Source organism: Oncorhynchus kisutch, linkage group LG14, assembly GCF_002021735.2.
Source record: "Oncorhynchus kisutch isolate 150728-3 linkage group LG14, Okis_V2, whole genome shotgun sequence".
NCBI classification, from domain to species: domain Eukaryota; kingdom Metazoa; phylum Chordata; class Actinopteri; order Salmoniformes; family Salmonidae; genus Oncorhynchus; species Oncorhynchus kisutch.
This window is the reverse complement of record NC_034187.2, coordinates 11631935-11759186: the sequence shown is the minus strand read 5'-3', so window position 1 is coordinate 11759186 and position 127252 is coordinate 11631935. Positions and strand designations below refer to the sequence as shown.

At 42.4% G+C, this 127252-nt stretch overlaps 8 protein-coding genes and 1 non-coding gene across 21 annotated transcripts in view; 7 read left to right on the top strand and 2 right to left on the bottom strand.

Moving 5' to 3' along the window:
• LOC109904288 (DNA (cytosine-5)-methyltransferase 3A-like) overlaps positions 1-2564 on the top strand; it is a 62557-nt gene extending 59993 nt beyond the window's left edge. For 3 of the 7 annotated variants that reach the window (XM_031787835.1, XM_031787836.1, XM_031787841.1), the window contains one exon: positions 1-1839. This exon is cut by the window's left edge and continues 1481 nt beyond it. The gene's annotated coding sequence lies outside the window, so the exon portion shown is untranslated. The other 4 variants (XM_031787838.1, XM_031787837.1, XM_031787839.1 and 1 more) reach the window with 2 other exon arrangements.
• Positions 2565-8675: 6111 nt separating this feature from the next.
• On the top strand, positions 8676-26550 carry LOC109904292 (dihydropyrimidinase-related protein 5). 3 transcript variants are annotated; one of them, XM_020501541.2, is made up of 14 exons: positions 8676-8838; positions 11120-11174; positions 11356-11568; positions 18509-18667; positions 18936-19115; positions 19513-19581; positions 20174-20218; positions 21509-21584; positions 21815-21971; positions 22517-22658; positions 23363-23505; positions 23992-24199; positions 24403-24568; positions 24733-26550. In XM_020501541.2, the coding sequence occupies exons 2-14, from the start codon at positions 11127-11129 to the stop codon at positions 24816-24818; spliced, it is 1692 nt and encodes a 563-aa protein (XP_020357130.1). In that variant the 5' UTR covers positions 8676-8838; positions 11120-11126; the 3' UTR covers positions 24819-26550. The 3 variants fall into 3 exon arrangements, with proteins under 3 accessions (XP_020357130.1, XP_031643694.1, XP_031643692.1); XM_031787834.1 differs by having other exon boundaries at positions 8677-8745; XM_031787832.1 differs by lacking the exon at positions 8676-8838 and adding an exon at positions 10911-11018.
• A 417-nt stretch (positions 26551-26967) lies between these two features.
• On the top strand, positions 26968-32308 carry LOC109904299 (microtubule-associated protein RP/EB family member 3). The gene is made up of 7 exons (XM_020501550.2): positions 26968-27097; positions 28630-28753; positions 29099-29244; positions 29443-29599; positions 30983-31125; positions 31549-31701; positions 32115-32308. The coding sequence occupies exons 2-7, from the start codon at positions 28633-28635 to the stop codon at positions 32181-32183; spliced, it is 789 nt and encodes a 262-aa protein (XP_020357139.1). The 5' UTR covers positions 26968-27097; positions 28630-28632; the 3' UTR covers positions 32184-32308.
• Positions 32309-36232: 3924 nt separating this feature from the next.
• Positions 36233-36305, top strand: trnaa-agc (transfer RNA alanine (anticodon AGC)). The gene has a single exon. It is a non-coding gene; the product is annotated as a tRNA-Ala (tRNA).
• Positions 36306-37256: 951 nt separating this feature from the next.
• On the bottom strand, positions 37257-83085 carry LOC109904301 (otoferlin-like). 2 transcript variants are annotated; one of them, XM_031787831.1, is made up of 44 exons: positions 82496-83085; positions 80044-80189; positions 77152-77204; positions 73098-73171; positions 72633-72807; positions 70844-70898; positions 70609-70740; positions 70358-70420; positions 68728-68812; positions 68453-68612; positions 67278-67464; positions 65940-66126; positions 64917-65140; positions 63104-63212; positions 59819-60008; positions 58828-58948; positions 58591-58691; positions 57845-57935; positions 57524-57640; positions 57134-57286; positions 56711-56900; positions 56181-56305; positions 55868-56002; positions 54426-54587; positions 54073-54192; positions 53643-53804; positions 53220-53382; positions 53024-53094; positions 52892-52918; positions 52644-52772; positions 52390-52465; positions 48513-48622; positions 44705-44842; positions 43950-44087; positions 43604-43731; positions 43193-43363; positions 42461-42621; positions 42072-42214; positions 41746-41834; positions 39476-39574; positions 39135-39376; positions 38704-38882; positions 38365-38465; positions 37257-37941 (listed from the first exon to the last, which is right to left on the bottom strand). In XM_031787831.1, exons 4-44 carry the CDS (start codon positions 73144-73146, stop codon positions 37761-37763), a joined length of 5439 nt encoding a protein of 1812 aa, XP_031643691.1. In that variant the 5' UTR covers positions 73147-73171; positions 77152-77204; positions 80044-80189; positions 82496-83085; the 3' UTR covers positions 37257-37760. The 2 variants fall into 2 exon arrangements, with proteins under 2 accessions (XP_031643691.1, XP_020357144.1); XM_020501555.2 differs by having other exon boundaries at positions 72633-72765.
• A 732-nt stretch (positions 83086-83817) lies between these two features.
• LOC109904300 (ensconsin) lies at positions 83818-102901 on the top strand. 3 transcript variants are annotated; one of them, XM_031787830.1, is made up of 17 exons: positions 83818-84468; positions 86496-86612; positions 87038-87112; positions 87567-87725; positions 87951-88114; positions 90980-91082; positions 91353-91472; positions 92637-93118; positions 97322-97455; positions 97656-98152; positions 98368-98521; positions 99032-99188; positions 99329-99433; positions 99779-99832; positions 100171-100373; positions 101724-101776; positions 102064-102901. In XM_031787830.1, exons 1-17 carry the CDS (start codon positions 84333-84335, stop codon positions 102072-102074), a joined length of 2724 nt encoding a protein of 907 aa, XP_031643690.1. In that variant the 5' UTR covers positions 83818-84332; the 3' UTR covers positions 102075-102901. The 3 variants fall into 3 exon arrangements, with proteins under 3 accessions (XP_031643690.1, XP_031643689.1, XP_020357140.2); XM_031787829.1 differs by having other exon boundaries at positions 101724-102901; XM_020501551.2 differs by lacking the exon at positions 91353-91472 and having other exon boundaries at positions 92661-93118; positions 101724-102901.
• Positions 102902-107558: 4657 nt separating this feature from the next.
• LOC109904294 (vacuolar protein 8) lies at positions 107559-114926 on the bottom strand. Its single transcript, XM_020501544.2, has 13 exons — positions 114451-114926; positions 113605-113724; positions 113419-113538; positions 112753-112875; positions 112301-112383; positions 111958-112083; positions 111422-111467; positions 111175-111308; positions 110841-110969; positions 110358-110472; positions 110144-110278; positions 108050-108175; positions 107559-107823 (listed from the first exon to the last, which is right to left on the bottom strand). Exons 1-13 carry the CDS (start codon positions 114668-114670, stop codon positions 107702-107704), a joined length of 1599 nt encoding a protein of 532 aa, XP_020357133.2. The 5' UTR covers positions 114671-114926; the 3' UTR covers positions 107559-107701.
• A 448-nt stretch (positions 114927-115374) lies between these two features.
• Positions 115375-118277, top strand: LOC116353312 (foot protein 1 variant 1-like). Its single transcript, XM_031787598.1, has 3 exons — positions 115375-115420; positions 115837-116009; positions 116157-118277. Exon 3 carries the CDS (start codon positions 116973-116975, stop codon positions 118275-118277), a length of 1305 nt encoding a protein of 434 aa, XP_031643458.1. The 5' UTR covers positions 115375-115420; positions 115837-116009; positions 116157-116972.
• Positions 118278-118704: 427 nt separating this feature from the next.
• Positions 118705-125301, top strand: LOC109904305 (uncharacterized). 2 transcript variants are annotated; one of them, XM_031787827.1, is made up of 11 exons: positions 118705-118850; positions 120080-120145; positions 120273-120405; positions 120694-120823; positions 122565-122682; positions 123221-123279; positions 123474-123542; positions 123674-123815; positions 123887-124011; positions 124242-124321; positions 124724-125147. In XM_031787827.1, the coding sequence occupies exons 4-11, from the start codon at positions 120713-120715 to the stop codon at positions 124911-124913; spliced, it is 894 nt and encodes a 297-aa protein (XP_031643687.1). In that variant the 5' UTR covers positions 118705-118850; positions 120080-120145; positions 120273-120405; positions 120694-120712; the 3' UTR covers positions 124914-125147. The 2 variants fall into 2 exon arrangements, with proteins under 2 accessions (XP_031643687.1, XP_031643686.1); XM_031787826.1 differs by having other exon boundaries at positions 118705-120145; positions 124724-125301.
• The last annotated feature ends 1951 nt before the right edge of the window (positions 125302-127252 follow it).

Sequence of the window (127252 nt, the reverse complement as noted above, 5' to 3'; positions counted from 1 at the left end):
TTCCTTTTTTTTCTCTTCAGTATTTTAAAATGTTTCTTCTTGGTTTTTCTTGTGAAATGTTGTTTTTATGATGTGAACTGTTCTACAGCTGTGTAATACAGTATGTTTTCTATACAGTAGGGCTGTGCCAATAGAAGTGGAAGAATGGACTCATAGAATTATGTTAAATCCATGTATTCACGGAAACGATTGATTATTGATCCTACTCAATGTACAGTAGATTCATAGAAAATGATTGATGTGCTCCATTTTCATATTGTCTTCTGTTGAAAGCCGTAATTCAGTATGCCATTCTCTGGATAAAAAAAGACATTGTAGAAATTAAAACAGAGTTAAGGAACTATGTTATACCGTATGTTTGTAACGTTACCTTTCCAAATGTATACCAGACCGCAGATGCAATGTCCTCTGCACCTTCCTCTTGTAGACCTCAAGTAATTAGAAAAAGCGAGAGTGATAGAGACAGATTTTCAAACTGATTACTTGGCCTGCTCCAGGCATAAGCGTTTTTTTTTATTTTTAGGAACTCAGTCGGGGTCTGAACTTACTATTGAAAGTAAGAATAGTACAATACACCAGGTGCAATTTAGACATTTGGTTGGGCATCATTCTGCAGTTTTTCTTTTGTTATGTCAGTCACTGACAGTCACTCAATTGGCCATGTCAGCTAACCATTTTTAGATTGGTAGTTAGTCTAGCCTGCTATCTAAACTTCAGTAGTTATGGCCAAATACTGACCGGGCAAGCAGGGCACGTGCCTAGGGCCCTGACTTCAAGGGGGCCCCATTTATTTGGTTAGTTATTCTCACTCTAAATCTTGGCAAAATGGATAGAAGTGCAGGAAATTAGCTATAGAACTGAAAAATAAATTCTCTGCCCCATGGCAAAATGAGTAGAATTGCATGAAATGTGTGATGAAATTGCAAAAATAATTCTCTGTCCAATGGCAGAATGTGTAGAATTGCAGAAAACTTTATTTAAAACTGCAACATTTTCTCTACGCCCCATGGCAAGACGTGTAGAATTGCTGGGAATTCATTTTTAAATGTGTGGACGATTTAGAAATGAGTTTTTCAGAACTGAAGAGTGAACGGTGACCAGAAAAATACAGTAGCAGAGATGATGACTTTTCAATGTTCTATCTAAATATTCAAAATGACTTCATTTCATAAATGTAGTTTCAAACATGATTAAGTTCTTAAGTGACCTTATCGTATCCTTTCCACCTTTTTAGTTGAACTTCGGACATTGGGTTTGCAGGAATCCTCATGCGTTGTGTTGACATTGATGTTAATTCCCTCTTCCTGTAGTAAATGACCATGCCCCTTGTACAGTTTGTACATAGAGTTTTCCTGTCACTGTTTTGTATTTGTTTTTATCTTTTTGAATTACCTATGAGATGTACAAATATAATTCTTTGCTAATATATATCATGGAATTAGAAGAAAAAAAAGATTAGGTGAAAAAGTAAAAAGAAAATCAAGTAAAAATAGTTTTTTTTAAATATCATAATAAGCTATGAAGCATTAGAGGGTAGACTCCAAGTGTTGCCTTTTAGTACTGCTCATTTGTTTGTTTTTTGATGTTTTGAGTGAGTCCTGAGTGAATCCAGTTTAAATGTGTCAAGTGATCTTTAGCCTAATAATGACAGCTTTAAGATGCAACGGTCTCTACTTCACTGCACAGCCCTACATAATGTTGGTTGTTTTTGCCTTTTGTTTCTTTTTATAAGAACTATAAAGAGGGATTGTAGGTGTTTCTGACGGTGCTAAACATTTTATCTAATCAAGAAAAAATATATTTGTTTTGGAAGAGAAATAAAACTTGTCTTGACAATGACTGTTTTTAACTTCCTTGTAGTATGATGGAAAAGCACCATTATTTCACTCTCATAGGATGCATATATTAACAAATACATTTGAACTTTTGACTTGAAAAAAATATAAATAATAATGAGTTTCTTATATTGTTTTAGACTAGAAATTGCTGTAGTTGGTTGGTGCTTATCTGTTGGAAAAACCATTTACTCCATAATGGGAAATAACAAAAAAAGAAAAGCATTTCAGTAATAACGTTTACTGTAGCATAATGTATGTGTAAAACCTGGCATTCGCTTTGCTTCTTAATCCTACATTCCGTGCCATAATATTCTGTCCTCCATGTCTTGTTTTCGATGGTCATTTTTGTTATTATTGGCAAATATTATTCTATGTCCCAAATGGCACCCTATTCCCTATATAGTGCACTACACTACATTGGACACTAGTCAAAAGTAGTGCGCTATACAGGGAATAGGGTGCCATTTAGGATTCTTTCCCATGACATTTCACTGTTCCAATGCATCAGACAGGTCAGTCTGTGCGACTTTCTTTTTGTGTCATATTCATTGTTTTATGGCCTATGTTCTTTGTCTTTAAGATGATCAGTGCATACAGCAAATGTAGCAGTCATTCTCCACCCTTTACCCATTACTTATGTTTTAGTGCCCAGAAATAAGAAAACGGCTCCTTATGTATTTGTGCTGGAGAACACTTGAATAAATGTATTGTTTTTGTGCAAAAATATGATAGCTGTTGTTATTCTTCACCTATACCCGGAATAAATTGAACCATACAAAATCTGATCATTATACTTGATCAGTTTTCTTGGCAATTTTTTTTTACAACTTTATTTAACTAGGCAAGTCAATTAAGAAGAAATTATTATTTTCAACAACAGCCTAGGAACAGTGGGTTAACTGCCTGTTCAGGGGCAGAACGACAGAGTTGTACATTGTCAGCTCCGGGATTTGATCTTGCAACCTTCCAGTTGCTAGTCCAATGCTCTAACCACTAGGCTACCCTGCCGCCCCAAACATAACAACATACATTACCTATGGAACAATTGTTGCACATCTATACTAAAGTAAAAACTAAAGCCTACTTTTAAACCGTTTTAAAATCTCAGGGAAACATTTTTATTTTAAAAAAGGTAATAGTTTGTTGGCTCTGCTATTGCTTACATCACCCTGGACTTTCTCACACATTTAAGGCCTAATGATTACTAATAATAATAATCTGTGTTTGTAGTGTTTATTATAGCCTAATGTCTTGTCTTGTGTTCATAATGATTACATAAACCTTAAATCTGAATAGTATACTTTATGATAAAAAAAATAATGTGTATTGTTACTTATAGGCTGTCTAATGATTTTATGGCCTCCTTGTTTTACTATCCATGATCCTTCTTTTCACAATAAGTTCCTGTGTGGCTCAGTTGGTAGAGCATGGTGCTTGCAATGCCAGGTTTTTGGGTTCAGTTCCCACAGGGGATGAAAATGAATGCACTCACTACTGTAAGTCACTCTGGATAAGAGTATCTGCTAAAATGTAATCACAGTTCACATCCAATATTGACAAGATTTTCGAGTGATTGCTCTAACAATGGAAATACATGTCCTCAAAGATGGCAGGCTGGATGAGGTGAGATCAGATGGGACCATTGTCTCTTACTCAATCATCAAGTTTGCAGATGACACAACAGTGGTAGGTTTGATTACCAACAATGACGAGACAGCCTACAGGGAGGAGGTGAGGGCCCTGGCGGAGTTGTGCCAGGAAAATAACCTCAACTTCAACAAAACGAAGGAGCTGATTGTGGACCTCAGGAGACAGCAGAGGAAGCAATGGGTCCAATGGGACCGTAGTGGAGAAGGTGAAAAGCTTCAAGTTCCTCGGTGTACACATCACTGGCAATCTGAAATAGTCCACCCACACAGACATGGTGGTGAAGAAGGTGCAAAAGTGCCTCTTCAACCTCAAAAGGCTGAAGAAATTCGGCTTGGCCACTAAGACCCTCACAGACTTTTACAGATGCACCATTGAGAGCATCCTGTCTGGCTGTATCACCGCCTGGTAAGGAAACTACCATCCACAACCACAGGACTCTACAGAGGGTGGTGTGGTCTGCCCAATGCATCATCGGGGGCACACTGACTGCCCTCCAGGACATCTACAGCATCCGGTGTTACAGGAAGGCCAATAAGATCATCAAGGACCTCAGCCATCCAAGCCACAGCCTGTTCACTCCACTACCATCCAGAAGGCGAGGTCAGTACAGGTGCATCAAAGCTGGGACCGAGAGACTGAAAAACTGTTTATTTCTGAAGGCCATCAAACGGTTAAATAGTCACCGCCCAGTACCCTGCTCTGAACTTTAGTCCCCACTAGCCGGCTTCCGCCCAGTACCCTGCTCTGAACTTTAGTCCCCACTAGCCGGCTTCCGCCCAGTACCCTGCTCTGAACTTTAGTCACCACTAGCCGGCTTCCTCCCAGTACCCTGCTCTGAACTTTAGTCACCACTAGCCAGCTTCCGCCCAGTACCCTGCTCTGAACTTTAGTCACCACTAGCCGGCTACCACCCGGTTACTCTATCATGCACTTTAGAGGCTGCTGCCCTATGTACAAAGTCATGGAACATTAATCGCTTTAATAATGTTTACCTACTGTTTCATCCACTTCATACAGTGCCTTGCGAAAGTATTCGGCCCCCTTGAACTTTGCGACCTTTTGCCACATTTCAGGCTTCAAACATAAAGATATAAAACTGTATTTTTTTGTGAAGAATCAACAACAAGTGGGACACAATCATGAAGTGGAACAACATTTATTGGATATTTCAAACTTTTTTAACAAATCAAAAACTGAAAAATTGGGCGTGCAAAATTATTCAGCCCCTTTACTTTCAGTGCAGCAAACTCTCTCCAGAAGTTCAGTGAGGATCTCTGAATGATCCAATGTTGACCTAAATGACTAATGATGATAAATACAATCCACCTGTGTGTAATCAAGTCTCCGTATAAATGCACCTGCACTGTGATAGTCTCAGAGGTCCGTTAAAAGCGCAGAGAGCATCATGAAGAACAAGGAACACACCAGGCAGGTCCGAGATACTGTTGGGAAGAAGTTTAAAGCCGGATTTGGATACAAAAAGTTTTCCCAAGCTTTAAACATCCCAAGGAGCACTGTGCAAGCGATAATATTGAAATGGAAGGAGTATCAGACCACTGCAAATCTACCAAGACCTGGCCGTCCCTCTAAACTTTCAGCTCATACAAGGAGAAGACTGATCAGAGATGCAGCCAAGAGGCCCATGATCACTCTGGATGAACTGCAGAGATCTACAGCTGAGGTGGGAGACTCTGTCCATAGGACAACAGTCAGTCGTATATTGCACAAATCTGGCCTTTATGGAAGAGTGGCAAGAAGAAAGCCATTTCTTAAAGATATCCATAAAAAGTGTTGTTTAAAGTTTGCCACAAGCCACCTGGGAGACACACCAAACATGTGGAAGAAGGTGCTCTGGTCAGATGAAACCAAAATTGAACATTTTGGCAACAATGCAAAATGTTATGTTTGGCGTAAAAGCAACACAGCTCATCACCCTGAACACACCATCCCCACTGTCAAACATGGTGGTGGCAGCATCATGGTTTTGGCCTGCTTTTCTTCATCAGGGACAGGGAAGATGGTTAAAATTGATGGGAAGATGGATGGAGCCAAATACAGGACCATTCTGGAAGAAAACCTGATGGAGTCTGCAAAAGACCTGAGACTGGCACGGAGATTTGTCTTCCAACAAGACAATGATCCAAAACATAAAGCAAAATCTACAATGGAATGGTTCAAAAATAAACATATCCAGGTGTTAGAATGGCCATGTCAAAGTCCAGACCTGAATCTAATCGAGAATCTGTGGAAAGAACTGAAAACTGCTGTTCACAAATGCTCTCCATCCAACCTCACTGAGCTCGAGCTGTTTTGCAAGGAGGAATGGGAAAAAATGTCAGTCTCTCGATGTGCAAAACTGATAGAGACATACCCCAAGCGACTTACAGCTGTAATCGCAGCAAAAGGTACTACAAAGTATTAACTTAAGGGGGCTGAATAATTTTGCACGCCCAATTTTTCAGTTTTTGATTTGTTAAAAAAGTTTGAAATATCCAATAAATGTTGTTCCACTTTATGATTGTGTCCCACTTGTTGTTGATTCTTCACAAAAAAATACAGTTTTATATCTTTATGTTTGAAGCCTGAAATGTGGCAAAAGGTCGCAAAGTTCAAGGGGGCCGAATACTTTCGCAAGGCACTGTATGTATATACTGTATTCTAATCAAGGCCTATCCTATTTAACTATTGCTGTACATGTACTATTCTTCAGATAAATTACATATTATATCCATATACTGTCTATATGTCTATACACCCAATCACACACACACACACACACACACACACACACACACACACATATATATATATATACAGTTGAAGTCAGAAGTTTACATAAACCTTGGCCAAATACATTTAAACTCAGTTTTTCACAATTCCTGACATTTAATCCTAGTAAAAATTCCCTGTCTTAGGTCAGTTAGGATCACCACTTTATTTTATTAAGAATGTGAAATGTTAGAATAATAGTAGAGAGAATTATTTCTTTCAGTTTTTATTTCTTTCATCACATTCCCAGTGGGTCAGAAGTTTACATACAGTACATTCAATTAGTATTTGGTAGCATTGCCTTTAAATGGTTTAACTTGGGTCAAACGTTTCAGGTAGCCTTCCACAAGCTTCCCACAATAGGGTGGATACATTTTGTCCCATTCCTCCTGACAGAGCTGGTGTAACTGAGTCAGGTTTGTAGGCGTCCTTGCTTGCATACGCTTTTTCAGTTCTGCCTACAAATGTTCTATACGTTTGAAGTCAGGGCTTTGTGATGGCCACTCCAATACCTTGACTTTGTTGTTCTTAAGCCATTTTGCCACAACTTTGGTAGTATGCTTGGGGTCATTGTCCATTTGGAAGACCCATTTGCGACCAAGATTTAACTTCCTGAATGATGTCTTGAGATGTTGCTTCAATATATCCACATAATTTCCCATCCTCATGAAACCATCTATTTTGTGAAGTGGACCAGTCCCTCCTGCAGCAAAGCACCCTCACATCATGCTGCTGCCACCCCCATGCTTCACGGTTGGGATGGTGTTCTTCGGCTTGCAAGCCTCCCCCTTTTTCCTCCAAACATAACAATGGTCATTATGGCCAAACAGTTCTATTTTTGTTTCATCAGACCAGAGGATATTTCTCGATCTTTATCCCCACATGCAGTTGCAAACCGTAGTCTGGCTTTTCTTGGCGGGTTTTGGAGCAGTGGTTTCTTCCTTGCTCAGCAGCCTTTCAGGTTACATTGATATATGACTCGTTTTACTGTGGATATAGATACTTTTGTACCTGTTTCCTCCAGCATCTTCACAAGGTCCTTTGCTGTTGTTCTGGGATTAATTTGCACTTTTCGCACCAAAGTACGTTCATCTCTAGGAGACAGAACGCATCTCCTTCCTGAGCGGTATGGCGGCTGCGTGATCCCATGGTGTTTATACTTGCGTACTATTGTTTGTACAGATGAACGTGGTACCTTCAGTCATTTGGAAATTGCTCCCAAGGATGAACCAGACTTGTGGAGGTCTCCCATTTTTTTCTGAGCTCTTGGCTGATATCTTTTGATTTTCCCATGATGTCAAGCACTGAGTTTGAAGGTAGGCCTTGAAATACATTGAGGTACACCTCCAATTGACTCAAATGATGTCAATTAGCCTATCAGAAGCTTCTAAAGCCATGACCTCATTTTCTGGATTTTTCCAAGCTGTTTAAAGGCACAGTCAACTTAGTGTATGTAAACTTCTGACCCACTGGAATTGTGATACAGTGAATTCTAAGTGAAATAATCTGTCTGTAAACAATTGTTGGAAAAAAATACTTGTGTCATGCACAAAGTAGATGTCCTAACCGACTTGCCAAAACTGAGTTTTAATGACTCCAACCTAAGTGTATGTAAACGTCCGACTTCAACTGTATATATACAGTACCAAATCAAAAGTTTGAGAACATCTACTCATTCAAGGTTTTATTTTATTTGTACTATCTTCTACATTGTAGAATAATAGTGAAGACATCAAAACTATGAAGTAACACATATGGAATCATGTAGTAACCAAAGAAGTGTTAAACATATCAAAATATATTTTATATTTGAGATTCTTCAAAGTAGCCACCCTTTGCCTTGATGACAGCTTTGCACACTCTTGGCTTTCTCTCAGCCAGCTTCATGAAAAATGTTTTTCCAGTCTTGAAGGAGTTCCCACATATGCTGAGCAGTTGTTGGCTGCTTTTCCTTCACTCTGCGGTCCAACTTATACCAGACCATCTCAATTTGTACAACTCTGATATATGTTTTTTTTCTTCTAAGTTGCCGAAATGCCACATGCTTCACTTACGTTATTTGTACATTTATATTGTTAGTACATTTGTAACAACCTAACTGTTACGAAACTTCTATTCGGTCACTGTTAGGAAACTTATATTCGATCACATAAGACTTACATAGCAAATTAGCAATTACATTTTTTGTTGACCAAATTCGACACCCTCGTTGACCTCCATACAAAGATTCCTCACTTCGTGCTTTTTTTTCGTGGACAGATGTTGGGCGGAGTAAAACATCTCTCTTCGCCTCTTCCTCTCTGTTCCTACCCACTGCCTCCAATAACGATACAGCCCCCTCCAAGTGGATACGCCCTAAGTGCATACTGATTGGTTCCTCTGGTGGCCGAACTGCATTATCTACCGGTGATTGGAGGGTCTGCACGTTGCACGGGCTTGGATGCTGTGACCGGAGGTTGAGAAGCCTGGAGTCTGCTCACTGTCTACGGCAAGTGTTCGTCTCATTCAGCGGATTGGTGCTGTGGTAGGCTATCAGAAAGTAACCCGAAAGGCGTTTTGGAGCCGTAGGCCGGTAGGAGAGGTATGTGGAACGAGATTGTGATATGCAGCCTTAGCATACAGTTATGTACTAAGAATAAAGTGAAGAAGCTTTGACTTGGGGACTCTGTGCGGGTGTAGCCCATGGATCGGCCCTAGACAACGACGCTTGCTTTATGTGGATACTTTGTTTCTCATTCTGACTGGCTGAATGTCTAGTGTCTGCTACCCGGCGTCCTGACTGCTTCTTGTATATTTCTGATTCTGCCTTCCTAATTCCTTTCATGCCATCATTAGCTTTTGTTGGGGAGTCGAAATTATAACCTTATAGGCTACCGGTAGACAGCATATGGAACTCAGACAGGGAACGTAAGCGCTATAGCTAGCTATCCAATTGCACATGCTATGAATTTGGCCCATCGATTTCTAGGTTCCAAGTGCAACATTATCTTTTAGACTGTGGGGTGGAAGAGAGTATTTATTAATATCGGCTGTTCCGTTATTATGGGAGGGAGGGTTTTGGAAACTGTTTTCTGCATCGGTTTGGAACATTATGTATCCTGAAGGCCGATGTTTCTTTGTGCCAATGTAGGGTGTGCGATGTATTGTTGATCTATGATTTATTATATTCAAAGAGAATTCTGCCCTTATTTGTTATAGACTATAAGCTAGGGTCTAGCCAGGAACATGTGCAGTAACGTTGGAATTGCTATAATTTATGGTTGTATCAATCTGTAACGTTTCGAACTCCATGACCAATTGTCCACGTTGGCTACTGTCATATCTATGTTTGTGACAATTTTGTGAAATATCCTATAAACACTATTTGTAAAAGACTTAGGTCCGACAATACATTAGGCTAGCCTACTCTAGACAACCTGCTGGTACTATATTATCTCTGCAGTAGCCTAATTATTTGTGCTCCACCCTGAAATGTGTAAAAAAATAATATGTAGCCTGTATGTGTTTCTATTCTACCCGTGGAAGGCATATTGTTGTAACTTCATTCCTTCATTAATTATACATCATAAAACACTCAGTAAGATGTGGGTCAACCAGTAGAAGTGATGGGTAACAAATGGTTGATGCATGTTCCCTCCCTCCCATATTTCAATGTGAAGTTTTAGACATCAGCTGTCTGCCTTTAAAATTGGCCTAGATTTGCATCTGAGCATGACTGATCAAGATGTCATCTAGTCAACATTTTTATATAGATAATCTCAGCTCCCTATCTGGAGCTATGAGGAGAGGGAGCATGTGGTGAACCTTCCAGCTGCCGCACCCTCACACCCACACACGTAGGCATGGTGCACAGTCTGCATACGCCCTCACTGTGCACAGAGAACGCATACTCTCACACCACACCACTCTCACACTCTCACACCACCAGGGGGGGGGGGGGGTACACCCACAGGTACACCCACAGGTACACCCACAGGTACACCCACAGGTACACCCACAGGTACACCCACAGGTACACCTCCAATTGACTCAAATGATGTCAATTAGCTTATCAGAAGCTTCTAAAGCCATGACATAATTTTCTGGAATTTTCCAAGCTGTTTAAAGGCACAGTCAACTTAGTGTATGTAAACTTCTGACCCACCGGAATTGTGATACAGTTGAAATAATCTGTCTGTAATCAATTGTTGGAAAAATGACTTGTGTCATGCACAAAGTAGATGTCCTAACCGACTTGCCAAAACGATAGTTTGTTAACAAGAAATTTGTGGAGTGGTTGAAAAACGAGGTTTAATGACTCCAACCTAAGTGTATGTAAACTTCCAACTTCAACTGTATGTACAGGTTCGTGTGGTTTTAGAGTAAAAAATAATAGAATGTAATTCTGCGATGGACAGAAACCAGTGTGTGTTTTTTGTCCAGACAGATAAGGGGTGTTTGGTCATACTCAGTGACAGACACAGCCTCCGAGTCAAGCCTGCTAGTTGATGTCACAGCAGCCTGGCCAGGCCAAGCTGAGAACACTATTTATTGTGTTATAACTTGTTTTAGAACACAGCGATTCATTTGTGTTTTTCAATGGGTCCCTCCCTCTTCATCTGAATGTAATGCCAATGACTGTCAGTAGTACCACTGCTTGTATATACCAAGTTGTAGTTGAAGTGTTGTGGTATTGCTGGTCAGGAAACAAATACCATTCTCCATGAGAGTGAAAAGTGATTTCTCATCTGCGTGTCGCTCTTTCAGAGAAAATATGCAGAGGTTAAATCAACAACAAAAAATTCTAATACAATGTTAATTTTGCGACTAACTCCCTGCACCACAAGTGAGAAAAGTGCTAACCCTTCACTTCTCTCTTCCAGAGCCATCATGTCTTCCAGTTCAGCGACAACCAGGATCCTGATCAAGGGTGGCAAGGTGGGTGTGTTGTGTTGACTGCTGTTGTGGTTATTGATGGTGGTGGTGAAGATCCCAGTGGGATTGAAACATTGTCTGTTCATCTAAAATAAATCACTGGGGAGTGTTGCAGATATTACCTGTTTCATTTATTCATATTTTTCTGCCCATTACCTGATTTCATGCATATTTTTTCCACCAGGTGGTGAACGATGACTTGACGCAGGAGGCAGACGTCTACATTGAGAACGGTATCATCATGCAGGTCGGGGAGGGGCTGATGATCCCGGGAGGGGCCAAGGTGATTGACGCTTCTGGGAAACTGGTCCTCCCCGGGGGGATCGACACCAGTGTGCACCTCCAGCAGACTTTCATGAATGCTACCACCGTGGACGACTACTACAGCGGCACCAAGGTATCTGTTGGCTGTATGGTCTTCAGGAGTCCTCTCTGTGAGGTTGAGAGAAAAAACACTGCTGTAGGCATTGCCCTCAATAACCCAGCGTTGTAGGCGTTGCCCTCAATAACCCAGCGTTGTAGGCGTTGCCCTCAATAACCCAGCGTTGTAGGCGTTGCCCTCAATAACCCAGCGTTGTAGGCGTTGCCCTCAATAACCCAGCGTTGTAGGCGTTGCCCTCAATAACCCAGCGTTGTAGGCGTTGCCCTCAATAACCCAGCGTTGTAGGCGTTGCCCTCAATAACCCAGCGTTGTAGGCGTTGCCCTCAATAACCCAGCGTTGTAGGCGTTGCCCTCAATAACCCAGCGTTGTAGGCGTTGCCCTCAATAACCCAGGCAGGCTTGAGGCCAGGGCAGGCAGAATGGCAGGCAGAATGGCAGGCAGAATGGCAGGCAGAATGGCAGGCAGAATGGCAGGCAGAATGGCAGGCAGAATGGCAGGCAGAATGGCAGGCAGAATGGCAGGCAGAATGGCAGGCAGAATGGCAGGCAGGCTCGAGGCCAGGGCAGGCAGAATGGTCAGGCAGGCTCGAGGCCAGGGCAGGCAGAATGGCAGGCAGGCTCGAGGCCAGGGCAGGCAGAATGGCAGGCAGGCTCGAGGCCAGGGCAGGCAGAATGGTCAGGCAGGCGGGAATGGAGTCCAGAAAAACAGGCAAAGGTCAAATCCGGGAGGACTAGTAAAAGAGAATAGAAAAACACACTGGTTGACTTGAACATACAAGACGAACTGGCACAAAAAGACAGGAAACACAGGAATAAATACACTGGGGGAAATAAGTGACACCTGGAGGGGATGGAGACAATCACAGGAACAGGTGAAACAGATCAGGGCCTGACACAATAACCCAGTGTGGTAGGCATTACCCTCAATAACCCAGTGTGGTAGGCAATACCCTCAATAACCCGGTGTGGTAGGCATTACCCTCGATAACCCAGTGCTGTATGCATTACCCTCGATAACCCAGTGCTGTATGCATTACCCTCGATAACCCAGTGCTGTTGGCTGCACTGAGATATTGAGGGTAATGTCAGAGGGCCTCGCCTCTGAGTCTGGTTCCTCTCCAGGTTTCTTCCTTCTAGGGATACTTTGCTACAGTGCTGCTTCTTGCTCTTTGGGGATTAAGGCAGGGTTACTACAGTGCTGCTTCTTGCTCTTTGGGGATTAAGGCAGGGTTACTACAGTGCTGCTTCTTGCTCTTTGGGGATTAAGGCAGGGTTACTAGTTGTAAAAAACGCTGTATCAAACAAACGTTGATACATTGACAAAAAGGACACGTGTTTTAGGACTGGCATTATGCTCTCGCTCTGTCTCTCTCTGTATTTTGGTAGAAACCTGCAGCAAGGTTGGACTAGCAATGCCAAATACTCAATTACAACAATGACATTTCCAGTGGGAAGAACAGGTTGTAATGATGTCATTATTACAATGCCCTCTGGGAATTTGGCAATATACTATACAAATAGGTCATTGCAATGATGAACGGTCAAATGTAATGGTAGCAACTATTGTTAGAGCAGGCACTATATGGTTTTGTACACTAACGAGAGTCAATCCGGTGTTATGGGAAGACGGAGAGGTAGTTACCATGCATCAATTGATAATTGACCCAGCCTTGTGGGAAACTAACAACCATCTGTCAGACATATTCCACCTCACTGTAACCCACTGGACCACCATGGTAACTAAATAAACTCATTTTCCCAGTGTGCCTTGCAGCGTGAGGAAAATAACTTAAGATTTTGTGTGCAGACAGACTCCTGAATCCCAAGTTGACCCTTAGTCCCTCATTCCCTCATCCCTACACACTCCTGGAGATCTGGATAGAAGGACAAAATCCCACTCAACCTCTCAGAAAGCAAATTGAAGTAATTACCATGTTGCCAATAAATGACCAATTCTCTTTGATCTACAGAAATAGCTAGGGGTTGATTAGGGATTCAGGGAGTGGGTAAGAAATATTCAGAACACTACAATTAAACCGGGTGTGGACTCAGATGCTGCTTTTATTAAGACCGAGATGGGGGATGCATAATTCTGCTGACTCAAGTTAGATATGATACTTTATTCTCTGTTCTGAGTCCTCTTTATTTTATTACATAACTCACTTCCCCATCAATGATTTATATAGATGATGTAGCAGGAAGCTGTGGAATCTGTAGCAGGGTGTGCTGACTCCTGATGCAGTCAAACAGCAGCGGACTAAACAGGCCGGAAAGAATTGAATTCTATTCCATTATATTCTGTATTATTCTTTTCCATTTTATTCTGTTCTATTCAATTCTGTTTTCTATGCTATTCTATCAGTGCACTGGAGGGAGAGCTGGAGGGATAGAGGGGGATAAAGGGAGAGACAGTTAAAATAGTCACTCCGTTTCTCTATTTGATATGAAAAATACGTTTTTATTACAATGTATATTGTATACATTTGTTGCTATGGCAATATTGACTCTATGTTTTTCATGCCAATAAAACCACTTAAATTTGAGAGAGATGTAGACAGACGGATGAGGGAAAGCGATAGATACAGAGAGGAGGTGGTGGGGCTGGGGAAGCAAGCAGACTGAGACTGGGGCTATCCCAGTTCATTTCAGGGCATGGATGACTCGTCCATCATCATGCTCAACCACCCAGAGATTACACACAGCGTCTGAGAGCATAGCTGTGTTTTAGACCACAAGCTAGCCAAGGGTATGTTATCATTCTTCTAATCTGGGGTTGGCAGACCCTAAGCCCCCCCCCCCCAATCAATAGACCGTAGCTGCTGCTGTGCTGCCTGGCTAGAGTACCAAGACACATGCAGATTGGTTTTGGTTTCCATGGCTACCATGGGGCTGCTGCAGAGACTGCTGAAAAAAAAACTTTTCCCTCAGGTCATTTTGCTTGAAGACAATAGTTTTCAAACACACTACACTAGACACACTTACAACCCTTACCAGACACTCCTCCACTCTCTCTAGGGTCAGCTGACTCAAATATGCAATTTGGATGATGCACTTAACAGCACAGTAACAGACTCGGTTGGTGTTTTAAAGGATTTAATATAGTAGGTATTTTGTTTTACATCAGTATCAACCTGGTTTTCGAAGGATTTTAGAACACATTTTATTAGTCACATGCGCTAAATAATACAGGTGTAGACCTTACAGTGAAATGTTTACTTACGAGCCCCTAACCAACAATGCAGTTAAACAAAATGCGGATAAGAAATAAAAGTCGCAAGTAATTAAAGAGCAGCTGTAAAATAACAATAGCGAGACTATATACAGGGGGTACCGGTACAGAGTCAATGTGCGGGGGCACCGGTTAGTTGAGGTAATATGTACATGTAGGTAGAGTTATTAAAGTGACTATGCATAGATGGTAACAGAGAGTAGCAGCGGTGTAAAATGGGGGGGGGGGGGGGGGGGGGGCAGGGCAATGCAAATAGTCTGGGTAGACATTTGACTAGATGTTCAGGAGTCTTATGGCTTGGGTGTAGAAGCTGTTTAGAAGCCTCTTGGACCTGGTGCTCTGGTACCGCTTGCCGTGCGGCAGCAGAGAGAACAGTCTGACTCGGGTGGCTAGAGTCTTTGACAATTTTTAGGTCCTTCCTCTGACACCACCTGGTATAGAGGTCCTGGATGGCAGGGAGCTTGGCCCCAGTGATGTACTGGGCCGTTAGCACTACCCTCTGTAGTGCCTTGCGGTCGGAGGCCGAGCAGTTGCCATACCAGGCAGTGATGCAACCAGGATACTCTCGATGGTGCAGCTGTAGAACCTTTTGAGATCTTTTCAGTCTCCTGATGGGGAATTAGGGTTTGTCATGCCCTCTTCACAACTGTCTTGGTGTGCTTGGACCATGTTAGTTTGGTGATGTGGACACCAAGGAACTTGAAGCTTTCAACCTGTTCCACTGCAGCCCCGTCGATGAGAATGGGGGCATGCTCGGTCCTCTTTTTCCTGTAGTCCACAATCATCTCCTTTGTCTTGATCACGTTGAGGGAGAGGTTGTTGTCCTGGCACCACATGGCCAGATCTCTGACCTCCTCCCTAAAGGCTGTCTCGTCGTTGTCGATGATCAGGCCTACCACTGTTGTCATCGGCAAACTTAATGATGGTGTTGGAGTCATGCCTGTCCGTGAACAGGGAGCACAGGAGGGGACTGAGCACACACCCTTGAGGGGCCCCTGTGTTGAGGATCAGAGTGGCGGATGTGTTACCTACCCTTATCACCTGGGGGCATCCTGTCAGGAAGTCCAGGATCCAGTTGCAGAGGGAGGTGTTTAGTCCCAGGTTCCTTAGCTTATCGATGAGCTTTGAGGGCACTATGGTGTTGAACGCTGAGCTGTAGTCAGTGAATAGCATTCTCACATAGGTGTTCCTTTTGTCCAGGTGGGAAAGGGCAGTGCGGTGTGCAATAGAGATTGCATCATCTGTGGATCTGTTGGGGCGGTATGCAAATTGGAGTGAGTCTAGGGTTTCTGGGATACTGGTGTTGATGTGAGCCATGACCAGCCTTTCGAAGCACTTCATGGCTACAGACGTGAGTGCTATGGGTCAATAGTCGTTTAGGCAGGTTACCTTAGTGGTCTTAGGCACTGGGACTATGGTGGTCTGCTTGAAACATGTTGATATTACAGACTCCGACAGGGAGAGGTTGAAAATGTCAGTGAAGACACTTGCCAGTTGGTTAGCATATGCTCGCAGTACACGTCCTGGTAATCTGTCTGGCCCTGCGGCCTTGTGAATGTTGACCTGTTTAAAGGTCTTACTCACATCGGCTGCGGAGAGTGTAATCACAGTCTTCCAGAACAGCTGGTGCTCTCATGCATGTTTCAGTGTTATTTTCCTCGAAGCAAGCATAGAGGTAGTTTACCTTGTCTGGTAGGCTCGTGTCACTGGGCAGCTCTCGGCTGTGCTTCCTGTTGTAGTCTGTAATGGTTTGCAAGCCTTGCCACATCCAACAAGCCTCAGAGCCGGTGTAGTACGATTTAATCTTAGTCCTGTATTGACACTTTGCCTGTTTGATGGTTCGTCGGAGGGCATATTGGGATATCTTTTAAGCTTCCGGGTTAGAGTCCTGCTCCTTGAAAGTGGCAGCTCTAGCCTTTAGCTCAGTGCGGATGTTGCCTGTAATACATGGCTTCTGGTTGGGGTATGGTCAATGTTGGGATGACGTCATCGATGTACTTATTGATGAAGCCAATGACTGATGTGGTGTACTCCTCAATGCCATCGGAGGAACCCCGGAACATATTCCAGTCTGTGCTAGCAAAACAGTCCTGTAGCTTAGCATCTGCTTCATCTGACCACTTTTTTTATTGACCTCGTCACTGGTGCTTCCTGCTTAAAGTTTTGCTTGTAAGCAGGAATCAGGCGGATAGAATTATGGTGAGATTTACCAAATGGAGGGCGAGGGAGAGCTTTGTATGTTTCTCTGTGTGTGGAGTAAAGGTGGTGAAGAGTTTTTATAAAATATTTTCCCCTTCCCTCTGGTTGCACATTTAACATGCTGATAGAAATTTGGTAAAACTGATTTAAGTTTCCCTGCATTAAAGTCTCTGGCTACCTTTAGCGCCACCTCTGGGTGAGGGTTTTCTTGTTTGCTTATGGCGGAATACAGCTCATTCAATGCTGTCTTAGTTCCAGCCTCAGTCTGTGGTGGTATGTAAACGGCTATGTAAAATACAGATGAAAATTCTCTAGGTTGGAAGTGAGGTCTACAGTTCATCATGAGATATTCTACCTCAGGCGAGCAATAGTTCGAGACTTCCTTAGATATCGTGCACCAGCTGTTATTTACAAAAATACATAGACCGCCGCCCCTTGTCTTACTAGACACCGCTGCCGGTGCAGCGTATTACCAGCCAGCTGTATGTTGATAGTGTTGTCATTCAGCCACGTCTCCGTGAAGCAAAAGATGTTACAGTCTAATATCCTGTTGGTAGTTTAATCTTTCGCTTAGGTCATATATTTTATTGTCCAAAGATTGCACGTTTGATAGCAGAATGGAAGGAAGTGGGGGTTTATTCAATCGCCTACGAATTCTCAAAGGCAGCCCGTCCTCCGCCCCTTTTTCTTCACATCCTCTTCACGCAAATCATGGGGATCTGGGCCTGTTCCCGAGAAAGCAGTATATTGTTCGCGTCAGACTCGTTAAAGGGGGAAAAAAAGGATTCTGAACATGTAATGGAGCAGTAGTGAAACTTTCATAGGTCGGAATCTATGATTACAGAAACGTATCCTATAGAATCATATTTTAAATGTTTGACTATTAGGATGGCCATATAATGCATTGTTCATTCCTACATTTTGGATCTAGTATTTCTGCCTCAGCTGATTGATGGTCCTTGTTGTAATAAACAATGAGAGGACAGAACGCTGCTTGATATACATTAGTTAGCTCACTGACCGTCTTTAATTACTATAATAACTCTTCATTAGACCCCCCTGGTTTGGGTTACTGATAGATGTATGGGTTTTCCATGTGTGTGTTACAAATGGCACCCTAGTTCCTATATAGAGCACTGCTTTTGACCAGGGTCCATAGGTGGTCCGTAGTACATGGAATAGGGTGCCATTTGGGGTGCAGACTATAACATCCACCCAGCAAATAAACGTTAAGGCCATCGTTATGGGTAAGTGACACATTTTACTGTTGATTAATTTCAAAGCTGGGGCAACAGTGACGTGTTCATTCTGTCTTTCTCTAAATCTATAGAGAATAATCAATGCAATTACCTACTAACTAGATGTGACAAGGTTACGAGGGCATGTGTGTGTCCTCTAATACAACCTATGCTGCCTTGTGCCTTATAGGTGACAACATTTCCACTACCTAGGTCCCATCACCTTTTATAAAGACCTGCTCAAATACATTGAATGTGAGTATGTCATCTTTTTCTATTCCTTGTACAGGCAGCCCTGGCTGGAGGGACCACCATGGTTATAGGACATGTGTTACCAGAGAAGAACGAATCTCTGCTGGAAGCCTATGAGAAGACCCGCTCCCAGGCTGACAATAAAGCCTGTTGCGATTACGCCCTGCATATGGGGGTCACCTGGTGGGGGCCAAAGGTAACTGTCGTACTCCTTTGATAACTGGAGTCCGGTGGTATTTTACCCTTTTCCATTTTACTGAGCTAATATGAACCAAACAGAGCCAATCTTTACTACACTGGCCTGATTACACATCCACAAGTTGCTGGATCTGTGCTGGAAAATACATTATGAAAGGAAGATATCACAGTACATATTCAGGTAGGCACGATAACGTGAAAAGGTGTGACTCCTGACTGTTCATCTTGTACATGTGAACTCTAAACTCTAACCCCTGACCTAATAGGTACGAGCTGAGATGGAGAGCCTGGTGAGAGATAAAGGCATCAACTCGTTCCAGATGTTCATGGCCTATAAGGACCTGTTCATGCTGAGGGACTCTGAGCTCTTCCAGGCCCTACAGAACTGTAAGGACATCGGGGCTGTGGCCCGTGTACTCGCTGAGAACGGAGAGCTGGTGGCCGAGGTGGGTCAGAGTCTCTGGTTCAATATGTACTTCCGTGTCACTGACTTTTCTTCCATCGTATCTTTGAACAGAAAGAAATTATCTGTAATGATTCAGCTTCTAAAAACTTATCTCAATGAGGCAAATCATTTGCAGCAACCACAATACATACAAACATCAACATCAGAATATCAAAGGATATTTACAGGTAGGCTTGGTAAGTGCAATTTCATGGGTTGTGTTGTGAGAACTGGTGACAGAGCAGAGGTGAGACAGAACATAGAGCTAGAATTACTAGAACGGACATTAAACATTACGTGATGGATGGGACGGCGGACATATTTAGTGTACTCTCTATTTCTATGGGTGATGCAACACATACACCAGGATTCATGACCTCAGCATGTGGGTTTTCTAGGGCGCCAAGGAGGCATTGGACCTGGGCATCAGCGGCCCTGAGGGCATCGAGATCAGTAGACCAGAGGAGGTAAGACCAATCAAATGGATTTTATAAAGCCCTTTTTACATCAGAAGTTGTCACAAAGTGATTTCCAGATACCCAGCCTAAAACCCCAAAGAGCAAGCAATGCAGAGGTAGAAGACCGTCTCTTTACTCTTGTAGCCTGTACTCATATCCGACCACATACTCCCTTGTCTTTCTTTCAGTACTCCATAGACATGATGGAATACAATTCTATTATGGATATCAGCCCTTCATAATATTGTAATGACCCTAGCGTTATGGATAGCAGCCCTTCGTAATATTGCAATGACCCTAGCGTTATGGATAGCAGCCCTTCGTAATATTGCAATGACCCTAGCGTTATGGATAGCAGCCCTTCGTAATATTGCAATGACCCTAGCGTTATGGATAGCAGCCCTTCGTAATATTGCAATGACCCTAGCGTTATGGATAGCAGCCCTTCGTAATATTGCAATGACCCTAGCGTTATGGATAGCAGCCCTTCGTAATATTGCAATGACCCTAGCGTTATGGATAGCAGCCCTTCGTAATAGTGCAATGACCTTTTGAGCAGCGCCTTATGCTACTCACCACAATATTCTGTTTCTTCTCACAGCTGGAGGCAGAGGCCACCCATCGTGCGATTACCATCGCCAATAGGGTGAGTGTGTGTTCTGTGTCAAGTTGTTGCATTTTCTATATCATCAAGCACATCAGCACCGTGGTACACCACGTGAGTCAAAAGTATGTGGACACTTGCTCATCAGAACATCTCATTCCAAAATCATGGGTATTAATATGGAGTTAATACCCTTTGCTGCTATAACAGCCTCCACTCTTCTGGGAAGGCTTTCCAATAGATGTTGGAACATGGGGACTTGCGTGGGGACTTGCTTCCATTCAGCCACAAGAACATTAGTGAGGTCGGGCACTGATGGGGTTGAGGTCAGGGCTCTGTGCTGGCCAGTCAAGTTCTTCCACACTGATCTCGACAAACCATTTCTATATGGACCTCGCTTTGTGCACAGGGGCATTGTCATGCTGAAACAGGAAAGGGCCTTCCCAAACTGTTGCCACAAAGTTGGAAGCACAGAATCGACTAGAATGTCATTGTATGCTGTAGCGTTAAGATTTCCCTTCACTGGAACTAAGCGGTCTAGCCCGAACCATTAATAAACAGCTCCAGACCATTATTCCTCTTTTACCAAACTTTAGTTGGCACTATGCATTCGGGCAGGTAGCGTTCCCCTGGCATCTGCCAAACCAAGAGTCGTCCGTCGGACTGACAGATGGTGAAGCGTGATTCATCACTCCAGAGAACGCGTTTCCACTGCTCCAGAGTCCAATGGCTGCGAGCTTTACACCACTCCAGTCGACGTTTGGCATTGCGCATGGTGATCTTAGGTTTGTATGCGGCTGCTCGGCCATGGAAACTCATTTCATGAAGCTCTCGACAAACCGTTCTTGTACTGATGCTGCTTTTAGAGGCAGTTTGGAACTCTGTAGTCAGTATTACAACTGAGAACAGACACTTCAGCACCCGGCGGTCCCGTTCTCTGAGCTTGTGTGGCCTACCACTTTGCGGCGGAGCGGTTGTTGCTTCGAGATGTTTCCACTTTACAATAACAGCACTAACAGTTGACCGGGGCTGTTGGAAAGGTGTCGTCCTATGACGGTGCCACGTTGAAAGTCACTGAGCTCTTCTGTAAGGCCATTCTACTGCCACTGTTTGTCCATGGAGATTGCATGGCTGTGTGCTCAATTTGTATACACCTGTCAACAAACGAGTATGGCTGAAATAGCCAAATCCACTCATTTGAAGGGGTGTCCACATACTATTGTGTGTGTATAGTGTAACTGATTGGGAAATACCCTGCCATATTAAGGGGAATGGTTTTTCTGGTGAAAGCAAAGGAAACATGTTGTCTCTCTCTCTGTCATTCTCCCTCAGGCCCACTGCCCTATCTACCTTGTCAACGTGTCCAGCATGTCAGCAGGAAATGTGCTCGCCACAGCCAAGATGCAGGGTAAGGCATGTCCTGTTCTTCCTGTCCTGTCCTACCTGTCCTGTTCTCTCCTGTCAGATCAGAGATTTCCTGTGGTTTGTTACCCTCTGCTGGCTTGGTCTCATGTGGTCTTCACTACAAATGATTTGTGAACATCTGTCTTGTACAGTAACTGGCCAATACTACATTCTACACACTACACATGACTATCTATGGCTCTGTAGGAACCCATCTTACTGATCTGTCTGTAGGTAAAGTGGTCCATGGGGAGACCACCACGGCCCATGCAGTGCTGAACGGGCTGCAGTACTACCACCAGGACTGGGCCCATGCTGCAGCCTACGTCACAGTGCCTCCTCTACGCCTGGACCCCAATACACCAAACTACCTGATGAGTCTGCTGGGGAAGTAAGAGCACACACACACACACTCTTACCTGATGAGTCTGCTGGGGAAGTAAGGGCACACACACTCTTACCTGATGAGTCTTCTGTGGAAGTAAGAGGGGAACGTTTCCTTTGTAATCTGCTAAACGTGTTTAATGTTTGAGCCGACATCCGCAGCATTTTCATCTAATGTGATGTTGGGAATTGTCTTAAAAATGCTATCGCTGTGCACAGATCGTAAATCTACGTTGGCTTGAATCTAGGCACCAGTCTGTTGGCGTTCAGTAATATAATCCAGGCACCAGTCTGTTGGCGTTCAGTGATAATATAATCCAGGCACCAGTCTGTTGGCGTTCAGTGATAATATAATCCAGGCACCAGTCTGTTGGCGTTCAGTGATAATATCATGTTCCAACTCAATTTCCCTCCTGACTCGTCCTCTCCTCCTTCTCTCTGGTCTTTAACAGTGACACTCTGACCATTGTGTTATCAAAGTTAATGAACTGATGTGCGTGTGTGTGATTTCCCCTGACCTATCATCTCCTCCCTCTCTCTTGTCTACTGCAGTGACACTCTGAACGTAGTGGTGTCTGACCACCGTCCCTTTACCACCAAACAGAAGGCTATGGGCAAGGATGACTTCACAAAGATCCCCCACGGAGTCCCAGGCATCCAGGACCGCATGAGCGTCATCTGGGAGAGAGGAGTGGTAGGCAACGATATAAATAGTATTATAGTATCTGTCTAGGCAACGATATAAATAGTATTATAGTATCTCTGTCTAGGCAACGATATAAATAGTATCTCTGTCTAGGCAACGATATAAATAGTATTATAGTATCTCTGTCTAGGCAACGATATAAATAGTATTATAGTATCTCTGTCTAGGCAACGATATAAATAGTATTATAGTATCTCTGTCTAGGCAACGATATAAATAGTATTATAGTATCTGTCTAGGCAACGATATAAATAGTATTATAGTATCTCTGTCTAGGCAACGATATAAATAGTATTATAGTATCTCTGTCTAGGCAACGATATAAATAGTATTATAGTATCTCTGTCTAGGCAACGATATAAATAGTATTATAGTATCTCTGTCTAGGCAACGATGTATTATAGTATGTATAATACTATAAGTATCTGTCTAGGCAAAGATATGTGCTCTACGACCAGATGGCTAAAAACATGAAGGCAAAGTTCTACGGCTGGATAGAAAGAAAACAGAAAGATTAGATGTGCTATTGTTGCTGTAACTAACTTGTACCATGGTGCAGACAGAAATGTATCTGTTATTTGTTGTGCATGTTCCATGATAAATGCCTATGATTGATTCCAGTGGTAAACATATTGATAACAGAATTTCCCTCTCCCTCTGACATGGAACATTTTGATCCCCTGCTAATCTAGGTCGGAGGCAAAATGGATGAGAACCGTTTTGTTGCGGTAACCAGCTCCAACGCAGCGAAGATCTACAACTTGTACCCCAGGAAGGGTAGGATCATCCCAGGGGCTGACGCTGACGTGGTGGTCTGGGACCCAGAAGGGACCAGGTATGTAAAACTAGCCACTCACTCCCTCCCATCTCACTACTATCGCTACATCAACCCATTACCCCCTGGGGGGAGGTTGAACAACCCTGGGGGGAGGTTGAACAACCCTGGGGGGAGGTTGAACAACCCTGGGGGGAGGTTGAACAACCCTGGGGGGAGGTTGAACCCCCCTGGGGGAGGTTAAGGTTTTCCTTTAACAGACTTAATGGGACTTAAAGGTTAATTTACATGTGTCCCGACATGAATGTGATCCCTGTGAATGTCGGGGGGAAAAGCCTTTAAAAGGCACATTGTCGGCTGTCCCGTGCGTTGGGCTACAACGCACCTTGCATTAAATTCGGCCTTAGTGAGTGAATCAATGTTCTGCCCATGATCCATGCGAGAATCTATCCTACAATGCTGGTGTTACTAGCGTTTTTCCCGACTGAGCCACACAAGACCAATAACAGTAGTAGGTGTGAAGACGACATGTTTCTCTGTTTCCAGGACCATCTCTGTGGACAACCAGGTGCAGGGTGGAGACTACAACCTGTACGAGAGTCTCCGTTGCCATGGTGTCCCCCTGGTTACCATCAGCCGTGGCCGTCTGGTCTATGAGAACGGAGTGTTCACGTGTTCTGAGGGCTCTGGGAAGTTCTATCCTCTCAGGACCTTCCCAGACTACCTCTATAAAAAGATGGTGCAGCGGGAGAAGGTACCGTACAAAGCTATCAACAGGATGTGGATTTTAAAATGTTAATTTACAGCAGACAAAATGTGAACTTTAAATGGCATAAACTCTCCATACCTGCTTCAGATCGTCTTTATTGTCATCAAGTGTTAGTAAAACACCTGTCTATAACCAGAGACTAATTATCATGTGTGTCTGCCTGTCTGCCTCTCTCTGACTCTCCTCAGTGTCAGGCCCTGAAGGCGGTGGAGCGTGAGCCGTACGAAGGAGACGTAGCAGTGATGCATTCTGGGAAGAAGGACTGTGGACCGTGTGACGGGGACACTCCAACACGACCACACACCAAGCACGGAGGACAGCGAGACCTGCATGAGTCTAGCTTCAGCCTCTCTGGTAACACACACTGCATCGCTTTGCATTTGCATCCCTGCCTCTAAGGCGTAGAGAACTTTATTAATCACCAGCTATGATGCAGTGTCTATTCTGTCTCATGAACAATTAGCTCATTTTTGTTAACCTGACAGATTGTAATGTATCTTGTCTATCAATCTCTCCAGGTTCCCAGATCGATGATAAAACCCCAAAGAGATCTTCTGCGAGGATTCTGGCCCCCCCAGGTGGTCGATCCAGTGGAATCTGGTAACTGTGGAAGACTAGCGAGTTCTAGAACCAAACAGCTACCATAGTTCTCAATTACAATGAAGAATGGAACCAGGGCCAACCAAGACAACTGCTTGTTACGTTCTCCCAGAAAGCATAGAAAGAAAAACGTAATTCACATTTTATTTGAAAAACGAACACGCGTAGTATTTAGTGTATATATGATGACAGTCTGAATAACATTTTATGACATTTTAATATTGGGATATCTGCCTGTATGGTCGAAACCTGAACAATATTGGGCTTAACTTTAAAAAATAAAATTACATTTTTGTTTTTAAATTTAGACAAATTTCAACTAAATTTCCGCAGCACCTAACCTAAGTTGCTAGTTGACTGTATTGGATATTTGGATGCATGTTAGAGTACTGTAAGTCATTATACACTAATGGTTTTAGGGGGTTGGGGGGTTTATTTCTCTGTTTAACCTACAATGCTGCACTTGTATCATGTACTACTTAGCTGCCTTTTCCTTACATTATTTGATGTGTAACAAAACAACTTTTTCTACTAATACAGAATCTTCGTGAATAAATATGATTAGTTATTTATTATTGCACTTGACATGAAATAACGTGGATGTCTCTCAACGTGGATACCATCATTTTGTGTGAAACACCTATTTTCTGTTCGCTTTCATTCACGATTACATTTGTCTGTTGACTAAAACGCAAGCTGATACTTTTAAATGTGACTTCATTTTTTATGTTACAATGTTATTGAGAATATGTCATTCCCCTTTAGGGCACTGTAAAATTATAAATATGAGTCCTGAAAAACTGAGGATGACAGCCTAAGTATTTTGACCTAAGTAAGTGCAGAGGTTTTATAGCTTCTATATTCCTGTTTACATTTTAATATAGTAGCACTCTCTTCCTTTCTGGCCATCTCATCTCCCATCAATATGAATGAAGCTATGCTGTGTTTACTGTATGTTGTGGCATAGAACACTGATTTTACTCATATTTAGCAGTGTTCTATGTGTAATAAGTGGTGATATTACTGTACGTTCCTCTGTCTGCAACTAGCTAGCTAGCTCCACTCTGAAATGCCTTTTTTCTCACCAGCGAAGTCTCTCATTATCCACATATACAGTTAATGTATAGAGATAATATGCCCTTAACATGTGTATCATTGTGATTCCTCTTAGGATGTTCAAGTTAACTACTGAGCACATAACACTTAGCACAAAACACTGTGGAATTCTGGTCTTGACTTGCACTGAAACGTACTTGACAATTTTGTATATCTTTTCAGTTGACGTTTCCAAGGTTGGAACACTGTCAATTGGGCAAGAGACGTGCATGATCTATAATAAAACTGAATGTTGGGTATTATAAGGGCAATTTAAATATACAAAATGCATGTTCTCCAGAGTTTATTTGTCAATGTCAGTCAATCCATTATATCACTGGATGACATGTTATTCAAGAGTGTCTATGAAAACCACTGTCTTTCTGTTTTGAGTTGTCTTTACACACTTCCATTGTAAGCTACTGAGAACATGAGTTTTATTTGATGAGAATATGCTTTAAACGCTTTTGTTTTTCCATAGCCTATTTCATTTACCACTGTGATAGAGTGCAGACGAGGTCATTACTGGTGCTGCACAGCCTTTGGTGTTTTCACTAAGGTTTGTTTTAGTTTTATCCTATGTGTTCTTGCAGCTCTTTAGCACAAGTTTGAGTGCAAATAAAACCACACTGAAATGTCAAGCTTGAATTGTGTTTCTTTAAAAAAGAACACAATTATGTATATGGTCTATAGCCTATGCTTGCTGTATTTGGCAAAAGGGGTTCAATAAATTACAATGTACAATTGTGTTGCTATAGACTACATTACCAGTCCAAAATTGTCGATAATCTACTCATTCAAGAGTGTTTCTGAATAGGTGTTCTACAACTTTTGACCGCTAGTGTAGAATATAATAGGGCTTATATAAGGTGTCGATACCTCCATCCGTCAGCAACAAATCTGTTAAAATGCCTAAGCACATGTAGGCTAGTGAGTCTGCTCCCTTTAACAGACCAACATTCCATTGATTTATTTACGGTAGAAGCGCCTCCAACAGCATGGAGTCTGGCGCATGCGCAATAAATGCCAGATTGTTGCAGACTGGGCGTCGGTAGAGATGGGGGGGGGGGCGGCCCGTTACTAACCACTGCACCGCGCAGGAGCTCTGGCAACAACCACAACGGAGGATTGGAGCATAGCAATACTGCCAGCGAAATAACAACAGAGAAAGATAGCTGTCTGAATACAGTGAGTAGTAATGACTTTAGGCCTATAGCCAAAACACTGCATTTGCCGTTGCAAGTAAGACATTTTGTAGGTGCATTTAGCGTTTCAGAAGAAAATAAAGTGTCTCTTGTTCATCCATTGAGGATATTTCTCTTCACAGTGACAGTCCTCTGTCTCTGTGTGTGTGTCTATTCGGGGAGGCCTGCAGAGGGGGTCCGGGCGGCCGTTTGGATAGCCTAGCAACTAACATTGCAGGGTTTTGTTTCTTTGCACCAAATGCAAATTGGACAAATGTATTGTTCTCTGGGTATGCAATAAATAGCACATTTCCGCGTTTAAAACCCAGGTAAATACATTTTGTGAACAATGTATTAGTTTGAGGTCGCGTACCGTTCAAAGGCCTAGAATAGAATAGGTTTTAGAGACGAGAATAAAATCGACTCCTCCTCGAACGATAGTCTGTTGTGTTTATGGTTGTAATTTTTTTTTTTTACAATACAATAATGATTGTTGTATTATACACGCTGATGTAAATTACCTTCTACACACAGCCCTCTATAAAACCGTTTACGGCAGGTGGACTACTTTCTATTATAGGCTATTACCTAATTGTGCATCCGCGTGGGATTTGACAGATAGTGCTATTCAATGCAAACTCATGGGAGGGCTGGTGCCCGTATTGTATCACGTATTGTATATCGCTATGTAATCATTTATGTTGAGACTGAAAGCAAGGGCAGAAATAGGGAAAACTTTCTTCTTTGCTGGCACAGACTGATCATTCATACATTATGAGGCTTTACTTTGAATTTCATATAAATATGCACCATACTGGGGAAACGTTGGCTACTGCTTTTTCTTTTCGTTTCTACACAGGTGGTGATCAAATACATATTCCTCTACACATTGCCACATATCCTGGGTCAAACCAATATTTCTGGTTGGTTATCAGTGCCAGACATCTCTGTAGTGATCATACGTGAGATTGCTGTTTCTGCATTTCAGATTTTGCTAGAATCATAGCCTAGTAAATATTGTTTGTTGTTCCTAAAACAGCAGAAAGACAGATTTACAGATTTACCTCTGTGTAAATTGAGGGCCAGATGTGTCCTTCCTGTCTGTGCTGCTTCTTTCAAGCACTAGGACATTCTGTCTAATCTGAGAGGATTATTTTGACAACAGAAGATTGAAAATGAAAAATAAAAGACTCCTGCAACATCAAACTAGCCCAGAAAGTGTACTCTTATACTGTCAACGTTAGGCATAGGCTATATTTATATTCCTGTATTGTAGTGATAAAACGTTGCTGATAAATACCTGTAGGCAGGCTTTGTAGACCGTGGCAAAGCCACTTTTGGAACAAAGCCCGCTTTGATGATTTTCTGACGAACCCTCATCTTCATATTTATTCCTTGAATGGTGAACAATAGTAATTTCTTGTATTTTTAACCACGCAATTCAATGTATGTTTTGCAGCATTGCAAAACAGCTAGGAAGTTTGCTTAATGGCTGCCCAACATCTTTGCCATGTTTTTATTGTCCTCTGGGTGTAGAGGATGGCAGTGAATGTGCACGCTACGTCTGTGTCCTGTGACACCCTGAGCCGACATGACATGCTGGCCTGGCTCAACGACTCCCTGCACCTCACCTACACCAAGATAGAACAGCTCTGCTCGGGTATGTTTTTCTCCAGTCCTCCTGGCGTCATTGATCACTTTTTTTGGGTTCTTTTTGTTGTTGTTGGTTCCTTATATATTAACCGGCTCAGACAACATAGCCATTGTTCCCTCATCTCATCTCCCAAATTAATGTAATGAACGGGTCCTTTCCCCGTCCCAGTGTGAAAATCTGGTTCAAATGACGTCATTACACTGGTTATAATTTGGTTGTGATGACATAATTTCAACAGGTTTTGCCTGTCGGCATGGACCTCAACAAACCCTTTCAAATGATGAGTAAATGAGATGATGTTTACATTGTGTTGTTTAATAGCAGTATGCCCCCCCCCCCCCTACCTTTCAGGGGCAGCGTACTGTCAGTTCATGGACATGCTGTTTCCAGGCTGTGTCCTTCTAAAGAAGGTCAAGTTCCAGGCCAAGCTGGAACACGAGTTCATACACAACTTCAAGGTTCTCCAGGCTGCCTTCAAGAGGATGGGAGTTGACAAAGTCAGGCTATTATCTATTTATCATCATCTGTAAAGCATTGTAAATCATTTATATACTGAAAGAAGTAGTGTCCCGAAAGAATTGTGACTGCAGCCGTGTAAGGGCTTGCAGCTAGATTCTTCAATGGAAAGATTGTCATCTCATATGTAATTGTCATCTCTGAAAAACATGTTCTAACTTGTATTCTTATTCTTGCAGATAATTCCCGTGGAGAAGCTGGTAAAAGGAAAGTTCCAGGATAACTTTGAGTTCGTGCAGTGGTTCAAGAAATTCTTTGACGCCAACTATGATGGGAAGGAGTACGACCCGCTACAGGCCAGACAGGGACAAGATGTGAACCCCGCCCCCAATCCAGGTGATCACTTTTCCCACAGAACAAAGAGAACTCATGGCCCTGCAGGTAACCCAACAGAATGGTTCTACCTCTTCTGAATGGGATTGTCTCGCTGATTGAGCTTTGGATGGCTCAAAACACTCACAGCGCTCTGCAAGTGTGTGTGTATGTGTGTCTCTGTGTGTGTGTGCACTGCACGATCCACAGCATTTTAGAAACAGTCATGGAAAGGTAGCTCTGTGAGTGACTGTCAGGGATTCTTGTGATCTCCACAGTACCTTTAGCAGACTTGATGAACACAAAGACATTATTTTCCAATCTATAAATACATTTTGTTCTAGTGATCCTTCATGTAGTGAATTGATAATTGTGTCACCCCTTTGGGACCCTTCATACCTAGTAGTTATATTGTTGGGCCAGTAACCGAAAGGTTGCTGGATTGAATCCCTGAGCTGACAAGGTAAAAATCTGTCGTTCTGTCCCTGAACAAGGCAGTTAACCCACTGTTCTCCGGTAGGCTGTCATTTTAAATAAGAATTTGTTCTGAACTGACTTGCCTAGTTAAATAAAGGTAAAAAATGTGCCCTGCTATGTATAAAAGCAGGTTTTTTGTGCATTGTCTTTTGGCATTAAGGTTGAAAATCAATCAGCATCGTTTCTCAAAATCCATAGTGTTGGTTACACCACAGGCAAAACATGATGGTATGCTTTCAACATGGGTTCTCATTGGTTACACCACAGGCAAAACATGATGGTATGCTTTCAACATGGTTCTCATTGGTTATACCACAGGCAAAACATGATGGTATGCTTTCAACATGGGTTCTCATTGGTTACACCACAGGCAAAACATGATGGTATGCTTTCAACATGGTTCTCATTGAAATGCTGTAGTTGTATCCATAGCCTTTGAACGCATGGGATGACAAACAATTAGTATTTGTTCAAGATGTTTACTAGTGTTTTGACTACTTTTAGTTTACTTTTTGTTTAATAGTATTTTGTTTACATTTACTATGAATATGGCTGGGATTCAATCCAAGGCTCGTTATAGAGCAGTGCACTAGACATCTGACAATGCGCCTTTTTAAAGGCGATTTCCTCCCTCCTACGTTTTCCGAGATCACTTTCACTGTAAATGACCTTGGATTGAATCCTGGTCTAAATGTTAGAACAGTAAACCTGCACTGCAACATTAAGGGCCCAATTCAATCTGTATTGCAGAAGAGCCACAGTATAGCACGATGGAAACGTAAAGGTCATTTTCCGATTGAGCCGACATATGCAGCGTTTACCGTGAATCTCTGTGAACGCGGGAACATTGCCTTTAACTTTAGATCGTTGCTATACCACGGATCAGCGACACGGATGGAACATAGCCCTAACACTATCTGATTATTCCAGGCCCCCAGAGGCACTCGCCCACGGTGCCCAAGATCCTACCCACGCCCCAGAGGGTGCTGAACACCACTGTGCATGTGAGGAAGGCCCCGGCCCTGACGCGGAACGGGGGAACCGACGCGGAACTCTTGGAGCTAAATCAACAGGTAGAGTCCCAGGGAGGGTAAGGAGACCTTTACATAGGTCAAGTAAACTAATGGGCCATATGATTGTAGTACTGACAGTATTCAATACAAATGAACGTATATTCGTTTTGCCTCAGTTATCAGGTTTTATTTACTGCAAGTAGAGTCATGCTTAGCCCTGAGACTTGACCGTAGCCTACACCCACGTCTCAGGGCTAAGTCATGCTTTGGTCTTTGGAATGTGTAAGTTAACACTAGAGTTGGCATCCTAATTTCTTACTGTTGTCACGTAGACAATAAAGGATATATTTGGGGCATATTAGGAAACTAAATGTAAGTACAGTTTAAGTATGTTACTAACATAACACTACTCAGTGAGTACTACATTTACATTGTCATTCCCTGTGTGTTTGAAACAACCTTTGCTTCTCTTCCCCTGTGTAGTTGATGGAGCTGAAGTTAACGGTGGACGGACTAGAGAAGGAGAGAGATTTCTACTTCAGTAAGCTGAGAGACATTGAGCTGATCTGTCAGGAACACGAGAGTGACACCAACCCTCACCTCTCCAGGATCATGGACATTCTCTACGCCACAGAGGTACCTCTCACAACCACAGATATATTAATTTGATTTGTTCATATACTGTACATTGATCAACACTGAAACTAAGGGCTTTTATTAAATCTGTATCGCTAAAACTTTACAGATTGCATGATAGAAATGTCAAGGTCATTTCCTTTTGAGACAAATTAAGCAGCATTTCCGTGGGAAGTTTGCCTTTAAATTTCAATCATGCTGTAAATCTGTACTTCCGCAATACCGATTGAACAGAGCCCAAAGTATAGAATAGCCAACTTTTTAAAAACTAGAGATAGCAATTGCAATTAGCTATCCTTAATTGGCTCTACCCCTCTCATGTATAAAATATGAACTCATATTATTATAATGTATACAAGGGTTGTGGGTTATCATCAACATTCTCTGTAAATTTGATGATATCTGTATTTTAGGACGGCTTTGCTGCTCCAGATGATGACGAGATTGATGGACAGGCCCACTTGGACCAGGATGAATACTGAGTCTCTAATACCTTCTGTCTATTCACATCCCCCTCTCCCTCCTCTAATACCTTCTGTCTATTCACATCCCCCTCTCCCTCCTCTAATACCTTCTGTCTATTCACATCCCCCTCTCCCTCCTCTAATACCTTCTGTCTATTCACATCCCCCTCTCCCTCCTCTAATACCTTCTGTCTATTCACATCCCCCTCTCCCTCCTCTAATACCTTCTGTCTATTCACATCCCCCTCTCCCTCCTCTAATACCTTCTGTCTATTCACATCCCCCTCTCCCTCCTCTAATACCTTCTGTCTATTCACATCCCCCTCTCCCTCCTCTAATACCTTCTGTCTATTCACATCCCCCTCTCCCTCCTCTAATACCTTCTGTCTATTCACATCCCCCTCTCCCTCCTCTAATACCTTCTGTCTATTCACATCCCCCTCTCCCTCCTCTAATACCTTCTGTCTATTCACATCCCCCTCTCCCTCCTCTAATACCTTCTGTCTATTCACATCCCCCTCTCCCTCCTCTAATACCTTCTGTCTATTCACATCCCCCTCTCCCTCCTCTAATACCTTCTGTCTATTCACATCCCCCTCTCCCTCCTCTAAACCCTTCTGTCTATTCACATCCCCCTCTCCCTCCTCTAATACCTTCTGTCTATTCACATCCCCCTCTCCCTCCTCTAAACCCTTCTGTCTATCCACATCCACCTCCCTCCCTCTCTCGCTCTCTCTCTGTTTCTCTTTCTCTCTCTCTCTCTCTCTCTCTCTCTCTCTCTCTCTCTCTCTCTCTCTCTCTCTCTCTCTCTCTGCCTCTCCCTCCTCTAATACCTTCTGTCTATCCACATCCCTCTCTCCCTCCTCTAAACCCTTCTGTCTATTCACATCCCCCTCTCCCTCCTCTAAACCCTTCTGTCTATCCACATCCCCCCCCCCCCTCTCTCTCTCTCTCTCTCTCCCTCTCTCTCTCTCTCTGCCTCTCTTTGCCTCTCCCTCTCTTTTGCCCCTCTCTTGTTCTTGTTCTATCTCTTTTCATATGTATATATGTGTGTCTCCTCCTTCCCCCTCTGCAATGTATTGTACATACACCATTACATCTCATAAGCTACCCCTCGCTCCCTCCCCAATGACACAGTAGCAGCAACAATAACAGAACATATCCTAGTCGTTCCAGCATGGTACATAGTAACACAGAATAATGACCCAAACCAAGGGGATATTAATGGGGGTGTTAGGCCTGCACAATTCATTCAGAGTTGTAAATATGACAAAAAAGGAACGATTTTGAAATAAGGTAGATGTCTGAATGCATTTGTTTGTTTGTCTTTTGGTTTGACTCGCGCTTTTTCTAAAACTCATTTTGGTTCTATTCCGGAGTGTAGAAAGCACCTTGTGCATGTTATTGTATTACAGGGTACGACAAGAGTCCTAAAATAGACTAACAAAATCACCTATGACAACAAATTATATTTAATTTGTTTTTACTTTCTTATTTATTGATTTGGATTTTAACTACTATCGGTACAATAATTGGTGCAAAATGTATGTAAATGAAACAATACTATAACGTATGCTCATGGTAGTGAAAAGGCTTAAGCTTTTTGTTTCAGTTGATGGCATGTAGTAACGTCAAGGGAAAATTCATAAAAGAAAGTGGTCCAGAAATAATAATTTAGGTATAGGATATGACCCATGCTCTTTGACTGTACTCATTCTGGATTAGCTGTATTTGAACATGAGAATGTCATAAATTAACAGGGAATGGGCGATATATTCATAAACTAATTTATGTGTAGATGTTATGTTCAAATAGAAGTGTCTGGGTACATGCCATGGTATTTATTATGTATAATGAGTTTAACATTCATTTGGTATTAACAATACCTGAGTTACTATGTAGGCTGACTATGGCAGCAAATTGTTTTTTTAAAATTTAACTGTAAAAATGTGTTGTTTTTAAAAGAGCCTGAAAACAATGATTTACTTTGATTTGATCATATCACGTTTCTGCTGCTAATTTGGCTGTGTTTCTACTTTTTGCTATAATATATTGCTCAGCTGTAATGAGTCGTCTTACTAATTTCATGTTTGAGTTTAGAGAACGAGGAAGTCAGGAGGTTGCATCCCAAATCAAGTTCAAGTTTAAGTTTTAGTACAGTGAAATACTTGTGTGCTGTACCCAACAGTGCAGTAATCAAAATATATGAAAACACTAAGAAATAAGAGAGGAAGCTATATACAGGGTCAGTGCTAATACCAAATGTGCAATGTGCAGGGATACTTGAGTATTTGAGGTAGATATGTACATATACTGTAGGCAGGGAATAGGAGAAAGTGACTGGTAGCTGGATAAAGAAGAATAATATATCAAAAGTAGAGTCCTAAATAGGGAATAGTGTGCCGTTTGGGATGGACTGAGTTAGTTAGGGGTCTATGACCAGTTCAAAATGATGCTGGTCATCATGAGCATCATAAGGAATAGAACTCCTTTGCCCCTGTACTACTGCCTTGTCAATGCAAACCTACAGCCATCTGCAATAGAATCTGACCTGCATTCTCTCACGTGCTCTGGCTGTCTGCATAACTCTCATCTCTTTGAGTTTTATTGAGTCAATAAACAAATGATTGTGAAATAAACTGTTACAATACTGTTGTTGATTTCTGTTTGGCTAAAATATTGTGGGCACAGAAAACCATGGAAAGAGCCCACTGGCCCTTCTATGGGCCCTACTCTCAATGGTAGGCCTTATCTCTGTTAACCCAGAAGTAAAATATTTCCTAATATGGTAAACTCGTTGCCTAATTTGGTCAACTGGTCTACAGGTAGAATCAATTATGTATATAAACCCTGGATTGTTGATGCTCTGTGTCTTTGAAGCCACTGGTCAGCGATATTTGCACTCAGAAGGAGCAGTCCTCCATATGAATGAATGGAATTCTACAATATTTAAATTAAATGTTTCAAGGACAAAATTATGTGTATTTAAGTATTCTTTGGTTGTAGTGGGGACAGTAGCATCCACACTTTCAAGAAAGTATACTTTAAATACATTTTTATATATGCTTAGATCACATAATACAATGTAAAAGTATGCATTGAGGTGTTTATAATAGAATAAACGGCGCCAAAACATATTGACATTGATTAATGCATTTAGCTTCCACATTTTTTTTTTTTTTACAATGGTGGGGGAGTGCCAAGATGGAGGCGCGGTGGCTTCAAAACAGAGGAAGGGGAAGAAATGCCCAACAAATCTGTCTCCCTCCAGCAGATGGCGTATTTTCGTTGTTTCGCATACCAAGCAAAGAGTTTTTGTATGGAGGTTGAATTTGGTCAACAAATACATTCATTTGCTAAAAATCTACTTTTATTGGTCACAGATGGTTAGCAGATGTTTTTGCGTCTGTAGTGTAATGCTTGTAAGGTTTATTTGATCGAATATAAGTTTCGTAACGCTTAAATTGTTACGAGTGTACTGATATAAGTAAGACAAGTGGTATCCATCAACAATGAGAAAAAAGAGTTGTCTGGAAATGGTTATATGCATATTCATGTTATGAGGCTAGTAGCATAGCAATCTATCGCCATTGAATACAGGCGGTTGACATCAACAACCTCCATCGAATATTCAAAACAGGATTACAAAAGTGAGATTTATCCACCAATCCAAATAAAGGATATGCGGGAGCTAGACAGTCCGTCGTGCTGCTTTGTGGACAACGATTCCCATTGTTAGGGCGGAGAGAAATTTATTTTGTCAGTAAATCCATACTTTTTATATAAATCATTGCGCAGATTAGTAGGGACAAAAAAGGAGTGCGTTTCCATCCAAGGACTGTAAAGGGCATTATTGTTCCACACAAAGTGTTGCAGCGTTGAAAAAAATGAATAGCATTGGTCTTCTATTATTTTCGTAGATCAATCAAGCAAAATACATGTAAAAAGAAAATGTCGGGTAAGAATGTCGAATCTTCATTCTACCCAATGCCTACAATCTATTTTGTTTAAATTCGACACAACACTGACCTGCTGTTGTATTTACACAGCCCCTATAACTGTTATCCGGGGGATTAGCTCAAATGGTAGAGCGCTCGCTTAGCATGCGAGAGGTAGCGGGATCGATGCCCGCATCCTCCAAAGCTTTTCTTGAGAGAGCAAGTGAATGTAAAGCGCATTTATTATGAGTTTACTCTAACTTTAAATTAAAATACGTATTATATACTACTACATCAAGTATGAAAATCAACCTTTAGAACGAAAGGATTTTAACCTACAAAACGTTTTCTTCAATAGGTATTTTGTTGGTTGTGGGACAATCACAATAAACAGTCAAATCGGAAACAAAATCCTTAATTCAATACTGAACAGCACTGTGTGCTCGATACTCAAGGCACACCAAATACACTCCAATAAAATCACAGTAAGTTATACATATCTATGTGTAACAAATCTGGGTTCAAATACTATTTAAAATCGATCATATACTTGGAACTAATTTGCTCTAGACTGCCTAGAATACCAAATGGGTGGGTTTTCAGTTTTGCGACTATTCTAAGCCAGGCAACCCCATTCAAAACAAAGTATTTATACCCGGGTCCGATGTGAAAGGCTGAAACCTAACAGCACATCGATGTCATACACCTTCACAGTCAAGAACCCCTCAGACACTCAGTGAAGTTTCAATGGGCAGCGTTGTACAACGTTTGCTTATCTAGATACACCAAACAATGCACTCCACTGAAGGCTATATATATTATGGATCAACATTTCAACTGACTCCAAATGTCTCATATTTAGTCATGATCGTTATTAGATGATAATGAGACATAATTATTAAACCATACATGTTCATGGCAGGTCCAAAGCATTATTACCTACTGTACCACAATATATTTTTCAATTGTATTATTAACTTTACTGCAGTCTAACTAACCAACCCTTATTTGTTTCATCCAGCAGTCCAGACACAGCCTTCCTGTTGAAATGCTGATCCATAATACTGATGCCTCCTTTCTTGCTAAGATATTCTGAAAACAGATTGGATTGGATTCAGATGCATGGAGTGACAAAGAGAAACAGACTAAGTTATTGTTTTTATCAGTTTATTCACAAAAAAACAGATTATACGTCAAATACTACATACTTCACACTGCTAAACAAAGACAATATCAACAGCCACAGAAAGGTCAGTCAGTGCAAACCAAGACTAATACATGACTTCAAGCAAGAACAAAATAGGAACTCAAAAACAAAACATTTTACTTTGTAGATTGAACTTTTTTGCAACCCCATAATATTAAAATGTTTACTACTGTATGTCCTTGAACAGGTTTTTGAAAGGGATGTATATATATATATATATATATATATATGTAAAATCATATTTATTGTATTATTTATTTATACTTGGACATAGTTTTAGTACCCTTTTTTAACGATACATGGTGTGTGTACGATTGTCTTGTCAAATAGCAACAACATTACAGGGACTCCATGAGAAGAGGGGATGCTTGGTACTGAAAACAAGTCGTTGAATATATTATTGAGTTTGGAAGTTGTTGAGTAACTATCCCTTTTAAGATGTTCCACTTCTCAAGCCCCCATTAGCTTCTTGACCATGTATCCAGGCATGCTGTATATGAAGAGGCCCAGGATGAGCACCAGCAGCAGGGCTACAACTAACTTGACCGTGAGCCAGAAGTACTGGTTGCAGATGAGGTTTTTGATGGCCTTGAAAGGCATAAGGAACCACAGGAAGGCTGTGTCTGGACGGCTGGGAGAGAGAGAGACAGGGTTGGTTAGACTGCGCTAATGCCTTATAAGGCCATCAAACAGAGACACAGAGGATTACCAAATATGACTTTAAGATACGAGGGTGCGTTCTGACGAGGATGCGTTCTGACGAGGGTGCGTTCTGACGAGGGTGCGTTCTGACGAGGGATGCGTTCTGACGAGGGTGTGTTCTGACGAGGGTGCGTTCTGACGAGGGATGCGTTCTGACGTGGGTGCGTTCTGACGAGGGTGCGTTCCGACCGCATGGTAGAGCTTTGTTTAAGTGCAACCTGTTTTAGCGCAACCTGTTTTTACTCATGCTCCTGTCCCTTCCCCACTCCAATGCACCTTCCTCGTTGAAATACATTGAGTTGGCTCCAACATTTGACACTGTAATTGTTAGCTTAGTGAACGGTGCTCTTACTTGGGTTTCTCCAGGGGTTCAGGTTCATTGCGTCCTTCACCTACTGGGTTCTTCTCAGCCTCCTCTGCAGTCATCAGCTGCAGCTCTGCTTCCACTTTCCCCTGCAAAGACACAAACAACATCAATACCAAAACACTGGGCTTCATACAGTATACAAAGGAGGTCTAGTGATTCTTTATCTTTTGACTGATTTGTTACATTTCCAAACTGACCTCTGTTCAGTCTTTAACTCAGCTAGTTTCTTCACAATGTAACTCAATTGTCATGCGTTGTTTAATCAAAGACACCATTTTGTCAAGTGCATAGTTTACTGTGCTTAATCCAGTCCACACTACATACAGTGAGTTCAAACTCGTCATTCTCGTCTCTGGCTAGGAAGGGCCACCAGCCCTTGATCCTCCTCTGTTTGAAGATGGACACCATGGGAATATCTTGTTCGTTCAGCACCATGTTGATGGAGCACTGTTTGGCTGTCTTCGCTCCACGAGGGAAACGGTTCAGATCCAGCTCAATGGCGCCTGGGAATAGACAAAAAAAATCATGCATATTTATTCGATATGCATAAAGGTCTCTCAGCTGTTGTTGTTGTTGTTGTTATGTTGATGTTGTTGTTATGACTGCCACAACAGTACTTTCCATGTCCCAGAATACAAATTCAATATAAAAAAGTAGCCCTAGTCTGAAATGTTAAATTCACAGAAAGACCAACATTTACAGCTCAGAATATCATTATGCTGAATGTTTAGTAGAGGGAAATTAAATCACTCCACCTAAGAAGTCATCTGCAGAGAAGTGATCAGCATCCCAGACTTGTAGGTTGAGACGAGCAGGGATCTTATACTCAGTCTCGTCCCAGGCGAACATGGACTCCTTCTTAGAGATGACGATCTTCTCCTCGGCCTGTAAGTAGTCAAAGGGGTAGATGAAGCGCCAGTTGAAGAGACCCTCCCCTGTCAGGGAGTGGTAGTGGACGTCTGTGTCCTGCTTGTCCTCCTGTTGGCCTTTCAACCAGCTGTTGAATGGAATGAAGGAGAAGTAGAAGACATGGTTTTAATATTTACTACACCTCCAGAAGTTAGAAAAACAGACTTTCAAAGAAAACATTATTTACCCCCGCACGAAGATATCACTGGACTTCTCTCCAGTGAAGATGTCATCATCCTCTAGAATGACCTCGTCTGTGTTCCAGATGATCACCCTCAGTTCAAACCTGCCGACGACCAAACAGCTCAGTGTCACATCAGTGAGGCACAGAAACATTTTTGTTGCATTTTGTGTTTTTAAAATCTCCTGTTATGTGATATATCTTATCATATAAAATTGTGAATTTACTGATATATATACAGTATCAGTCAAAAGTATGGACACCTACTCATTCAAGGGTTTTTCTTTATTCTGACGATTTTCTACATTGTAGAATAATAGTGAAGACATCAAAACTATGAAATAACACATATGGAATCATGTAGTAACCAGGGTGCGTTCTGACGTTCTGTTGTGATTGTCCATTCCATATTGTCCATTTTACTTTGACCTGTTCGGTAACATGACAGCTCCTTGTTTATTTGATTGGGCACCATTTAGGTTAGGCTATTTGATCGGAGAAACCTGCATGATGTCAAAAGTGTCTGTCTCATTACATTGTCATTACATTATATCTCCAGCCTGTCGGCTACAGAAAAGGCCATATACTCGTTCTACCATATCCTATACCTATATGATTTATGTTAGACCATTTTTTTGACAGAACGTTGGTGGAGCGCTGCAGAGATGCACCTCTCCAACAGAACCCTGGAGAGGCACGCTGGGAATGGACAAGCAAAATATTTTGCGCCCCTGCCTTTGACAAAGTAGGCACTGCTTATCAAAAGGTGCCTTTGGCGCTCACCTAAAAAGCCCATATGCCACTGGTTTAGAGAAATGGTCATTGTTTTTGGGCAAAATTCTGTGCGGTTTTATGTGTTGTTGTTGGCCATGGTAGTGACGTGTGGGTTGACTCATAATCCATAGTCCCCGTGGTTATATCCGCGGGGCGGTGGGTTTAGGGTCATGAAATATTGTGTGGATGAAGGGTGGGTGGATGGCGGGTTGAATAAAGAGAAAACAATACATTAAAACCCCATGAATGTAGAATTCTTGAGCAATTTATATATATCTATAGGCTACATTGAGGTTTTTCTTGAATTATTTTAGGGTATCTAGTGTGTAAGCCTAAACTTTAGGGTCTATCTGTATGCGCACCAAATAGCCTACACGCCAATCGCCAAATGCTTTTGGGAACAGGCAGAAAAAGTTAACGTCGATCGATGGAGGCAAAAAGGACAATGTCGGAGTTTAATTCGATAAGAGAAAAGCTGCGAAATGGAGAGTTGAAAATAAGGAGAAGGGAAGGTCAGAACAGTAATGATTTGGTGAAGTGGTAAAAGAGGATGGTAGCAGTGTGGTCTATGTTATCTGTGATGATTGTGATGCACTATACAAAATCTGTATGAGGCGCTATCTTTATCATCATCATAAAAACTGATAGTATTTCAACCACATAAAATACGCATCCAAACTGAAATGAAATATTATCAGAAATATTTTGGGCCATTTTCACAACTTTCCTTACAACCAGTCAAACTGAAAATCTTTCCCTGGGTTTTTTTCTTCTCCCCGGTCCCTAGACGTTTTTGATCCACGAAAGAAGCAGAAAACTTTACAGATGTCAACTATATTGAAACATTCATTTTAGAGATTTATGACATTATTGTGGTGAGCAAGGGTTTATTTCATCTTCTAGGGAAACGCATTTATTTTATTTAACTAGTCAAGCCAGTTAAAAACAACTTCTTATTTACAATGACGGCCTAGGAACAGTGGGTTAACTGCCTTGTTCAGGGGCAGAAAACAGATTTTTATCTTGTCAGCTCGGGGATTTGATCTACCAACTTTTCGGTTACTGGCCCAACGCCGTAACCACTAGGCTACCTGTCGCCCCATATAATGACAGGAGAGAAGCTGCATGTATCTAGTTATAGACAAGGTGACGACCATAATGTTGGAAATTATAAGCAGAAACATGTCTAAAAATCAGGCAGAAAAAACAGTGTCCCCTGTCAAAAAAAGCCCACAGTGCATTTCTATGTTAGAGTGTTTGGGGTCGGATGAGGGCCTCAGATTTTCACTTTATCACATATAGTTGGGCGTTGTGGATGGGTTATTAGCAATTCCGGGTGGGTGCGGGTGAACAAACAGCTGACCCTCGCCCCACTAATATACAGTGTATTACTGATATCTAACCCTGCCGACAATGCACATTCCTCATAACTTTTATTTCACATTTCAAATTCTCTTACTAAATGTTTTTTTTAAAGCACATTACATTGTACTAGAACATACTTCTTTGGTTTTCTGGGTGCGATATCAATGGCCGGTCCAGGTGCAGGCATATCCTTGGGGAACATGTCCACCCACATCTCAATCCTCCCCTACACAAAGAGAAACACACAGATTAACATGGGGTGAGATACAATTCAACTACACAGCAATCAAACCTAATCAATCAGGCCTACAATCAGGCCTACACATGGAAAATGTGTCATCTTTACTTTATTGTACTTTATATTGGCTTTACTACCTTCGCCAGGTGGATCATTTGAAACACTGAAGCAGGCACTTGAGCATTTAACAAGCACAGGCTTAAAGGCAACCTTGTCCTACAGTACCTGTTCAATGCCAGGCTTATCAGGGTTGAGGAGTGGCCTGGTCTCCACATGTTCTGGGATGAGTTTACAGCCCACCCGAGGGATATCCTCCCAGTGCTTCAGCGCCGTCAGGGCCAGGTGCTCATCTGTCTGCTTCTTCAGACCTAAGGAACAGACCAACCCAGACAGGCAGTACAGCAGTAGTTGTCAACCTGGGGTACTAGACAAGTCGAGTACTACCTAGCCTACCCACAGGGAAAGCTCATAAGAACATAGACCTATATGATCAGTTGTACATGACGGGGTACTTCAGCCAGGCGGAGAAGAATATGATTGGGGGTACAGTAACCAACAGGAGAGAGTAGAAAAGCATTTCAGGTAATGTTGTTGTGTTGTACTCCATACAGTACCATTTTCATCTTCGATCTCGGTTGGGCCCATGAAGATCCTGTTGGCCACCTTGACCCGTCCTCCAGGGCCATAGTGGGGCCCGTCCAGCTTGCCCTCTTTACACAGCTTGGCCAGGATCTGGGTTGGCTTCAGGGGGTCCCGCCACACATTGTAGCCATGGCTACAGGGATGAAAAAAATAAAGATGGAGACAAACAAATTGTATGCAGTTCTAAGACATTGGGTATTTATTTATGTATGGTTTATTTACCTAGGTCAGTCCTGAATTGGATCATGTACAGGATCCTGTGTTGTACGTATATTTTTAGGCAAAAGAGAGGGTTCACCTAAATGGATGCGATGCCACATTTTGCTCTGTGCTTGCTGTAATAGTTGTCTGGCTACCCAGACTCCTTGCTCTGGCCAAACGCTACGCCATGACCTCATTAATATCTTCCCTGCAATGAGTCTGGATCTGAGTACCTCACCTTCACCGATTTGGAGCTGTCTGATTGTTCCAGGGCCAGAACACACGTGTGTGAAGTGGCGGTTTGAGAATTCATCATTGGCTTTGATACTCTGATTGGTTAGAGACGATCCAATCACTGATAACTTTGTTTTGTAAAACGCCCCTCGTGCCCCTCGTCACCACAAATGACTTCAATTGATGTCAGTGTCAGACTAAAGTATGTAGCGAACGACAGAGCAGCGGAATAATTTAGTGAGTCGTCAGGCTACTGGAATAGTACTTACACGGCATATTTGGATGGGAGGCCACATATGGCTCTGTGCTTGCTGTAGTACCGGTTCTCCAGATCCAGTTTAGTCTCCCCAATCAGGTCGTCAGTGCCCACTAAGTCCCAGTCATAGACGGACACTGTTAGTGTAGAGTCCATGGGAAATGTGGCTTCCATGTCAAAAGATCTGGTGGGTTCAAAATAAATGACATTTTTTAAGTCTTTGGTCATAACTTATGGTTATTATTTTCAACATGTTTACACTTTAAATGTACAAGCTATAACTATACAAGCTATAACTATACAAGCAGCACCAGTCTTCAGAGTAAATTACTGGGCTAGCTCGTTTGCTATTAAGAAGTCATTCATTCATCATGAATGTTAGTGGAAATGGACGAAATGTTGCATTAAGAGTTTCTCCACTTACTTGCCAAAGATGGGGTTGAGTTGCTTGGAGAGGTAGTTCTCTTTGTCTTTGATGTCTGACTTTCCTAGTTTGATAGCGATGTACGGATCAGCTTTTCCATTGATATCCGCTGGATGCAGATCCGTTGCCTTTAGAAAACGGTTTATTTGGTTTTATTTGACAATCAAGACATTACATGTTAATAATCACAGGATAGTCTATTGTCTGTAGCTTCCCAGATTCATTCGGAAATTTAGGATTGGAAGTAGTACTTAGTACAGTGTAGTGTAGTGAAGTGTAGACAGTGAAGTGTAGTGTCGTGTTGTGCAGTGTAGTGTAGTTTGGTGTTGTTGTGTTGTGTACATACTCTGATGATATAGACCCGGACTACAACGTTGATTGGGTCGTTGGTTGGAATGTTCTGGAACATGCCCATGTTGGAGTCGAAGCCCATCTCCCTCTGCATCTCATCTGACACTGGCACTTTGTACATGCACAGAGAACCCTGAAACACAAACAGATACACACAGAGTTAATACAATCACATCTAGTCCAACACCTTGTACATGCACAGAGAACCCTGAAACACAAACAGACATGCACAATTGTGTTAGATTCTGGAAAGGGGGGGATACATTCAACTGAAATAGAGACCCACAGTGGAGGTGTCATAATACCCATAAAACCTAGCGGTCAAACAGGGAAATGGTTCATTTCGTTTTTCCACCATTCATTTTTCCCATAAGGGATTTTAGAAACCCTTAAAATAAGGGCTGTGTTTCGTGTAGGCTTACCCTTTGCAGGCAACTCTGTTATTTCATGTCACATCACTATATTAGGATTGGGTGGGGTGTGGTATTCAACTAAATAATGGACTCCGTATGCTCAATACATTTTCTTCCTAACCTGGTTCCAGATATTTGTATGCTTTACAGACAACTCCTATAGACAACTCCTATAGACAACTCCTATAGACAACTCCTATAGTCATTGAACAACTATGGCAGAATCTAATGTACAGCACAAGAAGACCTGAGACCAGTCTACTTCCTTCTCTCTTCCATCGCCGACAAAGAAGAAGGCAAGAAGCAGGTAAGGCCCTCTGTGTAAAAGGGGTTTTACTTTGAATTTGCCAATAATCCTGTCCTCATCCGCCATGTTCTGGTCGTCGTCGTCTCCGGCCTTCCCTCTGAACAGGTTGAAGGTGTGAAGCCAGTCTTCAAAGTTATCAAACTCCTTCTCCAACTCCTTGGGATACACCTAATGAGGAAATACAAAAACAGACTACACAGTATTTGCCCAAACTTCTGTTTTGAACAGCCTGAATTTAAAATGGGTTAAATTGAGATTCTGTGTCACTGATCTACACACAAAACCCCATAATGTCACAGTGGAATTTTGTTTGTAGAACATTTTTGAAATGAATAAAACATTTAAAGCTGAAATGTCTTCAAACCCTTTTGTTATGGCAAGCCAAAATAAGTTCAGGAGTTCAAATGTGCTGAACAAGTCACATAATAAGTTGCATGGAGTCATTCTGTGTTCAATACTTTTTAATGACTACTCCATCTTTGTATCCAACACATACAATTATCTGTAGGGTCCCTCAATTGAGCAGTGTATTTCAGACACAGATTAAACCTCAAGACCAGGAATGATTTTCAATGCCTCGCAAAAAAAGGGAACCAATTGGCAGATGTGTAAGAATAAAACAATCAGATGCTGAATATCCCTTTGAGCATGGTGAAGTTATTAATTACACTTTGGATGGTGTACCAAAACACCATACAAAGATACAGGTGTCCTTCCTAACTCAGTTGCCGTAGAGGAAGGAAACCGCTCAGGGATTTCACCATGAGGCCAAAACAGTTACAGTTCAATGGTTGTGATATGAGAAAACTGAGGCTGTATCAACAATACTGTAGTCACTCCACAATACTAACCTACATTACAGAGTAAAAGAAGGAAGCTTGTACAGAATAAAAATATTCCAAAACATGAATCCTTTTTGCAACAAGGCACTTAAGTACTACTGCAAAAATGTGGCAACGAAATTAACGTTTTGTCCTAAATACAATGCGTTATACAGTATGTTTGGGGCAAATCCAACACAACAAAACAACTTCATATTTTCAAGCATGGTGGTGGGTGCATTAAGTTATGGGTATGCTTGTCATCGGTAAGGACTATGAAGGTTTTTTTGATGATAAAAAGAAACAGAGTATAGCTACAAGCACAGGCAAAATCCTAGAAGAAAACCTGGTTCAGTCTGCTTTCCAACAGACACTGGGAGACAAATTCACCTTTCAGCAGGACAATAACCTAAAACACAAGGCCAAATCTACACTGGAGTTTCTTACGAAGACAACAATGAATCTTCCTGAGTGGCCTAGTTACAGTTTCGACTTAAATCGTCTTGTAAATCTATGGCAAGACTTGAAAATGGCTGTCTAGCAACGTGTATATACAGTGTGTATGCATGTGTGTATGTATGTATATACACTGAGTATGCCAACCATTAGGTGCCCCCCCCCCCTTATACCCTCAGAACAGCCTTAATTCATCAGGGCATGGAATCTACAAGGTGTCAAAAGTGTTAAACAGGAATGCTGGCCCGTGTTGATTCCAATGCTTCCCACAGTTGTTTCAAGTTGGCTGGATGTCTTTTGGGGAGTTTTGATACACACAGGAAACTGTTGAGCGTGAAAAACTGCAGCAGTAGTTTGTGTCGGGGGGCTAGGGTCAGTTTGTTATATCTGGAGTACTTCTCCTGTCCTATCCGGTGTCCTGTGTGAATTTAAGTATGCTCTCTCTAATTCTCTCTTTCTCTCTTTCTTTCTTTCTCTCTCTCGGAGGACCTGAGCCCTAGGACCATGCCTCAGGACTACCTGACATGATGACTCCTTGCTGTCCCCAGTCTACCTGGCCGTGCTGCTACTCCTGTTTCAACTGTTCTGCCTGTGATTATTATTATTTGACCACAGTGGACTCCAATCAAGTTTTAGGAACATCTCATGGATGATCAACGGAAACAGGATACACCTGAGCTCAATGTCGAGTCCCATAGCAAAGGGTCTGAATACCTCGATCAATAAGGTATTTCTATTTTTTAATACATTTGCAGAGATTTCTAAAAACCTGTTTTAGCTTTGTCATTATGGGCTATTGTGTGTAGATTGATTGAGGAATAACATGTATTTAATCAGTTTTAGAATAAGGCTGTAACGTAACAAAAAGTGAAGGGGTCAGAATACTTTACCCACACACACACACACACACACACACACACACACACACACACACACACACACACACACACACACACACACACACACACACACACACACACACACGAGCTGGCCGTCCGGCTAAACTGAGCAATCGGGGGAGAAGGGCCTTGGTCAGGGAGGTGACCAAGAACTCGATGGTCACTCTGACAGAGCATCCAGAGTTCCTCTGTGGAGATGGGAAAACCTTCCAGAAGGATAACTTTCTATGCCGTACTCCACCAATTAGGCCTGTGTGTTAGAGTGACCAGATGGAAGCCACTCCTCAGTTAAAGACACATGACAGCCTGCTTGGAGTTTGCCACAAGGCACCTAAATTACTCTCAGGCCATGAGTAACAAGATTCTCTGGTCTGATGAACCCAAGTTTGAACTCTTTGGCCTGAATGCCAAGCGTCACGTCTGGAGGAAACCGGGCACCGTGGTGGTGTCAGCATCATGCTGTGGGGATGTTTTTCCGTGGCAGGGACTGAGAGACTAGGCAGGATCGAGGGAAAGATGAACGGCGCAAAGTACAGATAGATCCTTGATGAAAACCTGCTCCAGAGCACTCAGGACCTCAGACTGGGGCAAAGCACTAAGCACTAACAACCCTAAGCACACAGCCATGACAATGCAGGAGAAGTCTCTGAATGTCATTGAGTGGCCCACCTAGACCTTGAACCCAATCAAACATCTCTGGAGAGACCTGAAAATAGCTGTGCAGCAACGCTCCCCATCCAACCTGACAGAGCTTGAGAGGATCTGCAGAGAAGAATGGGAGAAACTCCCCAAATACAGGTGTGCAAAGCTTGTAGTGTCATAACCAAGAAGACTTGATGCTGTAATCGCTGCCAAAAGTGCTTCAACAAAGTACTGAGTAAAGGGTCTGAAAACTTATGTAAATGTAATATTTCATTTTTGTATTTTTAATAAATTTGCAAACACATCTAAAAATGTGTTTTTGCCAAGTCATTATGGGGTATTGTGTGTATTTTGATGAGGGGGAAAAAACAATTTAATCCATTTTAAAATAAGGCTGTAACATAACAAAATGTGGGAAAAATGAAGGGGTCTGAATACTTTCTGAATGCACTGTACTGTACGTATATATAATATCCTTGTTGTGTGAATGCTGTATATACAAGTACCATGTATGTCAAATGTATTAAGAAAAATTAAAAACAAAAAAAGCTACTTTTGTCCTCCGAAGAGGGAGGGGGGGGGGGGGGTTAGTTAAAAAATTATATATATAATTATATATACATATACATATAATCAACAATCAACTTGACAGAGCTTGAAGAATTTGAAAAAGAATAATGGGCAAATATTGTAATTCAGGTGTGCGAAGCTCTTAGACTTACTCCCCAAAAGACTCACAGCAGTAATCACTGCCAAAGGTGTTTCTATAAAGTATTGGCCCAAGGGTGTGAATACTCATGTAAATGAGATATTTCTGTATTTCATTTTCTATCAATTTGTTCATTTTTAACTGTCATTATGGGGTATTGTGTGTAGATGGGTGAGATTATATATATTTTTAATCCATTTTGAATTCAGGCTGTTACAAAACAAAATGTGGAGTAAGTCAAGTGGTATGAATAGTTTCTGAAGGCAATGTAATCAGTTTTGCTTGCTGGGTGGTATTGAGTAGCCACATACCTGCAGCTCATTGAGTTTGTGCTTCTTCTTCTCTGGCATGTCTCCAGGCCTCCTCTTGTCCTTTCCTTTTCCTTTCTTTCCTTTGACAGGAGAGTCATCAGGTTTGATCTCTGAGTATAGGTCAGGGAACAAGGGGTGAGGGGTGAGGGAGGAGTCAGTGAACAGCCCCACCAATATCCAGGAGATTTGCAATTCTGTTATTTCATGTCACAACAATACAACAGTTAACACCCAATGTTATTTTATTTAAAGAATTGCTTGATCTAATAAAGTATACATGGTCGCTTTCCCATTGTATTCTTCTTTTATAAATGTCAAGTCCCCATAGTATTATTTGTCTGTCTGTGACCTACCGTTATTGATAAACAACGTTTTCACCAAACAGCAAACATATTACAAGGTAAGCTTCGATTTGGTCTTTGTTGCAGTTATAACTACATGGGGGGTATCAAATGAATCGTTAGGTTGGTAGGAACAAATCTAGCCTATTGCCATGTTACCTGATGATGTATGACTTAATGGCAACATCGTATGTCCACAGAGTGACTATATCTTTGCACCTCACAAATATGACGTTGCCTGCAATCATTACACAGGGGATTGGCTACTATGGCACCTTGACAGTACTGTAGCCAATGAGATAAGCTTTCCAGGGATATGCACTTGACCTGGGTGGGACAAAGCAAGGCCTAGAACCATTTATGTGTAATGTGAACTACTACTACCTGGCTCAGAGACGGAACGCACCGAGCTACATTACATTGTAAACAGATTTCATCGCTTTAATTTCATCGCTTTAGCATAAAGGATGGCTTCTCAAGGGGGGGGGGGGTAAAAACGAAGAATATCGAACAGGAACATAAAAAGAGGATTTTCGACTCGTCCAACAAAGATTGCTTTCTAGGAGGATTGGATCCACTTTTAGATCTGTAAGGACATTCTTTTCATGGCTTTATAAAGCTCATTTACTAGATGTATTTCGTTTTTTATAAGTTGTCTACTTTTTGTGTATTTGGATTTAGTTTACATTGGCCTATGTAACAAGTAATTTCAATGTCATATCATTCCAAAGCAGTTATTGTTTGTTTCATATTTAGTTCTAAGTTTCATCCTTGTAACTTTGGAGAGGCCACTAAACTCTCATGGTCATTGTTTATTTGTGGTTCTTACATCAACCTTTGTCTCCAAAGTGTTACTGTTCGCATAGTGTGTATGTTTGCGCTTCACACCTTCTATGTGGTGATTGTGAGTCCCATAGGGCGGCGCACAATTGGCCCAGCGTCGTCCGGGTTTGGCCGGTGTTGCCTGACTTGCCTAGTTAAATAAAGGTTACAGATAGTTTAGGCTTGTTGTTTTGTAAATTTAGTAAACTGTAATTGTGTGTTTTACAACAATATACTCCTTCATTTTATTCACCACAGAGGGGAGGATACAGAGGATTTTAATGATGACGTTTGGGAGCCACCCCTCCCCAGCAAGCGCCCCCCGGTCAAGGTCTTCACCTCCCACTGCTATGTCAATCACCCCATCTGACGGTTCTACATCCACTTTTCATAGACCCCTTGAAAAAGAAAATAGGAGCTTGTGGCACCATTTGTCCTAACAGAACCGGTTTCCCCAAGACCAAGGTAAACAACATGACAAAGACAGCGGAGGAGGACCATACGTTGGATCAGGACTAACAAGCTGCTTTTTGTGAAATGGAAGGACACTAGGGAAGTAGCCATGCTCACCACGCAGCATAAGGCCTTCAATAACGACCAATGAAAAATGCCATTGGAGCGAGGAAGAGTGTCCCCATTCATGTTTCTGTGAAGGACTACAATGCCAGCATGGGGGGATGTCGACCTAGCTGATGCTCTGACCAGGTCCTCCACAAGACCAGGAAGTGGTATAAGACATTTCTTTACCACTATGGATATTGCTACAGTAAATGCTTTCATTCTCCACAAGCAGATGGCCAAAGCAAAAGGTCAAACCCCTCTCTCCTAGTTGGCCTCCCGAGAGCAACTGGTGTTGGAAATGATGTCTGCTCCTCCTGGGCATGCTGCTTGGTCCGTGGGTGGTGGGATCTTCTGTCACGATTGTCGTGGTAATCATACTCGGACCAAGGCGCAGCGTACGTAGAGTTCCACATGTTTATTAAATCCCTTCCCATCCAATATACCCACCCACGTCCAGGATATCTGCTCCTCCTGGGCACGCTGCTTTCTCCGTGGGTGGTGGGATCTTCTGTCACGATTGTCGTGGTAATCATACTCGGACCAAGGCGCAGCGAACGTAGAGTTCCACATGTTTATTAAATTAAACTCACAAAAACAATAAAGAGTAAACGATACTTGACGTTCTGTAGAGCTCACAGGCATCAACACAAAAACAAGATCCCACAAAAATCCAGTGGGAAAAGGCTGCCTAAATATGATCCCCAATCAGAGACGATATACAGCTGCCTCTGATTGGGAACCATACCAGGCCAACATAGAAATACAAAAACTAGAGTACCCACCTTAGTCACACCCGACCTAACCAAATTAGAGAATAAAAGGCTCTCTAAGTTCAGGGCGTGACACTTGCAGCTGTAATTGCTGCAAAAGGTGGCTCTACAAAGTATTGACCTTGGGGGGTGAATAGTTATTCACGCTCAAGTTTCCAGTTTTTTTTCTTATTTCTTGTTTGTTTCACAAGAAAAAATATTTTGCATCTTCAAAGTGGTGGCATTTTGTGTAAATCAAATGATACAAACACCCCAAAAATACATTTTAATTCCAGGTTGTAATGCAACAAAATAGGAAAAATGCCAAAGGGCATTACTTTCGCAAGCCACTGTATCTTTGATGAAACTGGAGCTGTGCAATAGATGAAGCGGGGGAATAGCGTTATAAATGTTACATATTGTTAACCGGGCCCCTTTGTAACTAGCAGACGTATGCAGTGTTGCAATATTGCAGACTGATTACTAGCTAGTTGACAATAAAAGTGTGCGACTGTCATGGCCTTCCGTGCAATAAGAGTTAAAGATATGGGAAGTAGCAAAAAACTGTTCATAACCCAAACATTATAATGTTTGTGTGTGGCTCAAAACACATTTTTGGGATTGGTTATTAGTGCATTCAATGTGTAGCTGGTGTAGTGTACTGGTTTCAATGCATATCATGAGCTTTGTTGATTAAGTTTGCCCTACCAGTATGTTCATGTTGAAATCGCCACTGTGAATGCCAGTGCAACAGATCTTTCAGAATAACTAATACAACATTTAGCCAATAGGTCAAAAACTTTGTACACAATCTCTGCAAAATAGTGCATTTGGGATTCCAAAAATATTTGTTTTATATAAACTGTTTTAGGTATCACGTTAATTCAAAGCTATACTTAAGTATTTATGTGTGTTTTATTCGTAACATTGTTCATATTTTTCATAGCCAACTTTCATGACCGGCATAATGGTTTTGTGTCTGTGTAAATGTATGCAGAGATGAACTATGACAGAGAGGTCAGGGATAATGGGAAGGATTAGTGGTTGTCCTGATTCCAAGAGGACAGCACATACTGTATAGTAGTGACATAGTAGTGAACATAGTACACAAGCTGATAATTCCCTTCGACTGCAATAATTACGTTCTACTTTAAAGTCCAATTATCAATATGCAAAGATTCATGATTATGCTGGACTATCTACAATACTTTAAGGTTTGTCTGCATCTATGGTATCTACATTTTCAATCTCTACCAAATGAATAAACATCAGCAACCTTAACATGATAACATATTGAAGATACATAAAAATATGTATATTTCTATAAAACGTGTATAGATAAATCATAGATGTGCTAGATCTACTGCTCTGGTGTTTTTCACAGTGTAGGATTGCATTTGTTACCTCCACCCTCAGCAGAAATATCTTGGTCCTCTTTCTCCTCAGCATCTGCCATAGCTGCCTCCTGAGCCTTGAGAATCTACCGAGTCACACACAAACCAATAATATGAAATACACAGAAAGGATCCCTTTAAAACTTAATTCATGAGTATCCAAATGTAGCCATAAGATGATAATGATGTTTAATTGTATACAAGTTTACAGTCTGTACAAAAAAAAAAAAAAAGTAACAATGCCATTTTCACAGATGGCCTCACCTCCATCAGAGTTTCGATCGAGGCGAAGTACTTTGACCACCAATCCAACATGCTCTCATCAAACTCTTCCTCCTCCACCTCGTCTCCTCCCTTCTTTCTCTTCTTCTTCTTCCCTCCCTTATCATCCTCCTACAACATCAATGTCAGGTTAGATTAATAGGTTGCAATATCCCTTTTACTATTTTAAACTACTGTACAACCTTTAACAAATAAACATTCACCTACAAATGAGACGTCGTAACACCTACCTCAATTTTAACCACCGCATCAGACCCCTGAAAAAGACCACAAAACATATCGGCCATATTACAACTCAGGAGGTTTTTATTCAAGTTTATTATTCAAATGAACATGAATGTAATGGTGTGATGAGATCTTACAGAGTCCAGCTTAACCATGGTCTCCATCTTCTTGATGGAGGGTTCTGGCTCGTAGTTGACAATGATCTCCTCTGGTGGAGGACAAAGACCGCATGAGTGACATTTGTACAACTAATTTATCTTCCCGACCTGGGCAAAGTGTAAGGGCACTATGAGGGATGCATGTGTGTGTGTGTGTGTCTGCATGCGTTTGTACCTTGAGTGTTCCAGTTGTTGGCTTCCTTGTCTGCTGCCCGGTAGATGAACTTGCGTAGTGTGGTGACAGCATGGTTCCCCACTAAGGTGTAGCGACCGAACGCTCTGCAGTCCACCACTCTGATGTTCAGGGGAGGGTGGAGCAGCTCATTCTCAGGCAGATCCTGGAGAACGTAAGTTCACAGGAAATTAATGGGTCACATTTGGCACATGGTATCTTAATTGTGTAATTTCCTTGTTGTAAAACAGTTTTCTGGTTGAGAAAACTTCATATAACCACATTACAACCAACGGATCTCTGTTACAGTAAGGTAAAGATTTCGTTTTCATGACAATATCACAACTTCATGGGAAAGTCGTCCTATTTTGGTTGTTATTAGGCGAGAACCAGTTGAATGATGGAATGATTTTAAAGAGAACTTACCACCTCAAACATCTTAACCAGGGTGCCGAAGTTAGGATTTTTCTTGTAGTTCTGGATCAGGGAAGACTGGACCCCTTTACCGGCACATTCTATGTCCACACGAGGCCTGTCCACCGCGGCTAGGTTGACCCTCTTCAGGTCCCTGAGCCCCCAGAACAGCACCTGGAAAAAGGGAACATTTCAGTAACACTTTATTTAAAGGGCACCTACATCAGGCCTCATAACCATTAATGACACATTCATTACCTATCATGACTCATTCATAACATATTCATAACCATTCATAACCTGTTCATACCCATTCATAACACATTTATAACATATTCATAACCATTCATAACACCCATTCATAAGCAGTACATAAGCATTTCCTAAATGTTACAGCAATATTGACACACTTCCTGTACACTAAGAGGAGGTGAAGTCCCACCTCGATCCTGTACTTGCTGAGGACTGGTCTGATGCCCAGAGGGACAGGTAGGATGGGACCACGGTCCATGTCTGTGGGACCGTCGATGGGCGGCAGGTCAGCTTTACCATGCGGACCAATCTGAAACATGAACAGACGTTACAGACATCAACATTACTGATTCATTTGTGTCTAATCAAATAATCTATTGTCACATGACTGGCAGAAATTATATTTAGTTTGACTATTATTAACCTAGGAAATCTCAGAATACATAAACCTTGAAAGTAAAACTTCTACATTTATTTGTCCCACCATCAATTTCCCTCCACTTTGGGACAAATAATGTTGAGGTTGATCTATTGCCAGCTCACCTGCAGCAGTTCGAAGGCTGCCAGCATCTCTCCAGCGGTGCAATTCCCCCTATAGATCTGGTAGTACTCTAGTTGGGGAGGGAAACGTGGAGGTCCGTAGTGTTCGTCAGCCATCTTGGTTATGGGCTTGGCGAAAGTCCTGCCCATGAACTCTGCTTTGCCCTGGAGTCACATCGTAACATAACAGGAAGACAATCAAAATATAATCCTGAACCTGCTTTGATAAATCAAGGACCACACCATGTCCACAATTATGAATTAAGGTTTAAATATTTGAAAGAATGGTCTCTTTGAAATACTGTACTATCTACAATCCGAGGAAATTGGCCGGTGTTCACATTACAAGCGTTTTAATAGAACAATTTGATATTTAAAAAACAGTAGCATGAATACAATAGAGGGTGTTCATGCCACATCATTCATCAATAGGTTAAGTATGGTATTAGCTTACCCAACAAAGAGGCATGGCTTGACAATGCTCATGCTTCAAAGCTCAAGATGATACAACAGAACAATGAAAATCAACTAGCCTGGTCCCAGATCTGTTTGTACAGTTTTGCCAACTTGACTTTAGGAGTTAGCTATACGCACACACTTCAGAAACGATCTGGGACCAGGCTGAAAAAAATGATGGAAACGACACTCAAACATAACCACTGTACCGCATTGGCAAAAATCTCCCATTGAAGGAATGCAAGAGGGGTAAGGCTGATGTCCAGTGAATGGGTCTTTCCAGTTAGATCTTATACCTCTTGCATGCCTTGGTCCAAGGCTCTACAAACCTGTTCCTGGAGAGCTACCGTCTTGTATGTTTCCGCTCCAACCCTAATCAAGCACACCTGATTCACACCTGATTCACACCTGATTCACACCTGATTCACACCTGATAATTATCTAGTTGATAAGCTGAATCCATGTCAGGTTAGTTAGAACTGGAGCAAAAACCTACATGAGGGTAGCTCTCCAGGAACAGGGTTGGAGAGCACTAGCCTCGTACGAATTATCCTGATCAGATCTCGTAAGATCTCGTAAGCTCGCGAGATCAGCATGGTTCGTACGAGACTAGGAGAGCCCTGCCTCGGGGCATAATGCTCTCCTCCACTACTTCCAGACTTCAATCAGAATTCAATTCAAACTCTACTTATCCCGAGCCAGGGTCATCCAAAACAATGGTGTTTATGTTCAGGAATAGATATCAGATCATCAGTTGAGTAAACATATACATTCTTTCAAATATAATTCATATCAATTCTGTAAAATCAGATAAACATATAAGTTGCAACATTACTTGACAATGATGCTAACAAAGCTCCTACTACTGTATCTACAAGACCTCATTCAAATGCAGAGACTCCTTTGAATGACATGTCATTTATGTTACTTAGATGACTGGGGCAGCAAGGAAAGACGGGGTCTGGGTTCTGACCAGGCATCGTGCTTACCACCGTGTCCTGGTCATAGATTTCTATGACGATTATAGGAGGGTCGTCCCTGAGTTCGCCGACCTCTCCGAACAGTTCTACGTTGTCAAACACCATCAGCTGGTCCCAGGTGGGACACAGTGTCTCATTCAGCACCTGGGCGGATAGTGACAATCATTCATTTATTCATTCATTCACAACCCATCTTGTTACTCTCGTTCACCATTCTGTTATTATTATACTTAAATTACTTTAAAGATGATAGAAAGTTATATTTGTGGAATCACTGTATTTTTTAACAAATAAACTAAACAAACAAATCTAGTTGTCCTACCTCTGTGACCTGGCTGTGTGTGGAGAAGAAGACCCTGGCGAAGGGGTCAGAGAGACCGCTGCTGTCTGCCGCAAACAGGCTGCGAGCCTGGTACATATGGACCCTCAGCTGAAAGATCTGCTTCACTGTGGAAGAGGGAGGGGGGGACATTTATCAATGGGATTCTCTAGCTTCCCTTATTCGTAGTGCAATACAATATGTGAATAGAATCTGAACTACTAAAAAATACATTCCCATTCAAGTCAACGCTCCCTGAGGAACATCAGGGATGACAACCACCATAGGGGAGTTTGCTATAAAGCACAGACCGATCAGAGACCACCAGGGTAAGTCTGAGGGATCTGTCCTTTCTAATCACTCTATTTCTATGTTATATGTGGATATGTGTGGCACATGCATGGGACATCACCGTCTCCCATACTCATATGTCTAGACCTCTGTTAATGTAATCAATGGGATTCTCTAGTTTCCCATATGCATAGTGCTATATGTGGTGAATCGGACGCCATCTGTCTCTCAGTCCCTCTTACTCATGTATGTGAGGCTGATGGGAGGAGCAGACTGCGAGCCAGGTCCTTTCTGCATCTTGTTCTCCTCGAAGCCATTGGGCAGACCAGACAGGAAGTCTTTCCTCTGACGGTTCAGACCCAGCCACAGGTAGATCTCTGTCTTCGCCTGCACTGTCCAGCCAGCTGCCCCAAATCCCTTCTTACCAGGCAGCTGGGCATGATGAGGCAAACACATGAATGGAAATCAGATGGACACAGCACCAGTGGCTCAGAACAAGTGAAAACTGAAATGGGAATGGCTGTAATTATTACTTTTAGGGGATTTCAAACTAAATCAATAAGCACACACTGGAAGAGGAAATAGGCGTTTGGTTTTGGATGTAGAATAACTATTCAAAGACCTTAAGGAAGATGGTTTTGGATGTAGAATAACTATTCAAAGACCTTAAGGAAGATGGTTTTGACTTTGCCACAGTCCTTCCCAGTCTCCTCGTCCACCCCGGAGTACAGGATGTCTTTGGAGGGGACACGGGCGTAGGCGATTCGCTTGTTATTACTCATCATCCAGATGTAGATGTCAGGGATGCTGTGCTGCGGCTGCAATTACACATCAGTCAGTCAGTCAACCAATCAATCAATCTCTAATATATTTACTGTCCCAATTGGGAAATTTATAGTGCAATCAGGGTAAAAAAAAAACAATAACAATCATTCAACAAATATACACAATATAAAGGAAAAGGAAGATGAACAAAGACCTCTGGAATGTAATCAATAGTTTTAGATTGATTAACTACTGTATACGTATCGTATATACACTCCTTCCTGACTTACCTCATCAGCTAGGAACCTGAGCTTGTGGAGAAAGTTCTGCACCAGCTTGATCTTATCCCTCACTGTGTTCTTCTTCACCTGTGTCCTGATGGTCTTAGCCTGCTGACCTAAGTTCTCCTAAAAGCAAACACAATGAGACAAGTACACTTTTTTACCACTGACACACCACATGAATGGCCTGTTTCCTGGACACAGATCAATCCCAGTCTTGAACTAAAAAGCAGGCTCAGTAGAAATAGCTTTTTAGTCCAGGACTAGGTGTAATATGTGACAGAGAATTATATATAGAAACATTACAATCATGGATCATGTGTGCCGTACCAGTTCCCTCATGCAGGACTTGAGTCTCTCTTTGTCCAGCTTGGTCCTCCCAGTCTGGTTTTGGTCCTTGTTAGCTAGAGTCAGAAATTGACTGGGGGAAAAAATCGTTAAATGTCAGTCAATGGTACCCGAAATGGCACCCTAAACCCTATATAGTGCACTACTTTTGACCAGGGATTACGGGATACAGACAATGTCCTCCTAAAAACAAGGAATTGAGTAAGACAGTACCGAGCCAGTAGTAGTAATCAGTAGTGATAAAGGGTCAGTATAGAGCCAGTAGGACTCAGTAGTGTTATCAGTATAGAGCCAGTAGGACTCAGTGGGGTTATCAGTATAGAGCCAGTAGGACTCAGTGGGGTTATCAGTATAGAGCCAGTAGGACTCAGTAGTGTTATCAGTATAGAGCCAGTAGGACTCAGTAGGGTTATCAGTATAGAGCCAGTAGGACTCAGTAGAGTTATCGGTACAGAGCCAGTAGTAGGACTCAGTAGTGTTATCAGTATAGAGCCAGTAGGACTCAGTAGGGTTATCAGTATAGAGCCAGTAGGACTCAGTAAGGTTATCAGTATAGAGCCAATAGGACTCAGTAGTGTTATCAGTATAGAGCCAGTAGACCTCAGTAGTGTTATCAGTATAGAGCCAGTAGGACTCAGTAGGGTTATCAGTATAGAGCCAGTACGACTCAGTAGTGTTATCAGTATAGAGCCAGTAGACCTCAGTAGGGTTAAAGGGTCAGTAGAGACCTGCATCCATTGCTGAGATCCTCCAAGACCCCTCTCAGTCTGCGTTCAGGATATGCCTTCTCTGTCTTAATGACCTCCTGAACATCGTTCAGACCCTCCTCCTGTTGACACAGTGTTATAGACATGATACAACATTACTCTGATGTTTTAAGAAAGTTTGTAACGGAACTATTTATTACGTTTTACTAATGTCATTCTTACACATTTCAATTGGGTAACAGTGATTGATTGACCCACCAGTTTATCGGCAATGTTGTCTATAAGGTTGGCATTGTACAGTCTTCTTCTCTGGTCCTGCCACCAGCTCTTGATGTAAATACACGGCTTCCTCTCAAAGTAAGGCAGGTGGAAATAGTTTCTGAAAGTTTGAGATGCACAAAAAGAGAGAATGAAACCTGACCTACTGAGACTTACGATTCAGTTGCAGAGAATAGAAAACAACAATCCCGGCAGGAAAACTAGCCGAAACGATTGTCATTAGATCTAGTTCACAAGCAGAAATAACTTCCTTTCAACCAGCTTGACATGCTGGGGTGCTCTGCTAATGAATCTGTTGGGATTTGACTAGAGTTGCAAAATTCTAGGAACTTGAATAAACTAGTTTTTCCAAAATCCCGGTTGAATTCCCCTGAATCAGGAGGGAATTAGCAGGAAACCCAGAATCCTCCAACCAGGATTTCTGGAAAACCAGAGAAGTTATTGAAAGTTCCCAGAATTTTGCAACCCTTGATCTGATCTGTTGGTGATGACTGGTTTCATGGGCGGGATGGTGGACACTGAGACCAGGTCATTATCTAATGTGTCTGTTGGCATCTGACCTGTCGGTGATGACTGGTTTCATGGGTGGGATGGTGGACACTGAGACCAGGTCATTATCTAATGTGTCTGTTGGCATCTGACCTGTCGGTGATGACTGGTTTCATGGGCAGGATGGTGGACACTGAGACCAGGTCATTATCTAATGTGTCTGTTGGCATCTGACCTGTCGGGGATGACTGGTTTCATGGGCGGGATGGTGGACACTGAGACCAGGTCATTATCTAATGTGTCTGTTGGCATCTGACCTGTCGGTGATGACTGGTTTCATGGGCGGGATGGTGGACACTGAGACCAGGTCATTATCTAATGTGTCTGTTGGCATCTGACCTGTCGGTGATGACTGGTTTCATGGGCGGGATGGTGGACACTGAGACCAGGTCATTATCTAATGTGTCTGTTGGCATCTGACCTGTCGGTGATGACTGGTTTCATCGGCGGGGTGGTGGACACTGAGACCAGGTCATTGTCATCATCTCCCTCCTCTTCATCACTAGATCCATGGATCAGCTCTGTCTCCTCTTCATCTCCGTCTCCCCCACTCTTCTTCCCGCTACTCGACTTGAGTTTGGTCACACCATCAATCTCACTCCCATAGTTACCTAGTTAAAAGACGAAAGTAAAAAATATGGCGATATACACTGTCAAAAGTTTGGAGTCACTTAGAAATGTCCTTGTTTTCGAAAGAAAGACACATTTTTTGTCCATTATAATAACATCAAATTGATCGGAAATACAGTGTAGACGTTGTTAATGTTGTAAATGACTATTGTAGCAGGAAATGGCTGATTTTTAATGGAATATCATCGAACTCACAAACCCACAAATGCAGATGTTCCAGATTTTATTGCTTCTTTAATCAGAACAACAGTTTTCAGCTGTGCTAACATAATTGCAAAAGGGTTTTCTAATGATCAATTAGCCTTTTTAAATGATAAACTTGGATTAGCTAACACAAATGCCATTGGAACACAGGAGTTATAATGGGCCTCTGAACGCCTATGTAGATATTCCATTAAAAATCAGTCGTTTCCATCTACAATACTAATTTACAATTTTCTATTTTATTTATTTAACCTTTATTTAACCAGGTAGGCAAGTTGAGAACAAGTTCTCATTTACAATTGCGACATGGCCAAGATAAAGCAAAGCAGTTCGACACATACAACAACACAGAGTTACACATGGAGTAAAACAAACATACAGTCAATAATACAGTAGAAACATAAGTCTATATACAATGTGAGCAAATTCGGTGAGATAAGGGAGGTAATGGCAAAAAAAAGGCCAGGGTGGCTAAGTAAATACAATATAGCAAGTAAAACACTGGAATGGTAGATTTGCAGTGAAAGAATGTGTAAGGCAGAGATAGAAATAATGGGGTGCAAAGGAGCAAAATAAATAAATACAGTAGGGGGAGAGGTAGTTGTTTGGGCTAAATTATAGATGGGCTATGTACAGGTGCAGTAATCTGTGAGCTGCTCTGACAGCTGGTACTTAAAGCTAGTGAGGGAGATAAGTGTTTCCAGTTTCAGAGATTTTTGTAGTTCGTTCCAGTCATTGGCAGCAGAGAACTGGAAGGAGAGGCGGCCAAAGGAAGAATTGGTTTTGGGGGTGACCAGAGAGATACAGTATACCTGCTGGAGCGCGTGCTACAGGTGGGTGCTGCTATGGTGACCAGCGAGCTGAGATAAGGGGGGACTTTACCTAGCCGGGTCTTGTAGATGACCTGGAGCCTGTGGGTTTGGCGATGAGTATGAAGCGAGGGCCAGCCAATGAGAGCGTACAGGTCGCAGTGGTGGGTAGTATATTGGGTCTTTGGTGACAAAATGAATGTCACTGTGATAGACTGCATCCAATTCATTGAGTAGGGTATTGGAGGCTATTTTGTAAATGACATTGCCGAAGTTGAGGATCGGTAGGATGGTCAGTTTTACAAGGGTATGTTTGGCAGCATGAGTGAAGGATGCTTTGTTGAGAAATAGGAAGCCAATTCTTGATTTAACTTTGGATTGGAGATGTTTGATGTGAGTCTGGAAGGAGAGTTTACAGTCTAACCAGACACCTAGGTATTTGTAGTTGTCCACGTATTCTAAGTCAGAACCGTCCAGAGTAGTGATGTTGGACGGGCGGGCAGGTGAGGGCAGCGATCGGTTGAATAGCATGCATTTAGTTTTACTTGTATTTAAGAGCAATTGGAGGCCACGGAAGCAGAGTTGTATGGCATTGAAGCTTGTCTGGAGGGTTGTTAATACAGTGTCCAAAGAAGGGCCAGAAGTATACAGAATGGTGTCGTCTGCGTAGAGGTGGATCAGAGACTCCCCAGCAGCAAGAGCGACATCAATGATGTATACAGAGAAGAGAGTCGGTCCAAGAATTTAACCCTGTGGCACCACCATAGAGACTGCCAGTGGCCCTCCGATTTGACACACTGAACTCTATCAGAGAAGTAGTTGGTGAACCAGGCGAGGCAATCATTTGAGAAACCAAGGCTATCGAGTCTGCCGATGAGGATGTGGTGATTGACAGAGTCGAAAGCCTTGGCAAGGTCAATGAATACGGCTGCACAGTATTGTTTCTTATCGATGGCGGTTAAGATATCATTTAGGACCTTGAGCGTGGCTGAGGTGCACCCATGACCAGCTCTGAATCCAGATTGCATAGCGGAGAAGGTATAGTGGGATTTGAAATGGTCGGTAATCTGATTGTTGACTTGGCTATCGAAGACCTTAGAAAGGTAGGGTAGGATAGATATAGGTCTGTAGCATTTTGGGTCAAGAGTGTCCCCCCCTTTGAAGAGGGGGATGACCGCAGCTGCTTTCCAATCTTTGGGAATCTCAGATGACACAAAAGAGAGGTTGAACAGGCTAGTAATAGGGGTTGCAACAATTTCCGCAGATAATTTTAGAAAGAAAGGGTCTAGATTGTCTAGTCCGGCTGATTTGTAGGGGTCCAGATTTTGCAGCTCTTTCAGAACATCAGCTATCTGGATTTGGGTGAAGGAGAAATGGTGGAGGCTTGGGCGAGTTGCTGTGGGGGGTGCAGTGCTGTTGACCGGGGTAGGGGTAGCCAGGTGGAAAGCATGGCCAACCGTAGAAAAATGCTTATTGAAATTCTCAATTATAGTGGATTTATCGATGGTGACAGTGTTTCCTATCCTCAGTGCAGTGCGTAGCTGGGAGGAGGTGTTCTTATTCTCCATGAACTTTACAGTGTCCCAGAACTTTTTTGAGTTTAAGTTCAACATTAACAATGTCTACACTGTATTTCTGATCAATTTGATGTTCTTTTAATGGACAAAAAATGGGCTTTTCTTTAAAAAACAAGGACATTTCTAAGTGACACCAAACTTTTGAACGGTATTGTAAATTAAAGGTTGGTTACCCGGACCCAAATTAAGCCTAGAATTGAATTACAAATATTTATCAATGTAGAATCTTCATTGAGGAATGGTTTCTTAGGTACGGATTGAGGCTATTCCTAGATTACCAACCCAGGACTAGTTTTACAGTAACTGTCCAGCGTAAATCTCACTTTTTAAAGTTTATATTCTGTTAACTCATAGCTAAATAATGTTGACTCATCCTACAACACTTCAAAAACCCCACCTCAAACAACCGTTTAAAAAATGCTTGCTGTTTCCTCATAAAGGATGATGTCATGTTGGCTCATTGGCTGAGCTATTGAAGCTACAAACCTATTGTAACCTCGAAGCAGATTGGTTTGTCCCCGATCTTCCTGTCAATCATGGTGGCCTCCAGGAACGCCCCGAAGAGGAAGAACTCCTCCACTTTCCCTGTGGCGCTCTGGATGGAAAGAGACACAAACATTAACATGGAAATACATTATAACAGGAATAATCCCCCCCACTTTCACAGTGGCATTCTGGAGGGATGGAGACACAAAGATGAATATAACTAGATGTATATTATATGAACAAAAGAATGTGGACACCTGCTTGTTGAACATCTCATTCAAAAAGCATTATTCCTCCTCCTCCAAACTTTACAGTTGACACTATGTATTGTGGCTGGCAGCTTTCTCTTGGCACCCACCAAACCCAGATTCCTCAGTCGGGGCGACAGGTAGCCTAGTGGTTAGAGTGTTGGGCCAGTAACTGAAAGGTTGCTAGATTGAATCCCTGAGCTGGCAAGCTAAAATCCTGTCGTTCTGCCCCTGGACAGGCAGTTAACCCACTGGTCCTAGGCTGTCATTGTAAATAAGAATTTGTTCTTAACTGACTTGCCTATTTCAATAAAGGTAAAAAATTAAAAATAAAATGGTGAAGTGTGATTCATCACTCCAGACTATGTGTTTCTACTGCTCCAGGGTCCAATGGTGGCAAGCTTTACACCACACCAGCTGACACTTGGCATCGTGCATGGTGATCTTAGGCTTGAGCATGGCTGCTTGGACATGGAAACCTGATTCATGAAGCTCCAGACTAACAGTTCTTGTGCTGATGTTGCTTCCAGAGGCACTTTGGAACTCTGTTGTGAGTGTTGCAACTGAGGACAGATTATTTTCAGCACTTGCCGGTCCCGTTCTGTGAGCTTTTGTGGTCAACCACTTCGCAGTTGAGCCGTCGTTGTCCCTAGACATTTCCTCTTCACAACAACAGCACTTACGGTTTACCGGGACAGCTCTAGCTAACAAGGCAGAAATGAGACATTTGATGAACTGACTTGTTGGAAAAGTGTCATCCTATGATGGTGCCACGTTGAAAGTCACTGAGCTCTTCAGTAAGGCCATTTACTACTATTTTTTCTATGGAGATTGCATGGTTTTCTGCTCGATTTTATACACGTGTCAGCAACGGGTCTGGATGAAATCACCGTATCCTCTAATTTGAAGGGGAGTCCACATACTTTTGTATATATAGTGTATGGCTTGAGAATTCTGTAATGTGTACAATATGGTTGAGTGATGTATGAAAATATATGAGAGTATGGTGAGTATTTCCATAATGAGTATGGAAATGTGGTGCATGCAGGGTTCTGGTCCAGGACTCTGGCAAAGACCTGTAACGGTTACTTAGACGGTCCCTGACTCAATCGGCTCTGTGACTTACATTGTCTGAACACATAAAAGACCTCTATTAATGGAAACAGTCAGTTAATAATGTAGCGTCAGAGATCAGCTAAATAAAGATGATGAATAATTTAGTCAGGTTGCACCGTGATGATCTGTTGTTGTGAGGTGTGAGTCACCTGTAGGAGGGTTTGTCTGCTTGAGCACTCACCCAAGGAAGAAAGAAAGAAAGAAAGAGAGAAAGAGAGTGTGAGAGAGAGCGAGAGAGAGAGAGAGAGAGATAGAGAGAGATAGATAGGGGAAGACACTCACACACAGAGACACAGAGCGACCGAGAGAGACAGGAGACAGAGAGAGAGAGAGAGAGAGAGAGAGAGAGAAAGAGGCAGAGAAAGAGACAATGAGGGATAGAGACTGTGTGTGTGTGTGTGTGTGTGTGTATGTGTGTGTGTGTGTGTGTGTGTGTATGAGAGACCCACCTCTGAGATTTTGGGCACCCCCTCTACCTTGACCTCTGTGGAGCTCATAACCTCTGGAGAGGAGGTGTCCAGGATCTCCACACACAGGCTGACCAGCAGACGGGCCCTGAAGGACACCCCCTCCCCCAGCCCCTCGTTCAGGTCCTGGTGCTCGTCCATGATGGTGTAGCTACGGGTGGAGCCATACATGTTTACCCAGGCCGGACCCAGGGTGGGAAGGAAGCCTGGCAGAGAAGAGTATGGTTGTTAAGAGAATGGCTACTTGGCAAGTGCTTTTGGAGATTGGAGCGCTAACACAGCCAACTCCGGACCACACACTGGCAAAACCCATTTCTCAGTCGTTTACACTTGGTCAGACTTTTCATGAGGTAACACTTCCCCAAACTGGTCCAGCTGGGACTTGGCACCAATTACAGTTTACTTTACTCTATACCAGGGTTCTCCAACCCTGTTCCTGGAGAGCTACCCTCCGGTAGGTTTTCACTCCAACCCTGTTCGTGGAGAGCTACCCTCCGGTAGGTTTTCACTCCAACCCTGTTCCTGGAGAGCTACCATCCTGTAGGTTTTCACTCCAACCCTGTTCCTGGAGAGCTACCCTCCGGTAGGTTTTCACTCCAACCCTGTTCCTGGAGAGCTACCATCCTGTAGGTTTTCACTCCAATCCTGTTCCTGGAGAGCTACCCTCCGGTAGGTTTTCACTCTGTATCTAATCTATCACATCTAATAATTAGCTGGTTGTGAGTTGATTTAAGAGATACAACTGGAGTTGGAGTGAAAACCTACAGTATGGTAACTCTCCAGGAACAGGGTTGGAGTGAAAACCTACAGGAGGGTAACTCTCCAGGAACAGGGTTGGAGTGAAAACCTACAGTATGGTAACTCTCCAGGAGCAGGCTGGGAGAGCCCTGCTTTATACAAACACCAAATACATCAAAAATGAAACACAGAAGAAAAAAAAGAAACACAAGAAACACAATACACAGTATCTTCTGAATTAAGGGAAACATGTCTCCACTGAAGCACCTTTGTCTCCATCATTGGCGATCTTTCTCAGGTCAATGAAGTGTGTTCCGAGGGCCACGTCGTTCACTTTGTCCGAGTCTCGGATCTGGACCTTCATGCGTTTGCAGAGCGGTGGAAACATCTCAGTGAAGACGATCTGCTCGTTCCAGATGGGCTCGTAGCTGCTCTTCTGGATAGATGTTTTCCCCTGGGATCACAAAGCATTCCAGATAGGGAGGGGAATAGCATAACATAGCATAGCATAACATGCTGTAGCATAGGGTAGTTTAACATAACATTGCGTAGCATAGCATAGTGTAACATAACATAGCGTAACATAACATAGCGTAACATAACATAGCATAGCGTAGCATAACATAGCGTAACATAACATAGCATAACATAACATAGCGTAACGTAACATAACATAGCGTAACATAACATAGAGTAACATAACATAGCGTAACATAACATAACATAGCGTAGCATAACATAGCGTAGCATAACATAGCATAGCATAACATAGCGTAACATAACATAGCGTAACATAACATAGCTTAACATAACATAGCGTAGCATAACATAGCGTAACAAGGCATAGCGTAACGTAACATAGCATAGTGTAGCATAACATAGCGTAGCATAACATTGCGTAGCATAACATAGCGTAGCATAACATAGCGTAACATAGCATAGCGTAGCACAACATAGCGTAACATAACATAGCGTAACATAACATAGTGTAACATAACATAGCGTAACATAACATAGAATAGCATAACATAGAATAGAGTAACATAGTTTAACAGACACATGCATACACATGATAACACACACACTCTACACACATACGTAGTGGCCTGAGGGCACACAATTAATGTGTTGTGAAAAGTGTTATGAAATGTCATGTCATATGTTTTTATTGTATATAACTGCCTTAATATTGCTGGACCCCAGGAGAGCTAATGGGGACCCTTAATAAATACAAATAACATAACATAGTTCAATGTAACACAGGATAACAACATAGTTCAACGTAACACAGAATAACATAACATGCTTTAACGTAACACAGAATAATATAACATAGTTTAACGTAACACAGAATAACATAACATACTTTAACTTAACACAGAATAATATAACATAGTTTAACGTAACACAGAATAACAGAACATAGTTTAACGTAACACAGAATAACATAACATAGTTTAACGTAACACAGAATAACATAGTTTAACGTAACACAGAATAACATAACATAGTTTAACGTAACACAGAATAACATAGTTTAATGTAACACAGAATAACATAGTTCAACGTAACACAGCATAGCACCTGAACAGTGCTTTAACTTACCCTCTGGCCAGCGAACAGTATTTGTACATAAGGGTCCACAAGGTCCTTGTTCTCCCCTATAAAAGCCTTCTTGACATTAGCCATGATGCTGGTGTTCATCTTGGGAAGGCCCTCGGCTCTGTAGATCTTCACATAGTAGCGAGCCCACTGGCGCTCCGCGGGGACCCCCTCAGGTAACAGCAGGTTACTGAAACCACAGAATCAAAGAGAACACTTGTAACACACTGTATTTTATCTCTATGACTAAAACAGCATTAGAAAGTAAGCAAGAATTGTGAGATGGGAGATCTTTCACAGGGCTCTTTAGAGCAGGGAGGGGCATCTTTGATGGGGGTGAGGGGCCGCAGTGGCTTGCGGGTCTGTGTACCCACATCCATACCCACACATGCAGTCAGCCTCTTGGGGGCCCTAAGCAACATTTTGATTTCTCACTCATATCCCCAGTAATATGTAGGTTAGGGTTAATTACCTCTACAGTATTAGTGCTTTTCTCATTCATATCCCCAGTAATATGTAGGTTAGGGTTCATTCATATCCCCATTAATATGTAGGTTAGGGTTCATTCATATCCCCAGTAATATGTAGGTTAGAGTTCATTCATATCCCCAGTAATATGTAGGTTAGGGTTCATTCATATCCCCAGTAATATGTAGGTTAGGGTTCATTCATATCCCCAGTAATATGTAGGTTAGGGTTCATTCATATCCCCAGTAATATGTAGGTTAGGGTTCATTCATATCCCCAGTAATATGTAGGTTAGGGTTCATTCATATCCCCAGTAATATGTAGGTTAGGGTTCATTCATATCCCCATTAATATGTAGGTTAGGGTTCATTCATATCCCCAGTAATATGTAGGTTAGGGTTCATTCTTATCCCCAGTAATATGTAGGTTAGGGTTCATTCATATCCCCAGTAATATGTAGGTTAGAGTTCATTCATATCCCCAGTAATATGTAGGTTAGGGTTCATTCATATCCCCAGTAATATGTAGGTTAGAGTTCATTCATATCCCCAGTAATATGTAGGTTAGGGTTCATTCATATCCCCAGTAATATGTAGGTTAGGGTTCATTCATATCCCCAGTAATATGTAGGTTAGGGTTCATTCATATCCCCAGTAATATGTAGGTTAGGGTTCATTCATATCCCCAGTAATATGTTGGTCATTGTTTACCCTTCTATGTCATCTTCATCGGTTTCTGTGGCCTTGTGGGGAGTCTTGATGTTGTCTCCTTTCCCCACAACGGCGATGTCACATTTAATGTAACCTTTGCACCCGGCAGTGATGTCATCAGGGTCAGAGAGAAGGGCCCATTTGTGGAAAAACTGGTGTTCTGTTGAACATTTTTAAATTAAATAAAACATCAACATGAATATGAACAACGATCAACACCAGAACCATAGATGGGTCGCTAGTAGCTACTATGTTTCTCTCTGTTTCTCCCTGACCTGGCTGTGAGTAGACGGTGCCTATATCCAGTTTGAAGGAGCCAACCAGGGTGCCACTACGCAGCAGGTTCTTGGAGTGGATGACCTGAGGGATGGATAAGCAGATTGCAATGTGCTTCAGTAACATTTGACCTGAGTTGACTATTATGAAAGACTGTATGAATAATAGATAGTGATTCCCATGGCTCTCCATTCATCTAGATAGGGAGGGGAATTATAGACTGTATGAATAATAGATAGCGATTCCCATGGCTCTCCATTCATCTAGATAGGGAGGGGAATTATAGACTGTATGAATAATAGATAGTGATTCCCATGGCTCTCCATTCATCTAGATAGGGAGGGGAATTATAGACTGTATGAATAATAGATAGCGATTCCCATGGCTCTCCATTCATCTAGATAGGGAGGGGAATTATAGACTGTATGAATAATAGATAGCGATTCCCATGGCTCTCCATTCATCTAGATAGGGAGGGGAATTATAGACTGTATGAATAATAGATAGTGATTCCCATGGCTCTCCATTCATCTAGATAGGGAGGGGAATTGTAGACTGTATGAATAATAGACACAGCGATTCCCATGGCTCTCCATTCATCTAGATAGGGAGGGGAATTGTAGACTGTATGAATAATAGACACAGAGATTCCCATGGCTCTCCATTCATCTAGATAGGGAGGGGAATTGTAGACTGTATGAATAATAGACACAGAGATTCCCATGGCTCTCCATTCATCTAGATAGGGAGGGGAATTATAGACTGTATGAATAATAGACACAGAGATTCCCATGGTCTCCATTCATCTAGATAGGGAGGGGAATTATAGACTGTATGAATAATAGACACAGAGATTCCCATGGTCTCCATTCATCTAGATAGGGAGGGGAATTATAGACTGTATGAATAATAGACACAGCGATTCCCATGGCTCTCCATTCATCTAGATAGGGAGGGGAATTATAGACTATATGAATAATAGACACAGAGATTCCCATGGTCTCCATTCATCTAGATAGGGAGGGGAATTATAGACTGTATGAGTAATAGACACAGAGATTCCCATGGTCTCCATTCATCTAGATAGGGAGGGGAATTATAGACTGTATGAATAATAGATAGCGATTCCCATGGCTCCCCATTCATCTAGATAGGGAGGGGAATTATAGACTGTATGAATAATAGATAGCGATTCCCATGGCTCTCCATTCATCTAGATAGGGAGGAGAATTATAGACTGTATGAATAATAGACACAGCGATTCCCATGGCTCTCCATTCATCTAGATAGGGAGGGGAATTATAGACTGTATGAATAATAGACACAGCGATTTCCATGGTCTCCATTCATCTAGATAGGGAGGGGAATTGTAGACTGTATGAATAATAGACACAGCGATTCCCATGGCTCCCTATTCATCTAGAGAGGGAGGGGAATTATAGACTGTATGAATAATAGACACAGCGATTCCCATGGCTCCCTATTCATCTAGATAGGGAGGGGAATTATAGACTGTATGAATAATAGACACAGCGATTTCCATGGCTCTCCATTCATCTAGATAGGGAGGGGAATTGTAGCGCAGCTGTTTGTTTGTTTGTTTGTTTGTATGGTGGTAGAGCTACTCACCGAAAGCTTCAGGATCTTGTCAAACATAACATCCGATGGGACGTGGAAGTCAAAGACAAAATACTAAAAGAGAAATGTGAGATAAAATAAATGCATGAGGGTAATGAAGTTTTCTGTTAAAATGTGTAGCTTTATTGAAAATTTACTAAATATTCAAGAACAATGCTGTAGACCTTGTTATAATCATCATCACACTCATCATCATCATCAACCTCCTCCTCCACATCATCATTCCAGAGCAGGCTGGTTACCTCATTGTAATATGGGCAGTTTGTTGACTCCTTCATCTGAGTGTACTTCTTATCGTCTCCGATCTCCACACAGACCACTGGGTCCATGTTCAGCCCTACTAGCTGTCTGGCCTCTACAATGGTAACACTAACCTGGTGAAATAGGATTATCATGTATAAACACTCTGGAGTACAACAATATGTTAAATTCGGATTATTCCTTGATTCATTGAGCATACTATATAGTTTAATTTACTTGGTAATCCACTGGTCTCCCGGCACTAGGTTCCATCTTAATGTCTGGTTTTGATCTGACGTTAGACACATGTTAGAAAAATGTTTTAGTGTGATTAAATCAATGCAGACTTTCATTTCAGAATTCTGTAAAACTACAGGATACTACATGGTAAACAATGTAATTGAAACACCTGTCTTCAATCCAACACGCAGAGTTTGCTTCTATGCTATCTTACTTCACTGAACAAAAATATGAACACAACATGTAAAGTTTTGGTTCCATATTTCATAAGCTGAAATAAAAGATCCCAGAAATGTTCCATACTCACAAAAAGCTTATTTATCTCAATTGTTTTGCACACATTTCTTTACATCCCTGTTACTGAGTATTTCTCCTCTGCCAAGATAATCCATTCACCTGACAAGTGTGGCAGATCAAGAAGATGATTAAACAGCATGATCATTACGCAGGTGCACTTTGTGCTGGGGACAATAAAAGGCCACTCTAAAATGTGCAGTTTTGTCACACAATACAATGCCACAGATGCTTGTCGTCCTCACCGGGGTCTTGACCTGACTGCAGTTTGGCATCGTCTTCAGTGGGCAAATGCTCACCTTCCACGGCCACTGGCACACTGGAGAAGTGTGCTCTTCATGGATGAATCCAGGTTTCAACTGTACCATGCAGATGGCAGACACGCTGTATGTCAGGGTTCCCCAACTGGTGTCCCGCGCACCGAATGTTTTAAAATAAAATACTAAAAACACCAGCTCCATGATTTTCATTAGAAATCTGTTCCCAAGCATTCCCACGCATAATAGAGAGACACGTGATCGTAAGTAAGGTTTGAAATGATTAATGTCTTAGTCAAATAGTATATCTGTTTGCGGTCAATTTACAGTCTACAAATTATTTGTAATTATGTTCCGGTCCCCCCAACCATCCACTCAAGAAAAAAAATCAGCCTAGGATACAACCATCCCTGCTCTGCAGATTTTGCTGCGAAGAGACATTAAATCATTAAATTATTTGTTTTGGTACTGTCCATGTAGCTTATACTATTTAAAATGTGTATAGTATGTATAAGCTGGAAGTAGAGGTGTTGTTGTCCATTACGGGGTTACAGGAAAATAATAAAGGAAAATATATATATATTTTTTTATATGGGGGATTGGAAATGATGCAGAGAATTACATTGATGGAAGCTACAATCTAGCTGCAATATTAAAGCTGATCTTAGAGATCCTGGTTCGAGTCCAGGCTCTGTCGCAGCCGGCCGTGGCCGGGAGACACATGGGGCGGCACACATTTGGCCCAGCGTTGTCCGGATTAGGGGAGGGTTTGGCCGGCAGGGATCTTCCTGTCCCATCGCGCACTAGTGACTCCTGTGGTGGGCCGGGCGCGATGCATGGCCCGCATGCAATATCCAGCAACTTCGCACAGCCATTGAAGAAGAGTGGGACAACATTCCACAGGCCACAATCAACAGCCTGATCAACTCCATGTGAAGGAGATGTGTCAGGCTGCATGAGGCGGTCACACCAGATGTTGATTGGTTTTCTGATCCACACCTCTGGTTTTTTAAAGGTATCTGTATAATTTGTATTCCCAGTCATGTGAAATCCATAGTTTAGGGCCTAATGAATTCATTTCCATTGACTGATTTCCTTATATGAACTGTAACTCAGTAAAATCTTTCAACTTGTTGCATGTTGCATGTATATTTTTGTTCAGTGTACATAGAAGTGTATTTTATGTGTAAATTGAATAGCAAACCACAAGCACCATAGAAGCGTGCTGTGCTTACCTCTTGTTAGAGACGTTAGTGGTGACGGCTGTGACTGAGGCCAGGGAGATGGTGTCAGGGTCAAGACCCCCTCCCCCTCCCATCCCTCCCGTGAAGTCCAGGTCCTCTGTCTCCAAGATGGCAGCCTCATCGCCTGGACAATCACAGTCAAGGAGGCCACACCTGTCAGAACAGCCTGACAGGATGACGATAGCTAAGCTCGACAACCACCCTTTAAGGTTGTTTGTGTGACTTTTTAAAATTTCTTGTATTAATTTTTGTTGGTATTAATGTTTAATGTTACTGTTTACAATTTATTGTAGGTTATGTTAGACATTTTAATCTGCATTTTATCACAGTAAGTGGGACCAAAGGTTGTATGAAAGCATTTTACTTATCTCCATTATTTTAAATGAAACAATTGGTGTGTGCGTGTGTGTGTGTGTCCGTGCGTGTGCGTGTGTGTGTGTGTGTGTGTGTCTGTACCCCCTCCTCCTTTCCCGTGGTCTGACTTATGGCCACGTGATTTCTTCATGTTTCAGAACAGTCCTCTTCTTGCTCTGTGAAGTAAATAAAAGTAGGGTCATTTTGTGGGAGGTTATTGATGCGTAGAATGCGGTTTTAACCAATCAGCATTCAGGATTAGACCCACCCGTTGCATGATGATGTGTAGACACATAATGTGTGTTAATACTTTGTATACAATACGTTTTGGAGTTACTAATCAACAAATTCTACACTGGTGATTTGATTGATTTGAGCTCTTTTGGTCCATGTACAGCGCACTACTTTTGACCAGTGCCCTGTGTAGGTGATAGAGCGCCATTTTGAACACACACCAGTCTCCGCTCATGGCAAAGCATAAGAGTGAGTTTGTCAGTCTCAAATGGTATCCTGTTCCCTATGGGCCCTAATCAAATGTAGCGCCCTGTATAGTGAATAGGGTGTCATTTGAACCTAGTCCAGGGTATTTCTTAAGGCAGGTAGCCTGATTTCCATTCTACCACCACACCCTCATTTGGCCTCCGATGGGGAGTTTAATAATTCACATCCCATGACCTTAATACATCAATTAACCACGGATACATTTCACATGCTTTGTGAAAAAGAAGAAAAAAAAGCACTCACAATAATTAGTCATGCAAATATAAAACTAAATGTAAAGCATCAGTTTATTCATGACTGAGGATATTATTAATAACAAGCTCTACACAGAAATGTTGGTGAAACACATCATGAAATTGCTCACAAACATCTAAGTACTTATAAAACATTGAATGAGATGAGACCATGCATTTTAAATGCTTCATATGGCAGCAACATTTTGAAATCTAATAGGAGTCCAGTAAAATCCACATAACATCTAGGCCTACTTCACAATCTAATAGGAGTCCAGTAAAATCCACATAACATCTAGGCCTACTTCACAATCTAATAGGAGTCCAGTAAAATCCACATAACATCTAGGCCTACTTCACAATCTAATAGGAGTCCAGTAAAATCCACATAACATCTAGACCTACTTCACAATCTAATAGGAGTCCAGTAAAATCCACATAACATCTAGGCCTACTTCACAATCTAATAGGAGTCCAGTAAAATCCACATAGCATCTAGGCCTACTTCACAATCTAATAGGAGTCCAGTAAAATCCACATAACATCTAGGCCTACTTCACAATCTAATAGGAGTCCAGTAAAATCCACATAACATCTAGGCCTACTTCACAATCTAATAGGAGTCTAGTAAAATCCACATAGCATCTAGGCCTACTTCACAATCTAATAGGAGTCCAGTAAAATCCACATAGCATCTAGGCCTACTTCACAATCTAATAGGAGTCCAGTAAAATCCACATAACATCTAGGCCTACTTCACAATCTAATAGGAGTCCAGTAAAATCCACACAACATCTAGGCCTACTTCACAATCTAATAGGAGTCCAGTAAAATCCACATAACATCTAGGCCTACTTCACAATCTAATAGGAGTCCAGTAAAATCCACATAACATCTAGGCCTACTTCACAATCTAATAGGAGTCCAGTAAAATCCACATAGCATCTAGGCCTACTTCACAATCTAATAGGAGTCCAGTAAAATCCACATAGCATCTAGGCCTACTTCACAATCTAATAGGAGTCCAGTAAAATCCACATAGCATCTAGGCCTACTTCACAATCTAATAGGAGTCCAGTAAAATCCACATAACATCTAGGCCTACTTCACAATCTAATAGGAGTCCAGTAAAATCCACACAACATCTAGGCCTACTTCACAATCTAATAGGAGTCCAGTAAAATCCACATAACATCTAGGCCTACTTCACAATCTAATAGGAGTCCAGTAAAATCCACATAACATCTAGGCCTACTTCACAATCTCATAGGAGTCCAGTAAAATCCACACAACATCTAGGCCTACTTCACAATCTAATAGGAGTCCAGTAAAATCCACATAACATCTAGGCCTACTTCACAATCTAATAGGAGTCCAGTAAAATCCACATAGCATCTAGGCCTACTTCACAATCTAATAGGAGTCCAGTAAAATCCACATAACATCTAGACCTACTTCACAATCTAATAGGAGTCCAGTAAAATCCACATAGCATCTAGGCCTACTTCACAATCTAATAGGAGTCCAGTAAAATCCACATAGCATCTAGGCCTACTTCACAATCTAATAGGAGTCCAGTAAAATCCACACATCTAGGCCTACTTCACAATCTAATAGGAGTCCAGTAAAATCCACATAACATCTAGGCCTACTTCACAATCTAATAGGAGTCCAGTAAAATCCACATAGAATCTAGGCCTACTTCACAATCTAATAGGAGTCCAGTAAAATCCACATAACATCTAGGCCTACTTCACAATCTAATAGGAGTCCAGTAAAATCCACATAGCATCTAGGCCTACTTCACAATCTAATAGGAGTCCAGTAAAATCCACATAACATCTAGGCCTACTTCACAATTTCTTAAATGTTCACAGTATTCCAATTAACAGGTATGCAACTAATGGCATACAGTGCCCAAAACAAGTCATTCTGAATAAAGCTGTGGACCATACAGTAGCTCTACTGAGAGTATGCAATGCAAAAAGATTCATCCCTGAAGATAAATCTATAAATTAAAGCCAACTGATCAGAGATCTATCATGAAATCCACCTTGAAATAATTCCTCCCAAATTGCACTGTAGGTGTGTTTTTTGTTACTTGGAGTATCTAGAGCCCGAAAGCTTCCTCAATATAATAACATCATAGATATGACCAAAGAAAAGCCAACTACAGTTTACACCAGAGAGAAAAGCCAACTACAGTTTACACCACAGAGAAAAGCCAACTACAGTTTACACCAGAGAGAAAGGCCAATTACAGTTTACACCAGAGAGAAAGGACAACTACAGTTTACACCAGAGAGAAAGGACAACTACAGTTTACACCAGAGAGAAAGGACAACTACAGTTTACACCAGAGAGAAAAGCCAACTACAGTTTACACCAGAGAGAAAGGCCAATTACAGTTTACACCAGAGAGAAAGGACAACTACAGTTTACACCAGAGAGAAAGGACGACTACAGTTTACACCAGAGAGAAAAGCCAACTACAGTTTACACCAGAGAGAAAGGCCAATTACAGTTTACACCAGAGAGAAAGGCCAATTACAGTTTACACCAGAGAGAAAGGACAACTACAGTTTACACCAGAGAGAAAAGCCAACTACAGTTTACACCAGAGAGAAAGGCCAACTACAGTTTACACCACAGAGAAAAAACAACTACAGTTTACACCCGAGAGAAAAGCCAACTACAGTTTACACCAGAGAGAAAAAACAACTACAGTTTACACCAGAGAGAAAAACAACTACAGTTTACACCAGAGAGAAAAAACAACTACAGTTTACACCAGAGAGAAAAAACAACTACAGTTTACACCCGAGAGAAAAGCCAACTACAGTTTACACCAGAGAGAAAGGCCAACTACAGTTTACACCACAGAGAAAAAACAACTACAGTTTACACCCGAGAGAAAAGCCAACTACAGTTTACACCAGAGAGAAAAAACAACTATAGTTTACACCAGAGAGAAAAACAACTACAGTTTACACCAGAGAGAAAAAACAACTACAGTTTACACCAGAGAGAAAAGCCAACTACAGTTTACACCAGAGAGAAAAGCCAACTACAGTTTACACCAGAGAGAAAAGCCAACTACAGTTTACACCACAGAGAAAAAACAACTACAGTTTACACCAGAGAGAAAAACAACTACAGTTTACACCACAGAGAAAAGCCAACTACAGTTTACACCACAGAGAAAAAACAACTACAGTTTACACCACAGAGAAAAAACAACTACAGTTTACACCACAGAGAAAAACCCAGTGAGAAGAGATCTGTTGGATTCATCATTTAATATTCAAATCAATGTTATATATAAACAAGGCTTTAGACTATGCTGTGTCTATGCTATATACAACAGCATTGCTCTCCATGAATTCTATCAAAAAATGGTCTAGAATCATTTGCATACATACCATTAAAGAAAACGTCACACTTTCCTTTTCTTCAAACGAACTCTCAATGGTTACTGTTGAAAGAAATAAAAAAAATATTCTACATAGCCATTTCAGACGTTTACAATGCAGAAACTGAAAGGCCAAAAATGTAAAGTTGCGCGAAAAACAATAAGGTTTGACCAGGGCAGGAGTTGTGCTGGAGTGATGTGATATGTCAATGAATAGTGTATGAGTGTTGAACTCGAGACAGGCTGGCAGTAAAACTAGCTAGGTTGGTGAGAGAGAGACGTCACTGCAAACTAAGTCTGCTAAGCCAAACTAGCCAACAAGACTTGTTCCATCAAGTCACTGCAACTTTTTTTTTTATAAGACATTAAAGTTCAGATATGCAAACATATATAGCACATAATATGAATCCAATTTGTCTGATAATGTATGAATTATGTTAATGAAATGTGTCTATGACTCAGAATTCTCAATTCACTTTACATTGGGAAAGGACCTCAATGTAGCTTTGTGAATTGTGACAAAAGTTGGGTTGGCAGAAAAGGTATGACCAGAATTAGGCTATTTCTTTGTCGGCAACCAAAGACATCTGTTAATATTTGTGAGGTCAGGTGTGCGTATGTACGAGACAACAGGAAGCTAATCAATAAAGTGACCTGTGATAGAATTACGTGCCACACAACAAAAAGTTGGCGCTTCTCAGTCACTACTATAGGAAGAATGATCTTCCTTAAATCATTCATGGGGTACTGCTCCAATAGGGAGATGATCTTCCTTAAATCATTCATGGGGTACTGCTCCAATAGGGAGATGATCTTCCTTAAATCATTCATGGGGTACTGCTCCAATAGGGAGATGATCTTCCTTAAATCATTCATGGGGTACTGCTCCAATAGGGAGATGATCTTCCTTAAATCATTCATGGGGTACTGCTCCAATAGGGAGATGATCTTGGTGGATCAAAAGGCATCAAGCCCTAATCTGAACAAACACCACTGTGTCGTGTTCTCATATTCATCTGAGTTTAACATGACTTTGAGCTTTTAAGATTTCTGACTACATGTTTCAAGTGATCCAGCACCCATTTCTAAGTAGGAATGTGGTGGAAATCCAAACAAAGTCGAACTACACAATACAGCAAGGACTTGTTGGGGGGAAATGACCTAAATCTTTCTTCCACGAGAAATGAAATAGACATTGAGCAAAAATGATTGATTACTCGGCTAAAGCACACTTTAGCAGCTTCAATACAAGTTCCACTGAAAACTAAAGTAGAACTCACCAGCTCATCAATAACACATACTCTGAAAGCCATGCAGTACGTCTAATGTTGCCTGTATCCGACAAAACAAGTCAATTATTTAGGCTTTAGTTCCACCCAGTGTTGCATGTGTCTTCCTCATTGTGTGAAGGTATCGCCCACATCAAGAGAAAATAAATGGATTCTGGTTTGCATACAAAGAACGCATCTCTACAATACATATGTAATATGAGATGTAAAGAAATAGTACTGGTCTCCTTTTCAACTGAAAGCTACTGTACCAAGCTTAATACCATAGGTTTGTTGTATAATGTGTGTTAATACTTTGTATACAATACTGTCCTATGTTGCTCCATTGGCGTGGCACTTGCCAGGCTAAGTTCATGGGTTCAATTCCCATAGGAATCACATACACACGTACTGTATACACTCACTGTACTGTCGGTTGTCTTGGAGACAAGCATCTTGCTAAGTGACAAATTACAATACTATATTATTAGTTGTGTATCATTCAAATACTTTCAGCAGATCCTCTATCCAGTCACTTCATTCTATAGTTTGTCTTTAGTCTAATTCTCTGAAGAGGGTTCTGATCAGCAGGTGGTGTGTGCGACTGGGTGGTAGCCGTGGTGACATCATCAACACGCCAGACCTTGTTGAGAGAATGGGCTTTTAATTACATGATTTAGTACCAGGCCTTAGACTAAGTGCTGAGGAGATTTGAACTGATATTGTGTCCCAAAATGACTCCTGATTCTCTATATAGGGCACCACACAAGGTGACATCTGGGACATTGCCCGCTCCCTCCCGCATGGCACTTCGGATGACTGACCTATCTGTCACTAAGGGCCACCACAGCAGAGCCCTTCAGATTACTCACCTACCTGTAACTAATTCTCTAATGTGTGGTTAAGAAGGGGGCCAGGAGACATTGTTGTCTGCAGGAGTTGACATTGAAGGCTCATGATGCCAGCCAGCTTTCTTCCTCTTCCTCTTCATCCTCTTGCTTCCTCTTCTTTTCCTTGAATGATTTGAATGAAACATTTTGGTCCGTACAGAATGTGTATAAACCTTATCCACCAGAGCACCACAGAGGATATATCGGGGCAGCAGGGTAGCCTAGTGGTTAGAGTGTTGGACTAGTAACCGGAAGGTTGCAAGTTCAAGCCCCCGTGCTGACAAGGTACAAATCTGTCGTTCTGCCTCTGAACAGGCAGTTAACCCACTGTTCCTAGGATGTTATTGAAAATAAGAATTTGTTCTTAACTGACTTGCCTGGTTAAATAAAGGTAAATAAATAATCATATAGACACAGACAGGTGTGATTTAAGTGTTGTAGTTTTTTTATGGACTTGGTTTTTGTAAATAGGTCTGTACTTTGGTCAGTGGTCAGTGGTAAAGAAGTAGAAATCTAGGTATACAGTATGTCAAAGCTTTCATTTCAAATACCACACTTGGTCTAAAATGACATAGTCATTTTCCGGTTGTAACATCTTCACTACTGCATGTGTGTTGCTGTGTTAGAGAGAGGACCAGAAGTATATAGATTACATCAATGGAAATGAGGTTGCAACTGAGTCCTCACAAATGACACCTTTCCCAATGCAGTCTAGGGTGAATAACAGAATGACTTGATACCAACCATGCAATCTTATCCATGTCCACAGGCCTTATTTGTCTGTCGGGTAGACGGGTGGTGGTTGGAGATGTGTTTGTGCTTCGTTGGCTTTGTAGGTATGACATCTGACGACTGGGTTGTACTGTGTCATCCAAACACTCTGGTTCTACCTGGTTTAGTAAAGGCAGAGAGAGACAGAATCATTGTCATTAGGAGTCCATGTTTCTGACGTTACCTGGCTGAGAGAGGGATAGAGAGCGACAGGGTCTATTGTCATAGGACAATGTTAATGTCTGGTGTTAGTAAGGCTCCCTTGTGGTAGTAACATGATATCCCTTAACAACTTTGATGGAAATTAACACACATACACAGTAGATTGTGCCTTTCCAGCTGCGAAACAATTACCTGTGTAAGCAGATACGCTGATATGGACCACATGGTGCTTCAGAAGTCTTTCATTCTGAAAACGAATATATGGCAATATACTGTATATGTTACTTATATGTTTATGTTTTATATGGGCATGTATGTTATTAAACATACAGTACCAGTCAAACGTTTGGACACACCCACTCATTCAAGAGTTTTTCTTTATTTTTACTATTTTCTACATTGCAGAATAATAGTGACGACATCAAAACTATGAAATAACACGTATGGAATCATGTAGTAACCAAAAAAGTGTTAAACAAATCAAAATATATTTTGGATTTTATATTCTTCAAAGTAGCCACCCTTTGCCTTGATGACAGCTTTGCACACTCTTGGCATTTTCTCAACCAATTTCATGAGCTAGTCACCTGGAATGCATTTCAATTAACAGGTGTGCCTTGTTAAAAGTTAATTTGTGGAATTTACTTTTCAAAAGTAAATAAGAAAAATGTGCTAAATAAACTAAAAGAAAAATAGTAACACAATAATAACAACTACAAGCCTATATACAGGGGTTGTCAAGGTAATTGAGGTAATATGTACATGTAGATAGGGGTAAAGTGACTATGCATAGATAATAAACAGAGAGTAGCAGCAGCGTATATGAAGAGTGTGAAGTAATGTGAATGTGTGTGTAAGTGGTGTCAATATGTGTGCGCGTGTGTGTGTTTGCGTGAGTGTGTCGTTCGAGTTCAGTGAGTGTACATCGAGCCAGTGCATTTTCCCCATGTGTGCAACTTCTGTAAGCTCCTCTACTCTACAGCTCGATGCCGCTACGCAAATGCGATGATATGCATGCAATGCTTTATTATATTGACACCTCAGAGAAGATTATGAATATCCGGCTATATTATGAAGGTATTATTTAAGAGCATTCGAAGATAAATCACAATCAGTAAAAATATAACTGAGCTAACTAGCAGATTTACATCAATCATCAACATCAATTATCAGCTGATAGCCTACCCTCTTTTCCCCATGTCAATCATGTCTTTAGGAGGCAATGTAACCGGCTTGGTTACAATTTGTGGTGAGTGTGTAGTGGCAGAAATACCTTTCCCCCTTTCATTTTGATCACCTGCCCTTAGAAAAGGTCTGTGCATGGCCCTGCATTTACACTGAACAAAAATACGGCCTAATGAATTTACTTAAAATGTGACTGATTTCCTTCCAGCTCGGCCCCCCTGGACCACCACCCAGAGGCCGGCTGGAACAAAGACTGCGAGATGGATTGGTCAAGCCCAGAGGACCAGGCAACACCAGCCCCTCTGATAGGACAGAAACGGCTCCCAGCCCCTCCCCTTACACAGAGACAGAGACAGACATCAATACAGAGCAGGATCAGGAGTTCCTACCGTCTCCATCTCTCTCCACAGACTCCAAGCTCTCTAGCCACTCTAGGACCATAACAAACCATCTTAGCGAGTGCCATGAGACTGTAGACTCCACCACAAGTTGTGAGACCTCTGTCGCACAACACTCCATAGACACAGTTCTGGAAGTGTAGGGTCAGTGTTCTGACAGTGTAGGATCAGTATTCTGACAGTGTAGGGTCTCAGACATTTAGGACCAGTTTCTCGGAGTAAGCCCTGGACTAAACTTTCAATGGATATAAATCATGCTCAATGATATTGGCCTAGGATACTGATGAAATGTTATGTATGCCCCATGTGGAAAAAAAGGTTCACCGGTCTTTGCTATATGTGATGATATTCAGTGATAAAGACAAGAGATTTTTCTATGCTACAGAGAGTACATTGTCTCAGTTTGTGCATGTATGACTGTTATGAGAACAACAACGCAAAGTCAGACTTTTACTTGTTGTAAGTTGAACAAGTTGTCATGTGCTGCTTGCTTTTTCATTTTCAACTTGATTGTGATTTCCCATTTATTGTGAAAAACAAACGTTTACAAAAATGTGACATCCTGAATTGGCAATGTTCATCCCAGACTGAAGTGCAATAAAGTTTAAAAAAAAAATGTTATGAACATGTTACTTTGTATGAATAATCAGTTGTAGATAGCTGTTAGGTGAAGTGGATACCTCAGTTGAGATGGATTCCTTTCCTCCATGATGACTGATCCTGCATGATATAAGATGTATCTTATCCAGTCCCTTAATCAGTGATTGTGAAAGAAAGGAAATGAAGAAAGTAAACCAATGTAGAGTATTGAAACATCTCCCTGGATGTAAGGAGGCTGAAAGCTAAGTTACTGTCCTAGAAGATGAAAGCTAAGTTACTGTCCTAGAAGATGAAAGCTAAGTTACTGTCCTAGAAGATGAAAGCTAAGTTACTGTCCTAGAAGATGAAAGCTAAGCTACTGTCCTAGAAGATGAAAGCTAAGCTACTGTCCTAGAAGATGAAAGCTAAGCTACTGTCCTAGAAGATGAAAGCTAAGTTACTGTCCAAGAGGCTAAATGCTAAGCTACTGTCCTAGAGGCTGAACACTAAGCTACTGTCCTAGAGGCTAAATGCTAAGCTACTTTCCTAGAGGCTAAAAGCTAAGCTACTGTCCTAGAGGCTGAACACTAAGCTACTGTCCTAGAGGCTAAATGCTAAGCTACTTTCCTAGAGGCTAAAAGCTAAGCTACTGTCCTAGAGGCTGACTCGCTGGCTGCCAGTCATCACACTCACTATTCTTCTCTAGAATTGCTGGGTTTGAGGCTAGCCCATCACAAGCCAAAAAGGAAAGACCTCCATCTAGTGGCTGAGGATGTCGGTGACTCACCCAGATTAAAGTGAAGCATTGTGGGATTGCAGGGTATAAATTATCCCATCCCCCGAAGACAGGATGAGTTACTGTCCATCATGTCATTCTGTTGTATAGGCTACATCCCAAATGGCACACTATTACCTATATAATGCACTCATTTTGACCAGAGCCCTACGGGTGAGCCCAGAGACCTACAGTGCACTGTATAGGGAATAGGATGCCACGAAGGCATACAGTACAGTGGTGCACCACTGTTGTCCCAGCAACCATTCACAGAACAAGGCCAGACAGATTCATTTGCCTGCCAGTGACTGTCTTTGCCTCCCTCTTTCCCTCCGTCCCCCAATTCTCCTGCACTGAATATTTCTTATCCATTTAGCTGGCTCTGGTTCAGTCCCAAAAAGCACCCTATTCCCTGTATAGTGCACGCACTAGTGTTGATCAGAGTCCTATAGGCCCTGTCCAAAAGTAGTGCACTACATAGGGAATTGGGTGCCATTTGGGACTCAGACTGGCTGCGTGCATTCAGCAGTGTGTAGTGTGGTGGTGGGTGGGTTGAATTAAAGTGACACAACTGCAGTACGTGCCACTCCGTAGCTAAAGAGAGCAGAGCAGCACTCCAGGGTCTGTGAGCTGTGAGAGACATTTAAAAGGGAAGTAACCGTTTCAGTAGAGCAACGAGCCACAGAGAGAGAGAGAGAGAGAGAGAGGAGGATAGAGCTTCTCACTATGCTGTAGAGCATCCATGACTCTAATCTAGTTTATAAAGGATCCTGATAGGAACTGGGAGAGAGAAATGTGTTTTATATTCTCAAAGATTTAACTCAGTGTGTTATTTTGGATGATGCATATCTGTGTTTTCCACAGCACTGAATCTGGATGCAGGATCTAACCAGCCCAGAACTGCAGCAAGTCAGCTGGTTTTATCCATTTACCCCATATGGCTTTTTCCTCCCTTTTTCTCTTCTATTTGTTTGAATTTCGAAGATGAGCAAGAGGCAGTCGGTCAGCTGCACAGTGAGCACAGGGGAGCAGGAGGACACACAGAACAGTACAGGCATTTTCAAATAGAACTATAAAAGGAGGAGAGGAAGAGGAGGAGGAAGAGGAGAGTCTGTGTTGTGTGGCAGAGTTGTGGTGTTCCCTGCTCAGTGCCTAGCAGTAACATGGCTGTGATACAGAAGAGGGAACACAGGGAGACCCCCAGCAAGAAGACAGCACCCCAAGAAGACAGAAAGGGTCTTTCTACCAGAGATACTCTAGACAAGCAGAAAAAGGAGAGCAGAGCCGGGAGACGGAGAGGTGGGTACTGTTGCGTTGATATGGCTGTTTTTTTTACTGCAGGGGGGTACAGGGCTTTGCGATGGTGAGGATGATAGCTTCACTGTGGGGTGTTCACTGTGTTTATAGAATGACATGGAGGTCATTGACATGAGGTTGGTATTGTAGCTTTGCTTTGCCGTTAACTGTGTTTATATACAGGACAGGCTGTCTGAAGCAGAATCAGTCAGAATCAGCCTCTCTCTTCCAGTTTATCATCAGTGAGGATATGTTCCATCATGTATGTAGGCCACATAATAAAGTAATTATCTTATTTTAGATTTATTATGTAGCATTTATTCCTGACATGTACCAATGGATCAGATTATCTGATATTGCCTCATATCTGTAGATATCTATTCGCTACTGCCATTTTGTTTTGTAAACAGTGAGGTAATGAAGTAGCTTATTGAATCCCCCTCTATCTCTGCTGTGGTAAACATCAACACGTATCACAGGCCTGATTCAGTAGGATGCATTGATGCCCATTATTATACTATCCATTATTATAACACACATTATTATACTATCCATTATTATAACACCCATTATTATAATACCCACTATTATAATACCCATTATTATACTATCCATTATTATAATACCCATTATTATAACACCCATTATTATAACACCCGTTATTATAATACCCACTATTATAATACCCATTATTATAACATCCATTATTATAACACCCATTATTATAATACCCATAATATAATACCCATTATTCTAACGCCCATTATTATAATATCCATTATTATACCACCCATTATTATAACATCCATTATTATAACACCCATTATTATAATACCCATAATATAATACCCATTATTCTAACGCCCATTATTATAATATCCATTATTATACCACCCATTATTATAATATCCATTATTATAATGCCCATTATTATAATGCCCATAATATAATACCCATTATTTTAACGCACATTATTATAATATCCATTATTATAACACCCATTATTATAACTCCCATTATTATAACACCCATTATTATAACATCCATTATTATAACACCCATTATTATAACACCCATTATTATAACATCCATTATTATAACACCCATTATTATAATACCCATTATTCTAACACCCATTATTATAATATCCATTATTATACAATAGAGTGTCAAGGAAGATAATTTTTGTGTGTCTCTCTCATGCACAAGAAAGATACTTTCTTATGTACGTCTCTTGCACCAACATGTTGAGAAGACACATACTACTTATCACCGGTCTGTTATCGTAAATACTCCTTTGTACCAAATATCACTATTTATCACCCTCTTGTGAAGCATGTCTTTGTTCTTATCCTCTTCAGTCTTTATTTGTTTGTTTTAATCTCCATGAGGTCAGGCGATGGCATTTGTTTATCCCTGCAAGGCACAACAGGAACATGCACATTATAATCAAATTATAATCTGGTGTGTGCTTATATTTGTCCTGTTTCACGCATGTACTAATGTGTATTATACACTTGTGAAATGGAAATGTTTTTGTTGTTGTTGCATATCCCAACTCCCCCTTAGACACCCTCAGAGAGTGGGGTCACGGCCAGGGTCAGCCATTATCAATAGCAACCCTGGAGCAATTAAGGTTAAGTGCCTTGCTCAAGGGCACATCCATAGATTATTTTCACCTTGTCGGCTCAGGGATTCGAACTAGCACAACTGGCCCAATGCTCTAACCGCTAGGCTACCTTCCGCTCTTTTATTAACAGCTAAAACCTGTCATGGTTTAAGGCCTGTATTAAGTACAACCAGTACAATTTTCTAGAAACTGGAATGACATGACCTATCTGGAATTAAACATCTATATACTAAGATTCTAAGACATCTGTTTCTAAGGTAGTGTCTCAGGCTTTGCTAGCAGGTATAAACTATAATGATGATGTCATAATGTAAAACCTGTTAAATCATTCATTTTAAGTCAGCTGAATGTCAGAGAGGCCTGAACATGATGTTCTCTTTTATTCTTTCTTTGGTATCAGAAAAAGGCAATGAAGACACAAAGCCCAATAATTCAGAGAAGAGGAGAGCAGTCATCTGTGTCCCTGCCTCCATCAAATCAGCTGTGATCAGTAACAACACAACCAGTCACGCAGCAGGTCTTACACCAGTGCTCCCCCCCCCCTCTCTCTCTCTCTCTCCCTCTCCCTCTCCCTCTCTCTCTCTCTCTCTCTCTCTCATTCTCTTTCGCTCTCTCTCTCTCTCTCTCTCTCTCTATCAATCTCTCTCACTCTGACTCTGACTCTCTCTCTCTCTCTCTTTCTCTCTCTCTCTCTCTCTCTCTCTCTCTCTCTCTCTCTCTCTCTCTCTCTCTCTCTCTCCCCCTCTCCCCCTCTCCCTCTCTCTCTCTCTCTCTCTCTCCTTCTCTTTCGCTCTCTCTCTCTCTTGCATCTATGGAGCATCTAGCTACAGTCAACCCATCTTAAATCCCATCATCATTACTGATGTTGATCACTGATGTCCCAAACCCATTCTCTATGCACAGTGACGTAGAGTGAATGTCACATATTTTCTAATATTCCAGGGCCACAGGCGCTGAAGGTTGATGACAGGCTGAGACTAGCGAAGGAGCGGAGGGAGGAGCATGAGAATCAGCTTGGTATGTGTAGCCACACAGGATGACGACTGTACATGTAATACACCTATTTTAGTCATTCCTTTCAGGTATTTTCCTAGCCTGGTCCCAGATCATTACTTTCAGGTATTTTCCTAGCTTGGTGCCAGATAATTTCTCTCACGTATTTTCCTAGCCTGGTCCCAGATCATTCCTTTTAGGTATTTTCCTAGCCTGGTCCCAGATCATTCCTCTGAAGTATTTTCCTAGTCTGGTCCAAGATCATTCCTCTCAGGGATTTTCCTAGCCTTGTCCCAGATCATTCCTCTGAGGTATTTTCCTAGTCTGGTCCCAGATCTATTTGTGCTGTCTTCTTCTTGCCAGCTCCCATGGTCACTGTCATGCTAAATTAGTTTAGTAGTAGTGATCTACACAGCACAAAGATCTGGTACCAGGGTAGTATTTTGGTGGCTAGTAAGTCCCACAATGTGTTTTGCAGTGTCCAGAGAGCTGGGCTGGTTGGCTCGAGAGGAGCGAGCCAGGCGTCTTTATGAGCAGCAGCTGGAGGTGAGGAAGAGGAGGCTACAGGAGCAGAGAGAGAAGGAGGAGAAGCGAAGGACAGCTCTTGAGCGGAGGGAGGAGCTTAAGAAACAGCTTGGTATGTAGCCACCACCCATGATGATGGTGGACCTCAACCTGAGGTACCCCTTGGGGGTACCTGGCCTATACCCAGGTGGTAATTCAGAAGACTCATAAGAACATAGGCATAATGATAAAAAAAAAAGTGATTTAGGGCTCTGTAACCAAAGGAGGTTGGAAACCACTGACCGATGATTTAGTTAAATAAATCAACTAAACTAAACTCCACTAAATGTTTATGTAGTGTCCAGAGAGCTGGGCCGGTTGGCTCGAGAGGAGCGGGCCAGGCATCTCCATGAACAGCACCTGGAGGAGAGGAAGAGGAGGCTGCAGGAGCAGAGAGAGAAGGAGGAGAGGAGGCGCACTGCCGTGGAGGAGAAGAGGAGGCAGAGGATGAAGGAGGAGACAGTGAGTTATTGTGCCTCAGGGGTCAGATGTAGCAGTAGTTACTTCTGATTAGGTGTCTATTGTGGGCATCAGTGTTGCTTTACAGAAAATAAAATGCACTGGTTTAAGTTGAGGGTCGTTAGTACAGGTGGATGGATGGTTTCTGTTGGAGCAAGGACTGGATGGAGGCGGATAACTATTTAACAGCTTTATTGAACAAGCTACATTGAACATCATCAGCCACCGGAACTAGAACTATCTGTTAGTGATGGGTTGTTCGCGAACGAGTTAGAGCCGGCTCTTGTAGGTGAATGTTGGGAGCCGGCTCGCATATCAGAAGAGACTAATCTATTTATAAAAAATATAAAAATAAAGATATGAATATAAATTAATAGAATTAACTAATTCAAAGAATGAAAAATAACAATAATATAGGCCTAAATGCTCAAGCGCACACACATTAGTTCTGACTGTCTGCTCAGACTAACAGCCTCACCTGTTGTTCCTGTCAATCAGACAAGCAGTGTCAACCAATGAACCAAAGATGCATGAGGGAGGTCCGAGCCAACTCACTCACAGTCACAGACTTAGCAGCCGAGGAGAGAGAGGAAGGACAGCTGTGAAAACAACATCTGAAAAATTAGTTGGAAGCACAGCAGCATTTGGATGCATTTTAATAATGTAGACAATGTTAGAGCACAGTGTAGAATTTGCCAAAACAAAATCTCATATAAAGCCGGTTCTACACACAACCTACACCGGCATATGCGAACTGTGCACCCAACTGTGAAGCTAGCTGTATCGGAGAAACTAGTGGGCCTGCTAGTGATAGTGGTGGAGCCAGCATCTCGTATCCACTCAGTCAAGTAGGCCTACTCCGGGACCCACAGCAATGCAGTCTTCTATGGACCAGTTTATGCCAAAGACTATGTCTGTAGCAAAACAAGGCCAAATTGATATTGCATTGGCTAAAAGGATTGTCACCGATTTCCAGACTGAACTACAAGGTGGATTTCAGCATTTCAGCATTTTACATGTTGAAGCGGTTTCTGCACCTGTTGATGCTGTTGATGCTCTGCTCTGTTGATGCTCTGACCCAAGAGGAATGGGAGGTGGTGGAGGAGGTGTGCAGAGTCCTGGAACCCTTTGAGCAGGTCACTGTGGAGATCAGTGGAGAGGTACAGTAAGCAGTTATTACTACATCATTATTTAATCCAGTATTATATATGTAGATGACCAGTAGATGAGAATGTAGTATCCGTAGACAAAACATGAACCTAAACTAATAAGTTACTGTTCTCTCTTTTCAGCTATGTGACAGCCTCAAAAATGATACTCCTGTGTCAGGGTCTGCAGCGAATCACAACCAGCCGCCAGAGAGAAGCAAATGTAACCACAGGACATGTGACAGAGTTGATGGACACCCTATGTTCATCAATGGACAGAAAGATCCACAGGATGGAATATAATCATGTGCTATCAGAAACCGCTGCACTTGACCCCAGGTTTAAGAAGTTAGCCTTCAGTGATGCCAGAGCGATTGATGAGGCTCTTCAAAGAATAACCTCAGCAGCAGGGAGAGACAGCCCCAGCAGTCATCTGGCTCAGACACCAAGGCAACAGGAAGAAGAGGGATCAGATGGAGCAGAAGCACCAGAAGTAGTGCCACCAACTCAGTCGGCTGTTTGGATGCTGTTTGTCAATGAGCAACTGGGAATGTAGCATGAAGGAATCCCTCAGCAGATGCCATAGTGGAGGTCCAATCCTATTTGGAGGAGCACCTCCTTTGGAGGAGCCCCTCCTCTGCAGATCCTTTCAGCTGGTGGAAGAACAAGGCCTCTGTCTACCCAGAGCTTACTAAAGTCATGACAGGGAGACTCTGCATAGCGGTCACATCCGTTCCCTCTAAGAGGGTCTTCTCGAAAACGGGACAAATAATTACTGAGAGAAGAAACCGCATCAGCCCCTAGAAAGTGAGGCAGCTTGCATTTCTGAACACAAATCTCTCATAAAAGCGTAATATGGTCAGCATTGCGGTGTGCTGCTGGTTATAACATGGCAATAAAGAAGAGCGCGAAAAGAGGGACCAGTTTAATGTTTTAAGTGGGATGCTGCAGTTTTGCACCTAATTTATTTGTCTGTGATATGGTGCAATATTCTATTATGCTGTTCAGATTGTATTCGTTCTGAATGTTTAGATTTATATGCACTTTGTTTATACACAATAAAAAGTTATACTTTAAATGCAAATGTTTAATAGCATTATTTTTCAAAACAAACCAATGCATTTTTAAATACATTGTGGTTAAGGTAGAGTAGAGATTTAATTGAATAATTTAATTAGAATTGTTTTAACACCAATCATAGTCAAACTATCGCAAACTGTTTGATTTGAAAAAATACAAAACATTTTTTTTTTAAAGAGCCGTTTGGGAGCCAAAAGAGACGGCTCTTTTTGATGAGCTGAGCTGAACGGCCGGCTCACTGAAAAGAACCGGAATGCCCATCACTGCAGTCTGTTGCTTCCTGTATCAATAAAGCTTAACCCCACACAATTAAAGAATTGGCCAATAGGAAAATAAATATTTAGTTACCAGGTAAAGAAATAGGTAAACAGTTATTTCCTGTAACACAGATTCACAGCACATCAGCAACGTCTATAACTGCCCAATAAATTAAATTATTACCCAGGAAATAATCCAGAAAACAGATACAGTTTTCAACGTTTTGTGTTTCTATCTGAAGCTAAACAGTTGTAAGGCTCAATACGATGTAATGGATCTTGGACCAAGTTACTGAATAGCGTGTCTTGCTCGCCAAACTCATACAGTGGATGTGAGAAGAGACTACTGTATCACTGACAATGAGGTTTGTTGTTGTCTGAAGGAGCGCTATGAGTCTGTGGTGAAGAAGACCTTAGAGAAGTGCCAGAGGGCCAAACAGAGACTGAGCCAGGGCTCTCGAGGAAGGAAGACCAACAACAAGAGCGGTAAATGAGTAAAGAATATGTTTCAAATGGCGCCCTATATCCTATTTGGTGCACTACTTTTGAGTGTCTGTTTGACTTTGCTTCATCTTCTTAACCCTTCAGCTACCAAGCTTTATTCTTTCACCCTGTAACATCTTTAGACCTTATCTTTCGTCTGATTTCCTACCCTTTCTTACTTGTAATTGTCTATCTCTGTCTTGTATTTTCTATGCTATTTTTTCTCTGTCCTTGTGCGTTGTCTTTTCTCCACTGTGCTTGGCTCTGCTGTAGTTCCTCGCAGCTCTCCCCTGACTGCCTGGGAGAGGGCTCTGGTCTGTCGCCTCCTAACCCCTACATGCTCCTACCTAGCCAGGAGAAGGAGTCATAGTTGTCAGTCAAGAGAAGAGGAAGGTACTTCCAAAAGCCTGTGGAGTAACAGTTATACACTGAGTGTTCAAAATATTAGGAACACCTGCTCTTTCCATGACATAGACTGACCCTTATTGATGTCACTTGTTGAATCCACTTCAAATAAGTGTAGATGAATGGGACGAGACAGGTTAAATAAGGATTTTTAAGCCTTGAGACAATTGAGACATGGATTGTGTATATGTGCCATTTAGACGGTGAATGGGAAAGACTAAAGATTTAAGTGCCTTTGAACAGGGTTTGGTAGTATGTGCCAGGCGCACCGGTTTGTGTCAAGAACTGCAACACTGCTGGGTTTTCCACGCTCAACAGTTTCCCGTCTGCATCTAGAATGGTGCACCACCCAAAAGACATCCAGCCAACTTGACACAACTGTGGGAAGCATTGGAGTCAACATGGGCCAGCATGTTGGACACTTTCAACACCATGTAGAGTCCATGCCCCCACGAATTGAGGCTGTTCTGAGGGCAAAAAGGGGGGTGCAACTCAATATTAGGAAGGTGTTTCTAATGTTTGGTATACATAGACATTTTATTTTTTTACCTTTATAGGCAAATCAGTTAAGAACAATTTTTTTTTTAAATGTCAGCTTAGGAACAGTGGGTTAACTGCCTGTTCAGGGGCAGAATGACAGCTTTGTACCTTGTCAGCTCGGGGATTTGAACTTGCAACCTTTCGGTTACTAGTCCAACACTCTAACCACTAGGCTACCCTGCCGCCCCACATGTATAAAGACCAAATCAAATCAAATTTATTTATAAAGCCCTTCCTTACATCAGCTGATATCTCAAAGTGCTGTACAGAAACCCCAAACAGCAGGCAATGCAGGTGTAGAAGACCAGATCTCAATCCAAGAAAAAGGACATAGCATCAATGAAGTGTATTTGGTTAAATTAATTGATTTTAGGGGAATTTACGTTCCAATATGGATTTGGACAATGCTTACTTAATTACTTATTTACATGACCAGATTTCCCACCAAAATTAAAAGCTCAGTTTAGCTATTAGTAGGCAAATGATCTACTGACTCTCTGCTTCCTTTCCTCTCCTTTTTTCAACCATTGTTGGGCACACTTACATTCTTTCACTGTATCCCTTGCTAACCGCCACCCCATTGCTCCAAAACAATGAAACCATCTGGTTCAGTTGTCCATGTTTGTCCCCGTTCAGCTTCATGCCACTCCATACCTGCCACTGCCACCAACTGTCATAAATCACCACACCGCTCTGGCACACCTGACCACCACCGGGTGCAGGCAGGCCTCCAGGCAGACTACCGCTCTGGCACACCTGACCACCACCGGGTGCAGGCAGGCCTCCAGGCAGACTACCGCTCTGGCACACCTGACCACCACCGAGTGCAGGCAGGCCTCCAGGCAGACTACCGCTCTGGCACACCTGACCACCACCGGGTGCAGGCAGGCCTCCAGGCAGACTACCGCTCTGGCACACCTGACCACCATCGGGTGCAGGCAGGCCTCCAGGCAGACTACCGCTCTGGCACACCTGACCACCACCGGGTGCGGGCAGACTACCGCTCTGGCACACCTGACCACCACCGGGCACAATCAGACTTCCAGGCAAATCTCCGGGCAGACTACCGGTCTATCATCTGGGCAAACTACCAGGTAGCCACCTCCCTCAGTCCCAGCCTTACACTCTTAGAAAAAAGGGTTCCAAAAGGGTTCTTCAGCTGTCCCCATAGGAGAACCCTATTTGGTTCCAGGCAGAACCCTTTTGGGTTCGATGTAGAACCCTCTGTAGAAAGGGTTCTACCTGGAACTGAAAAGGGTTCTTCTAATAGTTCACCTATGGGGACAGCCGAAGTACCCTTTTAAGAGTGTAGCAGCAACTGATCCATCATCAGGGCACAGGTAATATTACATCACAGGTAAATTACATCACAGGTAATATTACATCACAGGTTATATAACATCACAGGTAAATTACATCACAGGTAATATAACATCACAGGTAATATTACATCACAGGTTATATAACATCACAGGTTATATAACATCACAGGTAAATTACATCACAGGTTATATAACATCACAGGTAAATTACATCACAGGTTATATAACATCACAGGTAATATTACATCACAGGTTATATTACATCACAGGTAAATTACATCACAGGTAAATTACATCACAGGTAAATTACATCACAGGTAAATTACATCACAGGTAATATTACATCACAGGTTATATAACATCACAGGTAAATTACATCACAGGTAAATTACATCACAGGTAATATTACATCACAGGTTATATAACATCACAGGTAATATAACATCACAGGTTATATTACATCACAGGTTATATAACATCACAGGTAATACCTGCTGGAAATGTAATTTCATAATCTCTATGACTGTTAAATGTCTGGGTCGACTGGGTTGGTGGAATGGTGTTGTTATTTTGTCTCCATGTAATGCACGAACTTGAGGGAAATTATTTCATTGGAGGAAGACAATAAACTCTATATTCTTTTCATTCCTTTTCTATTCTATTCATTCATCGTGTATACTGGATTACTGGACGATATTCATTGTCATACTCTAACAGAGAGGCACACATTTCTATACATTTTTGAAGATACACCATTTATTGGTTATAAGCCTAAATTACTTTGATGTCTTTCTGCCGTCCCAAAATGACCGCAATAAAATGAGCTTGTAACACGGCTCCATTCCTTCTGTCTCATGTTTCTATCATATACATGCTGTATTGTTAGGTAGATTATATTAACTGTCGTAATCTACAGAAGACACACGTTTGAAAGATAACAGACAAATGTCCCTTTTCTGGAAGCATGTTTACTAATAATAAACCTGAATCACTGCAGTAAAATGATCTGTTGATTTGTTATGAAGCTAACAGACTGCAGTAAAATGATCTGTTGATTTGTTATGAAGTTAACAGACTGCAGTAAAATGATCTGTTGATTTGTTATGAAGTTAACAGACTGCAGTAAAATGATCTGTTGATTTGTTATGAAGCTAACAGACTGCAGTAAAATTATCTGTTGATTTATTATGAAGCTAACAAACTGCAGTAAAATGATCTGTTGATTTATTATGAAGCTAACAAACTGCAGTAAAATGATCTGTTGATTTGTTATGAAGTTAACAGACTGCAGTAAAATGATCTGTTGATTTGTTATGAAGCTAACAGACTGCAGTAAAATGATCTGTTGATTTATTATGAAGCTAACAAACTGCAGTAAAATGATCTGTTGATTTGTTAGGAAGTTAACAGACTGCAGTAAAATGATCTGTTGATTTGTTATGAAGCTAACAAACTGCAGTAAAATTATCTGTTGATTTATTATAAAGTTAACAGACTGCAGTAAAATGATCTGTTGATTTATTATAAAGTTAACAGACTGCAGTAAAATGATCTGTTGATTTGTTATGAAGTTAACAGACTGCAGTAAAATGATCTGTTGATTTGTTATGAAGCTAACAGACTGCAGTAAAATGATCTGTTGATTTATTATGAAGCTAACAAACTGCAGTAAAATGATCTGTTGATTTATTATGAAGCTAACAAACTGCAGTAAAATGATCTGTTGATTTGTTATGAAGCTAACAGACTGCAGTAAAATGATCTGTTGATTTGTTAGGAAGTTAACAGACTGCAGTAAAATGATCTGTTGATTTGTTATGAAGCTAACAAACTGCAGTAAAATGATCTGTTGATTTATTATGAAGCTAACAAACTGCAGTAAAATGATCTGTTGATTTGTTATAAAGTTAACAGACTGCAGTAAAATGATCTGTTGATTTGTTATGAAGCTAACAGACTGCAGTAAAATGATCTGTTGATTTATTATGAAGCTAACAAACTGCAGTAAAATGATCTGTTGATTTATTATGAAGCTAACAAACTGCAGTAAAATGATCTGTTGATTTGTTATGAAGCTAACAGACTGCAGTAAAATGATCTGTTGATTTGTTATGAAGTTAACAGACTGCAGTAAAATGATCTGTTGATTTGTTATGAAGCTACAGACTGCAGTAAAATGATCTGTTGATTTATTATGAAGCTAACAAACTGCAGTAAAATGATCTGTTGATTTGTTATAAAGTTAACAGACTGCAGTAAAATGATCTGTTGATTTGTTATGAAGCTAACAGACTGCAGTAAAATGATCTGTTGATTTGTTAGGAAGTTAACAGACTGCAGTAAAATGATCTGTTGATTTGTTATGAAGCTAACAAACTGCAGTAAAATGATCTGTTGATTTATTATACAGTTAACAGACTGCAGTAAAATGATCTGTTGATTTATTATAAAGTTAACAGACTGCAGTAAAATGATCTTGTAATATGTCTGTTGATTTATTATAAAGCTAACAGACTGCAGTAAAATGATCTGTTGATTTGTTATGAAGTTAACAGACTGCAGTAAAATGATCTGTTGATTTGTTATGAAGCTAACAGACTGCAGTAAAATGATCTGTTGATTTATTATGAAGCTAACAAACTGCAGTAAAATGATCTGTTGATTTATTATGAAGCTAACAAACTGCAGTAAAATGATCTGTTGATTTGTTATGAAGCTAACAGGCTGCAGTAAAATGATCTGTTGATTTGTTAGGAAGTTAACAGACTGCAGTAAAATGATCTGTTGATTTGTTATGAAGCTAACAAACTGCAGTAAAATGATCTGTTGATTTATTATGAAGCTAACAAACTGCAGTAAAATGATCTGTTGATTTGTTATAAAGTTAACAGACTGCAGTAAAATGATCTGTTGATTTGTTATGAAGCTAACAGACTGCAGTAAAATGATCTGTTGATTTATTATGAAGCTAACAAACTGCAGTAAAATGATCTGTTGATTTATTATGAAGCTAACAAACTGCAGTAAAATGATCTGTTGATTTGTTATGAAGCTAACAGACTGCAGTAAAATGATCTGCTGATTTGTTATGAAGTTAACAGACTGCAGTAAAATGATCTGTTGATTTGTTATGAAGCTACAGACTGCAGTAAAATGATCTGTTGATTTATTATGAAGCTAACAAACTGCAGTAAAATGATCTGTTGATTTGTTATAAAGTTAACAGACTGCAGTAAAATGATCTGTTGATTTGTTATGAAGCTAACAGACTGCAGTAAAATGATCTGTTGACTTGTTAGGAAGTTAACAGACTGCAGTAAAATGATCTGTTGATTTGTTATGAAGCTAACAAACTGCAGTAAAATGATCTGTTGATTTATTATACAGTTAACAGACTGCAGTAAAATGATCTGTTGATTTATTATAAAGTTAACAGACTGCAGTAAAATGATCTTGTAATATGTCTGTTGATTTATTATAAAGCTAACAGACAGCAGTAAAATGATCTTGTAACATGTCTGTTGATTTGTTATGAAGCTAACAAACTGCAGTAAAATGATCTGTTGATTTATTATAAAGTTAACAGACTGCAGTAAAATGATCTTGTAACATGTCTGTTGATTTATTATAAAGTTAACAGACTGCAGTAAAATGATCTTGTAACATGTCTGTTGATTTATTATACAGTTAACAGACTGCAGTAAAATGATCTGTTGATTTATTATAAAGCTAACAGACTGCAGTAAAATGATCTTGTAACATGTCTGTTGATTTATTATACAGTTAACAGACTGCAGTAAAATGATCTGTTGATTTATTATACAGTTAACAGACTGCAGTAAAATGATCTTGTAACATGTCTGTTGATTTATTATACAGTTAACAGACTGCAGTAAAATGATCTGTTGATTTATTATACAGTTAACAGACTGCAGTAAAATGATCTTGTAACATGTCTGTTGATTTATTATAAAGCTGAAAGCAGCACAGCAGAAGGAGAGTGAGAGGACGTTCAGGAGGAATAGACAGCAGCCTCACATACCCAATGCTCCCGTGAAAGTGTTACCCACAAACATACAGAGCAGAGATGCAGTGCCCTCTCCAGAACGGTATGTGATTGTCTGCTACTACGTCTGGATGTTGTGTCACACAAACTACTTATCATGCAGAGAGAGCACTCTGTTGAGAATTGTTGTGTATAATTTAACCAACCACACGTCTTGTGGAATACGTCTAACCTTTCCAGTAAATGGATGTTGTTTGCTTATTTATCTCAACAAAAGTATTCTCCACTTCTTCTTTTTTTCAGTAAACCTGTGATCAGACACAAACCTGTGATCAGACAGCCTCCATCACAGCCGGTTGGGCTGGAACTGTACCCTGTTCCAGAGGAGGATGGTCCTCCAGTCTCCAACCAAACCCTCTCACCTGGGAACTCACGGCCCAGCCAGACCATCTCTCCTTGGGCTCCAGTCTCCAATCACACCCTCTCCCCTGGGAACTCACGGCCCAGCCAGACCATCTCTCCTTGGGCTCCAGTCTCCAACCAAACCCTCTCCCCTGGGAACTCACGGCCCAGCCAGACCATCTCTCCTTGGGCTCCAGTCTCCAACCAAACCCTCTCCCCTGGGAACTCACGGCCCAGCCAGACCATCTCTCCTTGGGCTCCAGTCCCCAATCATACCCTCTCCCCCGGGAACTCACAACCAATCAGCATCTCAGCAGCAGCATGGGACCAGGTCCAACCATTCGTAGGCTCAGCAGAACCTCAGACATTCCCCACACCTAGAACTGAGGGCGATACAGGTGAGAGTGAGCATCTAAAAATGCAAGGTACTGCACCATCAACTACTATTTATTTCTAGAATTCCCTAGATACATTTCAGATATTGTAATGTAGTGTAGGGTTGTGGTCAATTCCATTTGAGTTCAGTCAATGCAGGAAGTCCAGTTCTACCCATGTGGTTCAATGTGAATTTGGACTCTTATGAGGGACTCTTAAGACATGTAAACCTCCTCAGGCCCCCTTCCTGGAGCCCCCTCCTGCACCAGGCCGTCTGCTGGCACCATGGATCCAGAGGAGGCCTCATGTCTTCTGGCCGAGAAGAGAAGAGAGGCCCGTCTGAAGAGAGAGAGAGAGCAGGAGGAATGCCTGCGCAGGGAGGAGATAGAGAGGTACAGACAGAGGGCCACCTTACATCTTCCCATCTGTCTTCTACTGACCCAACATTCACCTTCCCAGTAGGAAAAACAACCTGAGTAATCTTTTTGCCTAAAAGACAAACATCTGGTTGTGAATAAAAAAATTACGACTGACCTTCAGAAGTAGTCTAAAGCAGGGTTTCCAAAAATCGGTCCTGGCCCCCCAGGTGCCCCCCCCCCCCCCCCCCCCCCCCCCCCCCCCCCCCCCCCCCCCCCCCCCCATGTCTTGGTTTTTGTCCTAGCATTACACAGCTGTTTCAAACCAACTCATCAGCCAGCTTTGATTATCTGAATCAGCTGTGTAGTGCTAAGGCAAAAACCAAAACATGCACCCAGGGGGGACCCTGGGACCGAGTTTGGGAAGACCTGGTCTAAGGGAGCATTTCACATGTTCAGAGGATAGATTCATTTGTATGGTGATGTGCTGTGCTGTTATGCACATGTTACGTAATGTCATGTCATGTGGCATCACTGGAGAGGCAGAGAGGAGCTGGAGCACAGGAGGGCAGAGGAGCGAGCACGGCTCGAGGCTGAGGCCCAGTGGCCGGTAGTGGAAAGGAGGGAGGAAGAGGAGCAGAGACATGCAGAGGAGGAGAGAGCCATCCGGGCCACACAGGAAGCTGCTCTCCTCCAGAAACAGGTGAGGGATCTGGTCTATTAATACAATTTTACTAGAAGCCCAACTTCGTCCATTTATGTACGGTATATAAAGTTTATAACAGTGTTAATAATGTAGCATCTGGTTCCGTAATGGCTTTGGTTCTCTGTGTCCTGTCCCAGAGAGAGGAGGAGGAGGCCCAGGCCAGGGACAAGGCAGAGCAGCAGAGGCTGCAGAGAGAGAAGCATTTCCAGAAGGAGGAGGAACAACGGCAGGAGAGGAAAAAGGTGACAATGGAGGGAAGACGTGAACTCTAGGCAGTTATGAGAAACACCAGTGTCGTTATGTGCCATATTCTTATCATTCTGAAATTCTTCATAGGATATTCTAGGGGATCCAGATAGTGTAAAATTGACTACAAGAGAGCACCCAGGATCTTTATTTATTGACGCTCAACATCAATACATGGGGTGGGGGGATGTTAGCGGTAATTGTTGTTGTTTTTCACAAAAAAAATAACATTATTTTTATAATAGGGAAATGTTATGTTATTAAAAATTAGTTTTGACAAGGGTGTAATTAAATTCTAAATGAAAGCTTTTAAGACTTTTCAGACTTCTTTTTGTTTTCAGCGACTTGAGTTGATCATGAGGAGGACTAGGAAGACCTCAACTGAAGATAAAAAAGTAAGTCCACCAGCCTAGTTCAGAGGAACAGTACATTGCCCTGAAGCACTCAGGATTTCTGCCACAAGTACCGAAGTTGACTTTCTTTTTGCTTAAGAGGTTAATTAACACCGTAAAAAAAAAAAAAAACTTGTCCTTGACCAAACTGCTAAAGTTGCTTTCATGATGTGATTGCTTTCATGCAGAAATCCATCTCAAAGGTAGTGGCTTTAGGTTAAAACTAAACAAAAAGCACGTGTACTTTCCTGCCATCCTTATTAACCATATTTTACTTTTAAAAAACCAAACAGAACTTGCCCTTGCCTTGAAAAAAAATCGACATGATTGTTTTCATGCAGACGCCTGTCCTGAATGGGAAGACAAACAGAAACCCCTCTCCAGAGGAAGAACCAAAAAAGAACACTGAGCCTGTGAAGAACGGCAACGGCACTTTAGAAGAGGTCATCAACCTAGGGGTCGGGACGGGGACCAAGCCATCCAATCTAAGTCTGAGTGGCGTGGAAGACAACATGGTTCCTGTCGTGGCCTTCAAAGAACGCAGGTATATACACTCCCATGACCACAGACCACTTCTCAGTTCCTATGCTTTTGATGGCTGATGTTTTGGTCACTTTTGAATGCTGGCGGTGCTTTCACTCTAGTGGTAGCATGAGACGGAGTCTACAACCCACACAAGTGGCTCAGGTAGTGCAGCTCATCCAGGATGGCACATCAATGCGAACTGTGGCAAAAAGGTTTGCTGTGTCTGTCAGCGTAGTGTCCAAAGCATGGAGGCGCTACCAGGAGACAGGCCAGTACATCAGGAGACGTGGAGGAGGCCGTAGGAGGGCAATAACCCAGCAGCAGGACCGCTACCTCCACCTTTGTGCAAGGAGTAGCAGGAGGAGCACTGCCAGAGCCCTGCAAAATTATCTCCAGCAGGCCACAAATGTGCATGTGTCTGCTCAAACAGTCAGAAACAGACTCCATGAGGGTGGTATAAGGGCCCGACGTCCACAGGTGGGGGTTGTGCTTACAGCCCAACACCGTGCAGGATGTTTGGCATTTTCCAGAGAACACCAAGATTGGCAAATTCGCCACTGGCGCCCTGTGCTCTTTACAGATGAAAGCAGGTTCACACTGAGCACGTGATAGAGTCTGGAGATGCCGTGGAGAACGTTCTGCTGCCTGCAACATCCTCCAGCATGACCGGTTTGGCGGTGGGTCAGTCATGGTGTGAGGTGGCATTTCTTTGGGGGGCAGCACAGGCCTCCATGTGCTCGCCAGAGGTAGCCTGACTGCCATTAGGTACCGAGATGAGATCCTCAGACCCTTTGTGAGACCATATGCTGGTGCGGTTGGCCCTGGGTTCCTCCCAATGCAAGACAATGCTAGACCTCATGTGGCTGGAGTGTGTCAGCAGTTCCTGCAAGAGGAAGGCATTGATGCTATGGACTGGCCCGCCCATTCCCCAGACCTGAATCCAATTGAGCACATCTAGGACATCATGTCTCGCTTCATCCACCAACCATCATCCATCCCTTTATTTTTTTGAGCAGTGTATATAATATAACCCTATATATATATATTTTTTTTTAAATGTAACCTTATTTATTTAACTAGGCAAGTCAGTTAACGGCCTAGGAACAGTGGGGTTAACTGCCTTGTTCAGGGTCAGGACGACAGATTTTTACCTGGTCAGCTCAGGGATTCGATCCAGCAACCTTTCGGTTACTGGCCCAACACTCTAAGCACTAGGCTACCTGCCGCCCCTACAAAGTATATTTGTCTGTTTGATCATGTCTTATGATGTATGTTCTGTGATATTATGTTATCTGAAGTGATGTTATTGTATGTTGCCAAGTACATTTTCTTATGGAACATTAATTTATTAACTCATTTGTTCATTCAGGTCCCTGCTAACTCTGACCGGCATGGAGAAGATCCAGTCCCATCAGAGGGCAGGTGAGAGCTCATCACATCCTCCGTCAGCTCATCTATACTCTCTATGCTATGTAGATATTACACTAGAGTCGTGAACACTAGAGCTCCCCCAAAAGTCCAAGATTTCTACCGCCAAGAGGTTATGGGCTCTCAATATTTCATGTGTGATTCGAAACCGGAAGCAGATGACATATTTAAGGTCTCTCAATCATTTATTAGTATGTGTCTCTAAGTATAAGATATATATGCGAATCAAGTGAATCAACTGATTTTATGTTATTAACCCATTTCTATCACACACTCCTTAGAAGTTATCTGAGTATCGTACAGATCAGAGAGGGGAGACAGCACATCCACGAATCTTTCCACAGCTGTGGTGTTTTTTCCTTTTTTTTTGACAAAGAAAGGAATAACTGCAGCCTTTTTCCTGCCCTGCACTTTTAGAGCGAGTATGTGATGAGAAACACACATTTCTCTGGATGACTTTCTGATCTCGAAGGAGCTTACCACCAATTCGGTCACACTTCTCTTTAATCCAAAATGCATTTGTCATCACCATGTACAACACTAGACAGGGGAGCTTGTTTGTCATTGCAACAACTCTGAACAATGTTTTATCTAGTCTGTAAATGAGGGTCCATGCCTCATAGCTGCAGATTTAAACTGATTAAATTAGTAGTTTGATATGATGGGCGTTAAGATACACAATTTACTAATAAAAATATGTATTCTGTCTATACATTTTTAACAGTATTGGCACTGAATGTCTCCCAATCATGTCTGATGTTTTTAGCCATGTGCTTTAGCTTTTCCTAACTATGCTGCTATTTGAGCACTTTGCCTTCCAGTTAACAGGATAGTGGTGTGCTAGTTTCAGAGCAAAAGCTTTGTTTTGAGTTCAAATAAAGGCCACTTTCTGACTATAATCTAATCATATTTTTCAAAGCTGCTATGTAACTTGTGTGGTTTGTCATTTTAGAGAACTATACTCACTTGAGGGTGGACCACTTCCAAAGGTATTTTGGAAGTTCCTTACTTGGAAATTGTGCAATCATTTTAGAAAACAAATAAGAGTCTGAAGTGTAAAATGTAAGTTTGTCTTTTAAAGTGTAAAAACAAATAAAGCAATGCACTGATAAAACTATGTGATCTGGTATGAGTAGGTTGTCACTTGTTTCATACACTGCACTCCTGTCCACGTACAGTGCATTCAGAAAGTATTCAGATCCCTTCACATTTTGTTATGTTACAGCCTTATTATAAAATGGATTAAATTACATATGTTTTCTCATCAATCTACACACAATACCCCATAATGACAAAGCGAAAACAGGTTTGTATACATTTTTCTACATGTATTACATTTTTTTTTTAAAACATACCTTATTTACATAAGTATTCAGACCCTTGGCTATGAGAAGTTTTGAACCACCAAGCCTCTTCCTAGAGCTGGCCGCCCAGCAAAACTGAGCAATTGGGAAAAGGGCCTTGGTCAGTAAGGTGACCAAGAACCCGATGGTGACTCGAACAGAGTGCCTGAGTTCCTCTGTTAAAAATGGGAGAACCTTCCAAGAGGACAACCATCCTTGCAGTACTCCACCAATTAGGCCTTTATGGTAGAGTGGCCACTACTCAGTTAAAGGCACATGACAGCCTGCTTTGAGATTGCCAAAAGGCACTTAAAAACTCTCAGCCCATGAGAAACAAGATTCTCTGGGTCTGATGAAACCAAGATTCAACTCTTTGGCCTGAACGTCAAGCGTCACATCTGGAAGAAACCTGGCACCAACCCTACGGTGAAGCATGGTGGTGGCAGCATTATGCTGTGGGGATGTTATTCAGCTGCATGAACTAGGAGATTAGTCAGGATCGAGGGAAAGATGAACCGAGCGACACAGTACAGAGAGATCCTTGATGAAAACCTGTTCCAGAGCACTTAGGACCTCAGACTGGGGAGAAGGTTCAACTTCCAACAGGACAATGACCCTAAGCACACAGCCAAGACAACCAGGATTGGCTTCGAGACAAGTCTCTGAATGTCCTTGAGTGGCCCAGCCAGAGCCCGGACTTAAACCCGTTCGAACATCTCTGGAGACCTGAAAATAGCTGTGCAGCGACACTCCCCATCCAACCTGACAGAGCTTGAGAAGATCTGCAGAGAAGAATGGGAGAAACTCCCCAAATAAAGGTGTGGCAAGCTTGTATCGTCATACCCAAGAAGACTAGAGGCTGTAATCGCTGCCAAAGGTGCTTCAACAAAGTACTGAGTAAAGGGTCTGAATACTTATGTAAATGTAATATTTGTTATTTATTATTTCTGTATAAATGCCGCGTTCACGTGCTAGGAAACTCTGAAATGTTCGACTTGCTAACTGGTTGAAAGCGGCACGTGTATAACTACCACCATTTAGGAAGTCGGAAATGTAAAGTTTCCTAGTTCCGACTAGCACCTGAACGCCGCATTAAACATTTGTCAACTGTAAAAGCATTGAATCTGTATAAAAATGAAAATATAATAGACCTCTTTTCCCCCTGTTCACAAGTGCAATATGGATGTAAATGCTTAGAACACAACAGTGTGAAAATAAAACGCCTCAACATCATTAAAATTATAATCACGACACAGTAATCATTGTCAGGTTCAAAGGTAATGGCAAGTCAGTTCAAACAGCGATATGCATATCCCACATCTCAGTCCGTGTCCTGAAGAAGAGAGGTGTCGGTCCGTGTCCTGAAGCAGAGAGGTGTCGGTCCGTGTCCTGAAGCAGAGAGGTGTCCTGAAGCAGAGAGGTGTCGGTCCGTGTCCTGAAGCAGAGAGGTGTCGGTCCGTGTCCTGAACCAGAGAGGTGTCGGTCCGTGTCCTGAAGCAGAGAGGTGTCGGTCCGTGTCCTGAAGCAGAGAGGTGTCGGTCCGTGTCCTGAAGCAGAGAGGTGTCGGTCCGTGTCCTGAAGCAGAGAGGTGTCCTGAAGCAGAGAGGTGTCGGTCCGTGTCCTGAAGCAGAGAGGTGTCGGTCCGTGTCCTGAAGAAGAGAGGTGACAGTCCGTGTCCTGAAGAAGAGAGGTGTCAGTCCGTGTCCTGAAGCAGAGAGGTGTCGGTCCGTGTCCTGAAGCAGAGAGGTGTCGGTCCGTGTCCTGAAGCAGAGAGGTGTCAGTCCGTGTCCTGAGGCAGAGAGGTGTCAGTCCGTGTCCTGAGGCAGAGAGGTGTCGGTCCGTGTCCTGAAGCAGAGAGGTGTCGGTCCGTGTCCTGAAGCAGAGAGGTGTCGGTCCGTGTCCTGAAGCAGAGTGGTGTCGGTCCGTGTCCTGAAGCAGAGAGGTGTCGGTCCGTGTCCTGAAGCAGAGAGGTGTCGGTCCGTGTCCTGAAGCAGAGAGGTGTCGGTCCGTGTCCTGAAGCAGAGAGGTGTCAGTCCGTGTCCTGAAGCAGAGAGGTGTCGGTCCGTGTCCTGAAGAAGAGAGGTGTCAGTCCGTGTCCTGAGGCAGAGAGGTGTCAGTCCGTGTCCTGAAGCAGAGAGGTGTCGGTCCGTGTCCTGAAGCAGAGAGGTGTCGGTCCGTGTCCTGAAGCAGAGAGGTGTCGGTCCGTGTCCTGAAGCAGAGAGGTGTCGGTCCGTGTCCTGAAGCAGAGAGGTTTCGGTCCGTGTCCTGAAGCAGAGAGGTGTCGGTCCGTGTCCTGAAGCAGAGAGGTGTCAGTCCGTGTCCTGAAGCAGAGAGGTGTCAGTCCGTGTCCTGAAGCAGAGAGGTGTCGGTACGTGTCCTGAAGCAGAGAGGTGTCGGTCCGTGTCCTGAAGCAGAGAGGTGTCGGTCCGTGTCCTGAAGCAGAGAGGTGTCGGTCCGTGTCCTGAAGCAGAGAGGTGTCGGTCCGTGTCCTGAAGCAGAGAGGTGTCGGTCCGTGTCCTGAAGCAGAGAGGTGTCGGTCCGTGTCCTGAAGCAGAGAGGTGTCGGTCCGTGTCCTGAAGCAGAGAGGTGTCGGTCCGTGTCCTGAAGCAGAGAGGTGTCGGTCCGTGTCCTGAAGCAGAGAGGTGTCGGTCCGTGTCCTGAAGAAGAGAGGTGTCGGTCCGTGTCCTGAGGCAGAGAGGTGTCGGTCCGTGTCCTGAAGCAGAGAGGTGTCGGTCCGTGTCCTGAAGCAGAGAGGTGTCGGTCCGTGTCCTGAAGAAGAGAGGTGTCGGTCCGTGTCCTGAAGCAGAGAGGTGTCTGTCCGTGTCCTGAAGCAGAGAGGTGTCGGTCCGTGTCCTGAAGCAGAGAGGTGTCGGTCCGTGTCCTGAAGCAGAGAGGTGTCGGTCCGTGTCCTGAAGCAGAGGTGTCAGTCCGTGTCCTGAAGCAGAGAGGTGTCAGTCCGTGTCCTGAAGCAGAGAGGTGTCAGTCCGTGTCCTGAAGCAGAGAGGTGTCGGTCCGTGTCCTGAAGAAGAGAGGTGTCAGTCCGTGTCCTGAGGCAGAGAGGTGTCAGTCCGTGACCTGAAGCAGAGAGGTGTCGGTCCGTGTCCTGAAGCAGAGAGGTGTCGGTCCGTGTCCTGAAGCAGAGAGGTGTCGGTCCGTGTCCTGAAGCAGAGAGGTGTCGGTCCGTGTCCTGAAGCAGAGAGGTTTCGGTCCGTGTCCTGAAGCAGAGAGGTGTCGGTCCGTGTCCTGAAGCAGAGAGGTGTCAGTCCGTGTCCTGAAGCAGAGAGGTGTCAGTCCGTGTCCTGAAGCAGAGAGGTGTCGGTACGTGTCCTGAAGCAGAGAGGTGTCGGTCCGTGTCCTGAAGCAGAGAGGTGTCGGTCCGTGTCCTGAAGCAGAGAGGTGTCGGTCCGTGTCCTGAAGCAGAGAGGTGTCGGTCCGTGTCCTGAAGCAGAGAGGTGTCGGTCCGTGTCCTGAAGCAGAGAGGTGTCGGTCCGTGTCCTGAAGCAGAGAGGTGTCGGTCCGTGTCCTGAAGCAGAGAGGTGTCGGTCCGTGTCCTGAAGCAGAGAGGTGTCGGTCCGTGTCCTGAAGCAGAGAGGTGTCGGTCCGTGTCCTGAAGAAGAGAGGTGTCGGTCCGTGTCCTGAGGCAGAGAGGTGTCGGTCCGTGTCCTGAAGCAGAGAGGTGTCGGTCCGTGTCCTGAAGCAGAGAGGTGTCGGTCCGTGTCCTGAAGAAGAGAGGTGTCGGTCCGTGTCCTGAAGCAGAGAGGTGTCTGTCCGTGTCCTGAAGCAGAGAGGTGTCGGTCCGTGTCCTGAAGCAGAGAGGTGTCGGTCCGTGTCCTGAAGCAGAGAGGTGTCGGTCCGTGTCCTGAAGCAGAGAGGTGTCGGTCCGTGTCCTGAAGCAGAGAGGTGTCGGTCCGTGTCCTGAAGCAGAGAGGTGTCCTGAAGCAGAGAGGTGTCAGTCCGTGTCCTGAAGCAGAGAGGTGTCGGTCCGTGTCCTGAAGCAGAGAGGTGTCGGTCCGTGTCCTGAAGCAGAGAGGTGTCAGTCCGCGTCCTGAAGCAGAGAGGTGTCGGTCCGTGTCCTGAGGCAGAGAGGTGTCAGTCCGTGTCCTGAAGCAGAGAAGTGTCGGTCCGTGTCCTGAAGCAGAGAGGTGTCGGTCCGTGTCCTGAAGCAGAGAGGTGTCAGTCCGTGTCCTGAAGCAGAGAGGTGTCGGTCCGTGTCCTGAAGCAGAGAGGTGTCGGTCCGTGTCCTGAAGCAGAGAGGTGTCGGTCCGTGTCCTGAAGCAGAGAGGTGTCGGTCCGTGTCCTGAAGCAGAGGTGTCAGTCCGTGTCCTGAAGCAGAGAGGTGTCAGTCCGTGTCCTGAAGCAGAGAGGTGTCGGTCCGTGTCCTGAAGCAGAGAGGTGTCAGTCCGTGTCCTGAAGCAGAGAGGTGTCGGTCCGTGTCCTGAAGCAGAGAGGTGTCGGTCCGTGTCCTGAAGCAGAGAGGTGTCGGTCCGTGTCCTGAAGCAGAGAGGTGTCGGTCCGTGTCCTGAAGCAGAGAGGTGTCGGTCCGTGTCCTGAAGCAGAGAGCGCTCCAGTGGACAGGTCAGGAGGATGGAGGCATCTGAATCGCCTGCAGTAACTGCCTGGTCTGCTCCGTCTGTGCATGCACCCATTTTAGCTGCTTCTCCAGCACACTATCACTCATCAGCACTGAAAACTCTCCATCTGAAGAATAACATGACATAGCAGAGCAGAGCATTACATAGTATAACACAACAACAAGCCATTGACTATAACTGCATGTACCTGCCCTTATGTTAATGCACTTCAGTTTATGTTTCTCAGGATAACTGACTAGAAAGTAGTGTTATTGACATCAAGCACAGAAATGTGGTATTTTAGGCATAGACAGCATGACTGGTTAAAGTGTTGTTACAAAACCATGACCAACCTTTCTTCAGGTTGCATAGAGTAACAATACTCAGCTGTTGGAATCGCACTTCCTGGTTCTTGAGGTATATCAGGAGATATTCAGAGATGGCAGCGTAGTGTGGCGTCAGTAGTTGGATGACATGTGCTGTATGATATATGAGCAACAAGAAAAAAATGCATGTACAGATGTAGGATCTTAATTTGACCTACAGCACCAGTCAAAAGTTTAGACACGCCTACTCATTCAAGGGTTTTTCTTTATTTTTACATTGTAGAATAATAGTGAAGACAAAACTATGAAATAATACATATGGAATCATGTAGTAACCCCCCCCCAAAAAAGTGTTAAATCAAAATATATTTTATATTTGAGATTCTTCAAAGTAGCCACCCTTTGCCTTGATGACAGCTGTGCACACTCTAAGCATTCTCTCAACCAGCTTCATGAGGTAGTCATGAGGAATGCATTTCAATTAAGAGGTGTACCTTGTTAAAAGTTCATTTGCGGAATTTCTTTACTTCTTAATGCGTCTGAGCCAAACAGTTGTGTTGTGACAAGGTAGGGGGGTATACAAAAGATAGCCCTATTTAGTAAAATACCAAGTCCATATTATGGCAAGAACAGCTCAAATAAGTAAAGAGAAATTACTGACCATCATTACTTTAAGACATGAAGGTCAGTCAATGCAGAAGTTTTCAAGAACTTCTAAAGATTCCTCAAGTGCTGTCGCAAAAACCATCAAGCGCTATGATGAAACTGGCTCTCATGAGGACCGCCACAGGAAAGAAAGACCCAGAGCTACCTCTGCTGCAGAGGATGCGTTCAAATAAATGCTTCACAGAGTTCAAGTAACAGACATCTCAACATCAACTGTTCAGGGGAGACTGTGTGAATCAGGCCTTCACCGTCGAATTGCTGCAAAGAAACAACTACTAAAGGACACCAATAAGAAGAGACTTGCTTGGTCCAAGAAACACGAGCAATGGGCATTAGACAGGTGGAAACCTGTCCTTTGGTCTGATGAGTCCAAATTTGAGGTTTTTGGTTCCAACCGCCGTGTCTTTGTTAGATGCAGAGTAGGTGAACGGATGATCTCCGCATGTGTGGTTCCCACGGTGAAGCATGGAGGAGGACATGTGATGGTGCTTTGCTGGTGAGACTGTCAGTGATTTATTTAGAATTCAAGACACACTTAACCAGCATGGCTACCACAGCATTCTTCAGCGATACGCCATCCCATCCACTTTGCACTTAGTGGGACTATCATTTGTTTTTCAACAGGACAATGACCCAACACACCTCCAGGCTGTGTAAGGGCTATTTGAACAAGAAGGAGAGTGATGTAGTGCTGTATCAGATGACCTGGTCTCCACAATAAACCGACCTCAACCCAGTTGGGATGATTGGACCGCAGAGTGAAGGAAAAGCAGCCAACAAGTGTTCAGCATATGTGGGAACTTGTTCAAGACTGTTGGAAAAGCATTCCAGGTGAAGCTGGTTGAGAGAAGCAAGACAGAGCGAGAGAGACACAGAGTGAGAGACACAGAGCGAGAGAGCAAGAGAGAGAGTGTGCAAAGCTGTCATCAAGGCAAAGGGTGGCTACTTTGAAGAATTTCAAATATATTTTGATTTGTTTAACACTTTTTGGGTTACTACATGATTCCATATGTGTTATTTTATAGTTTTGATGTCTTCACTATTATTCTACAATGTAGGACATAGTAAAAAGAAAGAAAAACCCTTGAATGAGTAGGTGTGTCTAAACTTTTGTCTGGTACTGTATATTGTAAAAGCAAAGTAATCCTGCAGCAACAGGATTTGAACATTTAGTCCATAATGTTGCTTGATCGGTGGTTCGGCTTTTAGCTGGCCAAAAGTAGGCATCATGAAAAGTGCAATACTGTTAATATAACCATGTGTGGGTTTTCAGTGAATTTATGTACATCACAAAGCTCATCTGTATGAGCACACATGGGACAATCTTGCTGATACAGACAGTATAGCTTTTAAGATGAAATATATTTATTATTGCAAGTATTACACTATCAATCATGGTGCTAGTCACAGATCAAATAAAGGGACTAGACAACAAACAGAAAACATGCATTTTACCGTTCATCTTTAGTTTGCTGATGATGGAAGCAGACCTATAGGACAGCTCTAGATTGTCCATTTGTGCAGAGAACTTCACCAGACTTGAAACATGTTCATGAGTAATTTTTGTGGCCAAATGAGACTGAAGTAAGTCTGAAAAGGAAAGAGAAAAGTTGTAATAGAGGTGAGGTGACATAAATTAAACTGGTTTATGAATTGCTTTTATTCTCACCCCAGCTTGTCAGGTGATGTAAACAGGAAGTGACACACAGAACGGTCTCCTCTGAGGTCACACTGGACACAAGGGCCTTGAGAAGTCCCGTTACACACTCACTGTCCATAACAGCCTGTAGACAACACAAGTCTTGATCATCCCATGTCCACATGAATGTAAATGCATTTAAAATGGCTTCCAATAATCACTGCATTCATGTGACATCACCAGGTCAGTGTCTCTATATTCATCTTAAAGGACGATTCTTGGTTTGATAAAAGTTAACATGTGACTGAACATATAGATGGAAACCACATCTGCATTCCAATGTCCATATACTAATAGACCAATAAGAATGAAGGAATGTTATGGGCATGCGTTCTACGTAATATGGTAGTGTGGACATTGGAACAGCGCCTCATATTCTAGTGAGTGAATAAGTGAGCGACATGGCAACCATTATTACCTGCTGTCCCTGAGCGACATGGCAACCATTATTACCTGCTGTCCCTCGCTGGTGCTGCTGAGGTTGGTGATGGTAACAACACTGTGGTTGATGATGGAGCTGGATCTGTGACAGAGGAGCAGCTGCCCTATCACCTGTACCAGGCCCTCATTCACAAGGCCCTCCTAGAGGCAAACACAATGAATACGGATTGCTAACACCGGTACAAATAACATCGATTGTAATCACCACCATCATTATATAATAGATAGAATCCTGTCAGATATGTCAAACCTGAGATTCGAACCAACAACCCTCCAGATACTATGCCACCTCTCTAACCTTGAAGCTACAGCTGCACCCATCAACATCTAGTTTAAAAAATCTCACTCTATTGGGTTGGTGTGTGGCTAGCTCAGACAGTAGTGCTATAGCAGACTCAGTCAGAGGGGGAGTAGCGGAGCACAGCAGGGCCTTCAGAGGCAACACACAGTTCAGGTACATCAGCTGCTCCTGGGTCACAACTACAAAACAAAGCACAACACTGCATCCAATCCACAAGGATCTGTACAATCTGTGTTGAATATGTGCCTAAAATATTAACAGAGTGTGTTCTGTGGTTAAACGTTAGAATTACCATTCCCTGAAAGGATTTGGAGGCATCTGCAAGCTTGGGATGCATTCTAGAAATAAAATACAAACATTTGGCCTAAGATTGAGTAAGAAAACATTTCATGACAGAATACATTTCAGTGTGAAACTGTAACATCTGTTGGACATACTAGTAGATATTCATAGACTTCCAGGCATTGCATTAACTCCAGTTAGCATTGGCTGGCCAAACTACCTCTAACTTCCTTCATACTTGGCACAGAGACATAAAAATGGTATTCACGACGTCATCTGACTCTGTGTAAGTAGATACGGGGCCTGATTGCCAAACTACCTCTAACTTCCTTCATACTGGGCACAGAGACATAAAAATGGTATTCACGACGCCATCTGACTCTGTGTAAGTAGGTACGGGGCCTGATTGCCAAACTACCTATAACTTCCTTCATACTGGGCACAGAGACATAAAAATGGTATTCACGACGTCATCTGACTCTGTGTAAGTAGGTACGGGGCCTGATTGCCAAAATCTCCATGTATCCCTTTAAGACCAACCATTACCTTCTGCACTGATGAGGACATGAGTGTCAGCAGAGACTTCAACAAAAAACGGTCTCCAATGCCCAACATTTTGGGATGATGGCCCGGGATGGTGGCTATATTGCTCAGGGCAGAGCAGCTGTAGAACTAAAATACAGACAGAATATCAGTTCAGTTCAGAGCACAATAGAAGTTCAGGCTGAAGACCACTGGGACAAAATAAGCACACGCTTGGTCATCATGCTATAACCGTACTATTGTTTTAAACAAATAACCACAAAACAACTGCAGCACATAGTTACTTTGATGTGGTTTTAAAAACAGTAATATTTGGCTTGAGGGCAGGAGACAGTGGATGTTTTACCTGGACCTCATAGTTGGAGGACTGCAACAGAAGTGCCAGTACAGGAATGGCTCCTTCTTGACATAACACCCCCATCGTCCTCTCTAGAAAGAAGAGCAGCAATGAAGGCTAATGTAGTGCCAGATTAATGGAAAGGTAATAGAAGGCAGACAAAATAATGGTCAGATATGGAGACGTACAGTATGTCTAGGAATTAGTTAAGTTGGGACCACATTAATAAATCCATCCATCTATTCTTCATTGATCTCTATGGTTAAGTGACACGCATCACTTGTTTTGAAATGTCAGCAAACAATTAGGTCACAGCCAACGAATGTGTCATTTGAACTCCACCCACTGTGGTCATATCAATACAGCAACAACCCAGAATGTGGCAGCAACCTGAGATGTGTGCATAGTACAGGGTGTGCAGTGCATTATGTATTGGTGGACATAGTTCTGTGCAGACTTACCAGACTGTGTGAGGTTTAAAAGGGCCCAGACTGCATTCTGTTGGACTTGGGGATCATAAGACTTGGCTAAAACCAGTAGTGGAATCACACCTTCAGCTGACACGATAGCTTCCCGGTTTGAGTCTAAATAAATGTGAGGCAATAACAACAACAACAAAAAATACAGATTAAATGTCATGTCTAGTTTGGACAACAGAGTCATGTTGAGTTAGAATGGAAGGTTGAGTTAGAATAGAATGTTGGGTTAGAATACATGGAACACGACGTCCCACATGTGTCATGCCTTTCACCTTACATTAACCAGCAAGAATGAAGCCGTGTACATCTTTCAGCAGGGATATCATACATGTTGTGCTTAGCTTCTTATCTGAGAGTAAATCAGTTTGTGGGGAAAGCAAATGTAGAGAAACCTGATCCTATCGATTGTATAACAAGAAATTCATTGACAATAGCACCAGCACTTTGTTGCACTAATGTTGTAATGTGTATGTCGTCGTGTGTAGATGTTGTTATGTCTCAGCCAGCGATATCTAGTCCCTGGCTGGGGATCAATAAAGTGTGTATGTCGTTGTGTGTATTGGTGTTGTAATGTCTCAGCCAGTGACATCTAATTTTCCTCTGGGGATCAATAATGATCAAATCAAACGTAAACACTAGTCCACCAACCTGAGGAGGCCAGTGAGGCAATACATTGGCAGGAGTTACACTGGACAGTGGGGTCCCCAGACTGGAGCATCTCTAGCAGGGGCATCAGCATCCCTGTCTCAATCACCTGCTCCTTACTCACTAGAAGACAGTAGTACAGTGTTTAACCTTGAGACAGTGCGTGTGTATGTGTCTGTGTGTACATACCTTTGTTCTTCACTAGCAGATGAACCAGAGACAGAGTGGTGATCCTCTGAACCTCCATGTCATTAGAGAGCAGTAGGGCTGTGTATGGTTCCAGGAGAGCAACAGGTAGAGGATAATCCACTGCAACAAGACAGGAGGAGAGGAAATCATGTCACCAATCATGTTCCTGTATTTTCAACTACCTATAGAGAGTTATAGGCTGTACAGGATAGCTTTCTGCCTAGAGACCTATTGTCTGCCTCCACGTAACAGGGGGAATCCATTCTTATCTTCCTGCCCTCATGGAAAACATTTGGTCAGACATTTTCATAATACTGGTCACTTCTGTCACAAAGCATATCACTACAATAGAATAGATAAACTGATGGGAGACCTGTACTGCACAGCCACTACAAAACAGTATACTATTACAATGGGATAGAAATCTTTCTAATAACAATCTGTCTCAAATATTAACATGACACATTATGCTACTTAAAATTACTCTTAAACACAGTACACTGACTGAGGTGTGTTCAACTGACCTGTAATAAATGAATGCTGACTGGTGGAGGCTGCTAAGGGGAGGACGGCTCATAATAATGTCTGGAACAGAGCAAATGGAATGGCATCAAGCACATGGAAATCACGTGTCTGATATATTTTATACCATTCCACCTATTCTGCTCCAGCCATTACCACGAGCCGTCCTCCCTAATTAAAGTGCCACCAACCTCCTGTGATACTGACCCATGATTTCCAGATGCTCCTATGTATTTAATGCCTGGAGACAATACTGGGTTCATCAGTGTAAAACTTTGATTCGACTGGTGTGCGCGACTACACATCCATTTAGAATACCAATACCTGTGTCCAGGTGGTTCAGTAGTGTCCGAGCAGCCTGTCTCTCGTGCTGCTCTGAGATATAGGATGCAACAGTTGCTCTCTTCCTCCGCAGACAGCTACATCTTGACAGGTTCTTTATACACTCCGTTATCTTCTGTACAAGTTCAGACCGCAATCTCTTTACACAAGCAACGAAGTCCTTTAGCAGTTGTGCACACTTTTCACATATTCCGGTGGCCATCTCCAAAGCAAAGTGAAATCAACATTCATTCACTATAGTATAAAAATATATATTGTTAATATACGATGTATACAGGCTATATGTTACTTATTCGTTGAATTCCAGTAGCAGTGCTCAGGTGGTAGTTTCTTCACAAGCCGTGTATTTGCGTGTCTCTGCTGGAACAAAGAAAGATATGCACCTGCCTACCAGTGCCAAGGCATTACCTGTAAAGTGAATGGAGAGTTTAAGACGCCACGTGACAGTACTGTTCTCGCCCAGCGGACTGCGCGTTCCTTTGTTTCATTCTGAGCATGTATATACAACGAAATATGATTCAACATTCCTTAAAACACCACATTATGAATACATAAAAGATAAATGCATATACGTTTTGCTATTACTTCATTGCTATTCAAAAGTAGAGTTATGCAGAGTATATTCAGAAATGGGTAAAAATGGCTGATGAAAACGTGTAATTTATGTTGAAATGTATGTATGTAAATGTTAAATTGCCTGTTGTTTTTGTCTATATGTGTTTTTGTTTATTGCACAACAAAACTAAAAACACATGTGCAATGTCTTGGATACATTTTCAAATGTAATCTCCAGGGAAAAATTATATCTGAAAAAAAGTGACATTGTACACATTTTTTTTTACATGGTGAAATCAAATCAAAGACCATAAATGAAACGTCATCCACAAGATTTTTTTCGCAATGGTGTCGGGGGTCACAATCACTGTCATTTACTCACGTATGGTGGTCAATGGTATGTTTTACAGGTTGTCTATGTTAGTTTGCATGTCCATTCACTTAAATAAACAATATTGCAAGACTCTGTTAAGTTTGGCATCATTGTGGTGACCCTTGTAGCTAGCCAGATTAATTTAGCTGATTAGCTAGCTAACTTTAACTATACTGTAACGGTCAGCTAGCCAGCTAGCTACAGCTTTTTGCAAAGATGATAACTAGCTAGCTATCTATGTTTGTCTTTCATCAGTTGAGTAGGCCTACCCTATGGGGTCAAGATGGACTGGCTAGGCAGGTTGAAGGCTGGTCAAATACAAAGTTAGAAAACTTCAGTTGCTTGCAATCAGACGCAGAACATTGTACCCTGTTAGCTAATGTATTACAGTAACTACCACATGAATGTATCTGATTAATCCACTGCCTTGCATTTTTCAGGAAGAAAAACTCGCTTGGGCCCTTTGCAAGCAGAATGAGTGTCACTTCCGAATGCCAGCCGGAGAGAGTGAAGCCTTGATGAGGTTTTTAAGATATACACTGACCTGGCTACATCCAGAGAAGAAGAGTCCAGCTCAGCCAGAGCAGGAGAGTATTGTGGCAAGTTGGAACAGGTCAGATCAAGAAGGCTTAGGGGCTGAAATCACTTTAAGTTTGATAATGTTGTAGCCTTCAATATTTGTTGTGCATGGTCCCTGTGAATGAACGTCCATGCACATAAATCCTGTTCTCACCTTTGCATCCCCACTCCTATCGTTCAGCTCCAGACTTTGAAACATAACCTTGACCTTGTGAAAGACACAGAGGACAATGAGACTATCCTCCAGAACACTTATGACCCTGACCAGGGCAACGCTTGTTTCACCAAGAACAAGCTCAGGGAGAGGGAGGTAGCAGAGAAGGTCAACAACAACAACGGGAACCAGGAATAGGAGAAGGAGCAACCAACCAAAGGAAAGAGGAAGAGTGGAGGGAGCTGCCTCCAGCCTCAGTGCAGCAGGAGGACACTTCTAACATTTAGATCGACCAGACTGACAATACTGCAGGAAATGCCAAAACAGCCAAATCCAAGTCCTCCTTGGAGTCGGAAGGTCCTGGGAATATACATAGGAGAAAGAATAACAAAGGGAAGAGGAGAGGAGGAGGTGTCTGGGGCCCAGAGTGGAGCTGCGTTGGAACTCAAGGATGAGTTACTCCATGAGTACCGGTAGCAGATGGCACAGGAAGTGGAGAGGGCTACCGTGAGGAAGACTGTACACAAGAAGTCAACAACGGACAAGACCATCTCTGCCCCTCAGGAAGCAGTAACATTAAACAATGAAGGTGCAAAGAAGAAGAAGAACAAGCTGAGGTCGTCATTGGATTCTGAGAGGGAGACGAGGTGTGTAGAAGTCTTGCAGGATGAACTTTCACAACTCCAGTGAGGTTTGCATGAACCTGTAAGGAAGCAGTAAGTCAGGTATTCTCAACCTTTTTGGGGACGGGGACAACTTTTGTGATAGCAAATTCATCAGGGACCTCCTCATAATCAGAACACAACTGGAGTGAGATAAAAATAGCATACAAGGAGTTGTACTATGACTTCGGCAGTGCATGGAACCAAGTCTCAGTGCATGGAACCAAGTCTCAGTGCATGGAACCAAGTCTCAGTGCATGGAACCAAGTCTCAGTGCATGGAACCAAGTCTCAGCGCATGGAACCAAGTCTCAGCGCATGGAACCAAGTCTCAGCGCATGGAACCAAGTCTCAGCGCATGGAACCAAGTCTCAGCGCATGGAACCAAGTCTCAGTGCATGGAACCAAGTCTCAGTGCATGGAACCAAGTCTCAGTGCATGGAACCAAGTCTCAGCGCATGGAACCAAGTCTCAGCGCATGGAACCAAGTCTCAGCGCATGGAACCAAGTCTCAGCGCATGGAACCAAGTCTCAGCGCATGGAACCAAGTCTCAGCGCATGGAACCAAGTCTCAGCGCATGGAACCAAGTCTCAGCGCATGGAACCAAGTCTCAGCGCATGGAACCAAGTCTCAGCGCATGGAACCAAGTCTCAGCGCATGGAACCAAGTCTCAGCGCATGGAACCAAGTCTCAGCGCATGGAACCAAGTCTCAGCGCATGGAACCAAGTCTCAGCGCATGGAACCAAGTCTCAGCGCATGGAACCAAGTCTCAGCGCATGGAACCAAGTCTCAGCGCATGGAACCAAGTCTCAGCGCATGGAACCAAGTCTCAGCGCATGGAACCAAGTCTCAGCGCATGGAACCAAGTCTCAGCGCATGGAACCAAGTCTCAGCGCATGGAACCAAGTCTCAGCGCATGGAACCAAGTCTCAGCGCATGGAACCAAGTCTCAGCGCATGGAACCAAGTCTCAGCGCATGGAACCAAGTCTCAGCGCATGGAACCAAGTCTCAGTGCATGGAACCAAGTCTCAGTGCATGGAACCAAGTCTCAGTGCATGGAACCAAGTCTCAGCGCATGGAACCAAGTCTCAGCGCATGGAACCAAGTCTCAGCGCATGGAACCAAGTCTCAGCGCATGGAACCAAGTCTCAGTGCATGGAACCAAGTCTCAGCGCATGGAACCAAGTCTCAGCGCATGGAACCAAGTCTCAGCGCATGGAACCAAGTCTCAGCGCATGGAACCAAGTCTCAGTGCATGGAACCAAGTCTCAGCGCATGGAACCAAGTCTCAGCGCATGGAACCAAGTCTCAGCGCATGGAACCAAGTCTCAGCGCATGGAACCAAGTCTCAGCGCATGGAACCAAGTCTCAGCGCATGGAACCAAGTCTCAGTGCATGGAACCAAGTCTCAGTGCATGGAACCAAGTCTCAGCGCATGGAACCAAGTCTCAGTGCATGGAACCAAGTCTCAGTGTAATAATTAATAATAATAATAATACATTTTATTGTATCACACACTATAAACTTATTCCACAGATCCCTTGGCCAAAATGTGTTGAATCTCTTGTTATTAGTAATATTCATAAACATGATATATGTAAAAAATAAAAACATACCACTTTGAGATCTCCTGCTGTAAAAGACCTAGCATAGTCCCAGATATGTTTGTGCTATCTTAGCAAAACCTTATGATCAACCCTTATGGTCATATTTTTGGCACGACAATGTCCATAAGAGTTGACTATACAGTACAAACAGATCTGGGACCAGGCTATAGGCCTAAATGACTGGCTATTGCATTGTTGGGTTTTAGTTAGCAAGAAAGGCATTTTGCATGTGACATTAAAACTTGAAAGTTGAAACTAATACCATGGAAAATAAAGATGATAATCTATTCTGTTTCCCTCTACAGTATGGTAGAATATCTGCAGAATCGCCAGTCCGAGGACATCACTGAGAGGATGAGGTCCAAGGAGAAGAGTCAAGAGAGCCACGACGAGGAGGATGGAGTAGAATCTTTCAAATCCAAAGGCAAAAAAACAAGAGAATAAAACAAGGTGGGTGAAAAGAGAAAACATTCACCGGGTCATACAACCTGCATTATGAACCGTTAGGAATAATGTGGCTACGCTGTAAACATTCACCGGGTCATACAACCTGCATTATGAACCGTTAGGAATAATGTGGCTACGCTGTAAACATTCACCGGGTCATACAACCTGCATTATGAACCGTTAGGAATAATGTGGCTACGCTGTAAACATTCACCGGGTCATACAACCTGCATTATGAACCGTTAGGAATAATGTGGCTACGCTGTAAACATTCACCGGGTCATACAACCTGCATTATGAACCGTTAGGAATAATGTGGCTACGCTGTAAACATTCACCGGGTCATACAACCTGCATTATGAACCGTTAGGAATAATGTGGCTACGCTGTAAACATTCACCGGGTCATACAACCTGCATTATGAACCGTTAGGAATAATGTGGCTACGCTGTAAACATTCACCGGGTCATACAACCTGCATTATGAACCGTTAGGAATAATGTGGCTACGCTGTAAACATTCACCGGGTCATACAACCTGCATTATGAACCGTTAGGAATAATGTGGCTACGCTGTAAACATTCACCGGGTCATACAACCTGCATTATGAACCGTTAGGAATAATGTGGCTACGCTGTAAACATTCACCGGGTCATACAACCTGCATTATGAACCGTTAGGAATAATGTGGCTACGCTGTAAACATTCACCGGGTCATACAACCTGCATTATGAACCGTTAGGAATAATGTGGCTACGCTGTAAACATTCACCGGGTCATACAACCTGCATTATGAACCGTTAGGAATAATGTGGCTACGCTGTAAACATTCACCGGGTCATACAACCTGCATTATCTGTTTCTACACCACCGTTCCCTGAAGGTTGTGGGTACTAACTGAGTGCGGCATATCGACAGTAAACTGCATCCACAGCTGTTCTGTCCTCCTCCCCGGAGCAAGAGTCGAGACAAGACCATGGAGGTGGTAGACTGCTGGAGGAGATACCCCCCGTAACAGATACGCATCCACCCTTTACATCACTGCAAAAGGCCTTAAACTACCCGATCATGTACATCTCTGCTTTAACAAAACTACCATTACTATGTAGTAGTAGTAGTAGTAGTAGTAGTAGTAGTAGTAGTAGTAGTAGTAGTAGTAGTAGTAGTAGTAGTAGTATGGAGGGGAATCTCTGTTGTAAGCATCATGTTCTATCTCTGTTTCCATGTTTTAGTATCTAACAGTATCCAACTGCTTCCCAACTCAAGTGTTGTCCAATTGTTCTTCTCAAGTCGTGATGGTACGTTGAGAAACACAACATTGAGACAACATTGACACCATTTTCTGTGGTGGTTGTGTGTTTGCCAGAAAATGCCATTAAATTGTCTTCAGTTGTGTTATTTGATGAAGTCGTATATGTGTTGTAGGTGTGCATGATCCCCAATAAGCCCATGCTGTCGTTCCGTGGTGGTCAGATGGGTTGTTTTACCGTGCGCTTCTCCCACAACGGCAGGAGGCCGGCTGCTGCATGTGCTGACAGAGATGCTTTCCCCATCATAGGTAAAACTTTAACCACTCATCAGATCTCTCTCTAACCCTCACTCTACTCTAATGCCTTCTGTATTTAGATAGACGTGCCAATCTACTTTACTTCTTGTTATTCTTGTGATCTAAAGCCGAATTGACCACCTGCAAAAACCTGCCCTCCTTAGTTACTGCTGCGATATCCGTCAAGTGTTTTGCTACAAAGTGCATTTTCCCATTGAAGGGCTGATGATGAGATTTCTGTGTATTAGCGGTATTATTGAAGTAGCATCTAATCCTTTTTTTCCCCATTTTTTTTTTCAGTTTGAGATTCCTTCAGAAAATGTGTTGGCTGCCTTCAACGGCTACCAGATCTCTGCTGGTCCAGAGACGACCAGAGTCTGCTGTCTACCTCCTGACGGCACCTCAAAAACACCCTGCCTGGGAAAGAGAGGTGTGGAACCTTGATTACGCTGATGCGTAGGATATTTACATTTTAGGGTATTTGTGTATGTGTTGTCACAATATAATGGCTTGATGTCATATCCACATACCTCCTCTAGGGGGTGTTTGTGCACTGCAAATAAAATAAAAGGTTTTTGTCACCTGCTTCGTAGACAACAGGTGTAGATTAGCAGTGAAATGCTTACTTACGGGTCCTTTTCCAACAACACAAAGATGTAAAATAAAAAAGGACAAGGAATAAATATACAGTGAATAATGAATAAAAATAAAGCCCAAATAGGGCTATCTTCTGTATACCATCCCTACCTTGTCGCAACACAACTGATTGGCTCAAACGCATTAAGACATTCCACAAATGAGTTTTTAACAAGGCACACCTGTTAATTGAAATGCATTCCAGATGACTACCTCATGAAGCTGGTTGAGAGAATGCCAAGAGTGCAAAGCTGTCATCAAGGCAAAGAGTGGGAACTTTGAAGAATATAAAATATATTTTGATTTGTTTAACACTTTTTTGGTTACTACATGATTCCAACACTTACCGTTCAAATTTCTGAGATCACTTTGAAATGTTTTTGAAAGAAAAGCACATTTTTTCCATTTAAGATAGCATCAAATTGATCAGAACATTGTTAATGTTGTAAATTACTATTGTAGCTGGAAACAGATGATATTTTTTTAATTTTTAAAAATGTTACCCCCTTTTCTCCACAATTTTATGGTATCCAATTGTTAGTAGCTACTATCTTGTCTCATCGCTACAACTCCCGTACGGGCTCGGGAGAGACTAAGGTCGAAAGCGTCCTCCAAAACACAACCCAACCAAGCCGCAACCCAGAAGCCAATGTATCGGAGGAAACACCGTGCACCTGGCCACCTTGTTAGTGCGCACTGCACCCAAGGATATCCCTACCGGCCAAACCCTCCCTAACCATGCAAGGCCAATTGTGCATCGCCCCACGGACCTCCCGGTCGCGACAGGGCCTGGGCGCAAACCCAGAGTCTCTGGTGGCACAGCTAACACTGCGATGCAGTGCCTTAGACCACTGCGCCGCCCGGGGAAACAGATGATTTCTTAATTAAATATCTACATAGGTGTACAGAGGCCCATTATCAGCAACCATCACTCCTGTGTTCCAATGGCACGTTGTGTTAGCTAATCCAAGTTTATAATTTTAAAAGGCCAATTGATCATTAGAAAACCCTTTTGAAATGATGTTAGCACAGCTGAAAAATGGTGTCCTGATTAAAGAAGCAATAAAACGGGCCTTCTTTAGACTAGTTGAGTATCTGGAGCGTCAGCATTTGTGGGTTCGATGACAGGCTCAAAATGGCCAGAAACCAAGCACTTTCTTCAGAAACTCGTCAGTCTATTCTTGTTCTGAGAACTGAAGGCTATTCCATGCGAGAAATTGCCAAGAAACTGAAGATCTCGTATAGCGCTGTGTACTACTCCTTTCACAGAACAGCGCATACTGGCTCTAACCAGAATAGAAAGAGAAGTGGGAGGCCCCGGTGCACAACTGAGCAAGAGGCCGTGTACATTAGGGATTTTGGAATGAGATGTTCGATGAGCAGGTGTCCACATACTCTTGGTCATATAGTGTATGTTGACACCACACTTCATGCATTTACACCAAACAGTATTTGTTCAGTGGTGCATTTTGACGTTTTATGAAATATATTACAAGGAAATGGACAATAAATTATTTGTATTTTTATTCTCCCAGATGGACCTGAACTCGATCCTGCCTTCTCCGTCCCTCCTGCCACCACATTCCAAACTGCAGCTGGTTGGTTCCCTTGGAGCTCAGTTCATCCCCCAGTCAACCCTCACCTCCCAGAACCGTGAGTGGCTCCAGACAGGCCCTTTCTCTAAAAGATCTGTCCACTCCTCACCTCCATTGCACTGATCCTTGATCTGAAAGTACTGAACAGGTGGAAGCCAGCCGAAAGAGGAGCTTCCACAATATTGTTTTCAACTGTCAAGTGTTTCCATGTCAATGCAGATGAAGCGGAAGAGACACATTGTACTGCTACAGGTCTATTGAATCTAAGGAGCTCTGTGAACTACTCTGTCGTCAATAAGTTGTAACAATTGAGGTCAGTTTAACCAAATGAGCTTAAGACCCATTCTTGCAGAATGAGAGCTTTGGCCAGACATTCCAACAACAAGGGGAAGAATGAACAAAACGGAACATTTCCAGACTCACTAGACCTGTTAAGGACCTTACAGAGCAGCATGTACACTGTACATAAAGACCAAGATGGGCCTCTCCTTGTCTTCACCTGTGTCTGTAGGCGTAGGTGTTCATTTATGTATGCTTTGAGTTTTATCTTAGATTAAATATATTAGTATGGCATGACTTTTTCTTCTTGTTTGCAGCTAGTTTCACCCCAGTGGGCGAGCGTCTAGGAAGAGCTCCATCTCGCAGGCTACAGACCGTAAGACATTATTATAATGTTATATTTGGCAGCCATTCATGCTTTTCTCTTCGATTCCTTTCATGTGTATTTTATTGGGTAACTTCATTGTAGTCTTGTGGACTGAATATGTATTCATCTATTTGAAAGAGACAGTAATGCATGAAGATTAATATGTAATTGAAGTCTATAAAACGCTCCCTTTCTTCCTTCAGAAGTTATCTGATCATCTGTCTACAGCCAATAGAGTAGAAGCAGATTCTTTGGTACCAGTTCATCAAACGGTAAATTGATGTTTTTATTACAAGAACATACTGTGCCCAAAAATGAAACATGACAAATTTAACATAATCAGTTATTTTCCCACCATGGTCAATAATTCTTAAATCCTTTTAAATTGTTCTCTCTCTGTCAGGTTTTCTCTTTGTATGACTACAGTGCCCACCGGTCAGATGAGTTAACTGTACCGTGTGGTGACGCCATCCGTGTGCTCTACAAAGACAACAGGTGGTTTGGACATCATGGATACCTCCCAGCTACCTATGTTGTGGAAGAACGTAAGTAGAGTGTTATATCTGTTCTACATTAAAAAAGTATGTGCACTCAGCAGACACTTTTTATCTCACAGGGGATTACAACGAGGAGCTGTCTCGTGCCCTAGAGGCCCAGTCTGCCCTGTCTGAACGGACTGACCTATCAGTCCCTCTGTCTGAACGGACTGACCAATCAGATGAGAGGTTGACGCCTACCAAGGTAAGGAGACAGTGGGTTCTGTTTCAGCGATCGTTGTGTGATGTAGCTGGTCTCCTGGTTGTGATGTAGCAAGGTGATTATTTTTTACCCAGACATCCCCTCCCCCAATACAGTCCTCACTTCTGTGTGTTGTTTCGTTCCTCTCCATCAGGTAACAAAGCTTACATGAATTACTGGACTAATCATTTCCTTGTCCCCTCTCTTCTTATTTCCTGTCCCTGCACTCACAGGTGTCTGCTACCGTTGTCTCTGGAGAACTCAAGTTCATTTCTGAGCTGGACACAGACCCTGAGCAGCCTGCTGCCACCAAGTAAGTCCTCTTCCTCACAGCAACAGCCCTCTTCCTCACAGCCACAGCCCTCTTCCTCACATCCCTCTCAGCCACAGTCCTCTTCCTCACAGCCACAGCCCTCTCCCCCACAGACCTCTCCCTCACAGCCACAGTCCTCTTCCTCACAGCAACAGTCCTCATAGGTCACAGCAGTCCTACTGATATCCTGTTGTTTAAATGTATTGTGCACACATCTTCTAACCACATAGTGAAAAATGGGAGGAAAATGTACTTACTAGATACGTTATAGCTTAGTATGTTACAGTAGATACATAATAACTTGTTATTCTAGATAATTAAGATTAAACACGTAGCGTAAATGGTTTTAGTAATTGTTCTATCACTTTCAAAATTTTTGGCTGTTTTCTGTGTATCTAAAAGAGTGAAGAAGAAAACAAAGAAGTTAGTGAAGAAGTTCAAAGCTCCGTCATCCCCACCAGCCACATCCTCTGACCCTGATGTCCCAGAATCATCATCTACCAAGAGGAAAACCAAGGCTGCAGACAGCAAACCACTGACCCCCAGCCCCAGGAGAGGACAGTCCAATAGCGCCTTCGAGCCTGATACCTAGACCCATGGATCTATGGTTAAGAGTACACTAACAGTAAAGAGTTTTAACGCTAAATTCCTCTTTGAACAGAAGATAACAAGTATGTTTATAAGGAAACTATCCTGTAAAGCTTAAACGTATTGCTTTTTTCACTAATATGTTTTAAATGATGTCTGTATACAGTGCCCTCGGAAAAGTATTCAGACCCCTTGACTTTTTGCACATTTTGTTACTTTACAGCCTTATTCTAAAATGTATTAAATCGTTTATTTCCCCTCATGAATCTACACGCGATACCCCATAATGACTAAGCAAAAACAGGTTTTTAAAAATGTTTGCTAATTTATAAAAAATAATCAACTGAAATATCACATTTACATAAGTATTCAGACCCTTTACTCAATACTTTGTTGAAGCACCTTTGGCAGTGATTACATCCTCCAGTCTTCTTGGGTGTGATGCTACAAGCTTGCCACACCTGTATTTGTGTAGTTTCTTTCATTCTTCTCTGCAGATCCTCTCAAACTCTGTCAGGTTGGATGGGGAGCGTTGCTGCACAGCTATTTTCAGGTCTCTCCAGCTCTGGCTGGACCACTCAAGGACATTCAGAGACTTGTCCCGGAGTCACTCCTGCATTGTCTTGGCTCTGTGCTTAGGGTTGTTGTCCTGTTGGAAGGTGAACCAGGACAAGTCTCTCTATGGCAAGACATTTTCAAGTCTTGCCATAGATTTTCAAGCCAATTTAAGACAAAACTGTAACTAGGTCACTCAGGAACATTCAATGTTGTCTTGGTAAGCAACTCCAGTGTATATTTGGCGTTGTGTTTTAGGTTATTGTCCTGCTGAAAGGTAAATTTGGCACCCAGTGCCTGTTGAAAAGCAGACTAGACCTGTTTTAAAGTCACCATTGGCCTCATGGTGAAATCCCTGAGCAGTTTCCTTCCTCTTTGTAGTGACTGGGTGTATTGATTTAATTTGTTTACATTTTATTTAACTAGGCAAGTTAGTTAATTAAGAACAAATTCTTATTTACAATGACAGCCTAGGAACAGTGGGTTAACTGCCTTGTTCAATGGCAGAACGACAGTTTTACCTTGTCAGCTCAGGGATTCAAACGAGCAACGTTTCAGTTACTGGCCCAACGCTCTAACCACTAGGCTACCTGCCACCCCCCACTTTGGATACACGATCAAAAGTGTAATTAATAACTTCACCATGCTCAAAGGAATATATTTTTACCCATCTACCAATAAGTGCCAAAACTTCCCAAAATAATGCTTTTACCCCCATTGTTTGTAAACAATGCAATTGTAAACAAACATCGTATATGGATGATCAGTCCTTGCATCCATAGATCTGTATGAATTTGAGTGTTTATCCAGGCCCATCCATCAGCGTTTTACCAAGACAGAGGTGGGGTGCCGCATTGTTTTTGTTTCAATAAAGGACTTTGTTACAGAGCGTAAGGATCCACCCCTTTTCAATTTTCACCTAAAATGACAAATCTAACTGCCTTTAACTTAGGCCCTGAAGCAAGGATATGCATATTCTTGGTACCATTTGAAAGGAATGTAGGAGAATATAACACAATATATCTGGTAAAAGATAGTAGAAAGAAAAAAAACAACCATTCTTTTGTATTTTTTTTGTACCATCTTTGAAATGCAAGAGAAAGGCCATCATGTATTATTCCAGCCCAGCTGCAATTTAGAATTTGGTCACTAGATGGCAGCAGTCTATGTGCAACGTTTTAGACTGATCCAATGAACCCTTGCATTTCTGTTAAAAATGTTGTATGAAGACTGCCCAAATGTGCCTAATTTGTTTATTAATAAATGTTCATGTTCAAAACTGTGCACTCTCCTCAAACAATAGCATGGTATTCTTCCACTGTAATAACTACTGTAAATTGGATAGTGCAGTTAGATTAACAATAATTCAAGATTTCTGCCAATATAAGATATGTCTATGTCCTGGAAAATGTTCTTGTTACTTACAACCTCATGCTAATCGCATTAGCCTACATTCAACCTTCCCGTTGATGGGAAACCGATCCGGAAGAAGATTTATAATAGCTTAAACGGTTCAAATACTAGAGTCAAATTGAACATGCCACGTTAGCTTCAGAAAACTGCCAGAAACTGCTCCATTGGTGCCTCTATTGAGCTTGTGTTTACCACAGAGAGTTTGATTCTATCTGTTCTCCTCTACCTTTCCTGCCTGGCAAAGTACCAGCATTTTGTTTTGAATCTGAATTTAAAGCACTGAATTTAAACAGAATCTGAATGCACCTGAGAAGTTAAATATATGAAACCTTGGTAAACTTGAAATTATGAGGGGCCTCCCGTGCTAGAGACATC

Bases quoted from the DNA above. Each gene is read 5' to 3' on its own strand.
- LOC109904292 (XM_031787832.1), top strand. From the start codon at position 10,960: ATGAGAGTGAAAAGTGATTTCTCATCTGCGTGTCGCTCTTTCAGAGAA. The intron at 21,972-22,516 runs GTAAGAGCACAC...TGTCTACTGCAG, and splicing joins CTGATGAGTCTGCTGGGGAA to TGACACTCTGAACGTAGTGG. The intron at 24,569-24,732 runs GTAACACACACT...CAATCTCTCCAG, and splicing joins GTCTAGCTTCAGCCTCTCTG to GTTCCCAGATCGATGATAAA.
- LOC109904299 (XM_020501550.2), top strand. From the start codon at position 28,633: ATGGCAGTGAATGTGCACGCTACGTCTGTGTCCTGTGACACCCTGAGC. The intron at 29,245-29,442 runs GTCAGGCTATTA...TTATTCTTGCAG, and splicing joins AGAGGATGGGAGTTGACAAA to ATAATTCCCGTGGAGAAGCT. The intron at 31,126-31,548 runs GTAGAGTCCCAG...TCCCCTGTGTAG, and splicing joins TCTTGGAGCTAAATCAACAG to TTGATGGAGCTGAAGTTAAC.
- LOC109904301 (XM_031787831.1), bottom strand. From the start codon at position 73,146: ATGAAGAAATCACGTGGCCATAAGTCAGACCACGGGAAAGGAGGAGGG. The intron at 57,936-58,590 runs GTCTCTACTGAC...TTTTTCCCCCAG, and splicing joins GATCTCAGCAATGGATGCAG to TCAATTTCTGACTCTAGCTA. The intron at 57,641-57,844 runs GTACGGCACACA...GTTTGCTTTTAG, and splicing joins AGTCCTGCATGAGGGAACTG to GAGAACTTAGGTCAGCAGGC.
- LOC109904300 (XM_031787829.1), top strand. From the start codon at position 84,333: ATGGCTGTGATACAGAAGAGGGAACACAGGGAGACCCCCAGCAAGAAG. The intron at 91,083-91,352 runs GTAAATGAGTAA...GCTCTGCTGTAG, and splicing joins GAAGACCAACAACAAGAGCG to TTCCTCGCAGCTCTCCCCTG. The intron at 98,522-99,031 runs GTACAGACAGAG...CTGGAGAGGCAG, and splicing joins CGCAGGGAGGAGATAGAGAG to AGAGGAGCTGGAGCACAGGA.
- LOC109904294 (XM_020501544.2), bottom strand. From the start codon at position 114,670: ATGGCCACCGGAATATGTGAAAAGTGTGCACAACTGCTAAAGGACTTC. The intron at 112,876-113,418 runs GTTGGTGGACTA...ACATTTATTTAG, and splicing joins TGCCTCACTGGCCTCCTCAG to ACTCAAACCGGGAAGCTATC. The intron at 112,084-112,300 runs GTAAAACATCCA...TCTGTATTTTAG, and splicing joins CCTCCAACTATGAGGTCCAG to TTCTACAGCTGCTCTGCCCT.
- LOC116353312 (XM_031787598.1), top strand. From the start codon at position 116,973: ATGACTTCGGCAGTGCATGGAACCAAGTCTCAGTGCATGGAACCAAGT.
- LOC109904305 (XM_031787826.1), top strand. From the start codon at position 120,713: ATGTGTTGGCTGCCTTCAACGGCTACCAGATCTCTGCTGGTCCAGAGA. The intron at 123,280-123,473 runs GTAAGACATTAT...TTCTTCCTTCAG, and splicing joins CATCTCGCAGGCTACAGACC to AAGTTATCTGATCATCTGTC. The intron at 123,816-123,886 runs GTAAGTAGAGTG...TTTATCTCACAG, and splicing joins TACCTATGTTGTGGAAGAAC to GGGATTACAACGAGGAGCTG.